Source organism: Loxodonta africana, chromosome 8 (assembly GCF_030014295.1).
Source record: "Loxodonta africana isolate mLoxAfr1 chromosome 8, mLoxAfr1.hap2, whole genome shotgun sequence".
NCBI lineage: Eukaryota > Metazoa > Chordata > Mammalia > Proboscidea > Elephantidae > Loxodonta > Loxodonta africana.
The window spans coordinates 131,382,674-131,519,579 of record NC_087349.1 but is presented as its reverse complement, the minus strand read 5'-3'; the positions used below and the strand labels follow the sequence as shown (position 1 = coordinate 131,519,579).

General features: G+C 40.1%; 1 protein-coding gene across 2 annotated transcripts; it reads right to left on the bottom strand.

Moving 5' to 3' along the window:
• Window positions 1-16,765: 16,765 nt before the first annotated feature.
• ZNF25 (zinc finger protein 25) lies at window positions 16,766-82,701 on the bottom strand. 2 transcript variants are annotated; one of them, XM_064290324.1, is made up of 6 exons: window positions 81,464-82,701; window positions 79,971-80,038; window positions 23,920-24,046; window positions 23,341-23,430; window positions 20,759-20,822; window positions 16,766-20,271 (listed from the first exon to the last, which is right to left on the bottom strand). In XM_064290324.1, exons 2-6 carry the CDS (start codon window positions 79,983-79,985, stop codon window positions 19,218-19,220), a joined length of 1,350 nt encoding a protein of 449 aa, XP_064146394.1. In that variant the 5' UTR covers window positions 79,986-80,038; window positions 81,464-82,701; the 3' UTR covers window positions 16,766-19,217. The 2 variants fall into 2 exon arrangements, with proteins under 2 accessions (XP_064146394.1, XP_010596585.2); XM_010598283.3 differs by having other exon boundaries at window positions 82,540-82,701.
• Between the last annotated feature and the right edge of the window lie 54,205 nt (window positions 82,702-136,906).

Below are 136,906 nucleotides of genomic sequence, written 5' to 3'. Positions count from 1 at the left end.
GGAAATTCCAATGTTAATGAAGCCACCTGGGGCAGGGAGGGGAGGGATCAGATAAGAGAGAGTAGCGCAAGGCAATATAGAGAAAGTTACTTATCTTGCTTGGTGATGACTGTTTTCTCTGAGATTCCAGAGGGGCACATAGCCTGTGTGCACTGGCTGGGTTGAGAGTGCCCCCCAGGGTCAGGCTTACATCCCGTGCTTGCACCCTCTCAGGAAGCCGTGAGCATCTCCTCCTCTCCTAGTCCAAAGCCCAGTGCCAAGGTTTTCTGGCTGGGATGTTGCACTCCAGGCTCCAAAAGCAGTTGCTGCTTCCCCGTGATTTCTCCTCACCTGAGCCACGTCTTTGTGCAGCCTGTGTCCGCTGGGTGTGCAGCCGAGGTTACTTCAGGGGGCTAGGGCTGCATTGCGTGTTTGCACCGTCTCGGGAAGCTGTGCCCAGCTCCTCTGTTCTTAGCCCAAAACCCGGCGCCAAGGTTTCCTGGTAGAACGCTGGCTCCAGGCTCCAAAAACAGTCACTGCTTCCCCATGGTTGCCTGTTCTCTTGTCAGCCGCATCAGTGTGCAGCCTGCTTGCGCTGGCTGAGTCTCTACCGAGGTTACTTCAGGGGGTTAGGGGTTAGGGCTGCATCCCATGCTTGTCCCGTCTTAGTAAGCCACAATCAGCCCCACCACTCTGGCACCAGGGAACTGCGAGGGCTCAAGGCTGTGGCGGGGCATGCCGGTTCCAGAAGCAGTCACTGCTCCAGGGTGCGACTTTTCGCTCCTGTCGCTCAGGCCAACTCCTCAGTTCTGTGTTTGATGGTCAGGGTTTGTAGATTGTCATGTATGTGATTGATTCACTTGTTTTTCCGAGTCTTTGTTGCAAGAGGGGTCTGCAGTAGCTTCTACCTAGTGAGCCATCTTGGCCCATGTAATTTTTTTAGTGGTGTCTTTACCTGGTTTTAGTATCAGGAATATGCTGGTTTCATACAATGAGTGTGGGAATTTTCTGTCCTTTTCTATGGTCTGAAATACCTTTAGTAGTAGTGGTGTTAACGCTTCTCTGAATGTTTGGTAGAACTCTGCATTGAAGCCATCCGGGGCAGAGCTGTTTTTTAGTTGGGAGTTTTTTGATTACCTTTTCAATCTCTTCTTTTGTTATGGATCTGTTTAGTTGTTCTACCTCTATTTGTGTTAGTTTAGGTAGGTAGTGTGTTTTTAGGAAATTATTAATTTCTTCCAGGTTTTCAAATTTGTTAGAGTACAATTTTTCTAGTAAGCTGATATGATTCTTTAAATTTCAGTTTGATCTGTTGTAATATCACCCATCTCATTTCTTATTTGAGTTATTCGCTTCCTGTCCTGTTTTTCTTTTGTCAGTTTGGCCAGTGGTTTATCAGTTTTGTTCATTTTTTCAAAGAACCAGCTTTTGGTCTTCTTAATTCTTTTGATTATTTTTCCGTTTTTTTATTTCACTTAATTCTGCTCTAATTTTTATTATTTGCTTTCTTCTGGTGCCTGAAAGTTTCTTTTGTTGCTTTCTTTCTATGTTCAAGTTTTAGGGATAATTCTTTGATTTTGGCCCTTTCTTGTTTTTGTATATGTACATTTATTGATATAAATTGACCTCCGAGCAGTGCTTTCTTTCGCTGCGTCCCAAAGGTTCTGATAGGAAGAGCTTTATTCTCATTGGATTCTCATTATTCCTTAATGTCTTCTATAATCCAATCTTTTCTGAACAGGGTATTTTTCAGCTTATAAGTGTTTGATTTCTTTTCCCTGCTTTTTCTGTTATTGATTTCTACTTTTATGGCCTTATGGTCAGAGAAGACGCCTTGTAATATTTCGATGTTTTGGATTCTGCTAAGGCTTGCTTTATGGCTTGATATGTTGTCTATTCTAAAGAATGTTCCATGTGCACTAGAAAAGAAAGTATACTTGGCTGCTGTTGGGTGGAGTGTTCAGTATATGTCTATAAGGTCAAGTTGGTTAATTGTGGCATTTAGATCTTCCGTATCTTTATTGTGCTTCTTTCTGGATGTCCTATCCTTCACCAAAAGTGGTGTGTTGAAGTCTCCTACTATTATTGTGGAGCTGTCTATCTCATTTTTCAATGCTGTTAGATTTTATGTATCCTGCAGTCCTGTCACTGGGTGCATAAATATTTAATATGGTTATATCCTCCTGGTATATTGTCCCTTCAATCATGTAGTGTCCTTCCTTATCCTTTGTGGTGGATTTAACTTTAGTCCTTTTTGTCAGAAATTAATATTGCCACTCCTGCTGTTTTTTGATTATTGTTTGCTTGATATATTTTTTCCATCCTTTGAGTTTTAGGTTTTTTTTGTCTCTGAAGTGTGTCTCTTGTAGGCAGCATATAGACAAATCATGTTTTTTTATCCATTCTGCCAGGTTCTGTCTCTTTATTGGTGCATTTAGTCCATTTAAATTCAGCGTAATTATGGACAGGTATGAGTTTAATGGTGTCATTTTGATGTCATTTTTTTGTGTGTTGTTGACAGTTTCTTTTTCCCACTTAATTTTCTGTGCTGAGTAGTTTTATCTTTATATATTGTCTTTTTGTCTTATTTGTTGTTGTTGATATTGTTTCAGCTGAGTCTCTATTTTTTTCACGTTTTATTTTGATAAGTAGGGTAGTTAGTCTCCTTTGTGGTTACCTTAATATTTACCCCTATTTTTCTAAGTTTAAACCTAACTTTTATTTCTTTATATCACCTTGTTTTCCTCTCCATTTGAAAGATCTATGAGTACACTTCTCAGTCCCTCTTTCTTGTTTTAATGGTGTCTTCTTTTACATAATAACATCGCTGTTTCCGTGTTTTGAGTGTTTTTTTTGTTGTTGTTGTGATTTATTTTTGTTATTTGCCTTTCTGGGTGAACTCTGATTGCTCTGTCCAGTGTTCTAGTCTTGGGTTGATATCTGATATTATTGATTTTTAAATGAAAGAACTTCCTTTTATATTTCTTGTAGTTTTGGTTTGGTTTTTACAAATCCCCTGAACTTCTGTTTATCTGGAAATGTCCTAATTTCACCTTCATATTTGAGAGACAGTTTTTCTGGATATATGATTCTTGGCTGGCTATTGTTTCCTTCAGTGTTTTATATAAGGTATACCATTGCCTTATTGCCTTCTTGGTTTCTGCTGAGTAGTCCAAGCTTATTATTGACTCTGCTTTGTAGGTGCCTTTTCACTTTTCCCTAGCTGCTCTTAAACTTCTTTCTTTATCTTTGGTTTTGGCAAGTTTGATTATAGTATGTCTTATTAACTTTCTTTTAAAATCTACCTTATACGAAGTTCGATGAGCATCTTGGATGGATATATTCTGATCTTTTCACAATATGAGGGAAGTTTTCTGCCAACAAATCTTCAACAATTCTCACTGTATTTTATGTTATCCCTCCCTGTTCTGGTACTCCAATTACTGGTAGGTTATTTCTTTTGATAGAATCCCACATGATTCTTAGGGTTTCTTCATTTTTTAAAATTCTTTTATCTGATTTTTCTTCAAATATATTGGTGCCAAGTGCTTTATCTTCAGTCTCACCAATTCTGCCTTCCACTTGCTCGATTCTGCTCCTCTGACTTTCTATTGTCTAATTCTGTAATTTTACTGTTAATCTTCTGAATTTCTGATTGCTGTCTCTCTATGGATTCTTGCAGCTTATTAAATTTTTCATTATATTCTTTAGTAATATTTTCAATTTCTTCAACTGCTTTATCTGTATGTTCTTTTGGTTGTTTTCCTTATTACCTGATCTCCTTCCTGTTGTCTTGAAGGGTTCTGTGTATTAATCTTTTGTATTCTGCATCTGGTAATTCCAGGAAGGCGCTTCATCTAGAAGATCCCATGATTCTTTGTTTTAATAGCTTGTTGAAACGATCATCATTTGTTTCTTTATGTGATTTGATATTGACTGTTGTCTCCAAGCCATCGGTAAGTTATTGTATTAGTTTACTTTATGTTTACTGTATCATAGCCTCTTGCTTTGTTTTGTTTTGATATGCCCAAATGGGTTGCTTGAGGGAGCTAGCTTGATTATTTTCACCTTTGAAACTCTGACTTCCTGTTAACAGATGGTTAGAGCTGTTATCAGGTATATCGGTCGAGAAGTCCATTCTGTTTTCTTGTATGGATTCAGCTGAGGTTTCCAGGTAGCTGGTTATCAAGTGTGTGGTACAGGCTCTGCCCTACAGTCTTAGAGGGGTAGGGATGATTTGTGTAGGTGCTGGTACCTGATTGCAAAGGGGGGGTCACACTCTGAACAAGGCAGAGGGCTGAGAATCATTCCCGAAGTGATTCAGAGGAAAGCACGTCCCTGTTCCTTAGAGTGTACAGGTGGGTGGCTTCTGCAGATGGACCATGGGCACCCAATGTTTTTGGTTGTCATTAATGGGAGGTACCAATTACCTTTGACTTCTGTTGCAGGTGGCTGTGTGACCTGAGTGGAACCATCAGTCCTTAGGCCCATGATGTGGGTAGGTGAGGACCCTGTTTAATGGGCAAGGTGATGTCAATTGTCAAACACCCACCTCTCCACCACACGGATGAAACAGTTGCAGTCTGACAACAAGGGCCTATTCATTCTCATGAAATAGGCCCACACAGGTCCACGCAGAGGGGAAGGTATTCAAAGTCCACGGACCTTTTATGCCTGGGGAGGAGAAGCTTCTGTCTGGAGCTCCCCAGGTTAGTGGAGTTGGCAAATTTTCTTTTCCCCCAGTTGTGAATTTATCTCTTCTCCAAGGCCAGGAGAATGGGTTCAGGCACTCAACAGGGCCGATCTCAGGCCCAGGGAAATCAACTACCTCTGAAGCCTGCTTGTGGGAAGAGGGCATGGTAAAATATATGCAAGTACTTTTTTTTTTTTTTTTTTTTGCTGAGAGTGCTGTTCTCTGGTTCTGGGGATGTGAGTACGTTGTGTGGCTGGCTGCTTTTCTGTGAGTAAACTGCTGCTGAATGCAACTTCCAGCCTGCTGCAGCCGCTCCCGGGTATGGTGCCTAAGGGATCCCGGCAATTCAGGTCCAGCAACTCCTCAGCTTCTGAACCATCTCTCCCTGCCCTGCCACTCAGTCTGTTTTCTAACTCTGCCTTTGATGTTCAGGGCTCCTAGCTTGTCATGAATATAATCATTTCACTTGTTTTTTCGGGTCTTTGTTTTAAGAAGGATCACTGGAAGCGTCTGGTTATTCCTCCATCTTGTCTCTGCTTCCACATTTATTTCCTTTGCTTTAGCTGCTTGATGTTCGTGAGCAAATTTCAAAGTCTCTTCTGACATACATCTTGGTCTTTTCTTTCTTTCCTGTCTTTTCAATGACCTCTTGCTTTCTTCATGTATGATGTTCTTGATGTCATTCCACAACTTGTCTGGTCTTTGGTCACTAGTGTTCAATGTGTCAAATCCATTCTTGAGATGGTCCCTAAATTCAGGTGGGTCATACTCAAGGTCATATTTTGGCTCTCGTGGACTTGTTCTGATTTTCTTCAGTTTCAGCTGGAACTTGCATATAAGCAATTGATGGTGTGTTCCACAGTCAGACCCTGGCCTTGTTTTGACTGATGATACTGAGCTTTTCCATTGTCTCTTTCTACAGATGTAGTCAATTTGATTCCTGTGTGTTCCATGCAGTGAGGTCTATGTGTACAGTCTCTGTTTATGTTGGTGAAAGAAGGTATTTGCAGTGAAGAAGTCCTTGGTCTTGCAAAATTCTATTATTCGATCTCCAGCATTGTTTCTACCACCAAGGCCATATATTCCAACTACCAATCCTTCTTGTTTCCAACTTTCACATTCCAATCACCAGTGATTATCAGTGCATCCTGATTGCATGTTCAGTCAATTTCAGACTGCAGCAGCTGATAAAAATCTTCTGTTTTTTCATCTTTGGCCTTAGTGGCTGGTGCATAAATTTAAATAATAGTTGTATTAACCAGTCTTCCTTGTAGGCATATGGATGTTATCCTATCACTGACAGTGTTGTACTTCAGTATAGATCTTGAAATGTTCTTTTTTGACAATGAATGGAACACCATTCCTTTGCAAGTTATCATTCCCAGCATAGCAGACTACATGATCATCTGATTCAAAATGGCCAATACCAGTCCATTTGAGCTCACCTATGCCTAGGATATCAATGTTTATGCATTCCATTTCATTTTTTATGATTTCCAATTTTCCTAGATTCATACTTTATACATTCTAGGTTCTGATTATTAATGGATGTTTGCAGTTGTTTCTTCTCATTTTGAGTCATTCCACATCAGCACATGAAGGTCTCAAAAGCTTTAATCCATCCACGTCATTAAGGTCGACTCTACTTTGAGGAGGCAGCTCTTCCCCAGTCATCTTTTGAGTGCCTTCCAACGTGGGGGGCTCATCTTCCAGCACTATATTAGACAATGTTTCGTTGCTATTCATAAGGTTTTCACTGGCTAATGCTTTTCAGATGTAGACTGCCGGGTTCTTCTTCCTAGCCTGTCTTAGTCTGGAAGCTCAGCTGAAACCTGTCCTCCATGGGTGACCCTGCTGGTATCTGAATACTGCTGGCATAGCTTCCAGCATCACAGCAATACGCAAGCCCCCACAGTACGACAAACTGACCATGTGGATGTTTTGGTTACTAGTTGAATTGAATATTCTTTCCCATCCTTTTCCTTTTAGTCCGTTTGTATCCTTTTGGTTAAGGTGTGTCTCTTGTTGGCAGCATAAGGATGAGTCATTTTTGTCTAACCATTCTGTCACTCTCTGCCTTTTGAATGGGGAATTTAGAACATTCATTTTTAAATAATTACTGAAAATGGAGTAACTACTTCATTCATTTTGCTGATTGTTTTATGTGTGTCTTATATCTTCTTTGTCCCGTTATTTTCGTATTTCTGTTATTTTTTATGTGTTTAGTTACTTTTTTGTGTTGAGCATTCCTGATTTATTCCTCTTCCCTTCTGTGTATTTTTTTCTACATGTCTTCTTAGTGGTTATCACCATATTATGCTGAACAACTTACAATTTGCAGGAACTTACTTCAGCTTGCTGCCAACATTTTACATAGAAACAAATAACTTACAACATTAACTTACTAAAGCTCTATTCCTGTTTTGGTTCTCCCTCGCCTCTTTCTGTGGTTGAGTCTCTAGTTACATCATTATACAGCCTATATTGGATAGGTTTGATTTGTACTTATTTCTTACACACTTGAGGTTTTATTGCTTTTGGAACATAACTGTGAAGTTTACCCCCTGAAAATACTCTGTACTTGATCCTTATATTTGCCCATGTCATTATCTTTATTGGAAATTTTTTTTCTTTGCCATATGCACATTTGAGTACTTACTGTTCTTCTCTTTCCCTCTGAAGAACTTCCTTAAGTAATACTTCCAGAGCAAGTTTGGTGATAACAAATTCCCAGAGCTTCTGTTTATTTGAGAATGTCTTGATTTCCCCCTCCTTTTTTAAAGACAACTTTGCCCGGTAAAGAATTCTTGGTTGTTTTCCTTCAATACTTTATATATGTTACTTCATTGTCTTCTGGACTGCATGGTTTCTGAGGAGAAATTCACACTAATTTTTATGAAGGACTCTTGGTACGATATATTGTGCTTTTCTCTTGCTGCTCTCAGAATTTTCTTGTCTTTGGTGGATTTGTCCACTGGCTGCAGATGGAAGAGGTAGGGCATGGCTTTCCCAAGGAGGGCAAGAGGGTTGTTGTTTGTGTTCTTTCTGCTTTGGCAATCCTGAGCAGCTCTTTCACAGTGCCTGGCTGTTAGATAAGAAGCCAGTTGGTTCCTGTTAGGTTGTCTGTTTGGTGGACTTTTCTTACCCAGGCAGATGGGTGAGTCCCACAGCTCTTCTGTGGTTCTGGACCCTAGTGGCCTCCTGCTTCTGGTCTCAGCAAGACTCAATAGCAACATTTCAGCTTCCCTGTGCCCCTTCTCATGTGCGTGCTCAGGCTTTTCTACTTCCTGCTCATGAATTCCCACAACCAATCTGTGCCACTTTAATTGGACTGCACTCTTCAGAGTCCTGGATTTCAAATCAACATGGTACCAATATGCCCCTCTCAGTTTTACCCCAGTTGAGAAGGTGCCCCACTATTTTTCTCCAACCTTTCCAAGGCTATTTACCTAGTATCCCTGAGCCATCCTAGGTTCTTTGTTCAGGGCTGTTGCCTGTCCACATCCCACAATGGCTGCACTGAGCTGACCCAGCAGGTAGGGTGCAGGCAGTCAGCAAATCTCAGCTCTTCCACCTTTTGATCTACCTCTCTGCTAATTAAGGTCTCACTCAGTTCTCCAACACTTCAGCTGCCATCTGGAGCTCCAAACATCTGTTTGTGCTGATTTCTGTTTGTTGTTCACTGGCTTAGTTGTAGGGCAACGTAAGGGAGCAACTTCTTACTCCACTGTCTTGCCCCTCCCTCCTCTGATTTTATAGATTTTAACACATATGTTTCAGTCCATTGCAGCTGCTCCTATTTTGCTCAAATATTTCATACTTTCATCAGTGGAAGGACATGACCACGGTAATTTTCATAGCTTCTTTGTTTTCTGATATTAGATGTTCCAGTCTGATATTGTACATTTCCTGCTCCAGACCTGGTGTCAGCCAATTCTCCCAGGAGGACTAGTTTCTTTTAGTGGGAAATAAGACTACAATGTGGGCTCTCGGGGGCTCAGTACTACTGGGATTGTCATTATTTCTGGAACTTTATAGTGCACAGAGCTAGGAAATGTACCACAATACATCCAGCCAGCTCTTAATTAACCAACATTTGAGTTGTTTCCAGTCTTTTGAAAATATAAACTGATGTAGCACTGTGCCTACATCTTTTTAATTTTAGCCAGTGTGTCCTTGCAGCAGATTCCCATAAGTGGGATTCCTGGGTCAAGTGTGAAATTCGTATGTACTTTAGCTAAATATTGCCATGTTTTATTTCATAACAGTTGATCATTTTGCATTCCCGCCACCAGTTTATGAGGATGCTTTCATGTTGCCTATCACAAAACAAACCAAGCATATATTTGTCATTCTTTTGGATATCTGCCGGTCTGAGAGGAGAGAAATGGTTCAGTGTAGTGTTTTTATTATTATGTCTGTTCTGGTGAAAACGTATACACTAAAACATTTGCCAACACAAGTTCCACATTTATAAGTCAATGACATTGATTGAATTTTTCACGCTGTGCCATCATTATCACTATCCTTTTCCAAAATATTCTACCACCATTAACATATACTAAATGCCCCTAAATGAAAACTTCCCCTTTCCCCTTCCCTTCCAACCCTAAAAAAGAACCCTGGTAAACAACAACAACAAAAAAAACCACTAATAATCTTTGGTTTCTATATATTTGCTATTTCATATAAGTGAGATCATACAGTATTTGTCCTCTTGTGACTGAGTTATTTCACTCAGCAAATGTTTTCAAGGCTCATCCATGTTATGGTATGCATCAGATCTTCATTTCTTTTTACAGATGCATAATTGTCCATTGTATGTGTATGCCACATTAGCATAGCTTTTATTTACATTTTTATATTAAAGGGTGTGATGGTTAAGGTTGTGTGTCAACTTGGCTAGGCCATGATTCTCAGAAGTTTGGCAGTATGTAATGATGTAGTTTGGCAGTTATGTAATGATGTAGTCATCCTCCATGATGTGATCTGATATGATCAGTCAATCAGTTGTAAAGGGAGTTTCTTCAGGTGTGTGGCCTGCATCCAATATATATGGATGTTCTGGCAAAGCTCTCTTGCTTGCTCTGGATCCTGCATCTGGCTCGTCATCATCTGACCTCTTGTTCTTGGGACTTGAGTCACCTGCCTGCTGTGTTGTCTGCTGATCTTGGGGTTCTTCAGCCTTCACAGCCAGTGAGCCAGCAGCCTGTTGTCTCACCTGCTGATCTTGGGTTTGTCAGCCCCTGTAGCTACGTGAGTCAGGAGAAGCCTCCAGCCTGATGCTTGATGAATGAACTTGGGACTTGCCAGCCTCTACAACTGTGTGAGCCACTTCCTTGAGATAAATCTCTCCTTTCAATATATATATGTATATATATATATGTGTGTGTGCGTGTGTATATATGCAGATATATACACACACATACATACATAACAAAAAATATACATATACAACTATATACACACATACATATATATACATATGAGTATGTATTTATATATAAGCACTTCACTGGTTTTGCTTCTCTAGAGAATTTAGCCTAAGACAAAGGGTGAAATTGCTTTTATAAGTGTCATTTGCTTCTCTTTCCCTGTGAATTATCTATTAATAATTCTTGCCTATATTTCTACAGGCTGTTGCTTTTTTTTTCCATTTATATTTTTAGAAATTTATTTACTAGGGATATTAACCCTTTGTCATGCAAGTTGCAAACAGTTTATCCTTTTTGTTTCATTATAGTTTTTATTACCATAGTTTTTTTTTTTTTTTTTTTTAACGTAAAGTTTTATTCTTTCTTAAGTAACAAGGCAATTCGTACATATTTTCTTCTAGAACTTGTACGGTCTCTTATTTACATTTAACACTCACTGATCTATTTTGAATTTTCCTGATGTTTTCTGATGGGAATAGATCCTGTTTTATCTTTTTTCCACCTGTCTATTCACTTGTCCTAACATCTCTTAATTAAGAATTCTTTTTCCCTACTTTGATACTGCTTTTTATCATTCACTACATTCCAGATGAATCTGAGCCCCTTTCTGGAATTTCCATTACTATACAACATTATTTTAATTATAGAACCATTTTAATATCTAGTAGGATTAGCCCTCCTTATTACTGTTTTTCAAATTTTTCTTCGGTTGTCTTGTTTATCCTCCCAGTTGTAATATACAATCAAGTTGTCTTGCTCCAGAATAAAAGCTTAACAGTATTTTTATTAAGATTGCATTAAATTGTTGGGATAACTTATTGTGAACTGACATCTTTTTGATGCTGAGTTTTCTTATCCAAGAGCACAGTCGAGCTCCTTAGTTTGTTCAAATATGATTTGTATTAGGGATTGACTTGATAGTTTTCTAGGTAGGTTTTGTTCATTTCTTCTTATAACTTCACACCAAAGTATTTTTACTTCAGCATTTTATTTTGCAGAGTTAAAAAGAATACAGGTAGGCATCAGTTAATGCCCATGGTACCTCCTGTGTAATAGGACATTATGTGACTTGGATGTTGTGCAGACATCATATTATATGCAGGAGAGAGGCACACAGGTCAGCCTGGGTTCCACGCCATCACAGCTGCACTGAAGGGCTGTGTGAAAACTTCAGCTCTGCTGCTGCTGGTTCTGTGTGGCCTCTGAGAGCAGCACCCAGCCCTGCCCACTGTAGCATGCATTCACCATCCAGCTGGCAGGCCAGCCTGCTGTATCATTGACTCCCTTTCCTTCCTTCCTCCTTGCCTGTCTTCTCTGTCCCCCACCAATGGGCTCTTCCAGCCCTGCCTCCTCTGCCTCCTCCACCACCTCAGCTTCCTTCCCTGGCCACCTTTCCTGCTCCTCCTCCCATCACCGCAGCCCAGTTAGTCAGCTGCCACTGCTAAAGAAGCCATGGCCTCAGGCCCAGGCATCACATGCAGAGTGCCCAGTTCAAGAGAGGCAGCGGCATTGGTGGGGTATCCCCCACAGTGCCTCCAGAGGCATCTGTATGGTCCCTGCCTGAGGTGAGTGCAGTGGAACAGGCAGCCACGGATGAGTGCTGGGACCCCCTCCCCTGGTTGCCCCAGGGCCAGGACAGATGTGGGACCCAGAGAGCTAGTAAGAAACAGATCATATATCGTACCTAGTAAAGTACATCAGGTACATCCCATTCTCCAATGAGGATTTCTGTATCCTTTTTTCACCATACTTATTCAATCTGTATGTTGAGCAAATAATCCAAGAAGCTAGACTATATGAAGAAGAATGGGGCACCAGAATTGGAAGAAGACTCATTAACAACCTGCATTATGCAGATAATACAGCCTTGCTTGCTGAAAGTGAAGAGGCCTTGAAGCACTTACTAATGAAGATCAAAGACCACAGCCTTCACTATGGATTACACCTCGACATAAAGAAAACAAAAATCTTCACAACAGGACCAATAAGCAACATCATGATAAATGGAGAAAATAGTTGTCAACGATTTCATTGTACTTGGATCCACAATCAACATCCATGGAAGCAGCAGTTAAGAAATCAAACAACGTATTGCATTGGGCAAATCTGCTGCAAAAGACCTCTTCAAAGTGTTAAAAAGCAAAGATGTCACTTTGAAGACTCTGACTTGCACCTGACCCAAGCCATGGTATTTTCAATCGCCTTTTTTTCATATGCATGCAAAAGTTGGATGATGAATAAGGAAGACCAAAGACAAATTGATGCATTTTAATTATGGCGTTGGTGAAGAATATGAAATATACCATGGACTGTCAGAAGAATGAACAAGTCTGTCTTAGTACAGCCAGAGTGCTCTTTAGAAGCGAGGGTGGCAAGACTTCGTCTCACATACTTTGGACATGTTATCAGGAGGGACCAGTCCCTGAAGGGCATCATGTTTGGTAAAGTAGGTCAGTGAAGAAGAGGAAGACCCTCAACAACATTGACTGACACAGTGGCTACAACAATGGGGTCAAACATAACAAGGATTGTGAGGATGGTGCAGGACTGGGCAGTGTTTTATTCTGTTGTACACAGAGCCACTGTGAATCGGAACCAACTAGATGACACCTAAAAACAACATTGGTTGTTTAGTAGTGCATTGTTTAATTTCCATATATTTGTATGTTTTTTAGTTTTCCTTCTGTTATTAATTTCTAATATTATTTGTGGTCGAAGAAGATATTTTTATAATTTCAATTTTTTTTAATACGTTGAGATTTATTTTGTGGCCTAGCTTATGATCAGTCCTGGAGAGTGACCCATGTGCACAGGAGAAAAAATGTGTATTGTTCTGATGATGGCTGTAGTGTTCTATATATGTCCATTTGGTCTAATTGGCTTATGGTATTGTATAAGTCCTCTATGTCCTTACTTACCTTCTTTTTGGATGTTTTGTTCAGTATTGAAAGTAACATATTGAAGTTTCCAACTATTATTGTAGAGTTGTCTATTACTCCTTCCAAACTTTTCAGTATTTGTTTTACATATTTTGAGGCTCTGATGTTAGGTTCATAAACGCTTATAGTTGTTGTATCTTCTTGATAGATTGATCCTTTTATTAGTATGCAATGTCTTCATCTGTTATAACAGATTTTTATTTAAAATCTATTTTGTCTGATACCAGTATGGCCACTCCTGCTTTCTTTTGGTTACTAGTTGCATGGGATATTCTTTTCTGTTCTTTTACTTTCAGTCTGTTTGTGTCTTCAGGCCTAAAATGTGTCTCTTGTAGACAGCATAAGGATGGATCTTTTCTTTTAAATCCCTTCTGCCACTCTCTGGGTTTGGAGAGTTTAAACCATTTACATTTAAGGTAATCTCAGAAGATGAAGAAACTGCTAATTGTTTTCTGTGTGTCTTGTATATTCTTTGTCCCATTATTTCCATACTTTTGTTATCTTTTTGTATATAGTTGTTTTTGTGTGTTGAGTCTCTTTGATTTCTTCCTTCTTCCTGTGCAGATTTTCTAAATATTTTCTTAGTGGTTACCACAATTATTTAACAACATACAATTGCACTCATTTATTTTAGCTTGATGCCAACACTTAACAAACAAGCAACATACAACATTAGCATAGCAAAACTCTATTTTTATTTTGCTCCACCCTCCCCCACTTCATCAATTATATCATTATACATCCTATGTCCATTAGTTTAAATTTGAACTTTATTCCTTAAACATTTGATGTTGTATTACTTGTGAAACCTAACTATTAATTTTATCATCACCACCACCCCCTCCCCCACAGAAATACCATACAACATTTACTGGAGTTTTATTTTTCCCCCATGTGCAGAATCGAGTATCTGTTTAGTGTTCTTTCCTTCCATCTGAAAAACTTTCTTAAGTAATTCTTGCATAGTAGGTCTGGTAGTTACAAATTTCCACTTTTGTTTATTTGGAAATATCTTGATTTCACTCTCATTTTTGAATGACAACTTTGCTGGGTAAAGAATTTTTGGTTGACAATTTTTTCTTCCGTACTTTATATATGTCACTCCATTTCCTCCTGGCTTCCAGAGTTTCTGAAGAGAAATCTGCACTAATTCTAATTTAGGACCCTTACACTCTGCTTTTCTCTTGCTGCTTTCAGAATTCTGTCCTTGGCTTTGGTGTTCAAGAATTTTATTAAAATGTGTCTTGATGAAGACTTCTTTTTTTTCCCTTCTGCTTGAAGCTCACCTAGCTTCCTGTATTTGACTTGACTTCCAGCCTTGACTCCTTATTCAGGTTTGGGAAATTCTCTGTCATTCTATCTTGGGAAATTCCCTGTCATTCTATCTTGGGAAATTCCTTCTGTTTACTTGTTTTGGAATTCTAAAAATCCTAGAGTTGGATTTCTTGAGTCCCACAATTCCATTTGGCTTTTTGTTCTTTTGTTTCTCTTGAGACTTGATAAGTTCAGTTACCCTGTCTTCTAGCTTGCTTATTATGTCTTCTATCTACTCAGGTCTACTGTTCAATTCTTACCTTGCATTTTCCAATTCACTTATTTCTCACTTCCAGTACTTCTCCATTTTGTTTTTTTAATGTTTTCTGTCTCATTATTTTGTATCCTGATTTTCATTATGTTCTTTTCTATGTGTTCTTTGAACATAATTAACATGTTATCTGGAGGTCCTGTATTTTTCCCATTAACCTGGTCCCCATTGACTAATTTCTCCTTCTTCATGTTTTTAACTGGGCCATTTTCTGTTGTATTTTGTATACTTTATAATTTTTCTTTGGACCTTAGGCATTTACATTTTATTGTGGTCTTTCTGGGACTCAGGATCTTCTCTCCCCTGGTCTTGTGATTACATTTTTCCTTTACCCTTATTTCCTCTCCCTTCCTCAAGAATTCACTACAGGGTGCTCTTGCTCTTAAGGTTTTAAGCATTAGCTCAGCAGTTCTGGGGATTTTTGGCCCCCTTCCCACTTCTGTGAGAAGTTCCTTGACACTTTCTTTGTATTTTGCAGGCTGTGCTTGCCTCTCCAACTTGGATGGGGGCAGGGCAGGAGTGAAAGCACTGGAAAGATTTTACTGCTTTGTAAGTTTGGTGGGCGCCATTTTCTCCCCGTAATTCCATTTTCCTGGCTGCCTCCAGAGATATTTGGTCTTTGAAATATTGGATTGTCATTTAAATTCAAGATCCTTCATGTTTTTCCTGTCTTTAAAGAGCCTGTCCCATTTGTGCTTCTCCAGGCAGCTCAGCTGCCTCCCACAGTGTTTGTGTTTACTGGCTTAGAGGGGGGAAGAGATAGGTGCTCCGTAAGTGTTGGAGAGATTTTTCTGCCTTGTAGGGTTGGGGGTGGTGGTGGTGGTATTTTCTCCCTGTTGATCTGTCTTCCTGGGTACCTCCAGAAGGATATTAACACTTTGAGGTCTCTGTCTATGAAATTTAAGTTCCCCTGTTGTGCTTTTCTAGCCCAAGGGAGCCAGCTCCCCACTGTGCTTCTCAGAGCAGCTTCTCAGGGCATCTCAGCCCATCACTGGCTGTGTCTGCAGCCCCAGGCTTAGGTGGAGGTGGGGCAGGGGGAATTCTCATAAGCTATGAAGACAAAGACTTTCCTACCTTACAATCTTGCTCCTCCTTCTGCCTTCATCCGTGTACCCTAATTATTGGAGTGGTCACTACAACCTCAGTTCTAATGGTTCCACCACACTGTGCTTTTCTGCCTCTCTTTTATTCTCAAATTTTCAAAGGAATGGAGACACTGGACTACTTATGTTACCATCTTGGGGGTTTATTTAATTTTTCAAACCTGAGGAAGCTAGGAAATGTCTTTCACAGCAAATTGAAATAAAGAACCACCCTAAAGGAATATCTATACATAGATGTTAACTCTTAAATCTCCTAGGAATATGGCATGCTCCTGTCAGAGCTGACAAATGAGATGTTGGTAACAATATTTTACCACAGATTATTCAGGAGTTATAGCATGTAACTATAAAGAGGTTATTCTTAAGATATGAGCCATCACTACATATCCTGTTAGGTGTTAATTGACAGCTCAATAGTTAAGTACTCAGCTGCTAACTGGAAGGGTGGTGGTTTGAACTCACTCAGCAGCTCTGTGGGAGAAGGACCTGGTGATCGGTTTCCATAAAGATTACACCCAAGAAAATCCTATGGGGCAGTTCTCCTGTGTCACGTGGGGTCATTATGAGTTGTAATCAACTCAACAGCACACATCAAGGTGTTAATCAGTGTTAAACATCAGACAAATTAGGCATGCTTAAGAGGTTGAACATCAAGAAAGTAATCTTTATCAGGAAGAGGAAGTAAGGTGGCAGAATTTAGATTGGAACAGCATTTGACAATTACATGAAGTGCAGGTAATAAAATAATTTTGTAAGTTATTAGTATATGTGGGTGGTACAGTTGGATATTGTGAGTTTTTTGTTACTGAGTTATGTTAGCTAAGTATCATAAAGATGACATTTTATCATGAGATAGTGAGAAAATTAAAATAATATAGGGAAAAGTGGCTGTTGATTTGGAAGAAAATAAATACTGTAGGGAGGAACAATTTTCAATCTAATTCAAACAATGTTTACTTAATACATTTACTGCTGCATTCCATCAGGAAATTTGTTTTGATATTATGAAAATTCAGCAAGTAAAAAACACGTTTCTTTGAACAAAATTTTTATTTCTAATACATAGGCTTTTAACATGTAAACATACTTCAGAGAAACTACTGACCCATAAGTTGCTGCATGCATCGTTTCTGAAACACATAACATTTATAAAAGTATACTTCTACATTAGTTGCAATGTTTTTCAGCTCTATGTAACAGAAAACTTTAGCCTAATTTGCTTTTAAAAATTTCAGAAAATTTATGATCTAACATCACAAAAATCCCCTAAATACTATATAGCTCAAGGGTTGGGAAATGCTACACTTCAGTGTCATCATCATTCATCTAAGTACTTAGCCCTTTTCTGTTCTTCTATCCACAGGGGTAATAAGATGCAAAGAGACACCATGTCCAGACATAGCAGTAACATACGTCTTCCCCAAAGTACTTCACAATATGTCTTAAATACTTTGTTGGCGAGATTCAGGTCATATGCCCACCATAAATGAATCACTGATAATAGGCTTCCCGTGATTAGCTTAGATAAGGGGTTGGCAAATTTATTTTGTAAAGGTAGATGGTAAATATCTTAGATTTGGTAGGCCATATGATGGTCTGTCACAATTGCTCAATTATGCCATTGTAGAGTGAAGGCAGCCCTAGACAATTCATAAATAAATGTTATTTTGTGTTATTGTTCTAATAAAACCTTATTTATGGACACTAAATTTCATATAATTTTCACATCACAAAATATTAGTATTTTCAATGTAAAACCATTCTTAGCTTGCAGACTACAAATACAGGCAATGAGCCACATTTGGCCCATGGCTGTAGTTTGCCAACCCCTGACTTTAATTAGGATTTGCTACCAAATCACTTATGGGAAAAACAGACAACCACATCAAATCAAGGCACTTCCGGCAATAAAGTGGGGTGTTACTCTGGGGGAAAAAAAGTGCAGTATAACACAAGAAAGAGGAACTATTATGGTAATATTTAACATATAGCTCTTCCTGTATCCCAGACACTATTCTAAGTGCTTTAACAATATTAACTCATTTAGGCCTCAAAACATCCTGAGATGTTATTACTATCATTACTCTTTTATAGAAAAGGAAACTGAGGCACAGAGAGGTTAAGTGCTATGCCCCCATTCAGGAATTTGAGTTTAGGCAGGAGTCTAAAGTCCACACTCTTACTCACTACGCCATGTTGCTTATACTAGTTAGAAAAAGGTAGCGAAGAACATTTAGAACTCTCATATACTAAATACAAAGGCAGACAGCTTTGCACCCTACTAAATCATCAGCATTACAATAATATTTCTTTATACAGCACTATTTAGTTTTATGCTGTACAGTGCAATAAATATTGCTGTTTTCAGCAGCATATAAACGTATCAACTCAGGTTTTTTCTATAAATAAATCAGCCCCTCATGCAAAATGTGGTTCATGATGAGGCAGTTGGAAATTTTATAAAAACGTTTGTATAGCTCCTTTTTGAAGGATTAATTCAGTAACAATGTCCAAATCCATTAATTTGCCAGGAAATAAGAGAAAAAGATGCATTATAATTTTAAAAGAATATTTCACTTAAAGTGCGTTTTTTATATTAACAACAGGAGTCACTGCTGAGATTTAATACGAAGCATCTTCATACACATAATAATAGTTATTGAACTAAGGTTACATATTTCCTATGCACAATCATGGACGAGTTCACATGCATAACAAACACACAACATAACACACTCACACACACACTAAAGGACTCTTCACCTGTGCTACATGCTGTTGCCTGATTATTCAATTTACTTGTGCTCTAAAAATGGGTCATATATCCAGACACTTGCAAGTTTCTTTGAAATAAACTTGGAATCAGATCTGCAACATAACTTCTAGTATAACTGTTTTACTCAGTACATTGTATCTCTGAGTTTTTGTTAAAAAGCTTTCAGATATTTAAAATACCTATAAAGGTTTCATCCCAGTATCAGTAATCTGACATTCAATGAAACATCACTTCTTGATAAAGGCTTCTATATTTGTCACAATCTCTGCATTCATCTCCCTTGAGTTCTCTAATATATGAATCTGCCTTGTGCATAAAGGTTTCTGAATACTTAGGATACTGATAGGAATGTCTCATCTATGTGAGTTCTCAGATGTTTAGTAACGGCTGACCTGACAGAAAACTTTATGACATTAATTTTATTAATAGGATTTCTCTCCTGTGTGGTATCTATGTTGTATAATAAGGCTTGACTTTTGAAAGAAGCCTTTTCCTCATGTTTAACATTGGTAGAGTTTCTGCCATCCATGTTTTTGGATATTTAGTAAATTCTTTTATAAATTCACAGAATTTTTCTCTGTGTTTGTTGAAAAATTGTGGCTGAAAATATTCCCACATTGATAATATTCATAAGGTTTATCTCTTGTGTGGAATTATCTGGTTATTCCAAAGAATGATTTCAGGCAGGATCAATTTCCTAATTCATACTATTTTTTTCCTGTGTGTGTCTTTTGATGTACTGTGAGTTCTGACCTCTGGATAAAGGTTTTCCCACACTCCTCACATTCATAGGGTTTCTCTCCTGTGTGCTTTCTCTGATGTACAATAAAATGTGACTTCTGAGAGAAGCATTTCCTACATTCCTTACATTCATAGGGTTTTTCTCCTGTGTGAGTCCTCTGATGTAATCTGAGGACTGAATTCACAGAGAAAGACTTACCACATTCATGACATTCATAAGGCTTCTCCCCTGTGTGTTTTCTCTGATGTTTAGTGAGGTCTGATTTATAATAGAAATTTTTTCCACATTTATTACATTCAAAGGGTCTCTCTCCTGTGTGAGTTCGCTGATGTACTGTGAGGGCTGACTTCTGGTAGAAGGATTTTTTACATTCACTACATTCATAGGGTTTCTCTCCTGTGTGAGTTCTCTGATGGGTTTTGAGGTGTGTATTCCTAGAGAAGGATTTCCCACATTCCTTACATTTATAGGGTTTCTCCCCTGTGTGTGTTCTCTGATGTACCGTGAGGTGTGACTTCTGGGAAAAGGCTTTCCTGCATTCCTTACATTCATAGGGTTTCTCCCCTGTGTGTGTTTTCTCGTGTACCATGAGGTATGCCTTCACATAGAAGAACTTCCCACATTCCTTACATTCAAAGGGTTTCTCCCCTGTGTGTGTTTTCTGATGTTCTGTGAGGTGTGGCTTCTGGTAGAAGGTTTTCCCACACTGATTACATTCATAGGGTTTCTCCCCTACATGAGTTCTCATATGCCTACTGAGAGATGACAGGTGATAGAAGGTTTTCTCACATTCTTTACATTCATAGGTTTTCTCTCTGGTGTGGGTCTTCTGAGGTACTGCGATGTCACCATTCCTAGAGAAAGATTTCCCATGTTCACCACGCTCATGTGGTTTGTCCTCTGAATGAGAACGCTGATGTAGGATGAGGGTAGATTTCTGGCAGGACTTTCCACATTCATTACAATCACAGGTTTTCTCTCTGGTATGAGTTTTCTGATGTTCTGTGAGTTCTCCATTCCTATAGAAAAATTTCCCAAGTTCATTATATTTATAAAGCTTTTTTTGGGTGCCTGTTGTGTGTATTCTCCAAATAACTCTAAGGGCCAATTTCTAGAGATTTTTCCCATATTCACTAGATTCGTAGGGTTTCCCCACTGCGTAAGCTCTCCAGCATACACTGTGGCTTGACGTTTGATAGAATGAACCCTAACTTGCATATTTTCACTGGTATCTCGACTACCCGAACGTTGCTTTGCCTACCAAAGTCTCCCTTGTTGCAGATTTCAGAAGAGTTGAAAGTTTGCTTCAAAGTTTGAATCTCCTAATCCTGAATAAGGTGTCTATTATGAAAAAGGGCTTTTCCACTTGGATTACATTCTTTGAGATTCACTCCAGTGTGAGTTTTCACACATTTATTATTAACTAGTGCTCTCCCAATATCAGTACCTTCATCAGGGCTCTTTCATGCAAAGCTTCTAATCATAAAAATTAATTCTTGAACTTGCCTTGAATTTTCATCTTGGCTTTCTTGGTACCTTGTTCCTAGGTCATCAGTATTCCATGGGCCTTCTATAAAGGAATCCAAAATTTAATATTGTATAAATCTTAACACATTCTTATGGTCTTAGGTTGATTCTTCGGCTTCAGACCACTTTCCCAAAATGAAGAAACTCTCAAGTGAAAATTTTCTCTATCCCACTGGTTTAGAAAAAGTCTAACAAACCATGTTGTAGCAGACAGAGAAAGGACCATTAGCCCAAGTATCTCTGAAACTTTACAAATATGACTTTCAAAACTTGGAGAAGAAAGTTATGACAAAAACAAGGAATGGGAGCAGAGAATAAAAGATATTCAAAGTGCTGCTGAACAAGAATGAGAGAATGCTGTGAGTTCATTAAGGACAATGAACTGCAAGTAGGGTGATAAGAAAAATTAGTAGACAAATGTGTTTAGGAGAAGTATCAAGGAAAATATTAAACTGGATAAAGAAGCTAAGGTATAGGTCCTTATCCCCGCAAACCTAGGTTTCTATGTTAGGATTTTTAATAATTAGCAGACCGTAAATTTCCACAACAATCTAGATGTCAGCACAAAGGTGACTTTTTCAGAATATTAATTTTCTTATGTTTAGAGAAGTTGTCCTATAGCTTAGGTTTTTACTCTCCATCTAGTTGGCTTAATTTTCACTGGGACAGGATGAACTAGGAACACATTTTTTTTTGTAAAAGCAGAGGACTGAATTCACGGTTGTACTAGCAGATATTTTCAATCATGAATTTATCCTGACCATTAAATACTGTATCTCTAAAGCATTGCTAACCCTAACTCAGCACCAGTTTCTAATTCTTCTTTCATATTTTGGCTCTCACATCTCTGCTTCCAAGTTACCATGTGATCTTTAAAGATCAGATTACTCAGCATAGTTCTAGAACCTTTACTGACCCTTATATTTATTCATTTTTAAGTGCTTGAAAGAAAGTGAAAGATTATGAGCAGAGGCCTGGGGTTAAAAGTTCAAGGCATCTGTGGGGAACACATTTAAAAAAGTTATTCAATAAGGACTTGTGCAAAGTTAACTTGATTACACACAAGATCCGAATCATGGAAGACATTTACGAGAGTAAACAAAATGGAGATTGGCATGTGTTTTGGGGCCACAAGGATAAATAAACTGCAGCAGACAAGAGAGGGCCAGACTGGTTCTTGACAGAAAATTGTTTTAAATTTATACTGAAATTTCTTACAATATAAGTTTACCATGACAGGTTAGTGGCAATATAAGTTTGCTCTAATGATGACCACTATGAGAATTTAAGAATTAGTGGGAATCAATGAAACTATCCTGTAAGATGGTAAAATATGAGACTGGACTACAAGCATGACAAAGACTCTGGAGATGTCAGTTTTAGGAGTTCTCAGCATAAAAACTAATGCTTTCAGTCATGAGAATGGGTGTGTTCTTGCAGGAGTTACTCTAAAGAGTATAGAGCAGAAACTAGAGTGTCTCTTGTGGATAAAAATATTCTTTTTTTTAATAGTCACTCAACAAGTTTTTACTATCATTTCATAGAAGAAAGATTTTTAATACAAAAATGTTATAAAATTCTCAAAATTTCTCAAAACTGAAATTTAAATTGCTCCCTGGGGATTCTGATTCCACAAGCCTGGGATGAGGCCAGGCTGGGGAACCATGGCTTATTCCACCCTCTCTCCAGAGCAAGAAGCTCTCCCCTAAACTCCAAGAGACAAGGGCACAGGCTCTGCTGGATGCCTGTCCCATCTGGGGCCATTCCTCCAAGAAAAAGGTTTGTAAAACTCTGTGTCTGCAAAAAGCTAGAGGTTGGGGGGAAATTACTCTTTCAACAAATATTTAGTAAGCAACTAATATGTACCAAGCATTGTTCCTGGTCCTGGAACACATCAGTGTACAAGTCTGAAAATATATGAAAATCATTTAAGGAAGCAGGCTGAGACTATCTTAGTGTTATAACACTCCAAATGTAGTGCAGCTTTTAGAAAGGGTAACCAGAACTTCATGTGAAGGCAAACATAATCTGAAAGGAAGTATCAACTCTGAAATAATGTAATTGATGAGAGGCATAATGACTTATAATCTCATTTCAGAATTTAAAGAGAAAACACAAAGTTAAAAATGGTGCTGAAAATAAGCCTGAGGAATTTCATTGTTAATGTAAGAGGGAAATGGTATTTGGGAAAAAAAAAAAATTTTAAGCCAGATTTATAATCACTTTAAGATTACTGCTGTATACTCCAATGGCAGGATGTGAGTAACTGGGAATTCTAAAGAAGAAGTTAAAATAAAAATCTAAGACAAGGTTAGGCAGGGATTGGATTTTGTATATAGGAAAGAGAAGTAAATATATTTTTAAAATGTCAAGTAAAGGAAGGAATTTAGGAAGAGAAAATGAAAATTGGAGACATGATTTAGGTTTCTTTAATATACAGATCAAGTGTCCTCAGTTATTTCCAGAAGCATAGGGCATTTTAAAAGAGACCCCTGAAAAAAATTTTCAAAAGGCCCCAACCACCTCACTGATAACATGGAATACAATTTCTTCTAACTCACCAGGGTAGCCTTGACGTGGAAATTCTAATATCCATGGCTCTTTTCCTTGCTTCAACTTCAAGACCTTATTTAGCTTATTCACATGATAACCTATTAATAGAAAAGATAAAATGGTACAAATTGCTTGGAATTTAGAGACTCTGAAGGATAAGTAACGGCAGCTTCAGAGGCAAAACAATGAAGGTCCCACATAAATCCACTGCCATCAAGTCGATTCTGACTCATAGCAACCCTATAGGACAGAGTAGAACTGCCCTATAGAGTTTCCAAAGAGCGCCTGGTGGATTCAAACTGCCAGCCTTTTGGTTAGCAGCCATAGCACTTAGCCACTACGCCACCAAGCCCACATAGGCTTGGCAAATTTAGATTCTTTCAATGGGGTGGCAGGGACACAAGTATTTTTTTCTGAGTAAGAATTCATAATCTTCTTTCTGAATATGAATCCAGAATGGATTCATCAACTTTGACCCATGAAATAAAAGCTACTATTATTCAATCCTATCAGGGCCTCACATGTTCCAGCAACTGGGAAAGAAAATATAAATTACTGGGAGTTACATACAGGGAAGTTTTTCTCACCCACTGAGACTAGGTGACTATAGTTTTCCAGCATCACATCCCTGTACAGGGTCTTCTGAGCAGGATTCAGTAATCGCCACTCTTCTCGGGTGAATTCCACAAGAACATCCCTTAATGTCACTGGTCCCTGTAACAGCACATTTCAATTCAATCAGAAGTGATAAGAATAACTAACTCACAAAAAAAGTCAGACTTACTGGCCTGACAGAGACTGAAGAAACCCCTAGAGTATGGCCCCTGGACACCTTTTTAGCTCAGTAATGAAGTCACTCCACAGGTTCACCCTTCATCCAAACATTAGACAGGCCAATAAAACAAAACGAGACACAAGGGGCACACCAGCCGGAGGCAAGAACTAGAAGGCCGGAGGGTACAGGAAAGGTGGTAATGGGGGACCCAAGGTCGAGAAGGGAGAGTGTTGACATGTCATGGGGGTGTTAACCAATGTCATGAAACAATACGTGTACTGTTTAATGAGAAAATTGTTTGTTTTGTAAACCTTCACTTAAAGTACAATAGTAAAATAAATAAATAAAAAGTAGTGATCAGTATAGAATGCCACTGAAAAGACACATGTGAACTAGTTCTTAATATAGCAATTGTAGAATTTACTCTGAGAAGTTAAGACAGGATGCTATTCTGTAGCCTGCTTTATAGATGGAAAAAATAATATTTGTCCAATATTTATTATTGAGCTCCAACTCTATGCCTAGAACTGTGCTGGAGATACAAACATGAATAAATGCAAATATCCCTGTTATCAAGGAGCTTCCATTCTGATAGGGAGGCAAATATATAAATGTTTAAATGCAATCTGGCATAGCAGATGCTATGACAGAAATACATATGAGGTGTACCATGGTCACAAATGGGAATAAGTTATTTGCATTTTATATTATTATCCAGGTAGATTTTATTAGGTGGTCAATCTGACTAACGTAAACTTTGGGAATAAAGGAAAACAGAATTGCCAAAGGCATGGATGCATGCAAAATGGCAAGTTTAGGAAACTGTAAATAACACAGTATGATATGAGACTAGGATGTAAGACTTATATTAGTTAGAAGCTTCTAGAGTCAAGTTAGGTGAAAGAACAGGCAGAAATTCTGAATCAGACTTTTGGTCCAGCAAAATATATTTTGCATACACACCTAATTGTTGTTATTATTGTTACTGCCATCGAGTCAGCTCCAACTCATAATGACCATATATGTATAATAGAAAAAAATATTGCATGGTCCTGCACCATCTTCATCATTGTTGATATGTTTGAGTACATTGTTGTGCTATTGTGCCCCTTCCAAAATAGAGGGATCACCTTCTAACACTGTATCAGACGATGTTCTGCTGTAATCTGTAGGATTTTCATTGACTAATTTGCAGAAGTATATTGCCAGGACTTTCTTCCTAGTCTGTCCGGAAGCTCCACTGAAACCTGTCCACCCTGAGTGACCTTACTGGTATTAGAAATACCAGTGGCATAGCTTCTAGCATCATAGCAACATGCAAGTCACCACAATATGATGAACTTTCAGATGAGTGGTATACACAATAGATCTCTGCTTATTAATGTATTATATACATTTACTTATATGAATCAGTTTATTAAGCATTAACAAGGCTTTCTCTTTGATGTTTATATAAAATACAAATATAAATAGGTATTCTGCTATTTCCTTTCATACCATGTGGACTACCATATACATCTTTATATGCTCACTCCTTCACTTTGTAGAAGCAACTACAGATAGTAGGGAGCCAAAGTAGAGACAGATATAAGCAGTGTAGTTCTTAGTTAAAAATTCTCTCTTGTTTTGGCATACTAAGTTATACTTTCTTGAAGAAGTAGCACCATTTGGGGTGTGTCTTTAAAACTTGTGATACTGTATTATTTTTGTAGGATAACTTATTTCAGTTGCTTTCATTCTTTTTTAAGCTATTTTTAAAACAAATGCCATCTCAATAATTTCTACATTCACAATTCACAGACATTGATTACAGTCTTCAAGTTGTAATCAACCATTCTCACTATTCTTTTCCAAATCATTCCATGATTATTAATATAAACTCATGGCCTCCTAAGCAAATCTTCCCTTACCCTCTTTCCCGCTCCTGGTAACCACTAATAATCTTTGATTTCTATATATGTTTGCTTATTTCAGCTGCTTGTTTTCTTATTTGCCTTCACTACCAAGCATGCGAAGAATTCCTTCCTTCCTCTAATGTGGTGCCTGCTCAAAGCTGCCACTTCTGTTCCTGTATGTATTACAAATCCTTTTCTTTCTATTCCCAGTACCAGTCCTTGAACCCCACAGGTCTCAGACCTCTTCTTTCCCCAAGCAGGGTGAGACCTTACATTTCTGGCAGTATACCTACTTGATCTGATGTTGCTTTATGGCTATAACACCACCATCTCTTCTCTTTCATGCAATTCCCTCCTGGCTTCCTGTTCTAGAGCGAGTTCTGAGCTACCTTTTGAGCTTTGAGAATTGATTTTCCAACTGACATGTAAGTTTTCTGTCTTCCAGTTATACATTGGAAGCAGGTTATGGTATGGAGACATTTAAATTTTACCAACTAACATTCTATGGCAACCAGGAACTATTTTTGATAATTCATAAATGAAAATGGGAAAATAATGAAAAAGATCAATTGGGCAGAAGGAAGCAAGGAGTTGAATTTTGTTCAGGCTGTCCTTGAGGTGACTGTGCAACGTATAGTTGGGACTGTCCACTTTGGCAGATACACATATAAATAAATTTCCACAAATAAAATTTTTATATATATATGAAAAAGAGTTCTAGAAGAGCCCAGGAAAATAATCTGTGGGAGCAGCAACATTTGAGATGCTAGCACGAGAAAAGGCCCACGCCACGGAGCCTGAGAGCACTTCTCTAAATGTAAGCGTAATACAGGAGGGGAGGTTTAGGAACAATTCACTAAGAGGGAACATCTCTAGTTCAGAACTCAAATGCCAAAAAGTTGTAGAGTAACTCCGTAACAGCAAAAGAGTAAAAACTATAATCAATACACAAGAAACTTCAAGAAAATTTTAAAAGCTCTAGAATTCAGAAAATTGGATAAGAGAAACCAGCTTTTGGACATATATCCTAACAGAGATCCCAGGAAGATGTATATGCTGAGAGTCGAAGGGCTGGGATTTGACAAGGGCAGTAGGTGACTGATTATCAGGAAAATTAATCAAAGGTCTGTCAGTAAAAAAAGAGCTTATATATTACTCTCCACTTTCTTAGAGCATCCAGCAGAAAGCAAAGTTTATGAGAAGAGCTCACCACGTAAAGAAGAGGAAGTGACTCAGGGGCTGTGAATAAGGGCACAATGCAGCCACACACACACACAATGCCAAGACATGTTTTATTTTATTTTTGTAATATCTATGGATTTTTTTTTTAAAGCAACACTTTTGTGAAATAAATACAAGTACTATTTCTATAGGGCACAACAATCCCACTTCAGCAATCAAGAAATTACCTAAAAGAATAAGAATAAAGCTGGCATACAACTTTTCACATACAGAAACATATGCTAAAAGACAAAGAAAGAATGCCCACAAAGCTCTAATGGAAAAAGGTTTTGAACCTAGAATTCCTTGCCCTACCAAATTCTCATTCAAGGATGAGAAAAAATAGAGATGTTTTCATATACATACAGATTTTAAAAGCATATACACTATGCACCTACTCTGCAAATCACTCTAGAATATACGTCATCAAAACGAAGGGACAAAAATATATCGCAAACCAGAAATAATTGCTAATAGACATATGACATCAATAGCAACTTGTTCTGAGACAGCCATTATAGGAAACTGTGGGAGTTAAAATGGGCAGCTTATAGTGGCTGTGAGAAAGAAAGGGCTGTTTTGCATACCAAACCATCATTATTGTCCTTCCAAGATACTTATAAATATGTTTAAAAAGGTGCTCACTTCTTTTCTTGGAATAGTCACCAAGAGACCATTCTCTGGGCTATAAAACAAATTTTAAATTTAAAAGAATTAAAATCATACAAAATATATTTTCTGACCATAGCTGATTCAAACAAAAAACCAGTAACAGAAAGGTATCTGGAAAATCACCAGACATGAGCACTTTGTTTAGTGTTACTGGCAAACAATAACACTAAAACCTGGTTCTCTGAAAAGATAAATAAAATTGATAAAGCTTTAACTGAAATGGCCAAGAAAAAAAGGAAATCAAAAATAAAAAGAGGGCTAATCACTACAGACCTTACAAACATTGAAACGACAATAATGGGATACTACAATTTTATGCCCATAAATTAAAAAACTTATAATCAAATGGACCAATTCCTTGAAAGAAACAAACTAACCAAACTCATTCAGAAAGAAATTCCTAACCTAAATACTCCTATAGGTATTAAATAACTTGAATTCATGGCAAAAACAACTGATACTGTCACAAAAAATACCGAAGCAATGATAAAGCTGCCAAACTAACAGAATCAGAAATTTTCAGAATTCTGGCATCTAATCAACCTACAGAAAACAGGGGAGTACTTACTGAAGAAAGAAGCTTCTAAAGTTTGGAACGAAAGCACAGCTCACGGCAACTCCAGGGAAAGTCCAGCATTGCTGGTGTGGCCTCCTAGTGCCAGAAGGGGCAATATGAACCTTGTTATAAAAAAAATGTGTCTGGCATGTCAGTAAGGAACCAGCACAGAGCTTGCCTTTGTTTCACCCCACTTGAACTGAAGTAACTCCACAGGGCAGTAATGGTTCAAAGTATGTGTTGTTGTTGTGTGCCATCAAGTCAATTCTGACCCATAGTGACCCCACGTGACAGAGAAGAACTGCCTCTTAGAGAAGCAGATCACCAGGTCCTTCTCTTGTGGAGCCGCTGGGTAGGTTCGAAGCACCAACCTTTGGGTTAGTAGCTGTGCATTTAACCATTAGGCCACCAGGGCTCCTTAAGGATATATAATACCTGTAGCCACCTGGGGCAAGGGACAGCAAATGGGGCAAGCGCAGACACACCCAAAAACCTAGGAAGGAGGATGCTGAGGAGGATCATTATTGGGCGAAAAAGGGCTCTGAAGGACTACTGCATACACTGAGGAGACCAAAGTGCAGCACACATACCCAGGCCAGCCACATGCTCAGAGAAGACCTGAGAGGACCCTAAGCTTATACCTCTGGCTGATCTTTGGGCTCTGCTGAGGCAGAACTGTAGGTGGCCTGGCTATGTTTTACAGGTATGTCTATGCTCGAGGCCAACCTTGCAAAGACTGGGAGAGTTTTCTTTTTTTTTTTTTGGCTCCAGGCATTAAAGGAAATCTGTCATATCACTGACCGACCACTGAAATAACAGAACAGACTCTTCAGTGACCACATGACAGGGAATATAGTCTGTCTTAGTTATCTACTGCTGCTGTAACAGAAATGCCACAAGTGATGGCTTTAATAAACAAATTTATTTTCTCACAATTTTGGAGGCTAGAAGTCTGAATTCAGGGCACCAGCTTTAGAGGAAGGCTCCCTCTCTGTCTGCTCTGGAGTAAGATCCTTGTCTCTTTTCAGCTTCTGTTCCTTGGCCTCTTGGTGATCTCCATGTGGCATGGCATCTATCTTTGCCCATCTCTCCTTGCTTCTTTCATTGCTTGCTCATTCTGCTCTTTTTATATCTCAAAAGAGATTAACTTAAGACACACAATACACTAATACTGACTCATTAACAAAACAAAGAAAACCCATTCGCAAATGGGATTATAACCACAGGGATGGGGTTAGAATTTACAATACACACTTTGGGGGACACAAGTCAATCCATAATACCAAAACCAAACCAAACCCAGTGCTGTTGAGTGATTCCAACTCATAGCGAGCATAATACAGTCTTTACAAAAATAATTTAGAAAAGTCACTTAAAAAAAGGGCAACTGCAGTCCTTTTCAAGCGACAATAGCAAACCTTGGGGAAGGTGGAGAATCTGACTTCCAGAGTTAACATGTTTTAATAGCCAAAATATCCAGTTTCCAACAAAAAAATATAAGGCATATAAAGAAACAAGAAAGTATGGACCATTCACAGAAAAAAAAAAAAAAGAAAAACCTGAGATAGCTCAGACATTAGACTTACTAGACAAAGACTTTAAATCAATATCTTAAGTATGTTCAAAGAGTTAAAGGAAAACATGGAAAAATAACTAAAGGAAATCAGGAGAACAATGCAGTATAAAAGAATATCAATAAAGAAATAGAAATTATAAAAAGGAAACAAATAGAAATTTTGGAGCAAAAAAGTATAATACCTAAAATTTAAAATCCACTAGAGGGATTCTACAGTATATTTAAATAGGCAGAAGAAAGAACCAGTGGACATGAAAGTAGGACTATTGAAATTATCTAGTCTGAGGAGCAGAAAAAAAAAAAAAAAAGAATAAAGATGGACAGAGCCTAAGGTACCAAAAATCATGGAGGCCAGGGGCAGTGGGATGACATAATTTAAAGTGCTAGAAGAAAATAAAATGTCAACAAGGAATTCTATATCTGGTAAAGCTAGCCCTCAAAAATGAAGAAGAAATTAAGCCATTTCCAGAGAGACAAAAGCAGGAGGAGTTTGTTGCTAGCTTTCCTATAAGAAATAATAAAAGGAGTCTTTCAGCTTAAAATGAAAAGACACTAGACAATAACTTGAAACCATACAAAGGAATAATGAATACTAATAAAGGTAACTACATAGGTAAATACAAAATACAGTATTAGTGCCATTTTTAGTTTATAACTTTTTGTTTCCCATAGGATTTAAAAGCCAAGTTCATAGAACAATAATTATAAATCTATGTTAATGAGCACACAACATATAAAGATATAATATTAATGATAATAACAACATTAATGGAGGGAGAAATGAGCTTATAGGAGCAGAGCTTTATATGCTATTGATGCTAAGTTGGTATAATTTAAACTAAGTTCTTAAAAATTTGGGATGTTAATCATAATCGCCAGGTTAATCACTAACAAAATAACTAAGAATTATACAGAAAGAAAATGAGATAGGAAATTAAATGGTACACTAAAAAAAAATCAAACAAAAGCAAGGCAGTATTGGAGGAAATGAGAAACTAAAAATATATAAGATATAGAAAACAAATGCCAAATTGCAGAAGTAAATGTTTCCTTATCAGTAATTATTTTAAATGTAAATGGATTAAACCTGCCAATTAAAAGGCAGAGATCCCTAGAATGAATTAAAAAAAAAAATCAAACATATGCTGTCTACAACTCACTTAAGATCCAAAAACACAAACTGGTTGAATGTGAAACATGTGGAAAAGATAGTCCTTGCAAATGGTGACCGAAAGAGATTGTGATACCTAGGCTAATACCAAACAAAAGAGGTTTTAAAAAAACTGTTACAAGAGAAAAAGAATAACAGTATACATTTTTTTAATTAACTTTTATTGAGCTACAAGTGAACATTTACAAATCAAGTCAGAGTGTCACATATAAGTTTATATACACCTTACTCCATACGCCCACTTCCTCTCCCCCTAATGAGTTAGCCCTTCCAGTCTCTCCTTTCGTGACAATTTTGCCAGCTTCCAACTCTCTCTATCCTCCCATCCCCCCTCCAGACAGGAGATGTCAACACAGTCTCAAGTGTCCACCTGATACAAGTAGCTCTTCATCAGCATCTCTCTCCTACCCACTGTCCAGTCCCTTTCATGTGTGATGAGTTGTCTTCGGGAATGGTTCCTGTCCTGGGCCAACAGAAGGTTTGGGGACCATGACCACGGGATTGCTGTAGTCTCAGTCAGACCATTAAGTATGGTCTTTTTGTGAGAATTTGGGGTCTGCATCCCACTGATCTCCTGCTCCCTCAGGGGTTCTCTGTTGTGCTCCCTGTCAGGGCAGTCATCGGTTGTGGCCGGGCACCAACTAGTTCTTCTGGTCTCAGGATGATGTAGGTCTCTGGTTCACGTGGCCCTTTCTGTCTCTTGGGCTCTTAGTTATCATGTGACCTTGGTGTTCTTCATTCTCCTTTCATCCAGGTGGGTTGAGACCAATTGATGCATCTTAGACGGCCGCTTGTTAGCATTTAAGATCCCAGACGCCACATTTCAAAGTGGGATGCAGAATGTTTTCATAATAGAATTATTTTGCCAATTGACTTAGAAGTCCCCTTAAACCATGGTCCCCAAACCCCTGCACTTGCTCCACTGACCTTTGAAGCATTTTTATCCTGAGAACTTCTTTGCTTTTGGTCCAGCCCAGTTAAGCTGACCTTCCATGTATTGAGTATTGTCCTTCCCTTCACCTAAAGCAGTTCTTATCTACTAATTCATCGGTAAAAAACCCTCTCCCACCCTCCCTTCCTCCCACCCTCGTAACCACAAAAGTATGTGTTCTTCTCAGTTTATACTATTTCTCAAGATCTTATAATAGTGGTCTTATACAATACTTGTACTTTTGCCTCTGACTAATTTCGCTCAGCATAATGCCTTCCAGGTTCCTCCATGTTATGAAATGTTTCACAGATTCGTCACTGTTCTTTATCGATGCGTAGTATTCCATTGTGTGAATATACCACAATTTATTTATCCATTCATCTGTTGATGGACACCTTGGTTGCTTCCAGCTTTTTGCTATTGTAAACAGAGCTGCAATAAACATGGGTGTGCATGTATCTGTTCGTGTGAAGGCTCTTATTTCTCTAGGGTATATTCTGAGGAGTGGGATTTCTGGGTTGTATGGTAGTTCTATTTCTAACTGTTTAAGATAACGCCAGATAGATTTCCAAAGTCGTTGTACGATTTTACGTTCCCACCAGCAGTGTATAAGAGTTCCAATCTCTCCGCAGCCTCTCCAACATTTATTATTTTGTGTTTTTTGGATTAATGCCAGCCTTGTTGGAGTGAGATGGAATCTCATCGTAGTTTTAATCTGCATTTCTCTAATGGCTACTGATCGAGAGCATTTTCTCATGTATCTGTTAGCTGCCTGAATATCTTCTTTAGTGAAGTGTGTGTTCATATCCTTTGCCCACTTCTTGATTGGGTTGTTTGTCTTTTTGTGATTGAGTTTGGACAGAATCATATAGATTTTAGAGATCAGGCACTAGTTGGCGATGTCATAGCTGAAAATTCTTTCCCAGTCTGTAGGTGGTCTTTTTACTCTTTTGGTGAAGTCTTTAGATGAGCATAGGTGTTTGATTTTTAGGAGCTCCCAGTTATCTGGTTTCTCTTCATCATTTTTGGTAATGTTTTGTATTCTGTTTATGCCTTGTATTAGGGCTCCTAATGTTGTCCCTATTTTTTCTTCCATGATCTTTATCGTTTTAGTCTTTATGTTTAGGTCTTTGATCCACTTGCAGTTAGTTTCTGTGCATGGTGTGAGGTATGGGTCCTGTTTCATTTTTTTGCAGATGGATATCCAGTTATGCCAGCACCATTTGTTAAAAAGACTATCTTTTCCCCAATTAACTGACGCTGGGTCTTTCTCAAATATCAGCTGCTCATATGTGGATGGATTTATACCTGGGTTCTCAATTCTGTTCCATTGGTCTATGTGTCTGTTGTTGTACCACTACCAGGCTGTTTTGACTACTGTGGCTGTATAATAGCTTCTGAAATCAGGTAGAGTGAGGCCTCCCACTTTCTTCTTCTTTTTCAGTAATGCTTTGCTTAACCGAGACTTCTTTCCCTTCCATATGAAGTTGGTGATTTGTTTCTCTATCACGTTAAAAAATGACATTGGAATTTGGATCGGAAGTGCATTGTATGTATAGGTGGCTTTTGGTAGAATAGACATTTTTACTAAGTTAAGTCTTCCTATCCATGAGCAAGGTATGTTTTTCCACTTAAGTAGGTCCTTTTTAATTTCTTGTAGTAGTGCTTTGTAGTTTTCTTTGTATAGGTCTTTTACATCTTTGGTAAGATTTATTCCTAAGTATTTTATCTTCTTGGGGGCTACTGTGAATGGTATTGATTTGGTTATTTCCTCTTCGGTGTTCTTTTTGTTGATGTAGAGGAATCCAAGTGATTTTTGTATGTTTATCTTATAACCTGAGACTCTGCCGAACTCTTCTATTAGTTTCAGTAGTTTTCTGGAGGATTCCTTAGGGTTTTCTGTGTATAAGATCATGTCATCTGCAAATAGAGATAATTTTACTTCCTCCTTGCCAATCTGGATGCCCTTTATTTCTTTGTCTAGCCTAATTGCTCTGGCTAGGACTTCTAGCACAATGTTGAATAAGAGTGGTGATAAAGGGCATCCTTGTCTGGTTCCCGTTCTCAAGGGAAATGCTTTCAAGCTCTCTCCATTTAGAGTGATGTTGGCTGTTGGCTTTGTATAGATGCCCTTTATTATGTTGAGGAATTTTCCTTCAATTCCTATTTTGGTGAGAGTTTTTATTATAAATGGGTGTTGGACTTTGTCAAATGCCTTTTCTGCATCAATTGATAAGATCATGTGGTTTTTGTCTTTTGTTTTATTTATATGGTGGATTACCTTAATCGTTTTTCTAATATTAAACCAGACTTGCATACCTGGTATAAATCCCACTTGGTCGTGGTGAATTATTTTTTTGATATGCTGCTGAATTCTATTGGCTAGAATTTTGTTGAGGATTTCTGGATCTATATTTTTTTTATTCATGAGGGATATAGGTCTGTAATTTTCTTTTTTGTGTGATGTCTTTACCTGGTTTTGGTATCAGGGAGATGGTGGCTTCATAGAATGAGTTGGGTAGTATTCCGTCATTTTCTATGCTTTGAAACACCTTTAGTAGTAGTGGTGTTAACTCTTCTCTGAAAGTTTGGTAGAACTCTGCAGTAAAGCCATCCGGGCCAGGGCTTTTTTTTTGTTGGGAGTTTTTTGATTACCGTTTCAATCTCTTTTTTTGTTATGGGTCTATTTAGTTGTTCTACTTCTGATTGTGTTAGTTTAGGTAGGTAGTGTTTTTCCAGGAATTCATCCATTTCTTCTAGGTTTGTAAATTTGTTAGAGTACAATTTTTCGTAATAATCTGATATGATTCTTTTAATTTCAGTTGGGTCTGTTGTGATGTGGCCCTTCTCGTTTCTTATTTGGGTTATTTGTTTCCTTTCCTGTATTTCTTTAGTCAGTCTGGCCAATGGTTTATCAATTTTGTTAATTTTTTCAAAGAACCAGCTTTTGGCTTTGTTAACTCTTTCAATTGTTTTTCTGTTCTCTAATTCACTGAGTTCAGCTCTAATTTTTATTATTTGTTTTGTTCTCGTGCCTGATATATTCTTTTGTTGCTCACTTTCTATTTCTTCAAGTTGTAGGGACAGTTCTCCGCTTTTGGCTCTTTCTTCTTTTTGTATGTGTGCATTTATCGATATAAATTGGCCTCTGAGCACTGCTTTTGCTGTGTCCCAGAGGTTTTGGTAGGAAGTATTTTCATTCTCGTTGCATTGTATGAATTTCCTTATTCCCTCCTTAATGTCTTCTATAACCCAGTCTTTTTTAAGGAGGGTATTGTTCAGTTGCCAAGTATTTGATTTCTTTTCCCTAATTTTTCTGTTATTGATTTCCACTTTTATGGCCTTGTGGTCTGAGAAGATGCTTTGTAATATTTCGATGTTTTGGATTCTGCAAAGGTTTGTTTTATGACCTAATATGTGGTCATTCTATAGAATGTTCCATGTGAGCTAGAAAAAAAAGTATACTTTGCAGCGTTGGATGGAGAGTTCTGTATAAATCAATGAGGTCAAGTTGGCTGATTGTAGTAATTAGGTCTTCCGTGTCTCTATTGAGCTTCTTACTGGATGTCCTGTCCTTCTCTGAAAGTGGTGTGTTGAAGTCTCCTACTATAATTGTGGAGGTGTCTATCTCACTTTTCAGTTGTTAAAATTTGATTTATGTATCTTGCAGCCCTGTCATTGGGTGCATAAATATTTAATATGGTTATATCTTCCTGGTCAACTGTCCCTTTTATCATTATGTAGTGTCCTTCTTTATCCTTTGTGGTGGATTTAACTTTAAAGTCTATTTTGTCAGAAATTAATATTGCTACTCCTCTTTTTTACTTATTGTTTGCTTGATATATTTTTTTCCATCCTTTGAGTTTTATTTTGTGTCTCTAAGTCTAAGGTGTGTCTCTTGTAGGCAGCATATAGACGGATCGTGTTTCTTTATCCAGTCTGAGACTCTCTGTCTCTTTATTGGTGCATTTAGTCCATTTACATTCAGTGTAATTATAGATAAGTATTTAGTGTTGTCATTTTGATGCCTTTTTATGTGTGTTGTTGACAATTTCATTTTTCCACTTACTTTTTTGTGCTGAGACGTTTTTCTTTGTAAATTGTGTGATCCTCATTTTCATACTGTTTGACTTTATGTTTGCTGAGTCGTTATGTTTTTCTTGGTTTTTATTTTGAGTTATGGAGTTGTTATACCTCTTTGTGGTTACCTTAATATTTACCCCTATTTTTCTAAGTAAAAACCTAACTTGTATTGTCCTATATCACCTTGTATCCCTCTCCATATGGCAGTTGTATGCCACCTGTATTTAGTCCCCCTTTTTGATTATTGTGATCTTTTACACAGTGACTTCAATGATTCCCTGTTTTGAGCATTTTTTTTTAATTAATCTTAATTTGTTTTTGTGATTTTCCTATTTGAGTTGGTATCAGGATGTTCTGTTTTGTGACCTCGTGTTGTGCTGGTATGTGATATTATTGGTTTTCTGACCAAACAATTTCCTTTAGTATTTCTTGTAGCTTTGGTTTGGTTTTTGCAAATTCTCTAAGCTTGTGTTTATCTATAAATGTCTTAATTTCGCCTTTATATTTCAGAGAGAGTTTTGCTGGATATATGATCCTTGGCTGGCAGTTTTTCTCCTTCAGTGCTCTGTATATGTCATCCCACTGCCTTCTTGCCTGCATGTTTTCTGCTGTGTAGTCTGAACTTATTCTTATTGATCCTCCCTTGTAGGAGACCTTTCTTTTATCCCTGGCTGCTTTTAAAATTTTCTCTTTATCTTTGGTTTTGGCAAGTTTGATGATAATATGTCTTGGTGATTTTCTTTTTGGATCAGTCTTAAATGGGGTTCGATGAGCATCTTGGATAGATATCCTTTCGTCTTTCATGATGTCAGGGAAGTTTTCTGTCAGCAGATCTTCAACTATTCTGTCTATGTTTTCTGTCCTCCCTCCCTGTTCTGGGACTCCAATCACACGCAAGTTATCCTTCTTCATAGAGTCCCACATGATTCTTAGGGTTTCTTCATTTTTTGAATTCTTTTATCTGATTTTTTTCAGCTATGTTGGTGTTAAATCCCTGGTCCTCCAGATTTCCCACTCTGCATTCTAATTACTCAAGTCTGCTCCTCTGACTTCCTATTGTGTTGTCTAATTCTGTAATTTTATTGTTAATCTTTTGGATTTCTACATGCTGTCTCTCTATGGATTCTTGCAACTTATTAATTTTTCCACTATGTTCTTGAATAATCTTTTTGAGTTCTTCAACTGTTTTATCAGTGTGTTCCTTGGCTTTTTCTGCAGTTTGCCTTATTTCATTTCTGAGGTCATCCCTGATGTCTTGAAGCATTCTGTAAATTAGTTTTTTATATTCTGTATCTGATAATTCCAGGATTGTATCTTCATTTGGGAAAGATTTTGATTCTTTTGTTTGGGGGTTGTAGAAGCAGTCATGGTCTGCTTCTTTATGTGGTTTGATATCGACTGGTGTCTCCGAGCCATCACTAAGATATTGTAGTGATTTATTCTGTATTTGCTCACTGAGTCTTATCTTGTTTTGTTTTCTTTCAATATATGTGGATGGGCTACTAGATTGTGCTGTCTTGATTGTTGTAGCCCTTGACTTACTTATGACCTATTACCAGCTGGTTTGGGCTGTTGCCAGATATATATGCCTGAGTCTATTCACTATTCTTGAGTAGAATCTGATTTTGGGTCATCAAGTGTGTGCTGCACCCTAACACCTATCCACCTTGAGAAGTAGTGGTGATAGTTGTGTGCACCAGATTCTAGTAGCAGCTGGGGTTCTCACTCCAGGGGGGGTAGGATGCTGACAGGCTTCCCCCAAGTGTCAGTGAGGTAGGTGTGTCTCTATTCCTAAAGCACCTTGGTGGGAGGGCTCTGCAGCTGTACCTTAGGCCCCCAATGCAAGTACCTCAACAGATTGGTAGGTGTCACCCTCCTTAGACCCCTAAGGCAGGAGGCTAGGTGGTCTGGGGGGAGCTTCAGCCCTCAGTTCCCTGTTGTGGGTTAGTTAGGGCTCCGTTGAATACGCAGAGATATCAGACCTGGGAAACTTGTTTTTCCAGTAAATCCGCTAAAAAAAAAAAATGCAGTCAGATCCCTATCAGAAATGCCTTTGCATTATAATAGCCACCTTCTTCCCTGTAGGGATGAAAGCCCGAGATATGGATCGCACATACTTGGCTGGAGCTGGTTCTGTGTTTTTAGTCCAATTAGGGAAGGATTTTTGGTCCCTGGGTTTTTTGTGGTTGCTTCTCTCAGGCCAGAAGAATGGGTTAGGAAAAGACCAAAAAAAAGAAAGCCACGGAGCCATTCTCCCTCTGGCTCAGGAAATTCCAATGTTAATGAAGCTGCCTGGGAAGGGGAGGGGAGGGTTCAGAAAAACAGGAGAGTAGCACCCCGCAATATAGACAAAGTTGCTTATCTTGCTTGGGATGACTATTTTATCTGAGATTCCCAAGGGGCGCATCGCCTACGTGTGCTGGCTGGGTAGAGATTGCCCCCGAGGGTCTGGCCCACAGTCAGTTCCTCCGCTGCCAGTCCAAAGCCCAGTGTCAAAGTTCCCCGACTGGGATGCTGCACGCCTGGCTCCAATACCAGTCGCTGCCTCCCGGGGACTTCTCCTCCCGCCAGCCGCGTTGCCGCGCCACCTGCGCGGACTGGCTGGGCTCCCTCCCGGGGTCAGTTCAGGGGGGTAGGGCTGCGCCCCATGTTTGTACTTTCACAGGATGTCCTGCTCAGCTCCCCTGCGCCCAGTCCAAAGCCCCGCACCAAGGTTTCCCGGCTGGGATGCTGCACTCCCGGCTCCAAAAACCGTCGCTGCCTCCTGGGGACTTCTCCTCCTGCCAGCCGCGTCGCTGCGCCACCTGCGCTGACCAGCTGGGTCCCCTCCCGAGGTCAGTTCAGGGGGGTAGGGCTGCGCCCCGTGTTTGCGCCGTCACAGGATGTCCTGCTCAGCTCCCCTGCGCCCAGTCCAAAGCCCCGTGCCAAGGGTCCCCGGCTGGGACGCTGCACTCCCGGCTCCAAAACCAGTCGCTGCCTCTCAGCGACTTCTCCTCCCGCCAGCTGTGTTGCCACGCCGCCCGTGCTGACCGGCTGGGCCCCCTCCCAAGGTCAGTTCAGGGGGGTAGGGCTGCGCCCCGTGTTTGCGCCGTCACAGGATGTTGTGTTCAGCTCCCCTGCGCCCAGTCCTAAGCCCGGCGCCAAGGTTACCTGACTGGGATGCTGGCTCCAGGCTCCGAAAACAGTCACTGCTTCCCCGTAGTTGTTCGTTCTCCATCTCTGTCTCTCAGGTCAACTCTTTAAATCTGCGTTTGTTGTTCAGGATTTGTAGATTGTCATGTATGTGATCAATTCACTTGTTTTTCTGAGTCTTTGTTGCAAGAGGGATCCGAGGTAGCGTCTACCTAGTCAGCCATCTTGGCCCCCCGCCAACAGTATACATTTTTAAAAGGGTCATTCCACCAAGATGATAATTAAAAACCTATATGTACCAAAAAAACAGAACCCCAAAATGTATGAAGCAAACACTGACAGAAGTGAGGCAGAAATAGACAAATTCTACAATATAGTTGGAGATGTCAATGCCTCACCTTTAATAGTGGATAGAACATCCAGAGAGAAGATCAATAATGATATAGCAGATTTGAACAGCATTATAAACCAACTAGACCTAGCAGACAATGCAGAGCACTCCACTCAACAACAGCAGAATACATATTCATGCCAAGTGCACATGGAATGTTTTCCAAGATAGAGCAGGTCAGAAAACAAGTCTTAATAAATTTAAAAAGTTTGGAATCATATAAAGTATCTTTTGACTAAGATAAAAGAGAGAAGATGCAAATTAACTACAATGAAAAATGAAATGAAATTGAGGACATTACCACTGAGCTTTCAGTTAAATAAAAAGGATTTAAGAGAATACTATGAATAATTGCATGCCAACAAATTAGATAATCTAGATGAAATGGACAAATTTCTGGAAACACACATATTATCTAAATTGACTCCAGAAGAAGTAGAAAATTTAAGATATTGAATCAGTAATCAAAAACCTCCCAACAAATAAAAGACCAGTCCTAGGTGGTCTCACTGATGATTTCCACCAAACATTTGAAGAAGAATCAACATCAATCTTTTTCAAACTCCTCCAAAATAGTATGCAGGAAGAATTCCCAACTCATTTTGTAAGGCCAGCATTACCATGATAACAAAGACAAATGAAGACAAAAACAAAAAGGACTTCAGAGCAATATCTTTGGTGAATAAAAAAAAAAATTTTTTTCAGGTGCAAAAATCCTCAACAAAATAATAGGAAACTGAATCCAGCAGCATATTAAAAGGAAGGATTACATACCATGACTAAAACCCCAAAAAGCCAGACCCATTGCCATTGAGTGGAATTCCGACTCATGGTAACCATATAGGACAGAGTAGAACTACATCATAGGATTTCCAAGGAGCAGCTGGTGGATTTGAACTGCTGACTTTTTGGTTAGCAGCTCAGCTCTTAACCACTGCACTACTAGGGTTCTGCAAGTGTGGTTCAATGTACAAAAATCCATGTAATACATCCCATTGTTAGAACAAAGGAAACAAGTACATGATTATCTCAAATGACACAGGAAATGCATATGACAATATTCAACAACTTTCATGATGAAAACACTCACCAAATTAGGAATAACAGGAAATTTCCTCAACACTATAAAGGGCACTTAAGAAGACCCACAGCTAATCTCACATTTCCCCACCCAATGGTGAAAAACTGAAAACTTCCCCCTCTGATCAGGAAGATAAGATACTCACTTTCACCATTGCTATTTTTGTTTTTTTTATTCAACAATGAAGGAGTCCCCAGGTAGCGCAAATGATTAAGCACTCAAATACTAGTCGAAAGGTTGGCAGTTTGAACCCACCAACAGGCGCCTTGAAAGTCAGACCTGGCGATCTGATTCCGAAAGGTCACAGCCTTGAAAACCCTATGAGGAAGTTCTACTCTGCACACGTGGAGTCACCATGAGTCAGAACTGACTCAACAGCAACTAATAGTAACTACAATATTCAACACTGTACTAGGAGTTCTAGCCAGAGCAATGAGGCTAGAGAAATAAGTAAAAGGCATCCAAGTAGGAAAGGAAGAAGTAAAATCACTATTTGTTGATACGTTCCTATATATAGAAAATACCAAGGAATCCACAAAAATCTATTAGGGCTAATGGGAAATGAGAGTGATCATTTAATTACTATGGGGTTTTCTCTTGGGGAGCTGAATATGTTTTCATCTAGATAGAGGTGATGGTTCTACAATATTGTGAATGTACTAAATGCCACTGAATTGTACACTTTAAAATGGTTAATATTATGTAGATTTTACTTCAACAAAAAAATTGAAAAAAATAAAACCTTCTAGCAAAGAAAACTTCAAGCCCAGGTGGCTTCACTGATTAATTCTACCAAACATTTAAGGGAGAAACAATACCAATAATATGCAATATCTGCCATAAAAGAAAGAGGAGGGAACCATGCTCAACTCATTTTATGAGGCCAGCAATACCCTGATAATCTAAACCTGACAAAAACATTACCAAAAAAGAAAACTACAGCATTGTGCTGGTACCAGTTCATACCAGCTTGGAGTACTGTGTTAAACCTTTAGGAACTGGTAGCCAGTGACATCATGTTGTGGCTTAAAATTGTCCATAGTGGGAGTATTTACACCACAGAAATCAGCAAACATTACAAATGAGTTTTCTCTCCCAACTCCCAAAATCTGGTCATTAAATATTTACTAACATACTGACTGTCCCTGGGTGGTGCAAACAGTTAATGCCCTTGGCTGCTACCAAAGAACTTAGATTTGGGTCCACCCAGAGATGCTTCAGAAGAAAGGCCTTGGTGATCTACTTTTGAAAAATCAGCCACTGAAAACCCATGGGGCATCGTTCTACTCTGGCACACATGGAGTCACTTTGAGTCAGAGTTGCCTCAACAGCAACTGGTAAACTAGTTAACATACTGACTACAGACTAATTTCCCTCATGAAGACAGGTGCAAAAATCCTCAAAGAAATATTAGTAAATACAATTGAGCAATATATAAAAAGGATAATATAAAGAATTGAGGTTTATCCTGGCATGCAAAAATCACAATTATTCACTAAGTTAACAGACTAAAAACATTATCTCAAAAGATGCATAAAAAGTATTTGAAAAAATTCAATATCTATTTATGACAGAAACTCTGAATACTTACTTAACTTGAACTTCTTTAACCTGATAAAGGCATTTATAAAAAAATCTATAGCTAACATGCTGAATTTTCTCAACATTCTTGCAATCCTCAGGAAGGTAGGAAAAAAAGCAAAGATAGCCTCCTATTCAACATCATACTAGAAATACTAGCCAGTGTAACAAAGGGGAGGAGGGAAAAAAGCATACAAATTGGAAAGGAAAAAATAAAACTGACTATATTTGCAGAATATTATTTTTACGTGAACAATTCTGAACAGTCTTCAAAACAACTCTTAGAACTAATAAGTGAGCTGACTAAGGTCTCAAGATACATGGTTGTGAGGTGCAGGAAACAATTTGGCCTATCGTTCTATGTTCCTGAGAGCCCTGAGGAGAGAGGCTCACATGAGGGCCCGTTATTGACTAAGCCTCAGGAAGCATGATACAATTTATCACCGCCATCTGGTGAGGCCAATGAAGGCTGTGGAAGATGGGGGTTCAGAGAGGTTCTGGATTAGAGAGAGTAAACAGCTGCATGGGAGGGTAGCAGCACATCCTCTTTGGGACATGGCAGCTCTGAGCTGTGATCCATCCCAGACCTCACCCTCTGCATCTCTTCACTTGTATTCTTTTTGGGTATATTAAAGCTGTTATCACAAGTATGATATCTCTCATGAGCTCTGTGAGCTGTTCCAGCAAAATTATTGGACTGAAAGGAGTACAAGGTGCCTCGTGGTCTGAAGTGGAAGTAGCCATGTGGATTTCCTGGCTTGCAACTGGTACCCTGAGGGGCTAGGGGAAAACCCCAGGTCTGGGCCAGCTGGTCTGAAGTAAAGGAGTCATGTGGACTCATGAGCTTGCAGCCAATACTCAGTGCCCTAGCCCTGTGTGGTAGAGAATGAGAGAGGAAAGGGCTGCATGGAGCAGCTGTGGTCTAAACTGAACAGGGAAGGGAAGCTGAGATTTCCAAACTACACAGCTGGCATATGGAATAGGATTTGTTATCCATCACACAATTTGGCATCAGAAGTGGGTGATCTCAGTTTCCCTGGTTTGGTTATACACAATTGGCACTGTGAGCAAGATTCAACAGTTCAACGATTCAATTGACTGTTCAACGGTCAATTAAAAGAACAAAATTTAAAAAATTTAAAGAGCTACCATTGAAAATAGCAACTAAACACTGAAATACCTAAGTATTAACCTAACCAAATACATGCATGGTCTGTATGTAGAATACTATAACAAGGAAAAAATTAAGAACTTCAATAAATGGAGAGACATACTTTGCCCATGGTTCAAGGGACTATGAACCAGGTCGCTTCTTAAGTTGATCCATATATTCAATGCAATTCCAATCAAAAGCCCAGGAGGCTTTTTTTTTTTTTTTTTTTGTAGATGCCAATAACTTTCTGAAATTTATATGGATAGCTATGGCATTTCCGATCAGCGCCTGATCTCTAAAATCTATGTGATACTGCAAAAACTCAACTACGAAAAGACAAATAACCCAATTAAAAAATGTGCAAAAGATATGAACAGACAATTCACTAAGAAGACATTCAGGTAGCTAACAGATACATGAGGAAATGCTCACAATTATTAGCCATTAGAGAAATGCAAATCAAAACTAAAATGAGATTCCATCTCACTCCAATAAGGCTGGCATTAATCCAAAAAACACAAAATAATAAATGTTGGAGAGGTTGTGAAGAGACTGGAACACTTATACACTGCTGGTGGGAATGTAAAATGGTACAACCACTTTGGAAGTCGATTTGGCCCTTCCTTAAGAAGCTAGAAATAGAACTACCATATGATCCAGCAATCCCACTCCTTGGAATATATCCTAGAGAAATAAGAGCCTTTACGCGAACAGATATATGCACACCCATGTTCACTGCAGCACTGTTTACAATAGCAAAAAGATGGAAGCAACCAAGGTGCCCATCAATGGATAATGGATAAAATAAATTACGGTATATTCATACAATGGAATACTATGCATAGGTAAAGAACAGTGATGAATCTGTGAAACACTTCATAACATGGAGGAACCTGGAAGGCATTATGCTGAGTGAAATTAGTTGCAAAAGGAAAAATTGTATAAGACCACTATTATAAGAACTCGAGATCTACTTTAAACAGAGAAGAAAATATTCTTTAATGGTTATGAGAGGGGGGAGGGAGGTAGGGTGGGAAATTGGTATTCACTAATCAGATAGTAGATAAGAACTACTTTAGGTGAAGGGAAAGACAAAACACAATACAGGTGAGGTCAGCACAACTGGACTAAACCAAAAGCAAGGAAGTTTCCTGAATAAACTGAATGCTTCGAAGGTCAGTGTAGCAGGGGCAGGCGTCTGGGGACCATGGTTTCAGGGGACATCTAAGTCAATTGGCATAATAAAATCTATTAAGAAAACATTCTGCATCCCACTTTGAAGAGTGGTGTCTGCGGTCTTAAATGCTAGTAAGTGGCCATCTAAGATGCATCCATTGTTCTGAACTCACCTGGACCAAAGCAGAATGAAGAACACCAAGGACACAAGGTAATTACAAGACCAAGGGACAGAAAGGGCCATATAAACCAGGGAGTACATCAGCCTGAGACCAGAAGAACTAGATAGTGCCTGGCTACAATCAATGACTGCCCTGACAGGGAACAGAGAGAATCCCTGAGGGAGCAGGAGAGCAGTGGGATGCAGACCCCAAGTTCTCATAAAAAGACCAGGCTTAACGGTCTGACTGAGACTAGAAGGACTCCGATGGTCACGGCCCCCAGACCTTCTGTTGGCCCAGGACAGGAACCATTCCCAAAGCCAACTCTTCAGACAGGGATTGGACTGGACAATGGGATGGAGAGGGATACTGGTGAGGAGTGAGCATCTTGGATCAGGTGGACACTTGAGACTATGTTGGCATCTCCTGTGTGGAGGGGAGATGAAAGGGTAGAGGGGGTTAGAAGCTGTCAGAATGGACACGAAAAGAGAGTGGAGGAAGGGAGCGGGCTGTCTCATTAGGGGGAGAGCAATTGGGAGTATGTACCAAGATGTATGTAAGTTTTTATGTGAGAGACTGACTTTATTTGTAAACTTTCACTTAAAGTACAATAAAAATTAAAAAAAAACACCAATTACCATGGGGTTAAAATCCAAAAAAAAAAAAGCTTATATGGAAAGGCAAAGAACTAAAATGGACAAAACAATTTTGAAAAAGAAGAAAGTGAGGAGTATTCACACTACTTGCTTTCAATATTACTATAAAATGACGGTAAACATTTCCTTTAACGTCTTTTTTTTTTTTTAATTCCATGATCAAATCCAAGTCATACTCTGTGTGATCATTACGGCTGTGTGTCAACTTGGCTGTGCCATGATTCCCAGTAGTTTGGCGGTTACGATATAGTTTGGCAGTTGTATGATAACGTGATCACTTCCATGATGAGATTTGATATAATGTGATCACCTCCATGATGGGATCTGCTGAGTAGTTGAAAGGGAGTTTCCTTGGGAGTGTGGGACTTCCTGGCAAGGCTCATGGCCTTTTGCTCACTCTGGATCCTGTAGCTGGCTTCTGTTCATCTTAACTCTGGTTCCTGGGACTTGAGCTAGCAGCTTACCTTCTGTCTGTGTGCTGATCTTGAGATTTGCCACCCTCCGCCGTCTGGATCTTGCCATGCAGCTATGTGAGTCAGGAGAAGCTTCCTGACTGACCCAAGGATTTAGGACTTCCTAACCTCTACAACTGAGGGAAACATTTCCTTGATATAAATCTCAATTTATCTCTCTCTCTTTACATATAAATTTATATATATGTAGAGACAGAGACTCTTTACTAGTTTTGCTTCTCTTGAGAACCCAGCCTAAGACATTTGGTACCAAGAATGGTTCAGAGAAACAAAATTATAAAGATGATTTTCTAAATTGGTTCTCAAGTCTGGTTAGTCTTAAAGATGTCGATGACTCTGCTTCCAGTAGTAAACAGTTAATCCATGGCTTGACATGGTAACAGAATCAAAACAAAAACCTATTGCCGTGGCTTGATGCTAATCCATGACTTGACATGGTAACAGAACCAAAACAAAAACCTATTGCCATCGAGTGCCAACTCATAGTGACCCTATAGGACAGAGTAGAACTGCCCCATAGTTTCCAAGGAGCACCTGGGTGGATTTGAACTGCCAACCTTCTGGTTAGCAGCCATAGCACTTAACCACTATGCCACCAGCAAATATGCTGAGTTACAATGCCAACTGAATTCTCAACTTACAGTGGTGTCTGAAGTTAAAGTGAGGGCATTGATTAGGAAGAAATGGAATCCTGAAACTTGGGATGGGGACATGTTGTGTTGTTGTTAGGTGCCATCAAGTTGATTCTGACTCATAGTGACTCCACGTACAACAGAATGAAACACTGCCCAATCCTGCACCAACCTCATAATCATTGTTATGCTTGTGCCCATGTGATGAGATTAGCCCAGGTGTGTCTGAAGAGCATCTGTCTGAGTCATTGCCTTGGGCACTGCCTAAGGCAGATGCCTTACAAGACATGGCTGAATGCTCTAAAACACATCTCCATCACCCATATGGCATCCAGACCTATAACTAGGCTTAAGTCCCAACGAGCCCCAAAAGTGAAGTACAAAGTGTGACCCAGGAGTAGGTACACTCCACTCCAAAAGAACTGGTTGACCTTTCTAATAAGTACAAAAAAAAATCTGGAGAATATGTGTGGGAATGGCTAATCAGGGTGTGGGATAATGGTGCAAGGAACATAAAGATGGATCAGCCTGAGTTTATTGATAAGTACAAGGTCTAAGTTTATTAATATGGGCCACTAAGCACAGGTTCTTCATTCAATGTTTCAGCTCAAGAGGTAAGGAAAGTATCAAATGGTTTATTTAGTTGGGTCACGTAAGCATGGATGGCCTACGCTAAATCAGGTTGAAGTATCAGACCTGACTGTATACTATAGAAAGAAGTATCCAAAGGCTTAGGGAAATTGGCATGCTAGAGTGTGCATTTATCAGGTTAGACCCATACATGGGGTGCCCAGAGGACATAACTTACAGCAGAAAGGTGAGGAACAAATCTGTGAAGGGAGCCCCAGCATCCTTGAAGACTGCTGTGATTGTTATTTTATGTAAGTAAGATTTGTCAGTGGGAATTGCCCTAACTGAAGTAAGACACTGCCATGGATTGAACTGTGTCTGTGCAAAATATCTGTCAACTTGGCTAGGTCATGATTCACATTATTGTGAGACTGCCCACCATTTTGTTATCTGATGTGATTTCCTTGTTGTAAGTGCTATCTACGTGATGTTAATGAGATGGGATTAGCAACAGTTATGTAGACTCGATCCAGGAAATTAATCTATAACTTAAGCCAATCTCTTTTGAGACATAAAACAGGGAAGTGAGCAGAGAGACAGCGGGACCTCATAGCACCAAAAAAGCAGCGCTGGGAGCAGAACGCATCCTTTGGAACCAGGGCCTCTGCACCGAGAAGTTCCTCCACTAGAGAGGATTGATGACAAGGACTTTCCTCCAGAGCTGAGAGAAAGAGAAAGCCTTGCCCTGAATTTGGACTTCTAGCCTATTAGACTGTGAGAGAATAAACTTCTGTTTGTTGAATCCACTTGTATTTCTGTTATAGCAGCACTAGATAACAAAGACAGAATTTGGTACCGAGAGTGGAATGCTGCTCTAACAGATACCTAAAATGTGGAAGAGGTTTTGAAATTGTGAATGGATAAAGGCTAGAAAAGTTTTAAAGTGCCTTATATTAAAAGCCTAGATTGCCTTGAAGAGACTGTTGGTGGAATTATAGATGTCAGACAATTCTGGTGAGGACTCAGAACGAAGTGAGGAGAAAATGGCAGTAGCAGCCCCAGGAGATCACTGTGAAACAGCGCTGTAGCCGACAAGAGGTGAGAGCTGAGTGCCTTTGTGCAGGAGTCTTACTGAAAGAGTGGGATGCTTCCGGACACTTATCGTTGGAGCTAGGCTTGCTGACTCACGGAGCAAGAGAGCTAAGTGCCTTCTGGCCAAAGTTTATTAGCAGAGCAGGGTGCCTCCAGACACTTATTGGTGGAGCTGAAGAGTTTTCGAGCACTTGCCGAGTGGGGTGATGAGGCCCGAAGAATGAGGGGGCAAGGAACCAGGAAGCAGAAGCTGAAGAGACAATGAACACAGGAAGCTAAGCTGCGTCCATCTCAAAGGGTATGGCCACAACCTCTCCGGTCTCAAAGGGCAGAGCCATGGTCTCTGGAGTTTCTACTCAGATGGACTAGGAGAATGGCGCCTAAAGCTGAGGGAGCAGAGCTGCAATTCAGTGGGCCTGGAAGGTGGAGCTGAAGATGAGGGCCAAGGGACCTCCACTCAGAATCCAGACAGTGTGGCCAATACCTACAGTCTGGAGGGCAGGGCCATTGTGTAAATGGTCTCAGAGAACAGAGGACTCTTTTCAAGCCTTGAGGGCTAATGTAATGTGTTCTGCTGACTTGCTTGGTGCCTGTTATCCCCTCTTTCCCTCCAATTTCTCCCATTTGTAATGGAAACCTCTAGCTTGTGCCTGTTCTACTATTGTACTTTGCAAGCAGATAACTTGTATTCTAGATTTCACAGATGAGGAAGAACTGTTTGGATTTTGGACTGGGAGTTGACTTAAGAATTTTGCGATGATATGATGGGGTGAATGTGTTTTACATGTGGCAAGGACATGAATTTTGGGGTGCCATAGGGCAGAATGTCATGGATTGAATTGTGTCCCCCCAAAATATCTGTCAACTTGGCCGGGTCATGATTCCCAGTATCATGTGACTGTCCATCATTTTGTTATCTGATGTGATTTTCTTGCATCGTAAATCTTACCTCTATGATGTTAATGAGATGGGATTAGCAGCAGTTATGCAGAGTCAATCTACAAGATTAATCTACAATTTAAGCCAATCTCTTTTGAGATATAAAACGGAGAAATGAGCAGAGAGACAGGAGACCTCATACCACCAAGAAAGCAGTGCCAGGAGCAGAGCACATCATTTGGAGCCAGGGCCCCTGCGCTAAGAAGCTCCTTGACTAGAGAAGACTGATGACAAGGACCTTCTAGAGCCAACAGAGAGAGAAAGGCTTCCCCTGGAGCTGAGGCCCTGAATTTAGACTTCTGGCCTACTAGACTGAGATAATAAACTTCCGTTTGTTGAAGCCATCCACTTGTGGTATTTCTGTTATAGCAGCACTAGATAACTAAGACACCTAACTACAACGGGGCTGACTGGACCCAGGGGTGGTAGGGGCCAAGTGGCAGTACTCAATCAACAAAGGTGGGTCAGCAGAGTCAAAGCAGTAATCAGAATAGTCTGACTCATATGGACTTGTGTGGCTACTTAGTCATGGTGCCCCTGGGAGTGAAAGAGATAGCAAATCTACTAAATATTTACTTAATCTGCACCAGTGGAAGAATTCCAGGTCGAGTGGATTCTAACTCAAATTACCCGAATAGAGAGTCACAGCCCCTCAACGAATGAATAAAGGGGAGGCTGGGTCCCCGTGAGGAAGGGCCCCGCTACTCTGCCAAAAATTTATACTGTTAATCTTTCTCCCAGCCTTCCCCAAAGGGATCTATAGCTTTTCATGAGAGTGACTGTTCACTGGGGAAACGGAAATGATCAGACCTTTCAGGGATTAGTGGATACTGGCTCTGAACTAATTACCAAAAACAAGCCAAACTCGTTGCCATCATGTTGATTCTGACTCAGCGACCCTATAAAACAGCAAAGCTTCCCCATAAGGTCTCTGAGCAGTGGCTGGGGGATTCACACTGCTGGTCTTTTGGTTAGCACACGTAGCTCTTAACCACTGTGCACCAGGGCTGGACAAACAAAATGTCACTGTGGCCCACCAGTCAGAGTAGGGGTATATGACGGTCAGGTTATTAATGGAGTCTTAGCTCATGTCCATCTTACAGTAGGTCCAGTGGGTCCCGAACCCATCCTGTGGTGATATACCCAGTTCCAGAATATATAATTGGATTAGATATACTTAGCAACTCGCAGAACCCCCACACTGGATCCATGACAAGTGGATTAACAGTTATCATGATAGGAAAAGCCAAGTGAAAGCCTCTACCTAGGAAAAAGGTAAACCAAAAGCAATACTGCATTCCTGGAGAGATTGCAGAGATTACTGCCACCATCAATGACTTGAAGGATGCAGGGGTGGAGATTTCCACCACATCCCCATTAAACTTGCCTACTTGGCCTGTACAAAAAAAAGACAGATTTTGGAGAATGGCAGTGGACTACTGAAAACTTAACCAGGTGGTGACTCCAATTGCAGATGCTGTTCCAGGTCTAGTTTCAATTGCTTGAACAAATTAATATATCTCCTGGTACCTGGTATGCAGCTATTTGATCTGACTAATGCCTTTTTCTCCATACCTGTCTTGAAGGCCAACGGAAGCAGTTTGCCTTCAGCTGGCAAGGCCAGCAATACACTTTCAGTGTTCTACCTCAGAGCTACGTTATTGCTCCAGCCCTACATCATTATTTAGTCTGCAAGAACCTTAATTGCTTTTTTCTTCTGCAAGATGTCACACTGGTCCATTAAATTGATGACATTATGCTGATTGGACCTAGTAAGGAAGAAGTGTCAATGGCTCTGGACTTATTGGTAAAACATTTATGTACTAGAGGGTGGGAAATTAATGCAATGAAAATTCAGATACCTTCTACCTCAGTGAAATTTTTAGGCATCCAGTGGTGTGGGGCATGTCAAGATATTCCTTCTAAAGTAAGAGATAAGTTATTGCATCCGGCCCCTCCCACAACTAAAAAAGGAGGCACAAGGCCTAGTGGGCTTCTTTGGATTTTGGAGGCAACATATCCCTCATTTGGGTGTGCTACTCCAGCCTATTTATTAAGTGACTCAAAAACCTGCTAGTCTTGAGTGGGCCTCAGATCAAGAGAAGGCACTATAACAGGTTCAGGCTGCCATGCAAACCACTCTGCCGCTTGGGCCATATGATCCAGGTTATCCATGGTGCTCGAAATGTCAGTGGCAGACAGAGATGCTGCCTGAAGTCTCTGGCAGGCCACTATTTGCGAATAACAGCGCAATCCCTTAGAATTTTGGAGCAAAGCCCTGCCATCTTCTGAAAACAAGTACTCTTTTTTGTTTTTTAATTTTTTATTGTACTTTAAGTGAAAGTTTACAAATCAAGTCAGTCTGTCACATATAAGCTTATAACTCCCATTTACTCTCCCGCTAATGAGTCAGCCCGCTCCCTCCTTCCAGTCTCTCCTTTCGTGACGGTTTTGCCAGTTTCTAACCCTCTCTACCCTCCTATCTCCCCTCCAGGCAGGAGATGCCAACACAGTCTCAAGTGTCCACCTGATACAATTAGCTCACTCTTCATCAGCATCTCTCTCCAACCCATTGTCCAGTCCATTCCACGTCTGATGAGTTTTCTTCGGGAATGGTTCCTGTCCTGGGCCAACAGGTTTGGAGACCATGACCGCCAGGATTCTTCTAGTCTCAGTCAGACCATTAAGTCTGGTCTTTTTAATAAGAGTTTGGGGTCTGCATCCCACTGTTCTGCTCCCTCAGGGGTTCTCTGTTGTGCTCCCTGTCAGGGCAGTCATTGGTTGTGGCCGGGCACCATCTAGTTCTTCTGGTCTCAGAACCATGTAAGTCTCTGGTTCATATGGCCCCTTCTGTCTCTTGGGCTCATAGTTACCCTGTCACCTTGGTGTTCTTCATTCTCCTTTCATCCAGGTGGGTTGAGACCAATTGATGCATCTTAGATGGCCGCTTGTTAGCATTTAAGACCCCAGATGCCACACTTCAAAGTGGGATGCAGAATGTTTTCATAATACAATTTATTTTGCCAATTGACTTAGAAGTCCCCTTAAGCCATAGTCCCCAAACCCCCGCCCTTGCTTCGCTGACCTTTGAAACATTCAGTTTATCCCGGAAACTTCTTTGCTTTTGGTCCAGTCCAGTTGAGCTGACCTTCCCTGTATTCAGTATTGTTCTCCCCTTCACCTAAAATAGTTCTTATCTACTATCCAATCAGTAAATAACTCTCTCGAACCCTCTCGTAAAGACAAGAATGTGTTCTTCTCAGTTTATACTATTTCTCAAGATCTTATACTAGTGGTCTTATACAATATTTGTCCTTTTGCATCTGACTAATTTCACTCAGCATAATGTCTTCCAGGTTCCTCCATGTTATGAAATGCTTCACAGATTCGTCACTGTTCTTTATTGATGCGTAGTATTCCATTGTGTGACTATACCATAATTTATTTAACCATTCATCCGTTGATGGACACCTTGGCTGTTTCCAGCTTTTTGCTATTGTAAACAGTGCTGCAATAAACACGGGTGTGTATATATCTGTTCGTGTGAAGGCTCTATAATCCAAGGAGTGGGACTTCTGGGTTGTATGCTAGTTCTATTTCTACCTTTTTAAGAACATGCCAGATAGATTTCCAAAGTGGTTGTACGATTTTACATTCCCACCAGCAATGTATAAGAGTTCCAATCTCTCCACAGCCTCTCCAACATTTATTATTTTGTGTTTTTTGGATTAATGCCAGCCTTGTTGGAGTGAGATGGAATCTCATCGTAGTTTTAATTTGCATTTCTCTAATGGCTAATGATTGAGAACATTTTCTCATGTGTCTGTTAGCTGCCTGAATATCTTCTTTAGCGAGGTGGGTGTTCATATCCTTTGCCCACTTTTTGATTGCCTGGTTTGTCTTTTTGTGGTTGAGTTTTAACAGAATCATACAGATTTTAGAGATCAGGTGCTGGTCGGAGATGTCATAGCTGAAAAATTTTTCCCAATCTGTAGGTGGTCTTTTTACTCTTTTGGTGAAGTCTTTAGATGAGCATAGGTGTTGGATTTTTAGGCGCTCCCAGTTATCTGGTTTCTCTTCATCATTTTTGGTAATGTTTTGTATTTTGTTTATGCTTTGTATTAAGGCTCCTAACGTTGTCCCTATTTTTTCTTCCATGATCTTTACCGTTTTAGTCTTTATGTTTAGGTCTTTGATCCACTTGCAGTTAGTTTTTGTGCATGCTGTGAGGTATGGGTCCTGTTTCATTTTTTTGCAAATGGATATCCAGTTATGCCAGCACCATTTGTTAAAAAGACTATCTTTTCCCCAATTAACTGACGCTGGGCCTTTGTCAAATATCAGCTGCTTATATGTGGATGGATTTATATCTGGGTTCTCAATTCTGTTCCATTGGTCTATGTGCCTGTTGTTGTACCAGTACCAGGCTGTTTTGACTACTGTGGCTGTATAATACGTTCTAAAATGAGGTAGAGTGAGGCCTCCCACTTTCTTCTTTTTCAGTAATGCTTTACTTATTTGGGACTTCTTTCCCTTCCATATGAAGTTGGTGATTTGTTTCTCCATCACATTAAAAAATGTCACTGGAATTTGGATCGGAAGTGCATTGTATGTATAGATGGTTTTTGGTAGAACAGACATTTTTATTATGTTAAGTGTTCCTACCCATGAGCAAGGTATGTTTTCCCACTTATGTAGGTCCGTTTTAGCTTCTTGTACTAGTACTTTGTAGTTTTCTTTGTACAGGTCTTCTACATCTTTGGTAAGATTTATTCCTAAGTATTTTATCTTCTTGGGGGCTATTGTGAATGGTATTGATTTGGTGATTTCCTCTTCGATGTTCTTTTTGTTGATGTAGAGGAATCCAAGTGATTTTTGTATGTTTATCTCATAACCTGAGACTCTGCCGAACATTTCTATTAGTTTCAGCAGTTTTCTGGAGGATTTCTTAGGGTTTTCTGTGCATAAGATCATGTCATCTGCAAATAGAGATAATTTTACTTTTTCTTTGCCAATCCGAATGCGCTGTATTTCTTTGTCTAGCCTAATTGCTCTGGCTTGGACCTCCAGCACAATGTTGAATAAGAGTGGTGATAAAGGGCATCCTTGTCTGGTTCCTGTTCTCAAGGGAAATGCTTTCAGGCTCTCTCCATTTAGAATGATGTTGGCTGTTGGCTTTGTATACTTGCCCTTTATTATGTTGAGGAATTTTCCTTCAACTCCTATTTTGCTGAGAGTTGTTATCATGAATGGGTGTTGGACTTTGTCAAATGCCTTTTCTGCATCAATTGATAAGATCGTGTGGTTTTTGTCTTTTGTTTTATTTATATGGTGGATTACATTAATGGTTTTTCTAATATTAAACCAACCTTGCATACCTGGTATAAATCCCATTTGGTCATGGTGGATTATTTTTTTGATATATTGTTGGATTCTATTGGCTAGAATTTTGTTGGGGATTTTTGCATCTATGTTCATGAGGGATATAGGTCTGTAATTTTCTTTTTCTGTGGCGTCTTTACCTGGTTTTGGTATCAGGGATATGTTGGCTTCATAGAATGAGTTAGGTAGTAGTCCATCATTTTCTATGCTTTGAAATACCTTTAGTAGTAGTGGTGTTAACTCTTCTCTGAAACTTTGGTGGAACTCTGCAGTGAAGCCTTCCGGGCCAGGGCTTTTTTTTGTTGGGAGTTTTTTGATTACCGTTTCAATCTCTTTTTTTGTTATGGGTCTATTTGGTTCTTCTACTTCTGATTGTGTTAGTTTAGATAGGTGGTGTATTTCTAGGAATTCATCCATTTCTTCTAGGTTTGCAAATTTGTTAGTGTACAATTTTTCATAATAATCTGATAGGATTCTTTAATTTCAGTTGGGCCTGCTGTGATATGGCCCATCTCATTTTTTATTTGGGTTATTTGTTTCCTTTGCTGTATTTCTTTAGTCAGTATGGCCAATGGTTTATCAATTTTTTAGTTTTTTCAGAGAACAAGCTTTTCCTTTGTTAATTCTTTCAATTGTTTTTCTGTTCTTTAATTCATTGAGTTCAGCTCTAATTTTTATTATTTGTTTTCTTCTGGTGCCTGATGGATTCTTTTGTTGCTCGCTTTCTATTTGTTCATGTTGTAGGGACAGTTCTCTGATTTTGGCTTTTTCTTCTTTATGTATGTGTGCATTTATCGATATAAATTGACCTCTGAGTACTGCTTTTGCTGTGTCTCAGAGGTTTTGATAGGAAGTGTTTTCCTTCTTGTTACATGCTATGAATTTCTTTATTCCCTCCTTAATGTCTTCTATAACCCAGTCTTTTTTCAGCAGGGTATTGTTCAGTTTCCAATTATTTGATTTCTTTTCCCTGATTTTTCTGTTATTGATTTCTAGTTTTATTGCCTTGTGGTCTGAGAAGATGCTTTGTAATATTTCGATGTTTTGGATTCTGCAAAGGTTTTATTTCCTAATATGTCATGTATTCTGGAGAATGTTCCATGTGCACTAGGAAAAAAAGTATACTTTGCAGCTGTTGGGTGGAGTGTTCTGTATAAGTTTATGAGGTCAAGTTGGTTGACTGTAGAAATTCGATCTTCCATGTCTCTACGGAGCTTCTTACTGGAAATCCTATCCTTCTCTGAAAGTGGTGTGTTGGTCTACAACTATAATTGTGGAGGTGTCAATCTCACTTTTCAGTTGTGTTAAAGTTTGTTTTATGTATCTTGCAGCCCTGTCATTTGGTGCATAAATATTTAATATGGTTATATCTTCCTGGTCAATTGTCCCTTTAATCATTATGTAGTGTCCTTCTTTATCCTTTGTGGTGGATTTAACTTCAAAGACTATTTTGTCAGAAATTAATATTGCTACTCCTGATCTTTTTTGATTGTTAGTTTGCTTGATATATTTTTTTCTATCCTGTGAGTTTTAGTTTGTTTGTGTCTCTAAGTCTAAGGTGTGTCTCTTGTAGGCAGCATATAGACGGATCGTGTTTCTTTATCCAGTCTGAGACTCTCTGTCTCTTTATTGGTACATTTAGTCCATTTACATTCAGCATAATTATAGATAAGTATGTGTTTAGTGCTGTCATTTTGATGCCCTTATGTGTGTGTTGTTGACAATTTCATTTTTCCACTTACTTTTTTGTGCTGAGACGTTTTTCTTTGTAAATTGTGTGTTCCTCATTTTCATAGTAGTTGAACTTATGTTTGTTGAGTTGTTATGTTTTTCTTGGTTTTTATTTTGAGTTATGGAATTGTTAGACCTCTTTGTGGTTACCTTAACATTTACCCCTATTTTTCTAAGTAAAAACCTAACTTGTATCGTCCTATATCGCCTTATTTTCCTCTCCATATGGCAGTTCTATGCCTCCTGTATTCAGTCCCTCTTTTTGATTATTGTGATCTTTTTCATAAAGACTTCAACGATTCCCTGTTTTGAGCATTTTTTCTTTTTAAAATTAATCTTAATTTTTTTTGTGTGATTTCCCTGTTTGAGTTGATATCAGGATGTTCTGTTCTGGGACATTGTGTTGTGCCGGTATCTGATATTATTTATTTTCTGACCAAAGAATTTCCTTTAGTAATTCTTGTAGCTTTGGTTTGATTTTCGCAAATTCTCTAATCTTGTGTTTATCTGTAAATGTTTTAATTTCACCTTCATATTTGAGAGAGAGTTTTGCTGGATATATGATCCTTGGCTGGCAGTTTTCCTCCTTCAGTGCTCTAAGTCATCCCATTGCGTTCTTGACTGCATGGTTTCTGCTGAGTAGTCTGAACTTATTCTTATTGATTCTCCTTTGTAGGAGACCTTTCTTTTATCCCCGGCTGCTTTTAAAATTTTATCTTTATCTTTGGTTTTGGCAAGTTTGATGATAACATGTCTTGGTGATTTTCTTTTTGGATCAATCTTATATGAGGTTCGATGAGCATCTTAGATAGATACCGTTTCGTCTTTCATGATGTCAGGGAAGTTTTCTGCGAACAGATCTTAAACAATTGTCTCTGTATTTTCTGTTGTCCCTCCCTGTTCTGGAACTCCAATCACACGCAAGTTATTCTTTTTGATAGAGTCCCACATGATTCTTAGGGTTTCTTCATTTTTTTAAATTCTTTTATCGGATTTTTCTTCAACTATATTGGTGTCAATTGCCTTATCCTCCAACTCCCCCACTCTGCATTCCAATTGCTCGATTCTGCTCCTCTATTACTTCCTATTGAGTTGTTTAATTGTGTAATTTTAATGTTAATCGTTTGGATTTCTGAATGCTGTCTCTATGGATTCTTGCAACTTATTAATTTTTCCACTATGTTCTTGAATAATCTTTTTGATTTCTTCAACTGCTTTATCAGTGTGTTCCTTGCCTTTTTCTATAGGTTGCCTTATTTCATTTCTGAGGTCATCCCTGATGTCTTGAAGCATTCTGTAAGTTAGTTTTTTATATTCTGCATCTGGCAATTCCAGGATTGTATCTTCATTTGGGAAAGATTTTGACTCTTTAATTTGGGGAGTTGTAGAAGCAATCATAGTCTGCTGCTGTATGTGTTTTGATATCGACTGCTGTCTCTGAGCCATCTATAAGATATTGTAATGATTTATTTTATATTTGCTGAGTCTTATCCTGTTTTGTTTTCTTTCAATATACGCAGATGGGCTACTAGATTGCGCTGTCTTGACTGTTGTAGCCTTTGAATCACTTATGTCCTATTACCATGTGGTTTGGGCTGTTACCAGATATATAAGCCTAAGAGTCCATTCACTATTTTTGAGTAGAATCTGATTTTGGGTTACCAAGTGTGTGGTGCAGAGTGTTACCTATTCACTTAGAGGAGTAGTGGTGACAGTTGTGTGCACCAGATTCTAGTAGCAATATGCGGTCACACTCCAGGGGGAGCAGGATGGTGACAGGCTTCCCCCAAGTGCCAGTGAGATAGGTGTGTCTCTATTCCTAAAGCACTTTGGTGGGTGGTCTCTGCAGCTGTACCTTAGGCACCCAATGCATGTACCTCTACAGATTGGTAGGTGTCACTATCCTCAGACCCCTATGGCAGGAGGCTAAGTGGTTTGGGTCGAGTTTCAGCCCTCAGTTCCCCGTTGTGGGTCAGTGAGTGCTCTTTTTAATAGGTAGAGATATCAGACCTGGGAAACTTGTCTTTCCAGTAATCCAGTAAAACAATTACAGTCAGATCACTATCAGAATTGCCTCTGCATTATAATAGCCACCTTGTTCCCTGTAGGAATGAAAGTCCTAGACCGTGGATCTCATATGCTTGGCTGGAGCTGGTTCTGTATATTTAGTCCAATTTCAGGAAGTCAGGGAAGGATTTTTGGTCCCTGGGTTTTTTGTAGCTGCTTCTCTGAGGCCAGGAGAATGGGTTAGGAAAAGACAAAAACAAAACAAAACAAAACAAAAAAAACACAGAGCACTTCACTCTCTAGCCCAGGAAATTCCAATTTTAATGAAGCTGCCCAGGAAAGGGAGGGGAGGAATCAGATAGGAGAGAGTAGCACCCAGAAATATAGACAAAGTTACTTATCTCTCTTGGTTATGACTGTTTCATCTGAGATTCCCAAGGGGTGTGTAGCACGTGTGCATTGGCTGGCTGGGTCGAGATTGTCCCCGAGGGTGAGGCCCGCGTCCTGTGCTTGTGCTGTCTCAGAAGCTATGGTCAGTTCCTCCGCTCCCAGTCCAAAGCCCAGCACCAAGGTTCCCTGGCTGGAACGCCGCACTCCAGGCTCCAAAGCCAGTCGCTGCCTTCCGGTGACTTCTCTTCCTGTCAGCCGCGTCACTGCGCTGCTTGTGTGCACTGGCTGGGCTTCCCCCTAGGTCACTTCTGGGGGCTAGGGCTGCATCCTCTGTTTGCGCCGTCTCAGGATGCCGTCCTCAGCTGCCCTGCGCCCAGTCCAAAGCCTGGGACACTGGCTCCAGGCTCTGAAAACAGTTGCTGCTTCCCCGTGGTTGCTCGTTCTCGTTAGCAGCTTCAGTGTGCAGCCTGCTTGCACTGGCTGAGTCTCTATCACTCAGGTCAACTCTTTAGATCTGTGTTTGATAGTCAGGGTTCGTAGATTGTCATGTATGTGATCGATTCACTTGTTTTTCCGAGTCTTTGTTGCAAGAGGGATCCGAGGTAGCTTCTACCTAGTCAGCCATCTTGGGCCCGCCTCTTCACTACTCTCCTTTTGAGGAATAGCTTTTGGCTTGTTACTGGGCCTCAGTAGATACTGAACACTTAGCCGTGGACCACCCAAGTCACCATGCAGCCTGAGCTGCCCATCATGAACTGGGCGTTGTTTGACCCACAGAATCATAAAGTTGGACATGCCCAGCAGCACTCCCTCATTAAATGGAAGTGGTATATATGAGATTGGGCTCGAGCAGAACCTGAAGGCACAAGTTACATGAAGAAGTGGCCCAAATGCCGAAGGTCTCTACTCCTGTCACATTACCTTCCATCTCCTGGTCTGCACCTATGGCCTCATAGGAGTTCCTTATGATCAGTTGACTGAGGAAAAGAAAACTCATGCCTTGTTTACAGATGATTCTGTGCGATACACAGGCACCACCTGAACGTGGACACTGGAAGCACTACAGCCCCTTGCTGGGAACTCCCTGAAGGTCAGTGCTGAAGGGAGATCTTCCCAAGGGGTAGAACTTCAAGCAGCGCACCTGGTTGTTCGCTTTGCTTGGAAGGAGAAATGGCCAGATGTGCTATGTATACTTATTCATAGGTTGCAGCCAACGGCTTGGCTGGATGGTCAAGGACTTGGAAGGAACATGATCGGAAAATTAGAGACAAGGAGATATGGGGAAAAGGTGTGTGGATAGACTTTCTCTGAATGGGCTAAAGAAGTATAGATATTTGTGTCACGTGAAGTCTCACAAGAGTGACTTCAGTAGAGGAGGATGTAAGTAATCAAGTGGATAAGATGATGCATTCTGTGGAAACGAGTCATCTTCTTTCCCCAGTCACTCCCATCATTGCCCAATGGGCTCATGAAAAAAGTGGCCATGGTGGTAGGGATGGAAGTTATGTGTGGGCTCAGCAACATGGCCTTCTACTCACTAAGGCTGACTTGGGTACAGCCACTGCTGAGTGCCCAATCTGCGAGCAGTAGACACCAACACTGAATCCTTGAGATGACACTGTTCCTTGAGGTGATCAACCAGCAACCTGGTGGCTGGTTGATTACATTGGCTCGCTTCCATCATGGAAAGAGTGACGTTTTGTTCTTCCTGGAATAGACACTCTGGTACAGATTTGCCTTCCCTGCATGCAATGCTTCTGCCAAAACCACCAGGGACTTACAGCATGCCTCATCCGCCGTCACGGTATTCCACACAGCATTGCCTCAGATTAAGGGACTCACTTTACGGCAAATGAAGTGTGACAACCGGCCCCTGCTCATGGAATTCACTGGTCTTACTATTTTCCCCATCATACTGAAGCAGCTGGCTCAACAGAACGATGGGATGGACTTCTAAAGACATATTTACTACACTAGGTAGGTGGCAATACCTTGCAGGGTTGGGGCTTCCCATGTTCTCCAGGAGGCTGTAAATGCTCTAAACCAGCGTTCAATATATGGTGCTGTTTCTCCCATAGTCAGGATTCATAGTCAGGAATCAAGGGGCGGAAATGGGAGTTGCACCACTCACTACTACCCCAGTGACCCACATGCAAAATGTTTGCTTCCTGTCCCTGCCACCCCATGCTCTGTGGGTCTAGAGGTCTTAGTTCCAAAGGAAAGAATGCTCCCACCTGAAGACACATCACTGATTACATTCTTAACTGGAAGTTAAGAATGCCATCTGACCACTCTGGGCTCCTTATGCCTCTGCATCAACAGGCAAAGAAGGGAGTTACCATATTGGCTGGTGTGACCGATTCAGATTACTATGAGGAAATCAGATTGATATTACATAGTGGTAAAGAAGAGTATGTCTGCAATGCAGAATATCCCTTAGGGCATGTCTCTTAGTACCACCATGCCCTGTGATTAAAGTCAATGGAAAACTACAGCAACCCAATTTTGACATGACTACTAATGGCCTAGACCCTGCAGGCATGCAAGTTTGGGTCACTCCACCAGGCAAAGAACCACAACCACGTGAGGTGCTTGCTGAGGGCAACAGGAATACAGAATTGGTGGTAGACGAAGGCAGTTCTAAATACCAGTTACAACCATGTGACCAGTTGTAGAAACGAGGGAGGACTGTAATTGTTATCTGTATTTCTTCCTTGTATGTGTGCATCAAACATTTTTGTTTTTTGCACTTATAAAATATAAGATGTAAACAGGACTCGTGCATTTTCAATTGTACGCGTGTTTGTTATATCTTGTTAAGCACAAGTATGACTTTATAATTCAGAGATTAAGTATAGTTAAAGGGGATGTGTACAGGTGGAAGTTGACAAGAGGTAGACTGTGATCATCAAGGTTACGTGTCAGGTTGACTGGGCCATGATTCTCAGTTGTTTGGCAGTTATGGTGCAGTTTGGTAGTTGTATAATGATGTAATCACTTCCATGATGAGATCTAATGTAATGTAATTATCTCCATGATGGGATCTAATGTGAGTAGCCAATCAGTTAAGAGGGAGTTTTCTTGGGGGGTGTGGCCTCCAGCCAATATAGTTGAACTTTATGGCAAGGCTTGTGAGGTTTTGCTTGCTCTGGATCCTGTAGCTGGCTCCTGTTTGTCTGACCTGCAGTTCTTGGGACTTGAGCTGGCAGCTTGCCTGTCTATCTTGGGATTCGTCAGCCTCCGAAGTCTGGATCTTGGGTTCATCAGCCCTGCAGCTATGTGAGTTGGGAGAAGCCTCTAGACTGATCCACAGCCTTGGGACTTTCCAGCCTCTACAACCACATGAGCCATTTCTTTGATATAAACCCATCCATCTATCCAACCATCCATCTGTCCATCTAGACGCTTCACTGGTTTTGCTTCTGTAGAGAGCCCAGCCTAAGACACATTGTATTTAGTTGTCACTTCACGTTAGTCCCTCCTGGTCTGTAACAGTTTCTTAGTCTTTCCTTGTTTTCATGATCTTGACAGTTTTGAGGAGTACTGGCCAGGTATTTTGTAGAATGTCTTTAAAGTTGGGCTTGACTAATGCTTTTCTCATAATTAAACTGAGATTATGGATTTTGGGGACGAATACCAAAGAGACCTTTTCATCACAACACATCAAGGAGCACATGATATCCACATATCATCACTGGTGATGTTAATGTGGGTCATATGGTTAAAGTATTGTTTTACAGGTTTCTCCAGTGTAAAATTACTATTTTTTTTTCATACTCTCTTATTTGGAAGCAAATCACTAAGTTTAGCCCATATTTAAGGAGAGAGTGAACAAGCTCCATCTCTAAGGGGGCCGTATTTACATATATTATTTAGAGTGCTTCATAAGGAAGTGTTACCTCTTCTCCCTGTTTAACCATTTATTGATATCAATAGGACCTCATGTATTGATTTCATACATTGGGTTAGAATCTAATACTATGTTATTTATTTTGTTGTTCAAAGTGTTCCAGCTTTGGCCATCAGGACCTCTTTCAGATTGGCTCCTGTGTCCCTTTGAATTATTCCCATCCTTTAGTTTTTGGGCACTTCGTTACTTTCTGATACTAAAAGATGCTCCAGGCTTATTTTATATTTTCCCCATCCCAACCAAGATCCTGAAGCTGGGTGTGCTCATTGCTACCGGGGTGTCACTGCTTCTAGGCTCTCTCAGTGGACAGAGTTAGGAAATACGTGGTATGTCTTCTAATCCATGTATACATACATATCTATAATTATTTCTGTATCTACACACGTGTATGTATGCTAAAATTTTATGTAATGCATATATTTGTCTTCCAATAAATGTTATTGAAACAAATGGGCATCCACACGGCAAAAAATAAACCTCAACCCATACCTCATACTTTATACAGAAATCAACTCGAAATGGATCATAGGCAAAATATGAAATGTAAAACTTTAAAATTTTTAGAAGATATGAAAAAGTCTTTGAAACCTTTGGGTTAGGCAAAGAATTTTTAGACATGACCCCAAAAGCATAATCCAAAAAAGAAAAAAAAAAATGGAGTTCATCAAAATTAAGAACTTTCACTCTGTGAAAGATACTGTTAAAGTAAGTGAAAAGGAAAACTACAGAGAGAAGAAAATATTTGCAAATCACAAATCTGACTAAGCCCTTATATCCAGAACATAGAACAAACTCTCAAAACTCAATAATAGGAAAGCAAGCCTATTTCAAAAAATTAAGAAAAGATTTGAGCATACACTTCACAAAAGAGGATATATTGACAGCATTAAACACATCAAAAGATGTTCAATATCATTAGTCATTAAGGAAATGAAAATTAAAACCACAATGAGATACCACTGCACACCTATCAGCATGACTAAAAAATGAACAAACTCTGATAATACCAAGTACTGACAAATAGGCAACACAAATGGGTCTCTAGTACACTGTAGTCAAAACAGGATACAGTACAGGTATTCACCACTACCCCTCTGTCAGTTTATCATACTGTGTTGGCTTGTGTGTTGCTATGCCACTGGTATTTCAAATACCCGGGTGTGCTGAAATGAGTTCCTTTGTGTGGCCTTTTGCCTTAGTTCTTTGGAAAACTAGCTTGAGAGATTTTTTCCTAAGCCCTGAAGAGTCACCCTTACCCTAGTTTTCTACCACAGAGGGTTTGTTACTTTTGTCCAGGTTAGTTGACATTTACTGCGTAAGCTATAAATAATTTGTGGTTTGATACATTTTGTCTGGTGCTGGGCTACAGCCTCCTCTGGACTAGTATGTGCTGTGCAGAGATTGGTCAACAGGCTTTGCAAATGAGGTGACTATATCCTACTATGTAAATGAAGTATCTGTGGCCTACCGAGAGGGAATTGGTCCATTTGCGGCCCCTCCCTACTGGGGCCATGACTTGAAATTGTTGACGAGTTTGTGGATATATACAGCCAACCCCACGGGGTTTTTCAAGACAGAAAGAAGTGAGAAGCAGAAGGCAGAAAGAAGAAAAATGCAGCAGAGAGAGAGTAGGCAAGGAACCTCCTAAAAGAGCTGTACCATGGGACAAAGGGCTGTAACACTGAAGACAGCAAGGGGCCCAATGACAGAGCCAGCAGCGACAAGCCTGGTGGGGCCCACTGGCAGAGTCAGTGGTGACAGACAGCAGGGCCAAGATGAGCTTGTCCCGAGGGGGGCCAAGAAGAGGCCTGCATGACCAAGAGGAGCTGAGAGCCTATCTTGCACTGAAGAAGGGAGACTTTCCCTACATGCTTCTTGATCCTGATCCTGAGTTGCAGCCTGTTGATCCTGATCCCAAGTTGTACCATTACTTCCTTAATAAACCACTTAACTGTAAGTATGGCCTGAGAGCTCTGAGTGGCCAGAGCAATGGATTATCACACCCAGAAGAAAAGGAGAGTGCCGTAGGAGGGATGGCTGGTGTCAGAATTGGTCAAAAGGTTGAAGGGTAGAGGTACGTCCAGCCTGAATGGGAATCAGCTTTGGGCTGATCCTGGTCATTATCCTCCCTGAAGTTAGACAGGTTTTGATGCTACTACTACTACCCCCATCTCACACAGGGTCACCCATGGTGACTGGGTTTCAGTGGAGCTTCCAAAGTAAGACAAGCTAGGAACAAAGGCCTGGCAATCTACTTCTGAAAATCAGCTGTTGAAAAAAACTTGTGATTATCGACAGAATACTGTCCAATATTGTGCTGGAGGATGAGCCCCTAGGTTGGAAGACACTCTACAGCTACAACAATGGACTCAAACATACCAACAATTATGGCACGAGACCAGGCAGTGTTTCACTCTGTTATATACAAGGTCCCAATGAGTTGGAGCCAATTCAAGAGCAATTAATAACAACAGCTATTCCTGAAAGCAGTTTGGCAGTTTCCTATAAAGTTAAACATAATAATTACTGTATGATCCAGAAAGCCACTCCTAGGTATTTACCCAAAAGAAATGAAAATCTAGGTTGGAAAAAAACCTGGATGCAAAGGTTCACAGCAGCTCTGCTCATAATCACCAAAAAACTGGGAACAACCCAAATGTCTTTTAACTAGTAAATGAATAAGTACATGGAGTATATCCATGCAACTGAATATGATTGAGCAATAAAAAAAGAACTACTGATACATGCAATAATATGAATGAATCTCAAATACATTATGCTAAATCAAAGAAGGCAGTCGCAAATAACTACATAGTATGTGGTTCACTGTACATGACATTCCGGAAACTGAATAGAGTTGAAGAATGATTGCCAGAGATTAGTGGTAGGGTTTACTACAAAGGGAGACACAAGGGAATTTTTTTTTTAATAATTTTTATTGAGCTTTAAGTGAACGTTTACAAATCAAGTCAGTCTGTCACATATAAGCTTATATACACCTTACTCCATACTCCCACTTACTCTCCCCCTAATGAGTCAGCCCGCTCACTCCTTCCAGTCTCTCCTTTCCTGACGGTTTTGCCAGTTTCTAACCCTCTCTACCCTCCTATCTCCCCTCCAGACGAGAGATGCCAACACAGTCTCAAGTGTCCACCTGATACAAGTAGCTCACTCTTCATCAGCATCTCTCTCCAACCCATTGTCCAGTCCCTTCCACATCTGATGAGTTGTCTTCGGGAATGGTTCCTGTCCTGGGCCAACAGAAGGTTTGGGGACCATGACCACTAGGATTCCTCTAGTCTCAGTCAGACCATTAAGTCTGGTCTTTTTATGAGAACTTGGGGTCTGCGTCCCACTATTTTCCTGCTCCCTCAGGGGTTCTCTGTTGTGCTCCCTGCACAAGGGAATTTTGAGGTGATAGAATTGTTCTGTATCTTGACTATGGTGATGCCTTTATGCATTTATCAAAAGTCATAGAAATGTACACCCAATAAATTTTTCTGTGTATAAGTTAAAAAATAAAAAAAATATACAGAATAAAGCCAACGAAAACACACATTTAAAAATACCTAAACAAAAGCACCAAAGTACAACATAGGCAGCAAGATGTGAAGGATCAAGGCTCTGGAAAAAAAAAGGAAATTCACTGGAATGAATCCTACACCACTGCTTGGAACTGTCAGGGCATTTGCAAATCTCGCAGCCAGGGCAAAGAGGCGGAGCAGGAAGATGCTCAGAGCTAGATGCTATAGAGCAGGGATAAAAAACTAGTTCTAAGTAGAATGTAGAGAATCACAGAAGAAGGTGATATTACCCTCTACCCTAACAATGAGAACAGGTCTCTAAGCTGGAAAATCATAGGTTTTCTGACATCCATCAGCGAATCCAAGCATAAGCAAAGGAACAAAATTCAGAAGGGATGAACAGTTCAGAGGTGGGGGGGAAAAAGAAAACACGACTACTTTCTTTCCCGGGGGCAAGATGCCAAAAAACCAACCCGTTGCCATTGAGCTGATTCCAATTCAAGAAAACCAGCCTTAAACAAGGAAAAACAGGAATCAGCTCAACTTTTAACAACAACAAAAAAATTCACCTAATCAACTGTATTTCTATATATTATCAACAAATAATTAGAAAATAAAAAATCAATGGCAAAATACCTATTTAAAGTACAAAAAAGACTAATTTCAATGTAAAAGAAACACCAATGGATTTCAATGTAACAATGATTCACCGTTATGGTTTCTGTTTCCATATTCTTTTCCCATATTCCAACAGTTAAAAAAACTACTGCTTGTCAAGTTTTGCTGTAGGGTCAAAGAATATCCACTCAAATCTTTAAAAGGCTATTAAATTCCCTCCCTTTAAAAAAACGTGTGAAGAGTAAGAAAGAGGCATCTTTTACATTTTTGCAAATCTTAATGCCTAGCTTGATTAAAAACAAAAAAACCCCGTTGCCGACGACTCGATTCCAACTCATAGAGACCCCGTAGGGCAGAGAAGAGCTGCCCCATAGGGTTTTCTTTTTTTTTTTTCTATTGTAATTTTTATTGTGCTTTAAGTGAAAGTTTACAAATCAAGTCAGTCTCTCACACAAAAACCCATATACACCTTGCTACACACTCCCAATTACTCTCCCGCTAATGAGACAGCCCGCTCTCTCCCTCCACTCTCTCTTTTCGTGTCCATTGCCCCATAGGGTTTTCGTGGAGCGCCTGGTGGATTTGAACTTCCAACCTTTTGGTTAGCAGCCAAATTCTTGACCACTACGTCACCAGGGCTTGAAAATAGCTGAATTCTTATATCTGCTTCTGTAATAAATCTGTTGCAAACTATTATGGTTGAAATATATAAATAGAATCTTTAACAAGCTCTTAATATTTGCTTGTGTAATAAGAATCTGTCATGGATTAAATTGTGCCCCTGAGAAATATCTGTCAACCTGGCTAGGCTATGAGTCCCAATATTGTGTGGTTGTCCACCATTTTGTCATGTGATGTGATTTTTCTATGTGTTGTATATCCCATCACTATGATATTGACAAGATGGGATTAGCAGCAGTTATGTTGATGAGATAGGGCTCAATCTACAAGGTTGTGAGCCAATCTCTTTTGAGATACAAAGAGGGAAGTTAGCAGAGACAGGGGGACCTCATACCACCAAAAAATAAGAGCCAGAAGAACAGCGTGACCTTTGGACCTAGGGTCCCTGCACTGAGAAACTCCTCGACCAGGGAAGATTGGTAACAAGGACCTTCCCACAGAGCAGTCAGAGAGAAAGCCTCCCGCTGGAGCTGATGCCTTGAATTTGAACTTCCAGCCTACTAGAATATGAGAGAATAAACATCTGTTTGTTGAAGCAATCCACTTGTGGTATTTCTGTTATAGTAGCACTAAATAACTAAGACAGAATCCCTAAGAGCCCCAATCACAAAGCAAGTCAACACTGACCTGTCTTTTGGTATCACCTGGTGACTCAGTGGGGGTTTTATAGCCTAGGGGTTCCCAAACAGAAGCCTAGCATCTACAGGACAGTCCCCCACCCTCCATCAAATGTCTCAAAGTGGTCAGTTTTTTCTAAGTTGGGAAGCAGTATCTGGAACCAAATAGGAAGCCCCATAACACCATAAAAGAATTGGATGTGCTGGAATACAAACCACCATGCTTTTTTCTCACAGGACCTTTACTGAGTATGTGGTGACAACCCTCTGAAGGCTGGGAGCAGAGCACCAGAGTAGGAAAAGATGTATCAAGGTGTGGAAAGCTCTACAGAGCAAGAACTTCCCAGCTACCCAAAAGAAAGCTAACAGCTAGGCTACAAAGTAGATCGATTGAGTCTTGCTGGTGCTCAGATCCCAAGCCCTGCTGAATGGATAGCCCTAACCTTGCCTTCAAATCACTTGAAGCCAATGGTAAACTAAATCTAATTAAATCCCAGGGCCAACCCAACTACATATTAGACTGACTCAGTACTCTGCTCTAGTGAACACACAAAGAAAGGGATGTGTCCTTCTTCTGGAGGTTTTCTTTTCTTCAATCTCTACTGTTCTTTTACACACAATATGCAGCACATAATAAAAAAAAATCATGAGGAATGCAAAGAATAAAAAACTTTAATTCATACTAAAGAGAGAAGCCTACTGAAGTAGACCCATGGACAACCTACATGTTGGAATTAGCAAACAAGGACTTTAAAAGTAGCTATGATAAAAATGTTAAATGATCTAGTGAAAAAAAAAAAGGCAATATGGATGAACAGATGGGAAATCTTACAGAGAAATAAATTTTTAAAAAGAAGCAGCAGGAAAACTTTTATAATTGAAAGATACAATTATCATTACCAGAAATGGATTTTATGGACAGAGAAGAGAGTCACGAACTTGAAAAGTACAATGGAAATTGTCCAAAGTAAAGGACAAAAAATGTACTAAATATTCTGACACACTTGGGGCAATTATCTATGCAGTCTAACATACATACAATTGGAATCTTATAAAGAAAAAAAGAAAGAATAGGGCAAAAGAAATATTTGAAAAGAGAGTACCCAAGAATTTTCCAAAATGATAAAAGGCAGTAACCCACAGATTTATCATCCCCTTCATGAGGTATAAACACAAAATAAACCATACCTGCACACACCATTGTCCAACTGTTGAAAGCTAAAGAGAAAGTGAAAACTTCAGGCATAACCAGAGGAAAAAGACACATTATGTTCAGGCAAATAACAATAAGATGAACAATGGATTCTCATCAGAAGCAACAGAAGTCAGAAGACAAAGACATCCTAAAAATGGAGAAACAAAGAAAACTCCTGACCTAGAATATCCAGCACAAATAGCCTTCAAAAATCAAGGGGAAATAAAGAGATTTTCAAAAAGACAAACCTGAGTAATCTGTCACCATCAGTCTGAACTACATGATACTATAAAATAAACTTTTTAGGCTAAAGGGAAAAGATATCAGATAATCCAGACCTGCTGGAAGGAATAAAAAGTACCCAAAGGACATATATGTACATAAGCATAAAAGATTTTTTTATTTACATACATACAAATACACATAAATTTCTATAAAAGATTAATAATTGGTTAAAGCAAAAATAATAAGTATTTAAATTTATATGAAGTGAGACATAAGACAAAAAGACCAAAAAAGCTGGGAAGGGTATAAATGGAATTATATTATTAAAAGTTTATTACCATTGCTTATGAATAAGTATATTATTAAGACTGACTGTGATAAATTAATGACGCATATTATAGTCTTCAGAGTAAACAAGCAAAATTACACACAAAAAAATGGAGCTTAAAATTCAATAAAGGACATGAAATGCAATACTCAAAACACTCAAATCCTCAATTACCCCAGAAGAAGTAAAATGAGTCTCATTAGGATGAAGAGAAATCCACACATAAACACACTGGAGTAAAGGACATCTTAAAAGCAGCAAGCCAGGAGGCGGAGTCAACACGGCACTACAGACAGAAGCAGCATGCTGTCCCTCTACAGCAAAGACCCAAAAAACAAAGTAAAACAGATACAATCATCAATCCTGGAACTCTAACCATCAAATGAATGGATGAAAAACTCATCCAAGCACCAAATGGAATAAGAAACTGATAGAGAACAGAGAATGAGGAGAGTTACGGAGTGGAGATCCTTACCAGCAAACGCAGTACACCATCTTAGACCCCCCAGCCACCAAGAACTGCAGACAGAAGTACAGGAAGGCAACTTCACGGAGCTCCCAGCAGGAGACAAAGCACCTGGTAACCTGGGATACACACTTTCCCACCCCCACCCTTCTTCCTTCTGCACGGCCTCCGCCGCTTTCTGGTGGACCATGGTCACTCAGCTGGAGAGACGCCAGCTCCTTGCCACTTGGATTCACCCTGCCCCCACTGGCTGGTTCCTTCAGCGCCTTTTTTTTTTTTTTTTTGCTGTTATTGTTTTTTGGCTTCTTTTTGTTTCTTCTCTCTCTAACCTTCTTCCTTTCCTTTCTTCCACCTAGGTGGTGCTGTGTGCCACCTCTGCTCCTTGATGGGCTGTACTATGCCACTTGGCTGGAGAGCTCCTTCTCCAGTCTTTGCCACCATGCTGGTGGGCTCCCTGAGGGCATTTTTTTCTGTTTCTTAACTTTCTCTACTCTCCTTCCTTTCCTTTCTCCAGATGCCACCTCTGCCACTTTCTGACCAGCTGTGCCACACCACTTGGCTAGGGAGCCACAGGCACACATCTTCATCAGTCTGTGCCACCATGCTGGTGGGCTCCACTGGGACTTTTTTTTTCTTTCTCAGTTTCTTGTGTCTCTCTACCTTCCTTCCTTTCCTTTGTCCTAACCACCTGGATGCATGTGCTATCCTTGCTGATTTTTGATAGGCTGTGTCACACCATTCAGCTGTGGAGCAGCTGGCACACAGCTTTCCCAGTCCACACTGTAACATCAGTGGGCTCCCTCAGGGCATTTTTCTTTTCTTTTTCTCTTCTCTTTTTTTTGTGTACCATCCTTCCTTTCCTTACTCCCAACTACCAGGCTGCATGTGCTGTCTACACTGCTTTTTGACAAGCTGTGACACACCACTCGGCTGGGGAGCCGCTGACACACATCTTCCTTAGTCCACAATGCCACTCTGGTGGGCTCCCTGAGGAGTTTCTTGTCTCTCTCTACCTTCCTTCCTTCCTTTCCTTTCTCTTAACCACCTGGCTGTGTGTGCCATCTCGGCTGCTTTTTGACCAGCTGTGACACGTTCCTCAGCTGGGAAGCTGCAGCCACACGGCTTTGCCAGTCCGTGCTGACACGCCAGTGGGCTCCCTTGGGGAATTTTTTATTTTTTTCTTTCAGTTTCTTGTCTCTCTCTACATTTCTTCCTTCCCTTTCTCTCGACCACCTGGCCGTGTGTACCTTCTTTCTTTCTTTTGGTTTCTTCTCTCTCTCTCCCATCCTTCCTTTCCTTTATCCCGCTCACCTAGCTGAGTGTTCTGTCTCTGCCTGTGCTTGACAGGCTGTGCAACAGTGCTCAGCTAGAAAGCCACCAGCACACAGCTTCCCTGGGTCCATGCCACTTCACCAGTGGGCTCCCTCAGCACCATTTTTTGTTTGTTTCCTTTTCTTTTGGGCTGCTGTTTCTCTCTATTCTTTCCCACAACCACTTAGCTCCACATTATCATATCTTCCCCATCCCTCCTGCATAACTGCACCAAGTGCTGAGTGTCCCACCCCTGAGTGGCACAGGCATGGACCACCGGATTCCGCCCTACACTGTCCCTCAGCCCCACCCTGTTGGCACCGTTACATGCCACAAAAGACCCATCCCTGACCCTTCACCTCCACTGGACCTTCCCTGCTGCACCAAAGCTGAGTGACCAGCCTGCCCGCCTGGAAAAGGTGGTGAGAAGTACCGTGCCCACAGATGAGCAAACAACAAAGAACACCCTGCCTGCCTTCCCAGAAATAACCAAACAAAACAAAAAAGCTGGACAAAACAAGTAAATCTACAATCCGTAAACAAAGAAAGTAATTCCTGAATATCCCAAAGACAGCAGACAATATCAAAATATAAAAAAAAACAAAACAGGACAGGATGGCTCTGGAAAGCATTCAAAATAAAACAACAGATGATCTTCCAATAGAAGAAAAGGCACTGGAACTACCAGATAGGGAATTCAAAACTCTAATATTCAGGGCTCTCCAAGAGATGAAGGGAAATGCAAACAAAATAATGAACTAGAACCATGGAAATACAGACAAAATCATGAAAAAGACAGATAAAACAATGGATGAATTCAAGAAAAAATGTCAAAATAAACAACGAAATCATACAAAAACAGCAATTCGAAATCCAAAAGATGAACAACAAGACTTCAAAAATAGACAGTGCCATAGAAGGTTTTAGGAGCAAATTAGAAACAATGGAAGACAGTATCAGCAAAACTGAAGACAAATCATTGGAGACCACTTTGTTTGAGGAAAAATCAGAGAAAAGAGCAAAGAAAAATGAAGATACCCTAAGAATGATGTGGGATACAATCAGAAGGAAAAATTTGCATGTGATCAGAGTTCCAGAATGGGGGGAGAAAATGGAAAACACAGAGAGGATCACTGAACATTTGCTGACAGAAAACTTCCCTATATCATGTAAGATGAGAAGCTAACCATCCAAGAAGCTCAACGAACCCTGTGTGGGATAGACCCTGAAAGAAAATTACCAAGGCACATCATAATCACACTCCCTAAAACCTAAGACAAAGAAAGAATCCTGAGAGCAGCTCAAAAAAACCCAAAAAGTCACATACTACATACTGGGCAGAAACCATGCAGGCAAGAAGGCAATGGGATGACATATATAAAACCTTGAAAGAAAAAAACTGCCAACCAAGAATAGTTTACCCTGCAAAACTCTCATTCAAATATGATGGCGAAATCAGGACATTTCCAAATAAACAGAAATTATGGAAATATGTAGAAACTAAACCAAACTTGCAAGAATTATTAAAGGGAGCCATTCAGTTAGAGAACCAACAACATCAGACAACAGTCTGAATCTAAGATGCAAGACTGCATTAGCCAGATACAAACCTAGGTAAAGAACTCTCAAGTATAAAACAAAACTAAAAAAATTTACAATAGAGAACCAGAGAGGTCAATCTGTAAATGACAACATTAGAACAATAAAAGAGGGAATAAACAGTTTAGTTACAGAACTCTCAAATGAAGAGGAAGTCAAGGCGATATCAAATAATAAAAGACTGGTTCAAACTTAGGAAGATTGGGGTAAACATCAAGGTAACCACAAAGAAAGTTAACAAAACTACTGATCAAAACATAGAAAAAAAAAAACATAAAGCCTCGGTAAACAAAAAATCTACAAAAATGAGAGAAACAAACAACAAAAAAATTCCACAAATGAAAGGTATTCAGCGCAGGAGAGTAAGAGGAACAAGGACAACATCAGTACCACAAAAAAATCACTACAAAAGGACAGCAATAAACTCACACCTATCAATAATCACACTGGATGTAAATGACTTAAATGCACCTATAAGGAGACAGAAAGTGACAGAATGGATTAAAAAAACAGCCCACCAATATGCTGTCTACAACAGACACACCTTAGAAACAAAGACATAAATATATTAAAAATCAAAGGATGGAAAAAAATATATTAAACAGCAACCAAAAAAGAGCAAGAGTGGCAATACTAATTTCAGATAAAGTAGGCTTTAAAACAAAATCCACCATAAAAGACAAAGAAGGACATTATATAATGATTAAAGGGACAAACCACCATGAAGACATAACCCTAATAAATATTTACACACCAAATGACAGGGTTTCAAAATACATAAAACAAACTCTAACAGCACTGAAAAGAGAAATTGACAGTTCCGTAATACTAGCAGGAGTCTTCGACACACCACTCTCAGTAAAGAACAGAATCTCTAGAAAGAAACTCAACAAAGATACAGAAGATCTAAAGGCAGTAATCAACCAACTTGACCTCATAGACATATCAAGAACACTCCACCCAACAGCAGGAAAGTACACATTCTTTTCCAATGCACATGGAACATTTTCCAGACTAGATCACATCTTAGACCATAAAACAACCCTCAACAAAATCCAAAATACTAAGCTAATGCAAAGTATCTTCTCTGATCTCAACGTCATAAAAGTAGAAACTAACAAGAGCAACGGAAAGAAACCAGATACATGGAAAATTAATAACACCCTGCTTAATTAAAAACCATTGGGTAACAGAAGAAACCAAAGATGGAATAAAGAAATTCCTAGCATCAAACAAGAAAGAAAACACGTCATACCAAAACCTTTGGGTCGCAGCAAAGGCAGTGTTCAGAGGTCAATTTATAGCAAGAGATGCACGCATCAAAAAAGGAACAAAATGAAAACGTTAGCTACACAACTCAAACAAATAGAAAGACAACAGCAAAAGAAACCCAGAGCCACGAGAAGAAAGGAAATAACAAAGATCAGAGCAGAAATAAATGAAATACAGAATAGAAAAACAATAGAAAGAATCTACAAAACCAGAAGTTGGTTCTTTGAAAGGATCAACAAAATCAACAAGCCACTGGCCAAACAGACAAAAACAGGAGAGGACGTAAACAATCCAAATAAGAAATAAAATGGGGGACACTACAACAGACGCAACTGCAATAATCGAGTACTATGAAAAGCTATACTCCAACAAAATTTAAAACCTAGAGTAAATAGGCAATTTTCTAGAAACACACTACCTACCCAAGTTAACACAAACTGAAGTTGAAAATTTGAACAGGCACATAACAAAAGAAAAGACTGCAGAGATAACAACAACAAAAAAAGTCCTGGCCCAGATGGCTTCACTGGAGAATTCTACCAAACATTCAGGGAAGAGCTTACACCAGTACTACTCAAACTATTTCAGAACACAGGAAAGGAAAGGATACTTCAAAATTCATTCTATGAAGCCAGCATAACCCTAAGACCCAAACCAAGCAATGACACCATAAAAAAGAAAATTACAGCATCTCTCATGACTATAGATGCAAAAATTCAGCATCATATCAAAAAAATAATACACAACTAAGTGGGATTCATACCAGGTATGCAAGGATGGTTTCAACATTAGAAAATCAACGTAATGCACCCCATAAATAAAAAAATCACATGATCATTTCATTTGATGCAGAAAAGGCATTCAATAAAGTCTAACACCCATTCCTGATAAAAAACTCTCAATAAAATAGGTATATAAGGGAAATTCCTCAACATAATAAAGAGCTTCCATAGAAAACCAACAGCCAACATCATTCTTAATGGAGACAGGCTGAAAACATTCCCCTTGAGAACAGGAACAAGACAAGGTTGCCCTTTATCATCACTCCTATTAAACATTGTGCTGTCAGTCCTAGCGAGAGCAATAAGGCAAGAAAAAGAAACAAAGGGTATCCAAATTGGTAAGGAAGAAATAAAACTGTCCCTATTTGCAGGTCATATGATACTATATACAGAAAATCCAAAAGACTCCACGAGAAAACTACCGCAACTAATAGAAAGATTCAATAGAGTATCAGTTTACAAGATAAACATACAAAAGCAGTTGGATTCCTATACACCTATTTACCAGTAAAGAAAACTATGTAAATGAAATCAGGGTAACACTGCCATTTATTATAAAACTTAAAAAAATAAAATACTTAGGAATAAATCTAACCTTAACATAAAAAAGTGCATCTATACAAAACCAACAGCTAACATCATTCTTAAACTATGGTACATACACACAATGGAACACACTACGCAATGAGATAAAGAACAAGGATGAATTTTCAAAACACCTCACAACATGGATTAATCTGGAGGGCACTATACTGCATGAAATAAGTCAATCACAAAAGCACAAATATTGTATGAGACCAATATTATAAAAATTCATGAAAAGGTTTACACACAAAAGGAAACAATCTTTGATAGTTAAGAGGGAGGGGAGGGAAAGCATAGGGAGGAAAAAACACTACATAGACAGTAGACAAGTGGTAACTTTGGTGAAGGGTTAGACAGTACACAATACTGGGAAGTCAGCACAACTTGACCAAGGCAAGGTCATGGAAGCTCCATAGACACACCCAAAATCCCTGAGGGACTGAATTACTGGGCTAAGGGCTGGGGATCACGGTCTCAGGGAATACCTAGCTCAAATGGCATAACATAGTATATAAAGGAAATGTTTTACATCCTACTTTGGTGAGTAGCATCTGGGGTCTTAAAGGCTTTTGAGCAGCCATTTAAGATACTCCAATGGTCTCACCCTGTCTGAAGCAAGAGAAAATGAAGAAAACCAAAGACACAAGGGAAAGATTAGTCCAAAGGACTATGGACCAAAAGTACCACAGCCTTCACCAGACTGAGTCCAGGACAACTTAGATGGTCCCCTGCTACCACCACTGTCTACTCTGATAGAGGCCACAATAGAGGGTCCCTGACAGAGCTGGAGAAAAATGCAGAAGAAAATTCTAACTCATACACACAAGAAAGATGGGACTTACTGGTCTGACAGAGACTGGAGAAACTCCAAGAGTATGGCACCCAGAGTCCCTTTTTACACTACTGAAGTCACTCCTGAGGCTCTCCCTTCAGCCAAAGATTAGTCAGACCCATTAAAACAAAAGGAGGCTTAATGGGCACATCAGCCCAGGGACAAGGACGAAAAGGTAGGAGGGGACAGAAAAGCTGGTAATGGGGAACCCAAGGTCAAGAAGGGGAGAGTGTTGACATGTCATGGGGTTGGCAACCAATGTCACAGAACGATTTGTGTATTGTTTCATGAGAAACTAATTTGCTCTGTAAACCTTCATCTAAAATACAATGAAAAAAAGCATCTAGTCAAAAAAAGAAAAATTCAGATGAATTTTCAACAGCATCAGTAGTACAGGACAGTAAAATTCATTTTGGTGTTTTAAAAGTACTGCCAACCAAGAATTCTATGTAGGGAAAAACTTCTTCGTGAACATGTCAGATAAACAAAACTGACAGTCTGCCACCAGCAAAGCCTCACTAACACAAAAAAGTAAGCAAAAAGAACCTATAGAGGATGTTCTCAAAGAAAGAAATGTTTGCCAAGAGAAGTTGTGATATGCAGGAAGGAATAAAAATACAAACAAAGAAATCTTCTTAATTTGGCCGAAATGGCTATGAACAAACAAAAACATTCAGTATCTCCATAAAGTAAACTTTTCCAGGAGTTAATAGTGACAACTGGCTTCAAAATTATCTCAAAAAACAAAAAGACTCACCTCACTAGTTGTTTCTGGTGTCCCAAACTGATGAGTCACCAATTACTCAAAGAGCAAAAGGTAAGAAAAACATGTGCCATCTCCAGAATGAATTTTCAGTTAGAAGAATTTCACATACAAGCTATAAATATATTCAAAATTAAAGCAGAACTATAAAACAGCTTAACTTTTTTGAGCTCCCTCCTAATTTCTTCCTTCTTCCAGAGTGTTTTTCTGTCAACCAAATGCCCAAAGGCTGTGATTTTGAATAACAGATGATGTCCACTATGCTATGGTAATACTAATGTTTCAGAAGGTGATTGTAAAGATTATGTGAGACAGACTACATTAAGTGATTACCAGAGGGCTGGTCATTTAATTAGTGGCCAAATATGTTGTTTTGTTTAAAAAAATTAAAATTAAAAAAGCAAGGAAATGGTTACTATGAAATTCAGGACTCGCTGTCTCTGGGTAAAGGTGGAGATGTCATTAAGGAAAGGCATGAATAGGCTCCAAAAGCACTAGTAATTTTCACAGATGGGGATACACTTGTGTTTACTTAGTCAATATTCCCTAAATTCTAATACATATTACATATATATATTCCTTTGATTATATGAAGTATGATTTTTAAATAAACAATTACATTAAATCAAAATTCAAAGTTTTTCTACAGCCTACAAAAAAAAAAAACAAAAACATATTCTAGCTCCTTTACTTCTTTAGGGTCGCTATGAGTCGGAATCAACTTGACAGCAACTTTTTTTTTCCACCTCTTTAATTTTAGCTCTTACCATTCTCCCCCTATGTCACACCTCTCTAACTTCAGTGTCCTGAGTACTATTTCTGGAGCATGCCTCAGGATGTTTATATGTGCTGTTCCAGCTGGCTAGAATGCTCCTCCCCCAGATTTCCACTTGGCCCTTTCACTTAATTCAGGTCTTCCCGCAAATACAGGTAGTCCTTGACTTACAACAGGTTCCGTTCCAGTGTTCCAATGACTCCGTAGTAAGTCAGTTCCGACATAAGTTGAATACGTCTTCTTTTGTTGTTAGTTTTCATTATTTCGTTAGCTTTTATTATCAGTATCTTTATAAACCCTATCCTTATTTGTCTTTGGGACTGGAAACATTACATATAAACTTACAGATATGATGACATCAGCAAATTATAGTACACAGTACATATTACTAACAGTAAGAGGGACAGTTGCCTTAACTTGTCGTAAGTCAGGGACTACCTGTATTATGTTGCAGGGTTACATTCCATGACCAACTTATTCCCTGTTCCCTACTATTCTGAGTCACTCTGTCCTCGTAAACTACTTGAGTTTGCCTCTGAGCATATAAAAAAATATAACACAAATGCTGACACACTTTACTATATAATAAAAAATAATTAGCTAATACTATCGCTAATCTCAGCAGAAAAGTCTCTAACTATTAGGAAATTGTCAAATTCACAATGGAGTATTCAAGATTTCTAAAACTCTAATATTCATTTGAGAGCTCAGATTTTTAACACTGGCAACAAATACTGACAGTTGTTTTCACTCAAGTGACGGATCACTTCATTTCTGAGAAAACGTTGGAAACCCGATGGGGCAGTTCTACTCTGTCCTATAGGGTCATTATGAGCCAGGATCAACTGGACAGCAGTGGGTTTGGTTTTTTTGTTTAAATAGCCATAGTTTGTTTGCCAGTTATTCTTTCACATACAAATGGGATCCATGAAAAAATGGCGAGGTCAGCTCACAAATCAATCGCACAAGTGCTTTTCCTCAAGACAACCATCAACACACTTGAGAATATAGAAGAAGTGCTTTAAGTGAACTTCTCATTTCATCACCCTGAATATTAAAAAGACATGTAATAAAAGAAAATTTAATAAAATTAGTAATTTTACTGCTTCATTAGACATCCTTAAGTGAAAACTGACAATTCTTTTCACGTGAATACACTGTGGAAGAATACAATAGGTACAGGTTAGTGTTACTATCCTGATTCAGCCAAACAGGCAGCAATCTATTCACCATTGCTTTTGTACCATCAGTGCAAATGTTAACAGTGTAAAAGGCAACTGCCATCTTGCTGTTGCTGTACGCTATGGAGTCGGTTTCGACTCATAGCCATCCCATGTGAGAGAACAGAACTGCCTCATAGGGCTTTCTCGGTTGACATCTTTACAGGAGCATACTGCCAGGTCTCTCTCCCACGAAGCTGCTGGTTGGGTCTGAACCACCATTCTTTCAGTTAGCAGCTGAGCGTTTAACCGTTGTGTTTGTGCCACAAGGGCAACAGTTAGTATTACAAAAATCATTTTGATCTTACAGGCCTTGAAAGGGCTTCAGGACCCAAGGATCTGCAGACCATACTGTGAGAACTACTTTGTTATTCTTGCAATGTCTTCCCTGACAGTGATTTTTAACTATTTCCACTTTTCTAGCTTAATATGTAGACTCTCTTTCATAAAACTCATTAAACACACAAACATACAATGAAACAAAATATAAGTTAAATAAATGACTCACCTGAAATTTGTTCATTTTTCTGCTGCTCTTGGAAAAGGCTAGAAACTACGAAGACAGAGCAGGGGAAGCTGGAAGAAAGAAATCATAAAAGATCTTATCTTGTACCTCCAGGAGTCACCTGTGAGAAATTTCCATACATTTCAGTAAAAGATTTCCTCTGCGAAAATGTCCCTTTGACCCACCAAAAGGAACAAGAAGGGCCATGATGGAGTACCCACTTGTCCACTGGTGACTCTGATATAATCTTAATGAACCTAGGACATTTTTATTGAATGACAAAACCTTTCTTTCCTACTGGTTGTTTTGAAAATTATGTGTCCATTTACTGAGTAACACACAAAAAACTGAGAACTTAAACATTCAATAATAACAGATTAGTTAAGCAAGGTGTTTAATATATTCAAAGGATGGAATCCTATGCTGGCATTACAAACGATGTTGAAGAGAATATTTATTGATATCGAAAGGTGTTTAAGTTATACCCTAACAATTTTTTCTATTAATATTATAAACCCCACAAGGTTACAAAGTCCTTTGGAAGCTCTCAAAATCACTTCAAAGAACACTGTTTTGACTTAAATATGATACAGTGGACCTGAAGACTTCAGCTCTACCCTGGGCTCTACTACTAATAAACCTAGTTACTGTCTTAGCTTCTATTTTATTATCTTTAAAACAAGGCAGAAGTAGATAATCTTGAACAACCCTTCATGTACCATTTTGATTCTATAATAATCCACCTAGAGCCACAGATCCAAGGCAGTACCCCTGGAACTCACTGTTCTCTTGAATCTTGAGATAGGCTTAATGTAAAATTTAGTTAGGCCTTAATGAACTCTGACATGACCATTTAGTCTGCTGACATTGGTGCAAGCCTAATTTTTACTAAAATGACAACTGGGCACCATAATCCCAAATCAGACACTTCGAATATGTATCAAAGTCAACTAGATGCCATAATCCTGAGGTTCTTTTCGTATGCAGCAGAAACCACTTCTAGCTGGCCTAGCACTTATCCAATGCCTAGTGAATAAAGCCCAGATATCACCAGCCAGAGGCATTATATCACTTTCATAATATGAAGCATTAGATGAACTGCAGTTTTTAAATTTTAAAAGTGTGTTCCATATCCCCTCTCTTATCTCCGGCCTGGATAGGATTCCCAGTTTCTCCAGTAAAATTTAAAATTGAGGCCTCAACTTTAGGTTTCAATGTACCTGTTCTCTTTAAGAGTCCTCTGAGAAAAGAGACATGCTGGAGGATGAGAGCATACTTAACCTTTTGACCCCAGGATTCTGAGGATTCTCCAAGAGTATCTGGAAACAGAATGGCTACATGGTAGGATTAGGTCCACTACATTTTTTACTCCTCAGTTATGTTCTAGTGGTGTTCAGGGACAATTACAGTGCTAAATACAACCTAAGGCTGTCGATTTTGTGTGGATAAGAGCATGAACTATAAACTAATGAGAATTTAAAACCCAGCTCATTTACCTACTCCACCGTTGCTGTCATCGTTGTTGTGCGCCCTCAAGTCAATTCAGACTCAGTGATACTATGCCGCAAGTAGTGCTGCCCCATAGTGTTTCCTAGGCTGTAATCTTTATGGAAGCAGATGTCTGGGTCTTTCTCCACCCACCCCACCCCCCAGGAGCTGATGGGTTCAAGCAGCCAACCTGTCAGTTTGCAGCCTAGCCCTTGAGCACTTAAGCATTGCGCCAGGGCTCCTACCAAGTAGAACACTGGGTAAGTCAATTTTATTTTTCTCTGAACCTTTAGTTCTCTTATTTATTAAAATGAACATGGTAATAGCGAGAAGGGTGGTTTTATGATTAAATGATTCAAAAATGAAAACAGCATGCCTCGTAATAATAAAAGCTCGCCTTTATTCAGTCCTTGTGCTTTATAAACTATCCTACTTAACACAGAAAACGACGTTAGAAGTTATACTATATAACGACAGTGGCTGGAAAGATGGGCTCAAAACACAGCAACGACTGTGAGGGCGGCGCAGAACCCGGCAGTGCTTCCTTCTGCTGTACACAGGGCCGCTGTCAGTCGGAAGCGACCCCACGGCACCTAACAACAGGTTAATAACAGCCTCACTTCACAGACGCGTATCTGAGTCGCCTCGAGATTATCCTGCCCAGTGCCTGGCAGACGCTGGATATAAGCCCAGGTCTCTCGGGTTTTAAAAAGCCCCATCTCAACCAGCCAGCACTGCAGACCCCTGCCTTACGTGGCGGATCGCGGATTCGCGTCACAGAGGTCGTTTTCCTTAGCTGCTCCGTGCCCGCTTTTCTCCCCGTGGCCTCTGGCCTCCCTCGGGCCGCCTCTCACGCTAGCGGCAAAACACCGCTGCTCGAAAGGCTCGGGAACGCAGATAGGCGGCCTCCTCGCCCCGACCCGCCTTGGCCCCGAACCCCCAGCCTACCGGTCTCCAGCTCCCCTCTACCCCGAAGAACGTCAGGGAGCCCAGGAGGAGGCGGGGATTCCAGGGTCTCTGACTCCGCCCAGTTGCGAAGGCCCGTCTCCCCTATCCCCAGACCTCAGCACAACCTTTGACACACCTGCAGGGCCTGGCCACACCTGCTGGGGCCCGGCCTAGGGCTCCGCCTCGGCTCCCAGCCCGCGCAGAGTCCCGGCCCCGCCCTCTGCCACACCGCGGAAAACAGGAGCTTCCAGCGTCCTACCCCCTGGGGCGAGAGACAAGAAATGGCGACTACTTAAAGGAGGTGGGACCGCACATGCGCAGAATGCTCCACCGCCCACTGCGGAAAAACGTTTTCCACAAGGCTCGGCCGTGACTCCAAATTGGATGGCGTCATGGAGTTCAGGGGCGCGAGGGGAGGTTGGGCTCCTCTAGGTGTTTAAGCGATTGCTGCTGGGGTTTCCTGGGAGCCTGGTCGTTTCTTTACCTACAGTGATATTTGAATAGAACCGGCGCTGCCCACAACCCAGGGCCTTGAAGACAGCCATCATGAGCTGGTGAGATGAATAATAAAAAAAAAAAGTGATGGAAAATTTAACTAATATATTTGGAACGAAGTCCAGTAGTGCACTCAAAAGAATAATACCCTTGTAACAGCTCACTTCATCTTAGGAATGCTAGCTTTCAGAATTGTGTAAATGATACACGAAACATAGTAAAATGGAAAATACGTATAAGTTGAAACAAGAAGATGAGTGCCGAACACTTCTCAAAAAAAAAAAAAAAACAATGCTTGATGTTGGATGTACACTTTGAAATTTTTACACACATTTTATGGTATAAAATGTGACTCTCATTTCACAAAGGAATATATACTGATTCTCTTTCCTGGTTAGTAATTTTATGACATCGATTGACTGATCTCACCAGTACAAATGAGTTTCTATTCAAAATAGTTACAAAACTTTTTCATAATCAAATCAAATTTTAAATCTAAAGAATCCATATAGAGAATATATATATGTTGTACTTTGGTATATACATGCACCAGATTATTTCTGGATGGGAAGAGTTAGGGAAATAATTAAAAATTCTCTTGCCAAACTGGAAAACCCTCTCCAGAAATATAGAAAAGGATGAAACAGTTTTATAATCCAAGAACCATTACATCAGAGTGTGATGCACAATCACAGGAATCACAGGAAATCCATTAAGGAGTTTGCAAAGACAGAAATAGCCCCTTTTATATAACCAGGTGGGCAGTTGGAATCCACCAGCTGCTCCTTGGAAACCCCATGGGGCAGTTCTACTGTGTCCTATAGGATGGCTGTGAGTTGAAATAGACTCCACGGCAACAGGTTGGGTTTGTTTTTAGATATAGCCAGTTAGCTAGGATCCATCACAAACATGGTCTCAAGATAAAAGATAACTCCTTCTCAAGAAGACTAAACAGCACTATTTGCTACATATCTAACCCCATTGTCATCAAGTTGATTCTGACTCATCGCAATCCTACATAGTTCATCCTAAATTCCCTTGGTAATTAGGGTGGCCACCTGTGTTAGAAATTGCCTTTAACCAAATGAAAAAGTTTGTCGTACTTTGGTGGCTTGCATGTCCCTGTGATGCTGGAAACTAGGCCACTGGTATTTCAAACACCAGCAGGGTCACCCATGGTGGACAGGTTTCAGTGGAGCTTCCAGACTGAGAGAGACTAGGAGGAAGGTCCTGGTGGTCTACTTCGGAAAAAATTGGCCAGTGAAAACCTTATGAATAGCAGCAGAACATTATCTGATATCGTGCCAGTAGATGAGCCCCTCAGGTTAGAACTCACTCAAAATATGACTGGGGAAGAGCTGCATCCTCAAAGTAGAGTTGATCTTAAGGACATGGATGGAGCCAAGCTTTTGGCACCTTCATTTGCTGATGTGTCATGACTGATAATGTGAAGAAGCAGCTGCAAACATCCATTAATAACCAGAACGTAGAATACATGAAGTATGAATCTAGGAAAATTGGAAGTCGTCAAAAATGAAATGGAGCAAATAAAGATTGATATCCTAGGAATCAGTGAGCTAAAATGGGCTGGTATTAGCCATTTTGAATCAGACAATCGTATGGTTTACTATGCTGGGAATGACAAATTGAAGAGGAGTGGCATCACATTCATTATCAAAAAGAACATTTCAAGATCTGTAAGTACAATGCTGTCAGGGATAGGATATTAGCCATATGCCTACAAGGAAGACCAGTTAATACAACTATTATCAAATTTACACACCAGCCACTAAGGCCAAAGATGAGGAAATTGAAGATTTTTACCAACTTCTGCAGTCTGAAATTAATCAAACATCCAATCAGGATGCACTGATAATTAATGGTGACTGGAATTTGAAAGTTGGAAACAAAGGATCAGTAGTTGGAAAATATGGCCTTGGTGATACTTGACTCTGAAAATCCCATGATAGCATATTGCAAGACCGACGACTTCCTCACTGCAAATACCTCTTTGCAACAAATGGCAACCAACAACTACATCTGTGGAAAGAGACAATGGAAGACATTCTCATCACCCCAAAAAGAAACCTCTTGCCATTAGCAGTCACTCCCTAGCCCATCTCCTCACCTTTTCCTCCTCTGTAGCCCTAATCTAATAATTTACTTTATGTATTTGCCTACTCTGGACATTTCATATATAAATGGGATCGTACACTATGTGGTCTTTTGTGACTGGCTTCTTTCACTTAGTATAATGTTTCTGAGGTTCATCCACATTGTAGCATGTATCACTACTTCATTCCCTTTTACTGCCAAATATTATTCCATTGTATGTGTCTTGCGATTACACTGCAAAGGACAGGAAGAACCCTTCCAACCTAAAATTTGGTTCAGATATCAAGACACACCAAGAACATATAAAATGATTTATTACATCATGAGACTTTCTGGGCAGAGCAAGGCAGAATCCAATCTAAATCAAAAATGGCTTGAGCGAGTGGAAAGACAGACAGAAGATACAGTGTTTGTTTTTATTGTGGTTATGGGGTGAGACCTGGGAAGAGTTCATGCACAAGCAGATGGTCCTGGAGTGATCTGAACTTCCCAAGGCTTATCAGCTCACTCAGGTGTGGGAACTATGGGGAAGATAGGGTTAGAAAGTTATCGGCATTCCAACATCAAAACTGGAGCCAAATTCTTTATTTTGAACCTGTGTAAGGTATTATCAAATTCTGTGAGGCCCACAGCCTGAAGCTGGTAAGGGAGATGTAAGTTCTTTTGAATGCCTTCTTTAAGAGCTTAGCATTGCATCAATCCTCAACTTTATATGGAATGGCAAGAGGCCAGAATAGCTAGGGCAAGGTTGAAAGATAAGAACAAAGTAGGCTCACACTTTCTGATTTTAAAACATTGTACAGCTACAGTAATCAAAACAACCCATTACTGGTATAACAATAGAAACATAGATCAGTGAAATAGAATTGACAGTCCAGATACAAACCCACACATATCTATGATAAACTGATTTTTGACAAGGGTGCTAAGTCCATTTGATGAGGAAAGAAGAGTTCAATAAATGGTGCTAGAAAAATGGATTTCCACATGCAGAAAAAATGAAACAGTATCCATGCCTCAATCCATACACAAAAACAAATTCAAAATGAAGACCTAAATGTGAAAACTAAAACCATAAAATTCTTAGAAGCAATGCAGGGACAATGCTGTGGGGCCTAGCTTTTAACAACAGATTATCTAATGTAATAACAAAAGCACAAATTACAAAAGATAAAATAAATAAATGGGACCTTATAAAAGTTAAAAACATTTGTTCATTACAAGACTACCAAAAAGGTGAAAAGACAAACTACCTACTGGGAGAACACCTTTGGAAACCATATATCCAATAAAAATCTAATATTCAAAATATTTATAAAACTTTGACAACTTAACAACAAAAAGACAAATAATCCAATCATGAAATTGGCAAAGGACTTGAATAGACATTTCACCAAAGAGGACATTCAAGTGACCACCAAACACATGAGAAGATGCTCAATGTCATTAGCCATCAGAGAGATGCAAATAAAAACCACAACGGGATACCATTTAATTTTTTTTTTTTAGAATGGCTAAGATTAAAAAAAATAATAACAAATGTTGGCAAGGATGTGGGAAATTGGAACCCTTAGGGTTGCTATGAGTCAGAATCACCTCAGAGGCAATGAGTTATTCATTGCTGGTGGGAACACAAAATGGCATAGCCACTGTGGGAAACAGCGCGGTGGTTCCTCAAAAAACTAAAAATAGAACTACCATATGACCCAGCAATTTCACTGCTAGGTATATACCCAAAAGACTTGAAAGCAGAGACTCAAAAAGAGACTTGTACACCAATGTTCATTTTAGCAGTATGCACAATAGTCAAAAGGTGGAAATAACCTAAATGCCTATCGATGGATGAATGGATAAACAAAATGTGGTATATACATACGATGGCAGAGAAATGAAGTCTTGATACATGTGTCTTAGTCATCTAGTACTGCTATAACAGAAATACCACAAGTGGATGACTCTAACAAAGAGAAATTTATTTTCTCACAGTCTAGTAGGTTAGAAGTCCAAATTCAGGGTGTCAGCTCCAGAGAAAGGCTTTCTCTCTGTCAGCTCTGGAGGAAGGTCCTTCTAATCAATCTTCCCCTGAACTAGGAGCTTCTCTGCACAGGAACTCTGGGTCCAAAGGATACGCTCTGCTTCTTTCTTGGTGGTATGAGGTCCCCAACTCTCTGCTTGCTTCCCTTTTATCTCTTGTAAGATAAAAGGTGATAAAGGCCATACACCAGGGAAACTCCCTTTACATTGGATCAGGAATGTGACCTGAGTAAAGGTGTTACATACCACCCTAATCCTCTTTAGGCAGAGATTATGGTTTACAACACATATGAAAGTCACAAAATGAAGGAAAACCACACAATACTGGGAATCATAGCCTAACTAAATGGACACATATTTTGGGGGGACACAATTCAATCCATGACAACATGCTACAATATGGATGGAGCTTCAAGACATTATACTGAGTGAAAAGTCAACCACAGAAGTACAAATATTGTATGACCTCCCTTATATAAAAAGACAAGAACAGGCAGGTGTATAGAGCCCAAAGTTTATTCTTGGTTACTGGGTTGTTGGGGGAGGCAAGAGGGAATTATTACTTACGGAGTACCGAATTTCGGTTTACAGTGATGGAAAACTGCATCAATTAAGGGTAGGTTTGCACAGCTGATTAATATAATTGCTCTCAGTAGTTGTACATGTGTAAAAAGTTGAACCAGCACGCAGTATGATATATTTACAACAACGACCAAAAAAAAAGAGTAGCTGCTGAGGCTGTTTATGTATAACCAAACACTTTATGGGATCTAGTCCCTTGGTTCTGATGTTTAGGGTCTTGGTTTCATGGGGCATCCCAGTTAATTGGCCTAATATCGTGCCTAGTGCTTCTGCTCTATCTCCTAGTTTGTTGCACAGTGCTTGAGGTCTTAAAAGCTTGCAAGCAGCCATCCAAAATACAACAATTGGTCTCTATTTGCCTGGAGCAACAGAGGAAAAAAGGAGAGTCAGGAATAGGAGGAGGAAATGGAATGTGTGGCTAATTGCCTCCACAAAAAACCTCCCCCTTTGCCATAAGACCAGAAGAACTGGATGTTGCCCCACTACCACTACTGAAAATTTTGGTCAAAGATTCTGTGAAGAACTCTGATCAAAAGCGGGGAGAGAAAGCAGAACAGAATTCAAATTCTCATGAAATCCAGCATTTCTGGAGCCATGGAGGGTGGAAGAATCCCTGAAACTATTGCCCTGAGATAATCTTTACACCTTAAACCAAAAATATCCCCTGAAGTCTTCTTTAAACCAAACATTAGTTTAGCTTGACTAGTAAAGAATTGCCTTGAGCATTGTGCTCTTTTAAGATCTATCTATTTGGGATCAAATGGACAATAGCTACTTGAAAGATTAGATAGGAACCTCAGGGGGCAATGAGTTTATCTTGATGGGGGGGGCAACTCGAAAAGAAGGATAAGAATGGTCGCACAACTTGAATAATAAAATCAATGTCACTGAATTGTATGTGTGGAAATTGTTGAATTGGTGTATGTTCTCCTGTGTATATTCTCAACAACAAAAAATATAAATTATTTTAAAAATAAAATGAGTGCTTTGGTCACTATCAATAATGTCTGGGACTCTAAAGGGGATAGAATGCCTTGGTCAGGCCTTATAATGTGGCTTTAGTATGTGCAGAGACATGTGTGACCTTGACTTATGTTTTGGGAATTTGTGAGGCAAGAGATTCCAGAGTTATTTACCCCAAAGGTGGCAACCTTGGATAAGGAGTTGTTATTGCTGCCATTGGCCAGACCAATCAGCCAGATAATTGGCAATGGCCCAAGAGTTTGTAAAACTGTGTAGACCGGGCAAATTTTTGGGTGAGGCATCCAGTGATAAGATGACTGCTTGAAATTACAATAACTTGAAGCCAACTACAAGGTTTGAGAGCACAGTCTCCAGACAGAACCTCCCTCACCTTTGACACAAACTACAAGTTCCAGGAATGCCCAAAACCGAACATCATGTTTGATAATTCACTAGAAACAGTCACAGAACTCACTGAAAGCTGTCATACTCATATTTATCATTTACTACAAAGAAAGGGTACAGACTGAGAACAGCCAAAGGGACAGCCACATAGGGCAGAGTCCAGGAGGGTTGCAAACAATAACTTTTCTTGTCCTTTCCCTAGTTAGGATGCATTATTTTCCCAGTATTGATGTGTGACAGTACACATGGAGTATTGCCAACCAAGAAGGTTCAACTGAGCCTCAATATTTAGAATTTTATTGGGGCTCCATCATGTAGGCATGCTTGATCGATCAACCATCGAATGAGTGGTTTAACTCATCAGTCTCCAGCTCAGCTGATACTGTGTTAACCAAAGCACCCCCTAAGTCACATTATTGGTTTTTCTGGCATGGCTAACCCCCACCCTAAAATTATGCAGGTGGCCAGCCCTGTCTCTAAATCCCACTGTTAAAACTATCCTATATGATCAAGGCAACAAAGACACTCCTATCAGGCGTAACATTCCAGGTATCCAGAAATTTTCTCTTAGAGGTCCAGGACAAAGGTCAGATCTTCTCTTTAAACAAGAACAAATTCTATACTACACAGAAATTCAGTCAATTGTGCTGACTCTTGGATCCCATCTTTGATGAGGGACGTCCTGGATAAGTGATGAAAAACAGCAGCTCTCCAACAGCTCCATCATGTCTTATGGTGGTGCTCCTATCCAGAAAATATACAAATTCCCATTTCTGTTCACTATGTTGATCCCTAGAAACTCTCCAGGTAGCCAGGGGGTCTATAGAGAGGTGACCTTCTCCACCACTATGACATCTGACGAGGAACAAGAATGGGGGAGGGCATCCCTTCTGTAAGATTTTGCCTGTACAGTTTGTGTGTGATGGCAGGGCTGATAAGGTACAGCATGGGTAGCCAGATAAAAATATATTGCACCCCATCAAAGGTAAAGGCAAATTGTGGCTGAGAGGCTGTTAAAATAGTCACTAAACAGAATATATTGACCAAATCTATGACTGCAAAGTATTTATTTTATTGTGCTTTAAGTGAAAGTTTACAGTTGTTAGATTCTCATACAAAAATTTATACACACAATGTTATGTGACCCTAGTTGCTCTCCCTATAATATGACAGCACACTACTCCTTTTCTGCTTTGTACATGACTTTTTGTTTATCCCCAGCCACTCTTAAAATTCTCTCTTTATCTTTGGTTTTGGCAAGCTTGTTTATATCTTTGTGACCTTCTTTTGGGATCTAGCTTATGTGGGGTTCGATAAGCATCTTGCATAGATATCTTCTCATCTTTCACGATATTAGGGAAGTTTTCTGCCAACAAATCTTCAACAATTCTCTCTATATTTTCTGTTATCCTCCCCTCCCCACCCCATTCTGGTACTCTAATCACTAGTAGGTGACTCTTCTTGGCAGAGTCCCAAATAATTCTTAGGATTTCTTTTTTTTTTTTTTTTTTTTAATTCTTTTATCTGGGTTTTCCTCAAATAAGCTAGTGTCAAGTCCTTTATCTTCAATCTCACTAATTTTGACTTCCATCACCTCAATTCTGCTCCTATAACTTTCTATTGAGTTACCTAATTCTGAAATTTCATTGTTAATCTTCTGGATTTCTGTTTGCTGTCTCTCTATGGATTCCTGCAGCCTGTTAAATTTGTCATTGTGCTCTTCTCTAATCTTCTTAAGTTCCTCTATTGCTTTGTCTGTGTGTTCCTTGGTTTGTTCTGCATTTTGCCTGATCTCCTTCCTGATCTGAAGAGTTCTGTATATTAATCCTTTGTATTCTACCTCTGGTAATTCCAGGAAATTCTCTTCCTTTGGAAGATTTCTTGATTCCTTGTTTGGGGAGCTTGCTGAAGCCATCATGCTCTGCCTCCTTATGTGATTTGATATTGACTGCTGTCTCCAAGCCATCTATAAGTTGTTACATTTATTTATTTTATGTTAGTTTACTGTGTCCTAGCTTCTTGTTTTTTTTGATATGCTCAAATAGGCTGTTCATGTGAGCTAGTTTGATTATTGGTGCCCTTGAAGCTCTCACATCCTGTCACCAGGTGGTTAGATCTGTTACTAGGTATGTGAGCCCAGGAGTCTGTTTACTTTTCTTGTATGGATTCAGCTCAGGTGTCCAGGTAGTCAGTTACCAAGTATGTGGTGTGCAGGCTCTCAACTACAGTCCTAGGCATGCAGGGGTGATTGGTGTAGGCACAGGTATCTGGCTGCAGTAGGGGATCACATGCTGAGCAAGGCAGGGGTCTGACAGCTGGCCCTGAGTGTCTGCGAGGAGAGCATGTCCCTGTTCCCTAGAGCATGTAGGTGGGTGGGTTTTGCAGGTGGACTATGGGCATTCAGTGCTCTTGGCTGTAAGGACTGGGAGGCACTACTTATTCTTGGACCCCTGTCATGGGTGGCTAGGTGGCATAGGTGCAGCCATAAGTCCTCAGGCCCCTGATGTAGTTGCTGAGGACCATGTTTAAAAGGCAGAGTGGTGTCAAATGTCACAAACCTATCACTCCACCATATAGCTGATACAGTTGAAATTAGGCTTCAGGTATATACCCTGTTGCATTGAGCTAATGAGGACGTATGCTGTTGAAATGGGCCCGCACAGGTCTATGTAGGGTTGAAAGGCATTCAAATTCCATGGACCTCTTATGCCTGTGCCTTGGCAAAGGAGCTGTGCCTTCCCTGAGTTCCTGGCTTAGGGAAGCTGGCAGATTATTTTTTCCTGTTTGTTAATTTGTTCCCTCTCCAAGGCCAAGAGAATGACTCAGGTCTCTTAACGGGTCCTACTTCCAGCCCAGGGGATGTGGCATTCTCTGAAGCCTGCCTGGGACCTGGTGCAGAACAGGGAGAGGGCAGGTAAATGGGAGAGAGGTTTTTCCTAAAGGGGTGTTTTTTGATCTGTGTGGTAGGTTAGACACATGTACTTATCTTTTGCCGACTGAGTGCAACTTTTCTGGTTCCAGAGGCTTGAGTAGACTCTCCACTGCTTGGTCTCTCCCAATGTGGAAAATGCATCCCGAGTGCCACTGTTTGCCTCACCACTCATGCCAGCCGATCTGGCCAGCAGGGTGCTGGTTCCTGCCAGGTCAGGTCTGGCAACTCCTCGCTGCTTCTGAACCATCTTTCCCTCTCTCTGCTGCACTGTTCAATTCTTCAACTTTGCCTTTGATGTTCAGAGCTCCTAGATTGCCATATATAATCAATTCACTTGGGTTTTTTTGTCTTTGTTGTAAGAGAGACCACAGGAAGTGTCTGACTACTCCACCATGTTGGCCCTGTCCTCCCATTTTATTTTTTTAAATATTTTATTGTATTTTTGGTGAAGTTTACACATGAAATTAACTTCTCATTTAACAATTTCTATACATATTGTTCTATGACACTGGTCACATTCCTTAGAATATATCAGCATTCTCATTATTTCCATTTTGGTTGTTCTGTTTCCATTAATCTAGTTTCCCTGTCCCCCCAGCCTTCTCATCTTTGGTCTAGGGCAAATGTTAACCAACTGGTTTCATATAGAGGATTATTTCGAAGAACATAGTAGTCATGGGGGAACCCTGATGGCACAGTGTTTAAGAGCTCGGCTGCTAACCAAAAGGTCGGCAGTTTGAATCCACCAGTTGCTTCCTGGAAACCCTATAGGGCAGTTCTACTCTGTCCTATAGGGTAGCTATGAGTTGGGATTGACTCTATGGCAACAGGCTTGTTTTTTTTATTTGGTTTTCATACTCATGAGTGATATTTATTTTATGGGCCAATCTGTCATTTGGTTGAAAGGCGACCTCTGGGAGTAGCTTGAGTTTCAAGTTTAAAGAGTATCTCAGGGTGACAAGTTTAAAGAGTATCTTGGGGTTCATCTAGTCTCTACCAGTCCAGTAAGTCTGGCCTCTTTTTTTAGGAATTTGAGTTTTTTTTCTACATTTTTCTCCCATTCTATCTGGGACCATCTATTTGTTCCCTGGCCAGAATGTTTGGTAGTGGTAGCTGGGCAATATCCAAATTTCTTGGCATAGATGAGTAAGCACCTCCTGTGTCTGTTGAAACATCTCAGTTGGTATTCCGTCAGTTCCTGGAGCCTTCTTTTTCACCAATGCCTTCAGTGCAGCTTGGACTTCTTCCTTCAGTACCATTTGTCCTTGATCATATGCTACCTCCTGAAATGGCTGAATTCTGACCAATTCTGTAAGTTCTCTTTTTATTCTTTTGATAATGTCTTTTGATGAGCAGAAGTTTATAATTTTTATGAGCCCATTTATCTATTTTGTCTTCTGCTATTCATGCATTCATTGTAATGCCTGCTATCTTATTTTTACAGAAGATTAGGTCCCTTCGTTTTCTCCCAGGAATTTTTTGATTGTATGCTTGACGTTTAGATGTTTGATCAATTTTGAATTAGTTTTTGTGTTTGGTGTGAGGTATGGATCCTGTTTTAATTTTCTGTAGGTATATATCCAGTTTTGCTAGCACCATTCGGGGTTTCTTTCTTTTCCGAATGAAGTTGGTCATTAGTTTTTCCATTTCAGTAAAGAATGTTGTTGGGATTTGTATTGGGATTGTATTGAATCTATAGATCGCTTTAGGTATATCGACATTTTCATTATATTAGGCCTTCCTATAAAAGAATTTATTTATTTATTTATTTTATCCATGAGCATGGATGCCCTGGTGGCATAGTGGTTAAGTGCTATGGCTGCTAACCAAAAGGTCGAATCCACCAGGTGCTCCTTGGAAACTCTATGGGGCAGTTCTACTCTGTCCTATAGGGTCGCTACGAGTCCATTTGACAGCAACTGGGTTTTTTTTTTTTTTTTTTGGTTTATCCACGAGCATGGGATGTTTTTCCATTTTTGTAGGTCTCTGATAGCAGTGTTTTATAATTCTCATTGTATAAGTATTTTACGTTTCTGGTTAGGTTAATCCCTCAGTATTTTATTGATTTCGGGGCTATTATAAATGGTATTGTTTTCTTGATTTCTTTTTCAGAGTAGTCTTTGTTAGCATAAAGGAACCCAACTCAGTTTCGTGTGTCGATCTTGTATCTTACAACGTTGCTAAAGTCTTCTATTAGTCCCATTGGTGTTTGTGTGTAATCTTTAGGGTCTTCTATATGTAAGATCATGTTATCTGCAAATAGTGATAAGTTCACTTCTTTTCCCAATTGGGCATTTTTTATTTCCCTTTTTTGTCTATTGATCCAGCTGGGACTTCCATGCAACGTTGAGTAAGAGTGGTGGTAATAGACATCCTTGTCTTGTTCCCATTTTCAGAGGGAAGGTTCTCAACCTTTCTGTGTTGAGTATGATACTGGCTGTTAGTTTTTCATATATGCCATTAATTATGTTGAGGAATTTCCCTTTTTACTCCTATTTTGCTAAGAGTTTTTATCAAGAATGAGTGTTGAGTTTTATTGAATGCCTTTTCTGCATTGGTTGACATGATCACGTGGTTCTACATTGATTTTCTGATGTTGGACCACCCTTGTAGTCATGATATGAATCCCACTTGATCATGGTGTATGATTTTTTTGATATGTTGCTGAAGTCTGTTGGCTATAATTTTGTTGAAAATTTTTATATATATGTTCATAAGGGATATTGGTCTGTACTTATCTTTTTTCGTGATGTCTTTGCCTGATTTCAATATCACGGTTATGCTGGCTTCAAAGAAGGGGTTCACTAGTGTTCTGTTCTCTTCTCTGTTTTTGAAGAGATTAAGTAGGATTGTTGTCAACACTTTTCTGAATGTTTCGCTCCATTCTTTAGCGTAACAATTTGGTCCTGGGTTTTCTCTGTTTGTTTGCAGGTAGGTTTTTTTTCTTTTTTAAATGGCATCTTCAGTCTCTTCCTTTGTGATAGGTCTGTTGAAATTTTCTACCCCCGTTTATACTAATTTAAATAGGTAGTGTGTTTCTAGGAATTCATCCATTTCCTTTATGTTTTCAAATTTATTGGAGTATAATTTTTCATATTAATCAGTTACGATGTTTATCTGATGGATTGGTTCTAATGTCACCAATTTCATTTCTTAATTTGGTTATTTGCCTCTACTGGATTTTTTCTAGTCAGTCTAGCCAGTGGTTTGTCACTTTCTCAACCCTTTCAAAGAACCAACTTCTGGTTTTGTTAATTCTTTCTATTTTCTAGTTCACTTATTTCTGCATTTTTTTTTTTAATTTCTTTTTTCTGGTTGATTTTGTCTTCTTTTGCTTTTCCTTTTCTATTTGTTAAAGTTGTTGGTTTACATTAGTGCTTTTGGATCTTTCTTTATTTTTAATAATTTTTATTGTGCTTTAAGTGAAAGTTTACAAATCAAGTCAGTCTCTCACATATATCGCTTGCTACACACTCCCAATTATTCTCCCCCTAATGAGACAGCCCGCTCTCTCCCTCCATTCTCTTTTCGTGTCCATTTCGCCAGCTTCTAACACCCTCCACCCTCTCATCTCCCCTCCAGGCAGGAGATGCCAACATAGTCTCAAGTGTCCACCTGATCCAAGAAGCTCACTCCTCACCAGCATCCCTCTCCAACCCATTGTCCAGTCTAATCCATGTCTGAAGAGTTGGCTTCGGGAATGGTTCCTGTCCTGGGGTAACAAGGTCTGGGGGCCATGACCACTGGGGTCCTTCCAGTCTCAGTCAGACCATAAAGTCTGGTCTTATGAGAATTTGGGGTCTGCATCACACTGCTCTCCTGCTCCCTCAGGGGTTCTTTGTTGTGTTCCCTGTCAGGGCAGTCATCGGTTGTGGCGAGGCACCATCTAGTTCTGGTCTCAGGATGATGTAGTCTCTGGTTCATGTGCCCTTTCTGTCTCTTGGCCTCGTAATCGCCCTGTGTCCTTGGTGTTCTTCATTCTCCTTTGATTCAGGTGGGTTGAGACCAACTGCTGCATCTTAGATGGCTGCTTGCTAGTGTTTAAGACCCCAGTTGCCACTCTTTAAAGTGGGATGCAGAATGTTTCCTTAATAGATTTTATTATGCCAATTGACTTAGATGTCCCCCGAAACCATGGTCCCCAGACCCCTGCCCCTGGTACACTGACCTCCGAAGCATTCAGTTTATTCAGGAAACTTCTTTGCTTTTGGTTTACTCCAATTGTGCTGACCTCCCCTGTATTGTGTGCTGTCTTTAAAAAAAAAAAAAAAAAAAAAAACTTTACCTTCACCTAAAGTAGTTCTTACATACTATCTAATTAGTGACTTCCCCCTCCCACCCCACACCCACAAAAGAATGTTTTCTTCTCAGTTTAAACTATTTCTCAAGTTCTTATAATAGTGGTCTTATACAATATTTGTCCTTTTCAAACTGACTAATTTCACTCAACACAATGCCTTCCAGATTCCTCCATGTTATGAAATGTTTCACAGATTCCTCACTGTTCTTTATCAATGCATAGTATTCCATGGTGTGAATATACCATAATTTATTTATCCATTCATCCATTGATGGGCACCTTGGTTGCTTCCATCTTTTTGCTATTGTAAACGGTGCTGCAATAAACATGGGAGTGCATATATCTCTTCATGTAAAGGCTCTTATTTCTCTAGGATATATTCCAAGGAGTGGGATTGCTGGATCGCATGGTAGTTCTATTTCTAGCTTTTTAAGGAAGCACCAAATCGATTTCCAAAGTGGTTGTACCATTTGACGTTCCCACCAGTAGTGTATAAGTGTTCCAATCTCTCCACAGCCTCTCCAACATTTATTCCTTTGTGTTTTTTTGGATTAATGTGAGCCTTGTTGGAGTGAGATGGAATCTCACTGTAGTTTTGATCTGCATTTCTCTAATGGCTAATGATTGTGAACATTTCCTCATATATCTGTTAGCTACCTGAATGTCTTTTTTAGTGAAGTGTCTATTCATATCTTTTGCCCATTTTTCAATTGGGTTATTTTTCTTTTTGCAGTTGAGTTTTTGCAGTATCATGTCAATTTTAGAGATCAGGTGTTGATCAGAAATGTCATAGCTAAAAACTTTTTCTCACTCTTTTGGTGAAGTCTTTCGATGAGCATAGGTGTTTGACTTTTAGGAGCTCCCAGTTCTCTAGTTTCTCTTCTACATTATAATGTTTTGTATACTGTTTATGCCATGTATTAGGACTCCTAACGTTATCCCTATTTTTTCTTCCATGACCTTTATCGTTTCAGATTTCATATTTAGGTTTTTGATCCATTTTTTGAGTTAGTTTTTTTGCATGGAGTGAGGTATGGGTCTTGTTTCATTTTTTTTTTTTTTTTTTTTGCAGCTGGATATCCAGTTATGCCATCACCATTTGTTAAAAAGACTGTCTTTTCTCCATTTAACTCTTTTGGGGCCTTTGTCAAATATCAGCTGCTCATACGTGGATGGATATATGGCTGGATTCTCAATTCTGTTCCATTGGTCCAAGTATCTGTTGTTGTACCCATACCAGGCTGTTTTGACTACTGTGGCAGTATAATAGATTCTAAAATTAGGTAAAGTAAGGCCTCCCACTTTGTTCTCCTTTTTCAGTAATGTCTTATTTATCCGGGGCCTCTTTCCCTTCCATATGTAGTTGGTGATTTGTTTCTCCATCTCATTAAAGAATGTCGTTGGGATTTGGATCGGAATTGCATTAAATGTATAGATCGCTTTTGGTAGAATAGACATTTTCACAATGTTAAGTCTCACTGTCCACGAGCAAGGTATGTTCTTCCACGTATGTAAGTCTCTTTTGGTTTCTTGCAGAAGTGTACTGTAGTTTTCTTTGTATAAGTCTTTTACATCTCTGGTAATACTTATTCCTAAGTATTTTATCTTCTTGGGGGCTACTGTAAATGGCATTGATTTGCTGATTTCCTCTTTGATGTTCTCTTTGTTGGTGCAGAGGAATCCAACTGAGCTTTGTATGTTTATCTTGTATCCCGCTACTCTGCTGAACTCTTCTATTAGTTTCAGTAGTTTTCTGGAGGATTCCTTAGGGTTTTCTGTGTATAAGATCATGTCATCTGCAAATAGAGATACCTTTACTTCTTCCTTGCCAATCTGGATGCCCTTTATTTCTTTATCTAGCCTAATTGCTCTGGCTAGGACTTCCAGCACAATGTTGAGTAAGAGTGGTGATAAAGGGCATCCTTGTCTGGTTCCTGATCTCAGTGGGAATGCTTTCAGGCTCTCTCCATTTAGGGTGATGTTGGCTGTTGGCTTTGTATAAATGCCCTTTAGGATGTTGAGGAATTTTCCTTCTATTCCTATTTTGCTGAGAGTTTTTATCATGAATGGGTGCTGAACTTTGTCAAATGCCTTTTCTGCATCAATTGAAAAAATCATGTGATTCTTGTTTTGTTTTATTTATGTGGTGGATTACATTGTTTTTCTAATGTTGAACCATCCCTGCATACCTGGTATGAATCTCACTTAGTCGTGGTGAATTATTTTTTTGATATGTTCTTGAATTCTATTGGCTAGAATTTTGTTGAGGGTTTTTGCATCTACATTCATGAGGCATATAGGTCTGTAATTTTCTTGTGGTGTCTTTACCTGGTTTTGGTATCAGGGATATGATGGCTTCATGGAATGAGTTTGGTAGTATTCCGTCCTTTTGTATGCTCTGAAATATCTTTAGTAGTAGCAGTGTTAACTCTTCTCTGAAAGTTTGGTGGATCTTTCTTTTTCAATGTAGACATTTATTGCTATAAATTTGCCTATGAGTACTGCTTTTACTGTTTCCCAAAGGTTTTGATATGTTGTGTTTTCATTTTTATTTGATTCTAGGAATTTTTTTAATTTCATTTTTGATTTCTTATATGACCCAATAATTTTTTAGTAGTGTATTATTTAGTTTCCATGTAATTATTTTCCCCCTTATTTATTCTGTTGTTGATTTCTAGTTTCATACTGTTATGGTCTGAGATGATACTTTGTATGATTTCAATCTTTTAAAATTTGTTGAGACTTATTTTGTGTGCTAGCATATAGTCTGTTCTCGAAGATAATCCTTGTGTGCTGGAGAAGAATGTGTATTGTTCAGATGTCGGGTGGAGTGCTCTATATATGTCCATTAGGTCCAACTGGCTTATGTTTTTATTTAAGTTCTCAGTGTTTTTAGTGATTTTCTTTGTAGATGTTCTAACTATAATTGAAAGTAGTGTGTTGCAATTCCCTACTATTATTGTGGAGTTGTCTATCCTTCCATATTAGTGAGAGAATTTGTTTCATGTGTTTTGGCGCATTGCTGTTAGGTGCATATATAATTGTTATGTCTTCTTGTTGAATTCACCCTTTTATTATGTTATGTATCATTATGTCCTTCTTTATCTCTTGTAAGAGATTTTGATTTAAAGTCTATTTTATCTGATATCAGTATGGCCAACCCTGTTTTTTTTGTTTACTGGGTGATGGAATATTTTTCTCTATCATTTTATCTTCACCTTGTCTCTAAGCTGGGTTTCTTGTAGACACAAAAAGGATGGATCATTTTTTTTTTAAATTCATTCTGCCACTCTCTGCCTTTTGCATGGGGTGTTTAGATCATTTATATGTGTTATTACTGAAAATGAATGACCTACCTCACTCATTTCATTATTTGTTCTTTGAGTGTTTTGTATCTTGTTTGTTCATTATACTGATTTTTCTATTTTTGTTTGTATTTGGGTGCTTTCTTGTGATGTGCCTTTTTAACTTTTCTTCTGAGTGTTTCTTCTTAGTGATTTCTTAGTGGTTAACACATATGTTACATTACATGATTTTCAATTACTACAGTGTCTAGCATAAGAGTAATTGCTAACATACAACCTTAACATAATACATTTATTCCTGACATGTTACTCCATCCTCCACTTCTGTTGGTGTGTTTCCATCAATGTACAACATATATTTGATCGGTTTGGTTTGTACTTATTTCTTTAATGTTGTCTTTCCATTTGGAGTACTACCTTGAGTAATACTTGCAAAGCTGGCCTGGTAGTGGCAAATTCCCAGAACTTCTGTTTGTTTCAGAATGTCTTGATTACCCTCTCATATTTGATTGACAACTTTGCTGGGTAAAGCATTCTTGGGTGGCAGTTGTTTTTCCTCAATATGTCACTCCATTGTCTTGCTGGCCTCTAGAGTTTCTGGGGAGAAATCCACATTAATTTTTATGAAAGACCCTTGGTATGTTAAATTGTGTTTTTGTCTTGCTGCTTTCTTTAGTTTTCAGGAATTTTGTTAGGATATGTCTCGGACTTGATCTTTTTGTGTCTCTTCTGATTGGTGTTTGTGTAGCTTCCTGTACTTTCCCTGGCACACCCACTTCCCATGGTGTCCTGCTAGGGCTCCCTCCCACTTGACTGTCAATCTGGACTGTTCCCCTGTCCCTGTTGCTCTTGTAGCTCCTGCAGGTCCTAATGCCTGTTAATTTTGGACCTCAGCAAGGTGTAATGGTACTCTTACACAGTGTTAAGGTCTTCCTTCACCCCCTCGCACTTGTGTGGCCCAAGAATTCCCAAGGCCAAGTTTTGCTGCCTTAAAAAAATCTGGCTGGAGCTTCCTCAGATAAGTTCCCTTTCCGTGTTCCCTGCTTGGGTTGTTACCCAGTACTGTCCCAAAGTGGCTGCGATGAGCTCACACTCACACCGTTTAGGGAGTAGATCTCTCAGTTTCTGTGCTGACCCCATTCCTACTCACTTCCACTTCTGGACTCACCTTGATTCTTCAATTCCTCAGCTGCTATCTGGAGTTCTGAGATCTCAGTCTGTGCTTGTTTTTATTAGTTGTTCAGTATGTTAGTTGCTGGGGGAGTAGACTCACTTCGCAATCTTGCTCCACCTCCCTTAATCCATTTTAAATTGATTTTTGTGTATGGTATGAGACATGGATCCTGATTCATTCTTTTGCATATGGAAATCTAATTTCTGCCTCCATCTTTTATTGAAGAGGCTCAACCTTCTTCACTGAATGGATTTAGCACCCTTATTGAAAATCAGTTGACCACAGATGTATGCGTTTATTTCAGGACTCTGAATTATTCCATTAGTCTATGTGTTTTTATACCAGTATCAGATTGTGTTCATTACTTTGGCTTTATACTATGTTTTGAAGTGAGGAATTGTGAGTCCTCCTGCTTTATTCTTCTTCCAGATTGGTTTAGCTATTCAGGGTCCCTTGCCTTTCCATATAAACTTAAGAACTGACTTTTCTATTTCTGTAGAGAAGGCTGTTGGAATTTTGATGGGGATTGCATTGAATTTCCCCCACGTATCTGTCAATTTGTCGTACTGTGGGAGCTTATGTGTTGTTGTGATGTGGAAGCTATGTCACTGGTATTCAGATACCAGCACGGTCACCCATAGAGGATAGGTTTCAGCTGAGCTTCCAGACTAAGATAGACCAGGAAGAAGAACCTGGCAGTCTACTTCTGAAAAGAATTAGCCAGTTAAAACCTTGTGAATAGCAGCAGAACATTGTCTGATATAGTGCCTGAAGGTCAGGCCCCGAGGTTGGAAGGGACTCAAAAGATGACTGGGGAGGAGATGCCTCCTCAAAGTACAGTCGACCTTAATGACGTGGATGGAGTAAAGCTTTCAGGACCTTCTTTTGCTGATGTGGCACGACTCAAAATGAGAAGAAACAGCTGCAAACATCCATTAATAACCAGAACCAGAAATGTACGAAGTATGTATCTAGGAAAATTGGAACACATAAACATCAATATCCTAGGAATTAGTAAGCTGAAATGGACTGGTATTGGCCATTTTGAATTGGACAATCATATAGTCTACTACGCTGGGAATGACAACTTGAAGAGGAATGGTGTTACATTCATTGCTAAAAAGAACATTTCAAAATCAATCCTGAAGTATAATGATGTCAGTGGTACGACAATATACATATGCCTACTACAAAGACAAAGACAAAGACCAGTTAATAAGACTATTATTCAAATTTACACACAAACCACTAAGAACAAAGATGAAGAAATTGAAGATTTTTATCAGCTTCTACAGTTTGAAATTGATCGAACATACAATCAGGATGCATTGATAATTACTGGTGATTGGAATGTGAAAGTTGGAAACAAAGAAGGAGGATGAGTAGTTGGAAAATATGGTCTTGGTGATAGAAACAATGCCAGAGATTGAATGATAGAGTTTTGCAAGACCAACGACTTCTTCATTGCAAATACATTTTTCACCAACATAAATGGCGACTATACACTTGGACCTTGCCAGATGAAACACACAGGAATCAAATTGACTACATCTGTGGAGAGAGAGGATGGAAAAGCTCAGTATCATCAGTCGGAAGAAGGCCAGGGGCTGACTGTGGAACAGACCATCGATTGCTTACATGCAAGTTCCAGCTGAAATGGAAGAAAATCAGAACAAGTCCACGAGAGCCCAAATATGACCTTGAGTTTGACCCACCTGAATTTAGGCACCATCTCAAGAATGGATTTGATGCATTGAACACTAGCGACCGGAGATCAGATGAGTTGTGGAATGACATCAAGGACATAATACTTGAAGAAAGCAAGAAGTCACTGAAAAGACAGGAAAGAAAAGACCAAGGTGGATGTTAGAGGAGACTCTGAAATTTGCTCTCGAATGTCAAGCAGCTAAAGCAAAAGGAAGAAATGATGAATTAAAAGAACTGCACAGAAGATTTCAAAGGGCAGCTCAAGAAGACAAAGTAAAGTATTATAATGACATGTGCAAAGAGCTGGAGGTATAAAACCAAAAGGGAAGAACATGCTCGGTGTTTCTCAAGCTGAAAGAAATGAAGAAAAAATTCAAGCCTCGAGTTGCAATAGTGAAGGATTCTATGAGGAGAATATTAAATGACACAGGAGGCATCAAAAGAAGATGGAAGGAATACACAGAGTCATTATACCAAAAAGAATTAGTCGATGTTCAACCATTTCAAGAGGTAGCATATGATCAGGAACCAATGGTACTGAAGGAAGAAGTCCAAGGTGCACTGAAGGCATTGGCGAAAAACAAGGCTCCAAGAATTGACGGAATATCAATTGAAATGTTTCAACAAATGGATGCAGTCCTGGAAGAGCTCACTTGTCTATGCCAAGAAATATGGAAGACAGCTACCTGGCCAACTGACTGGAAGAGATCCATATTTATGCCTATTCCCAAGACATGTGATCCAACCTAATGTGGAAATTATAGAACAATGTCATTAATATCACACACAAGCAAAATTTTGCTGAAGATCATTCAAAAGTGGCTGCAGCACTATATCAACAGGGACCTGCCAGACATTCAGGTCGGGTTCAGAAGAGGATGTGGAACCAGGGATATCATTGCTGATGTCAGATGGATCCTGGCTGAAAGCAGAGAATACCAGAAGGATGTTTACCTATGTTTTATTGACTATGCAAAGGCATTCGACTGTGTGGATCATAACAAATTATGGATAACATTGCAAAGAACGGGAATTCCAGAACACTTAATTGTGCTCATGAAGAACCTGTACATTGTTCGGGCAGAACAAGGGGATGGAGTGGTTTAAAGTCACGAAAGGTGTGTGTCAGGGTTATAGCCTTTCACCATACCTATTCAATTTGCATGCTGAGCAAATAATCCAGAGGTTGGACTATATGAAGAAGATCGGGGCATCAGGATTGCATGAAGACTCATTAACAGCCTGCATTATGGAGATGACACAACCTTGCTTGCTGAAAGTGAAGAGAACTCCAAGCACTAACTGATGAAGATCAAAGACCACAGCCTTCAATATGGATTACACCTCAACATAAAGAAAACAAAAATCCTCACAACTGCACCAATAAGCAACATCATGATAAATGGAGAAAAAAATGAAGTTGTCAAGGATTTCATTTTACTTGGATCCACAATCAACAGCCATGGAAGCAGCAGTCAAGAAATCAAAGGACGCATTGCATTGGGTAAATCTGCTGCAAAGGACCTCTTTAAAGTGTTGAAAAGCAAAGATATCACTTTGAAGACTAAGGTGCGCCTGACCCAAGGCATGGTATTTTCAATCGCATCATATGCATGTGAAAGCTGGACAATGAATAAGGAAGACCAAAGAAGAATTGACGCCTTTGAATTGCGGTGTTAGCGAAAAATATTGAATATACCTTGGACTGCGAAAAGAATGAACAAATGTCTTGGAAGAAGTATAACCAGAATGTTCCTTAAAATCAAGAATGTCAAGGCTGCATCTTACATACTTTGGACATGTTGTCAGGAGGGATCAATCCCTGGAGAAGGACATCATGGTTGGTAAAGTACAGGGTCAGAGGAAAAGAGGAAGACCCTCAATCAGGTGGACTGACACAATGGCTGCAACAATGGGCTTAAGCATAAAAACCATTGCTTGATGGTACAGGACTAGGCAGTGTTTCATTCTTTTGTGCATAGGGTCGCTGAGTCAGAACTGACTCGATGGCACTGAACAACAACAATAGCATTCAATTTAAGGTGGCCTGGTGGCGCAGTAGTAAAGAGTTCCGCTGCTAATCAAAAGGTCGGCAGTTGGAATCCACGAACCACTCCCTAGAAACCCTATGGGAACAGTTCTTCTCTGTTCTGTAGAGTCATTAGGAGTTAGAATCGACTCAATGGCAACAGGTTTTTACTGTAAATGAATTTCCTTAGTTATCTAGGGCTGCTATAACAGATATACTACAAGCGGGTTGTTTTAATTAACAGAAATTTATTTTCTCAGTTTAGGAGGCTAGAAGCCTGAATTCAGGTTGCTAGCTATAAGGGAAGGCTCTCTGTCTCTCTGCTCTGGGGGGAAGGTCTTTGTTTCTTTTCAGTTTCTATTTCTAGGTTCCTCGGTAATCATGGGGTATGTATCTTACCCATTGTTTGTGCTTGCTTGCTTAATCTGCTCTTTTATATCTCAAAAGAGATTGACTTAAAAAACTCCCTACACTAATACTTCTTCATTAACATAACAAAGAAAACTCAGTCCCAAATGGGATTATAGCCAAAGGTATGGGGATAGGATTTACAACACATATTTTATAATATTCCACAATGTGGCCCCTAAAATTCATGCCCTTCCCACATGCAAAACACATTCACACCATCACATCATCCCAGAAGTCTTAAATCAATTTCAAGTCCAAAATTTCATCTTCTGCATCATCAAAATCAGGTATGGGTGAGTCTTTAGTCCTATTCCATCCTGGGGCAAAATTCCTCTTCATCTGTGAACTATGAAATCTAGAATACAGGTTATCTGTTTCTGAAGTACAATGGTGAAAGATTCCCAAGGTAGACATTTCTATTACGAACAGGAGAATTTGGAGGGAAATTAGGGATAACAGTCACCAAGCAAGTCCAAAACCCAGCAGAACAAACTATATTAGCTTTCAAGGCTTGGAAGTAATCCTCCGTTCTTCAGGACCATCTGGGTAAGGGCCCCATCCTCCAAACTCTAGGTGTTGGCCATGCTTTCTGTATTCTGGGTGGAGATCCCTTGGCCTTGGGCTTCAGCCCCACCGTCCAGGCCCAGTGGGACAATAACTCTGCTCCTTCAGCTTTGGACAGCCCCATTCTCCTAGGCTGGGTAGTGGCCCTCACCCTCCAGCAGGCTTCATTCTCTTGTCACTTGGGCAGGGCAGCCTCACCTCCTCAGCTTTCAGCAGTGGCCCCATCCTCTTGGACAACCTAAACAGCAGCTCCACACTCTGGAACTGAGTTGGAGGTCTGATTTTTTTTGAAACCTTAGAGTCTGTGGCTCCACCCTTTGAAACCTGGAAGGCTATGCTCTACCCTTTGAAACCAAGGCAGCCCTCCTTCCTGTGCTCCTTCCAATGGTTCTGACGATCTCTGAACTGCTGCAGGGATGGTCCTTTTCTTTTCTTGAAGGTCAACAAATCTTTGGAATCAGGTCTCTCCAATGGCCTGTTTCCTGCCTGTGGAATTCCAGGGGGCAGGCAGCTTTCTTTCATTTTGTACTATCTCTTTCCCATTGAGTTTAAGCTGATGGGATTTTTGCTCTCATGGTTGAATGGATCCATCAGCCCCAGGCTTAATCCCTTTAACAGGAGATTAAGTCACCAAGTCCTTGGTGAGAGTTTTAGGCAATGTGTCCCTGGTTTGTATAACAGAATTTTCCAAATCTTTTAGTTCTGCTTTCACTTCACACAGTTCATTTTTAAGTCCATCTCTTTCTCTGTAATTTTACCACACGCAGCAAGAAGTAGCCATGCAGTCCCTTTAAGATCTTGCTTAAAAATCTCCTCAGCCAAGAGAGCCTGAAAGCATTCCCATTGAGATCGGGAACCAGATAAGGATGCCCTTTATCACCACTCTTATTCAACATTGTGCTAGAAGTCCTAGCCAGAGCAATTAGGCTAGATAAAGAAATAAAGGGCATCCAGATTGGCAAGGAAGAAGTAAAAGTGTCTCTATTTGCAGATGACATGATCTTATACACAGAAAACCCTAAGGAATCCTCCAGAAAACTACTGAAACTAATAGAAGAGTTCAGCAGAGTAGTGGGATACAAGATAAACATACAAACTCAGTTGGATTCCTCTGCACCAAAAAGGAGAACATCGAAGAGGAAATCAGCAAATCAATGCCATTTACAGTAGCCCCCAAGAAGATAAAATACTTAGGAATAAATATTACCAGAGATGTAAAAGAATTATAGAAAGAAAACTACAGTACACTTCTGCAAGAAACCAAAAGAGACTCACACAAGTGGAAGAACATACCTTGCTCGTGGACAGTAAGACTTAACATTGTGAAAATGTCTATTCTACCAAAAGTGACCCATACATTTAATGCAATTCCTATCCAAACCCTAACGACATTCTTTAATGAGATGGAGAAAAAAATCACCAACTTCACATGGAAGGGAAAGAGGCCCCGGATAAATAAGACATTACTGAAAAAGAATAAAGTGGAAGGCCTTACTTTACCTGATTTTAGAACCTATTATACCGCTATAGTAGTCAAAACAGCCTGGTACTGGTACACAACAGATACATGGACCAATGGAACAGAACTGAGAATCCAGACATAAATCCATTCACATATGACCAGTTGATATTTGACAAAGGCCCCAAAACAGTTAAGTGGTGAAAAGACTGTCTTTTTAACAAATGGTGCTGGCATAACTGGATATGCATCTCCAAAAAAATGAAACAAGACCCCGTACCTCACTCCACGCACAAAAATGAGCTCAAAATGGATCAAAGACCTAAATATAAAATCTGAAATGATAAAGATCATGGAAGAAAAAATAGGAACAACATTAGGTGCCCTAATACTTGGCACAAACAGTATACAAAACATTATAAAGAATGTAGAAGAAAAACTGGATAACTGGGAGCTCCTAAAAATCAAACACCTATGCTCATCCAAAGACTTCACCAAAAGAGTAAAAAGACTACCTACAGACCAGGAAAAAGTTTTTAGCTATGACATTTCTGATGAACACCTGATCTCTAAAATCTACATGACACTGCAAAAACTGAACTGCAAATACACAAATAATCCAATTAAAAAATGGGCAAAGTATATGAACAGGTATTTCACTAAAGTAGATGTTCAGGTTGCTAACATATACATGAGTAAATGCTCGTGATCCTTAGTCATTAGAGAAATGCAAATTAAAACTACAATGAGATTCTATCTCACGCCAACAAGGCTGGCATTAATCCAAAAAACACAAAGTAATAAATGTTGGAGAGGTTGTAGACTTACACACTGCTGGTGGGAATATAAAATGGTACAACCACTTTGGAAATTGATTTGGTGCTTCCTTAAAAAGCTAGAAATAGAACTACCATAGGATCTAGCAATCTCACTCCCTGGAATATATCCTAGAGAAACAAGGGCCTTTACAGGAACAGATACATGCACATCCATGTTTATTGCAGCCCTGTTTACAATAGCAAAAAGATGGAAGCAACCAAGGTGTCCATCAAGAGATGAATGGATAAATTATGATATATTCACACAATGGAATACTACGCATTGATAAAGAACAGTGACGAATCTATGAAACATTTCATAACATGGAGGAACCTGGAATGCATTACACTGAGTGAAATTAAAAAAAATTAGTCAGGTCCAAGAGGACAAATATTGTATAAGACCACTAATATAAGAACTTGAGAAATAGTTTAAATTGAGAAGAAAACATTCTTTCGTGGTTACGAGGTGGGGGGAGGGAGGGTGGGAAAGGGGCATCCACCAATTAGATAGTAGGTAAGAACTACTTTAGGTGACAGGAAAGACAGCACACAATACAGGGGAGGTCAGCACGATTGGAGTAAACCAAAAGCAAAGAAGTTTCCTGAATAAACTGAATGCTTCGAAGGTCAGTGTACCAGGGGCAGGGGTCTGGGGACCATGGTTTCAGGGGACATCTAAGTCAATTGGCATAATAAAATCTATTAAGAAAACATTCTGCATCCCACTTTGAAGAGTTGCATCTGGGGTCTTAAACAATAGCAAGCAGTTATCTAAGATGCAGCAATTGGTCTCAACCCACCTGGATCAAAGGAGAATGAAGAACACCAAGGACACAAGGCAATTATGAGCCCGAGAGACAGAAAGTGCCACATGAACCAGAGACTACTTCATCCTGAGACCAGAAGAACTAGATGGTGCCCGGCTACAACCAATGACTGCCCTGACAGGGAACACAATAAAGAACCCCTGAGGGAGCAGGAGAGCAGTGTGATGCAGACCCCAAATTCTCATAAGACCAGACTTAATGGTCTGACTGAGACTGGAAGGACCCCAGTGGTCATGGCCCCCAGACCTTCTGTTACCCCAAGACAGGAACCATTCCCAAAGCCAACTCTTCAGACATGGATTGGACTGGACAATGGGTTGGAGAGGGATGCTGGTGAGGAGTGAGCTTCTTGGATCAGGTGGACACTTGAGACTATGTTGGCATCTCCTGTCTGGAGGGGAGATGAGAGGGTGGAGGGTGTTAGAAGCTGGCGAAATGGACACAAAAAGAGAGAGTGGAGGGAGAGAGCAGGCTGTCTTATTAGTGGGAGAGTAATTGGGAGTGTGTAGCAAGGTGTATATGGGTTTTTTTGTGAGAGACTGACTTGATTTGTAAACTTTCACTTAAAGCACAATAAAAAGTATCAAAAAAAAAAAATCTCAGCCAAATAACCAGGTTCATCAATAATTCAGACAAGTTTTTGCCACTGCATAAAAAGCATTGCCCTTCTCCATTGTCCAATGACATGTTGATCATCTCCTTTCAAAGCCTTACCAGAAGCACATTTAACATCCATACGTCTAGCAACATTGTGTTGATGGGGTCAAAGGTATTCTCTAAGATGATATAGACTTTCTCTATAGCCCTCACTTCCTTCTGAGTCCTCACCAGGATTGCCTTTGATGTCCATAATTCTACCAACAGTTTCTTCAAGAGAATCTAGGTTTTTACTACTAAACCAAATAAACCAAACCCGTTGCCGTCGAGTCGATTCTGACTCATAGCAACCCTATATGACAGAGTAGAACTGCCCCATAGAGTTTCCAAGGACCGCCTAGTGGCTTTGAACTGCTGACCTTTTTGATTAGCAGCCTAGGTTCCATAAAATTATTCCTTCCTCTACCCATTACCCTATTCCAAAAATACTTCTACATTTTCGATATTTTTTTAGAGTAGCACCCCACAATCTGGTGCTGAATTTTATGTACTGCTGCTATAAACCCTCGTGGCATAGTGGTTAAGAGGTACGGCTGCTAACCTAAGGGTCGGCAGTTCGAATTCCCCAGGTGCTCCTTGGAAACTCTATGGGGCAGTTATACTCTATTTTATAGGGTCGCTATGATGGCATTGGGTTTGGTTTTGGTTTTGGTACTGCTGCTATAACAGAAATACCACAAGTTGGTGGCTTTAACAAAAGTTTATTTTATCATAGTTTAGGTTAGAAGTCCGAATTCACAGCACCATCTTTAGGGGAAGGCTCTCTCTCTCTATGCCTCTCCAGGGGAAGGTTCTTGTTTATTTTCAGCTTCTCTTCCTAGGTATCTTGGTGATCATGTGGTATGTATCTTACCCTCAGTTTGTGCTTGCATAATTTGCTCTTTTATATCTGAAAAGGGATTAATAAACATCTTACACTACTACTGCCTCATTAACGTAAGAAAGAATACCCATTCCCAAATGGGATTATATCCATAGGTATACAGGTCGGATTTACAGCACATATTTTGGGGGGATGAACTTCAATCCATAACAGTAATGTTTCCTTAATTTCCTTTTCGGCTTGCTCATTGCTGCTATATAGACACCTGACTGATTTTTGTGTACGTGTGATTGATCTTGTACCTTGCCATAGTGCTGAATTCATTTATTTCTGATAGGTTACTTGTGGATTCTTTGGTGGGGGGGGGGTTTCCTATGTGTAGGATGATGACATCATTAAAAGGGATAGTATTACTTCCTCTTTACCAATTTGGATATCTGTTTTTCTTTTTCTGGCATAAGTACTCTGGCTAGGACTTGCAGAAAATGTTGAATAGCAGTGGTGGAAGTGGGCATCTCTGTCTTGTCGCTGATATTAATGGGAAAGGCTTTCAGTCCATTGTGTATGGGTTTCTCATAAATTCCTTTTAGTACATTGAGGAATTTCTCCCCTTTATTATATTGTTGTTATTATTTTAAATTATTGAAGGGTGTAGTTTTCTGCTTCCACTCCAGACCCCCATCTAGGTGCACATGCTGTTGTCTCTTCCCTAAAGGCTTCCCTGCCCAGGGGCACCACTCATCATTCTTTCACCTCTAGGTTTCCAGAGTGGAGATGGTGGCCACGTGACTTCAGCACAAAACTCCATGACTTGTAGCACTTGGTGTGGTCACCTCTCCACCAGATAATGCATACAGGGTACACCTACTGTTTTACTCTGGCACCAGACTCCACCTTCAGAGATGCCAGCCATGCCCCTTCAGCATCTGTCCCTCCCTCCGTTTGGAATTACTGGCTTTCTCTGATTCCTCACCACAAACCTTCCCCCCCAGAAGCATCAGCTGTGCTAAAACCAGCCTCAGGTCCCACCCTGGAAGTGGTAATTGTTGCTGGTTCACCATGTGTCCTCACTCTTCATGAACTCCAATCTGTGCTGTAATCACCTTGTTGCTTCTTCCTGGGACTCATGGGAACTCCTGTTTGCAGTATGCTTGCTGAGCCACTCTGTCCCAGGTCTGTCAGACCAGGTGTTTCAGCTCACAATGCACCCCCCCCCCATATGCTAGGGCCCAACTGCTCATCCACATCGACCTGCATTGCGCCCACCAACTCGCTTTTTCCCAGGACTCACAGGAATTCCCACCTGGGTTGTGCTCATCTAGCTACTCTGTCCCAAGTTTGAGCATTCAAATGTCTCAAAGCTCTCTATGTCTACCACATCTTCCTGTCCCAGGCCCAACCGCCCATGTTGTGCCCACTACATTGTTCTTTCCTGGGACTCGAGGGAACTCCAACCTGCGTTATGTTCACCAGGCCTCTCTTCTCCAGGCCACCTGCTCAGGTGTCTTGGCCCATGCTGCACCTTCTTCACCTGTCTCCCAGGCCTGCTTATTTCAGTGCTATGGCCTACACCATGCCTGTCACATTGTTCTCTCTCAGGGCTCATGGGAACTCTCACCTGTGTTGTGATCACTGAGCCACTCTGTCCTGGGTGTGACACACTTTGAGCCCTCCAGATGCTCCAGTCCTGGTCTAGCAGCTTACCTGTCAATCATGGAATTCATCAGCCTTTGCAGTCTGTGAGCCAGTGGCCTGTCAGCTTACCTGATGATCTTGGGATTCTTGGCCTCTGTAGCCCGTGAGCCAGAGGCCTGTTGTTTGACCTGCCAATCTTGGTTCACCAGCCCCTGCTACAGGATCCAGGAGAAGCCTGTAGCCTGACCCACGGACTTGGGACTTTCCAGCCTCTACAACCATGTGAACAATTTCCTTGATATAAATCTTTCCATATATTTGTAACATCTATATCTATACCTACCTACCTACCTATCTATCTAGGTGCTTCACTGGTTTTGCTTCTTTAGAGAACCCAGCCTAAGACAGTTATGAACAAGAAAAATAAAATATTTTACATTCATTTTATCTTCTCTTGTGCTGTTCCTTTTTAAATGTAGAATCAAGTATCTAATCTATATCATTTTCTTTCTCTCTGAAGAACTTATTTTAACATTCCTTGGAAGGCAGGTCTACTGGCAACAAATTAGCTCAGTTTTGGTTTGTCTGAAAAAGTCTTTAGTTCTACTTCATTTTTTTTTTTTTTCTGGACCCTTTTTAACTCTATTATTTTTCTCTTTTTATTGTGTTTAGGTGAAAGTTTGCAGCTCAAGCTAATTTCTCATTCAAAAATTTATACACATATTGTTTTGTGACATTAGTTGCAATCTCCACAATGTGAATGCACACTCCCCCTTTCCACCCAAGGTTCCCTGTGTCCATTTGACCAGTTTCTGTCCCTTCCTGCCTTCTCATCCTGCTTTTGGACAGGAGTCACCCATTAGGTCTCGTATATCTGATTGAACTAAAAAGGACATTCCTCGTGTATTATTTTTTGTTTTATGTTGTTGATAGGTAATGTTGAGTCGGTTCTGACTCATAGCGACCCTATATACAATAGAACAAAGCACTGCCCAGTCCTGTGCCATGCTCACAATCATTGTTATGCTTCAGCCACTGTGTCAATCCATCTCGTTGAGGGTCTTCCTCTTTTTCGCTGACCCTCTACTTTACCAAGCATGACGCCCTTTTGCAGACACTGAACCCTCCTGATTACATGTCCAAAGTATGTGAGATGTAGTCTCACCATCTTTGCTTCCAAGGAGCATTCTGGTTGTACTTCTTCCAAGACAGATTTGTTTGTTCTTTTGACAGTCCATGGTATAGTCAATATTCTTCGCCAATACCACAATTCAAAGGCATCAATTCTTCGGTCTTCCTTACTCTCATCCAGCTTTTGCGTGCTTGTGAGGTGACTGAAAACACCATGGCTTGAGGCACGTGCACCTAAGTCTTCAAGGTGACATCTTTGATTCTTAAAACATTAACAAGGTCTTTTGCAGCAGATCTGCCCATTAGAATACATCATTTGATTTCCTGATTGCTGCTTCCATGGGTGTTGATTGTAGATCTAAGGAAAATGAAATCCTTGACAACTTCAATCTTTTCTGTTTATCATGATGTCGTCCACTCCTGAGGATTTTTGTTTTATGTTGAGGTATAATCCATACTGAAGGCTGTGCTCTTTGATTTTCATCAGTAATTGCTTAATCTTTACTTTCACCAAGAAAGGTTGTGCCATCTGCATAACACAGGTTGTTAGTCTTCCTCCAATCCTAATGCTCTGTTCTTCATATAATCCAGCTTCTAAAATTATTTGCTCAGCATACAGATTGAATAGGTATGGTGGAAGGACACAAACCTGTCACACACCTTTCCTGACTTCATGCAGTACCCCTTTATTCTGTTTGAACGACTGCCTCTTGATCTATGTACAGGCTCCTCACAAGCACAATTAATTGCTCTGGAATTCCCATTCTTTGCAATGTCATCCATAATTTGTTATGATCCACACAGCCAAATGCCTTTGCATAGTCAATAAAACACAGGTAAACATCTTTATGGTATTCTCTACTTTCAGCCGGGATCCATCTGACATCAGCAATGATATCCTTCCTTCCACATCCTCTTCTGAATCCAGCTTGAATTTCTGGCAGTTCCCTGTCAATATGCTCCTGCAGCCACTTTTGAAATATCTTAAGCAAAATTTTGCTTCTGTGTGAAATTAATGATATTGTTCCATAATTGCCGCATTCAGTTGGGTCACCTTTCTTGGGAATAGGCATAAATATGGATCTGTTCCTGTCAGTTGGCGAGGTAGCTGTCTTCCAAATATCTTGGCAAAGACGAGTGAGTACTTCCAGCACTGCATCTGTTTGTTGAAACATCTCAATCGGTATTCCATCAATTCCTGGAACATTGTTTTTCGCCACTTCCTTCAGTGCAGTTTGGACTTCTTCCTTTAGTACCATTGCTACCTCCTGAAATGGCTGAACATTGATCAGTTCTTTTTGGTATAGTGACTCTATGTATTACTTCCATCTTCTTTTGATGCTTCCTGCATCGTTTAATATTTTCCCTATAAAATCCTATAACATTGCAACTCAAGGTCTAAATATTTTCTTCAGTTCTTTCAGCTTGAGAAATGCCGGGCATGTTCTTTCCTTTTCATTTTCTATCTCCAGCTGTTTTCATTATAATACTTTGTATTCGCAAGCTGCCCTTTGAAATCTGTTCAGCTTTTTTACTTCCGCATTTCTTCCATTTGCTTTAGCTACTGTATGTTCAAGAGCAAGCTTCAGAGTCTCTTCTGACATCCATTGTGGTCTTCTCTTTCTTCCTGTCTTTCTAATGACCTTTTCCTTTCTTCATGTATGATGTACTTGATGTCATTCCACAAACTGTCTGGTCTTAGGTCATTACTGTTAAATATGTCAAATCTATTTTTTCTATTAACGTTTATTGAGCTTCAAGTGAATGTTTACAAATCAAGTCAGTCTGTCACATATAAGTTTATATACACCTTACTCCGTACTCCCACTTGCTCTCCCCCTAATGAGTCAGCCCTTCCAGTCTCTCCTTTTGTAACAATTTTGCCAGCTTCCAACTCTCTCTATCCTCCCATCCCCCCTCCAGACAGGAGATGCCAACACAGTCTCAAGTGTACACCTGATATTATTAGCTCACTCTTCTTCAGCATCTCTCTCCTACCCACTGTCCAGTCCCTTTCATGTCTGATGAGTTGTCTTTGGGAATGGTTCCTGTCCTGTGCCAACAGAAGGTTTGGGGACCGTGCCCGCTGGGATTCCTCTAGTCACAGTCAGACCATTAAATATGGTATTTTTTATGAGAATTTGGGGTCTGCATCCCACTGATCTCCTGTTCCCTCAGGGGCTCTCTATGGTGCTCCCTGTCAGGGCAGTCATCGATTGTGGCCGGGCACCAACTAGTTCTTCTGGTCTCAGGATAATGTAGGTCTCTGGTTCATGTGGCCCTTTCTGTCTCTTGGGCTCTTAGTTGTCGTGTGACCTTGGTGTTCTTCATTCTCCTTTGCTCCAGGTGGGTTGAGACCAACTGATGCATCTTAGATGGCCGCTTGTTAGCATTTAAGACCCCAGACGACACATTTCAAAGTGAGATGCAGAATGTTTTCATAACAGAATTATTTTGCCAATTGACATAGAAGTCCCCTTAGAGCATGGTTCCCAAACCCCCACCCTTGCTCCGCTGACCTTTGAAGCATTCATTTTATCCCGGAAACTTCCTTGCTTTTGGTCCAGTCGAATTGGGCTGACCTTCCATGTATTGCGTGTTGTCCTTCCCTTCACCTAAAGCAGTTCTTATCTACTAATTAATCAGTAAAAAACCCTCTCCCTCCCTCCACCCTCGTAACTACAAAAGTATGTGTTCTTCTCAGTTTATACTATTTCTCAAGATCTTATAATAGTGGTCTTATACAATATTTGTCCTTTTGCATCTGACTAATTTCACTCAGCATAATGCCTTCCAGGTTCCTCCATGTTATGAAATGTTTCACAGTTCCGTCACTGTTCTTTATCGATGCGTAGTATTCCATTGTGTGAATATACCACAGTTTATTTACCCATTCATCCGTTGATGGACACCTTGGTTGCTTCCAGCTTTTTGCTATTGTGAACAGTGCTGCAATAAACATGGGTGTGCATATATCTGTTTGTGTGAAGGCTCTTGTTTCTCTAGGGTATAGTCCAAGGAGTGGGATTTCTGGGTTGTATGGTTGTTCTATTTCTAACTGTTTAAGATAACGCCAGATAGATTTCCAAAGTGGTTGTACCATTTTACATTCCCACCAGCAGTGTATAAGAGTTCCATTCTCTCCGCAGCCTCTCCAACATTTATTATTTTGTGTTTTTTGGATTAATGCCAGCCTTGTTGGAGTGAGATGGAATCTCATCGTAGTTTTAATTTGCATTTCTCTAATGGCTAATGATTGAGAACATTTTCTCATGTGTCTGTTAGCTGCCTGAATATCTTCTTTAGTGAAGTGTGTGTTCATTTTCTTCGCCCACTTCTTGAATGGGTTGTTTGTCTTCTTGTGGTTGAGTTTTGACAGAATCATGTAGATTTTAGAGATTAGGCACTGGTCGGAGATGTCATAGCTGAAAATTCTTTCCCAGTCTGTAGGTGGTCTCTTTACTCTTTTGGTGAAGTCTTTAGATGAGCATAGGTGTTGGATTTTTAGGAGCTCCCAGTTATCGGGTTTCTCTTCATCATTTTTGGTAATGTTTTGTATTCTGTTTATGCCTTGTATTAGGGCTCCTAGGGTTGTCCCTACTATTCTTCCATGATCTTTATTGTTTTAGTCTTTATGTTTAGGTCTTTGATCCACTTGGAGTTAGGTTTTGTGCATGGTGTGAGGTATGGGTCCTGTTCCATTTTTTTGCAAAAGGATATCCAATTATGCCAGCACCATTTGTTAAAAAGACTATCTTTTCCCCAATTAACTGACACTGGAGATTTGTCAAATATCAGCTGCTCATATGTGGTTGGATTTATATCTGGGTTCTCAATTCTGTTCCACTGGTCTATGTGCCTGTTGTTGTACCAATACCAGGCTGTTTTGACTATTGTGGCTGTATAATAGGTTCTGAAATCAGGTAGAGTGAGGCCTCTCACTTTCTTCTTCTTTTTCAGTAATGCTTTGCTTATCCGAGGCTTCTTTCCCTTCCATATGAAGTTGGTGATTTCTCTATCACCTTAAAAAATGACACTGGAATTTGGATCGGAAGTGCATTGTATGTATAGATGGCTTTTGGTAGAACAGACATGTTTACTATGTTAAGTCTTCCTATCGAAGAGCAAGGTATGTTTTTCCACTTAAGTAGCTCCTTTTTAATTTCTTGTAGTAGAGCTTTGTAGTTTTCTTTGTATAGGTCTTTTACATCCTTGGTAAGATTTATTCCTAAGTATTTTATCTTCTTGGGGGCTACTGTGAATGGTATTGATTTGGTTATTTCCTCTTCGATGTTCTTTTTGTTGATGTAGAGGAATCCAAGTGATTTTTGTATGTTTATCTTATAACCTGAGACTCTGCCAAACTCTTCTATTAGTTTCAGTAGTTTTCTGGAGGATTCCTTAGGGTTTTCTGTGTATAAGATCATGTCATCTGCAAATAGAGATAATTTTACTTCCTCCTTGCCAATCTGGATGCCCTTTATTTCTTTGTCTAGCCTAATTGCCCTGGCTAAGACCTCTAGCACAATGTTGAATAAGAGTGGTGATAAAGGGCATCCTTGTCTGGTTCCTGTTCTCAAGGGAAATGCTTTCAGGTTCTCTCCATTTAGAATGATGTTGGCTGTTGGCTTTGCATTAAAAAAATTTTTTTTTTTTTTGCATAGATGCCCTTTATTATGTTGAGGAATTTTCCTTTAATTCCTACTTTGGTGAGAGTTTTTATCATAAATGGGTGCTGGACTTTGTCAAATGCCTTTTCTGCGTCAATTGATAAGATCATGTGGTTTTTGTCTTCTGTTTTATTTATGTGGTGGATTACATTAATGGTTTTTCTGATATTAAACCAACCTTGCATACCTGGTATAAATCCCACTTGATCGTGGTGAATTATTTTTTTGATGTGTTGTTGAATTCTATTGGCTAGAATTTTGTTGAGGATTTTTGCATCTATGTTCATGAGGGATATAGGTCTGTAATTTTCTTTTTTTGTAATGTCTTTACCTGGTTTGGGTATCAGGGAGATGGTGGCTTCATAGAATGAGTTGGGTAGTATTCCCTCATTTTCTATGCTTTGAAATACCTTTAGTAGTAGTGGGGTTAACTCTTCTCTGAAACTTTGGTAGAACTCTGCAGTGAAGCCGTCTGGGCCAGGGCTTTTTTTTGGGGGGGAGTTTTTTGATTACTGTTTCAATCTCTTTTTTTGTTGTGGGTCTATTTAGTTGTTCTACTTCTGAATGTGTTAGTTTAGGTAGGTAGTGTTTTTCCAGGAATTCATCCATTTCTTCCAGGTTTGCAAATTTGTTAGAGTACAATTTTTCGTAATAATCTGATAGGATTCTTTTAATTTCAGTTGGGTCTGTTGTGATGTGGCCCTTCTTGTTTCTTATTCGGGTTATTTGTTTCCTTTCCTGTATTTCTTTAGTCAGTCTAGCCAATGGTTTATCAATTTTGTTAATTTTTTCAAAGAACCAGCTTTTGGCTTTGTTACTTCTTTCAATTGTTTTTCTGTTCTCTAATTCATTGAGTTCAGCTCTAATTTTTATTATTTGTTTTCTTCTGGTGCCTGATGGGTTCTTTTGTTGCTCACTTTCTATTTGTTCAAGTTGTCGGGACAGTTCTCTGATTTTGGCTCTTTCTTCTTTTTGTATGTGTGCATTTATCGATATAAATTGGCCTCTGAGCACTGCTTTTGCTGTGTCCCAGAGGTTTTGATAGGAAGTATTTTCATTCTCGTTGCATTGTATGAATTTCCTTATTCCCTCCTTGATGTCTTCTATAACCCAGTCTTTTTTCAGGAGGGTATTGTTCAGTTTCCAAGTATTTTATTTCTTTTCCCTAGTTTTTCTGTTATTGATTTCTACTTTTATTGCCTTGTGGTCTGAGAAGATGCTTTGTAATATTTTGATGTTTTGGATTCTGGAAAGGTTTGTTTTATGACCTAATATGTGGTCTATTCTAGAGAATGTGCCATGTGCGCTAGAAAAAAAAGTATACTTTGCAGCAGTTGGGTGGAGAGTTCTGTAGAAGTCAATGAGGTCAAGTTGGTTGATTGTTGTAAGTAGGTCTTCCGTGTCTCTATTGAGCTTCTTACTGGATGTCCTGTCCTTCTCTGAAAGTGGTGTGTTGAAGTCTCCTACTATAATTGTGGAGGTGTCTATCTCACTTTTCAGCTCTGTTAAAATTTGATTTATGTATCTTGCAGCCCTGTCATTGGGTGCATAAATATTTAATATGGTTATGTCTTCCTGATCCATTGTCCCTTTTATCATTATGTAGTGTCCTTCTTTATCCTTTGTGGTGGATTGAAGTCTAAAGTCTATTTTGTCAGAAATTAATATTGCTACTCCTCTTCTTTTTTGCTTGTTGTTTGCTTGATGTATTTTTTTCCATCCTTTGAGTTTTAGTTTGTGTCTCTAAGTCTAAGGTGTGTCTCTTGTAGGCAGCATATAGATGGATCGTGTTTCTTTATCCAGTCCGAGACTGTCTCTTTATTGGTGCATTTAGTCCATTTACATTCAGCATAATTATAGATAAATAAGTGTTTAGTGTTGTCATTTTGATGCCTTTTTATGTGTGTTGTTGACAATTTCATTTTTCCACATACTTTTTTGTGCTGAGACTTTTTTCTTAGTAAATTGTGAGATCCTCATTTTCGTAGTGTTTGACTTTATGTTTGTTGAGTTGTTAGTTTTTCTTGGCTTTTATCTTGAGTTATGGAGTTGTTATAACTCTTTGTGGTTACCTTAATATTTACCCCTATTTTTCTAAGTAAAAACCTAACTTGTAATGTTCTATATCTCCTTGTATCACTCTCCATATGGCAGTTCTATGCCATCTGTATTTAGTCCCTCTTTTTGATTATTGTGATCTTTTACATTTTGACTTCAGTGATTCCTTGTTATGAGCATCTTTTTTAATTAATCTTAATTTGTTTTTGTGATTTCCCTATTTGAGTTGATATCAGGATGTTCTGTTTTGTGACCTCGTGTTGTGCTTGTATCTGATATTATTGGTTTTCTGACCAAACAATGTCCTTTAGTATTTCTTGTAGCTTTGGTTTGGTTTTTGCAAATTCTCTAAACTTGTGTTTATCTGCAAATATCTTAATTTCGCCTTCATATTTCAGAGAGAGTTTTGCTGGATATATGATCCTTGGTTGGCAGTTTTTCTCCTTCAGTGCTCTGTATATGTCGTCCTATTCCCTTCTTGCTTGCATGGTTTCTGCTGAATAGTCTGAACTTATTCTTATTGATTCTCCCTTGAAGGTGACCTTTCTTTTCTCCCTGGCTGCTTTTAAAATTTTCTCTTTATCTTTGGTTTTGGCAAGTTTGATGATAATATGTCTTGGTGTTTTTCTTTTTGGATCAATCTTAAATGGTGTTCGATGGGCATCTTGGATAGATATCCTTTCGTCTTTCATGATGTCAGGGAAGTTTTCTGTCAGGAGTTCTTCAACTATTTTCTCTGTGTTTTCTGTCCTCCCTCCCTGTTCTGGGACTCCAGTCACTCGCAAGTTATCCTTCTTGATAGAGTCCCACATGATTCTTAGGGTTTCTTCATTTTTTTTTAATTCTTTTATCTGTTTTTTTTTCAGCTATGTTGGTGTTAATTCCCTTGTCCTCCAGATTTCCCAGTCTGCATTCTAATTGCTCGAGTCTGCTCCTCTGACTTCCTATTGCGTTGTCTAATTCTGTAATTTTATTGTTAATCTTTTGGATTTCTACATGCTGTCTCTCTATGGATTCTTGCAACTTACTAATTTTTCCACTATGTTCTTGAATAATCTTTTTGAGTTCTTCAACTGTTTTATCAGTGTGTTCCTTGGCTTTTTCTGCAGTTTGCCTTATTTTGTTTCTGATGTCTTGAAGCATTCTGTATATTAGTTTTTTATATTCTGTATCTGATAATTCCAGGATTGTATCTTCATTTGGGAAAGATTTTGATTCTTTTGTTTGTGGGGTTGTAGAAGCTGTCATGGTCTGTTTCTTTATGTGGTTTGATATCGACTGCTGTCTCTGAGCCATCACTGGGAAACTTGTTTTTCCAGAAATTCCACTAAAAAAAAATGCAGTCAGATCCCTATCAGAACTGCCTTTGGATTATAACCGCCACCTTGTTCCCTGTAAAGATGGAAGTCCGAGATTTGGGTCATATATGCTTGGCTGTAGCTGGTTCTGTGCTTTTAGTCTAATTAGGCATGGATTTTTGTCCCTGGGTTTTTTGTGGTTTCTTCTCTCAGGCCGGAAGAGTGGGTTAGGAAAAGACCAAAAGAAAAAAACAAGGGGGAAAGCAAAGCCGCCGCAGAGCCGGAGCTATTCTCCCTCTGGCTCAGGAAATTCCAATGTTAATGAAGCCGACTGGGGAGGGTGGGGGAAGGATCAGAGAGATAGGAGAGTAGCACCTCGGAATATAGCCAGAGTTGCTTGTCTTGCTTGGAATGACTATTATATCTGAGATTCCCGAGGGGCGTGTCGCCTATGTGTGTTGGCTGTGGGGAGATTGCCCCCAGGGGTCTGGCCCGCTGAAGCCACGGTCAGATCCTACACTGCCAGTCCAAATCCCAGCGTCAAGTTTCCCCTGCTGGGACGCTGTTCTCCTGGCTCCAAAATCAGTCACTGCCTCCTGGGGATTTCTCATCCCGCCAGTCGCGTCGCCGCGCCGCCTCCGCGTACCAGCTGGGCCCCCTCCTGGGGTTAGTTCAGGGGAGTAGGGGTGCGCCCCGTGCTTGCGCTGTGACAGCGCCCAGTCAAATACCCGGCGCCAGGTTTCCCCAGCTGGGACGCAGCACTCCCGGCTCCAAAACTAGTCACTGCCTCCCAGGGAGTTCTCCCACCAGCCGCGTCGCCACGCTGCCCGCGCGGACTGGCTGGGCCCCCTCCTGGGTTCAGTTCAGGGGGGTAGGGCTGCACCCCTTGTTTGCACCGTCACAAGATTTATGAGTTCAGCTCCCCTGGACCCAGATGCCTGGCGCCAAGGTTACCTGACTTGGACGCTGGCTCCAGGCTTTGAAAACAGTCGCTGCCTCCCTGTATTTGTTCGTTTTCCGTCTCTAAATCTGTGTTTGTTGTTCAGGGTTCGTAGATATTGTTATGTATGTGATCGATTCACTTGTTTTTCCGAGTCTTTGTTGCAAGAGGGATCCAGGGTAGCGTCTACCTAGTCCGCCATCTTGGCCCCGCCAACTATTTTTTCTATTCTTGAGGTGGTCTCTAAATTCAGGTGGGATATACTCAAAGTCTTACTTTGGCTCTTTTTGACTGGTTCTAATTTTCTTGTTTCAACTTGAACTTGCATATGAGCAATTGATAGTCTGTTCTGCAGTCAGTCCCTGGCCTTGTTCTGACTGTTGACATTGAGCTTTTCCATTACTTCTTTCCACAGATGTAGTCGATTTGATTCCTGTTTATTCCATCTGGTAAGATCCACGTGTATAATTGCTGTTTATGTTGTTTAAAAATGTATTTGCAATGAAGTCATTGGTCTTGCAAAATTCTATCATGTGATCTCTAGCATCGTTTCTATCACCAAGTCCATATTGTCCAAGACTGATCCTTCCTCTTTGTTTCCAACTTCTGCATTCCAATCACCAATAATTATCAGTGGATCTGATTGCATATTTGATCAATTTCAGACTGCAGAAGTTGGTAAAAATCTTCAATTTCTTCATCTTTGGCCTTGGTGGTTGGTGCATATATTTGAATAATAGGAGTGTTAACTTGTCTTCCTTGTAAGGGTATGGATATTATCCTATCACTGACAGTGTTGTACTTCAGGATAGATCTTGAAGGGTTCTTTTGACAATAAATGAAACACCATTCCTCTTCGTTTTTATTCCCAGCATAGCAGACCATATGATTATCTGATTCAAAATGGCCGATACCAGTTCATTTCAGCTCACAAATGCCTAGAATATCGATGTTTATGCATTCCATTTCATTTTTGATTTCCATTTTTCCTAGATTCATACTTCATACATTCCACATTTCCATTACTAATGGATATTTGCATCTGTTTCTTCTCATTTTGAGTCATGCCACATCAGCAAATGAAGGTCCTAAAAGCTTGACTCCAATCCCATCACTAAGGTCAGCTCTATTTTGAGGAGGCATCTCTATCCCAGTCATATTTTGACTGCCTTCCAACCTGAGGGGTTCATCTTCTGGCACTGTATCAGCCAATGTTCTGCTGCTACTCATAAGGTTTTATAGTCCTGTCTAATCTTTATCGCAAGAGTGGGCTTCAGGAATGGTTTCAGTTCCAGGTTAACCGTGCATCTGGTGGCCATGGTTTTGAGGGTTCCTTCAGTCTTTGTCAGACCATTAAGTCTGATCTTTTTACATAAACTTGAGTTCTGTTTTACATTTTTCTGCTGCTCTGTCTGGAACTCTCTGTTGTGTCCCTGTCAGGGTGGTCATTTGTGGTAGCCAGGCACCATCTAGTTCTTCTGGTCTCAGCCTAGTGGAGTCTCTGGTTCATTTGGTCCTTTAGTCCTTTGGGCTAGTATTTTCCTTGTATCTTTGGTTTTCTTCATTTTCCTCTCCTCTTAGTAAGATGGGACCAATTGATGTATCTTAGATGGCTGCTTGCAGGCTTTAAAGACCCCAGACACCACTCGCCAAAGTGGGATGTAGAACATTTCCTTAAACTATGTTATGCCAACTTACATAGATGTCCCCTGAAACCATGGTCCCCAGGCCCCAGCACCAGCTAGTCTGTCCCTCAAAGTGTTTGGATGTGTCCAGGAAACTGCTTTGCTTTTGCTTTGGTCGAGCTGTGCTGACTTCCTCTGTATTGTGTGTTGTCCTTCCCTTCACTGAAGTTGATCCTTGCCTACTATCTAGTTATTGATTTTCCCTCCCCCTCCCTCCCCACCCTCATGACCATCAAAGAATACTTTTTTCTGTGATTAAACCTTTTCTTGAGTTCTTATAATAGTGGTCTCATCCAATATTTGTGACTTATTTCACTCAGCATAATGCCCTTCAGATTCATCCATGTTGTGAGATATTTCATGGATTCATCATTGTTCTTTACCATTGCTTAGTATTCCATTGCACGTATGTACCATAATTTGTTTATCCATTTGTCTGTTGATGGGCACTTAGGTTGTTTCCACCTTTTTGCTATGGTAAATAGTGCTGCAATGAGCACGGGTGTGCATATGTCTATTCATGTGACAGCTCTTATTTCTCTCAAATATATTCCTAGCAGTGGGATTGCTGGATTGTATGGTATTTCTATTTCCAGCCTTTTAAGGAAGCGCCATATCATTTTTCAAAGTGGTTGTACCATTCTACATTCCCACCAGCAGTGCGTTAGAGTTCCAATCTCTCCACAACCACTGCAACATTTGTTATTGTGTGATTTTTGGATTAGTGTAAGCCTTGTTGGGGTGACATGGTATCTCATTGTAGTTTTGATTTACATTTCTCTAATAGCTAATGATTTTGTGCATTTCCTCATGTATCTGTTAGTCGTATGAATGTCATCTTTGGTGAAGTATCTGTTCATATCCTTTGCCCATTTTTTTAATTGGATGATTTGTCTTTTTGTTGTTAGGGTGTGGCAGTATCTTACAGATTCTAGAGATTAGACCCTTATCAGATATGTCATAGCCCAATTTTTTTTGTAGTCTCTGTGTTCTGTTTTTACTCTTTTGGTGAAGTCTTTTGATAAGCATAAGTGTTTGATTTTTAGGAGCTCCCAGTTATCTAGTGTCTCTTCCACAGTTTGTGCCATTTTAGTCATGGTTTGTATTCTACTTATGCCATGTATTTGGGCCCCTAGCATTTTCTCTATTTTTTCTTCCATAATCTCTATCGTTTTTGATTTTATATTTAGGTCTTCAATCCATTTTCAATTAGTTTTTGTGTCTGGTGTGAGGTATGGGTCCTGTTTCATTTTTTTTTACAAATGGATATCCAGCTATTCCAGCGCTATTGTTAAAGAGACTGTCTTTTCCCCATTTAATGGACTTTGGTCCTTTGTCAAATATCAGCTGCTCATAACTGGGTGCATTTATGTCTGCATTCTCAATTGTGTTCCATTGGTCCACGTGTCCATTGTTGTACTAATACCAGGCTGTTTTGACTACCGTGATAGTATAATAGGTTCTAAAATCAGGTAGTGTGAGGCCTCCCACTTTGTTCTTCCTCTTCAGTAATGCTTTATTTACCTGGGGCGTCTTCCCTTTCCACATGAAGTTGGTGATTTGTTTCTCCATCTCATTAAAAAGTGCCGTTGGAATTTGGATCGTGATTGCATTGTATCTATAGATTGCTTTGGGTAGAACAGGTTTTCACAATGTTGAGTCTTCCTATCCAGGAATGTTTTTCCACTTACGTAGGTATCATGGATTGAATTATGTCCCCCTAAAATGTGTGTATCAACTTGGTTAGGCCATGATTCCCAGTATTGTGTGATTGTCCTCTATTTTGTGATTATAATTTTATGTTAAGAGGATTGGGGTGGGATTGTAACACCACCCTTACTCAGGTCACCTCCCTTATCCAAGGTAAAGGGAGTTTCTCTGGGGTGTTACAATCTCTCAAAAGATAAAAGGAAAGGAAAGCAAGCAGAGACTTGGGGACCTCATGCCACCAAGAAAGCAGCACCAACAGCAGAGCGTGTCCTTTCAACCTGGGGTCCCTGCTCCTGAGAAGCTCCTTGAGCATAGAAAGATTAAGGACAAGGACCTTCCTTCAGAGCCGACATAGAGAGAAAATAAACTTTCTAAATAAACTAAATCCACTTGTGCTATTTCTGTCATGGCAGCACTAGACACCAAAGACAGTAGGTATCTTTTGGTTTCTTGCAGTAATGTCTTGTAGTTTTCCTTGTACAAGTCTTTTATGTCTCTGGTTAGATTTATTCCTTAGTATTTTATCTTCTTGGGGGTATTGTAAATAGTATTGATTTAGTGATTTCGTCTTCGAAGTTCTCTTTGTTGGTGTAGAGGAACCCAACTGATTTTTGTATGTTTATCTTGTATTCTGATACTTTGCTGAAATTTTCTATTAGTTCCAGTAGTTTTCTTGTGGATTCTTTAGTTTTCTGTGTATAAGATCATATCATGTGCAAACAGAGATAGTTTACTTCTTCCTTACCAATCTGGATGCCCTTTATTTCTTCTTCTTGCCTTATTGCTCTGGCTAGGGCTTCCAGCACAATGTTGAACAAGTGCGGTGATAAAGGTCATCCTTGTCTGGTTCCCGTTCTCAAGGGGAATGCTTTCAGTCTCTATCCATTTAGAATGATGTTGGCTGTTGGCGCTGTATACATGCCCTTTACTATGTGGATAATTTCCCCTCTATTCCTATTTTGCTGAGAGTTTTTATCATGAATGGGTGTTGGACTTTGTCAAATGCCTTTTCTGCATCAATTGATAAGATCATGTGGTTCTTATCATTTTTTTTTATTTATGTGATGAATTACATTGATTTTCTAATGTTTGAACCATCCCTGCATACCAGGTATGAATCCCACTCACTTATGATGAATTATTATTATTATTTATTTTGGTGTTTTTTCTTTTTTCTACTGTACTTTAGATGAAGATTTGCAGAACTAGCTTCTCATTAAACAGTTAGTACACATATTGTTTTATGACATTGCTTAACAACCTCACAACATGTCAACACTCTGCCTTCTCAACCTTGGGTTTCCTGTTACCAGCTTTCCTGTCCCCTCCTGCCTTCTAGTCCTTGCCCGTGGGGTGGTTTGCCCTTTTAGTCTTGTTTTGTTTTATGGGCCTGTTTAATCTTTGGATGGTGAACCACAGGAGTGACTTCATTACTGAGTTAAAGGGTGTCTGGTGGCCATTCTCTCAGCGTTTCTCCAGTCTCTGTCAGGCCAGTTAAGTCTGGTCTTTTTTGTGAGTTAGAATTTTTTTCTACATTTTTCTCCTGCTCTGTCCAGAACCCTCTTTTGTGATTTTTTTTTTTATTAGAGCAGTCAGTGGTAGTAGCCAGGCACCATTTAGTTGTACTGGACTCAGTCTGCTGGAGGCTGTGGTAGTTGTGGCCCATTAGTCCTTGGGACTAATCTTTACCTTGTGTCTTTAGTTTTCTTCATTCTCCCCTGCTCCCGAAGGAGTGACAGTCATTCACAGGCTTTTAAGACCCCTTTTTAAAACCCCTTTTCTCTGAATGTTTGGTAGAATTGTACAGTGAAGCCGTTTGGGCCAGGGCTTTTTTTCTTGGGAAGCTTTTTTTATTACCTCGTCAATCTCTTCTTTTGTTATGGGTTTATTTAATTTTTATGCCTCAGTTTGTGTTAGTTTAGGTAGGTATACGTTTCTAGAAATTTGTCCATTTCCTCTAGATTTTCAAATTTGTTGGAGTATTTTTCATAGTATTCTGTTGTGATCCTTTTTATTTCAGTTGGGTTTGTTGTGATATCACTCATCTTGTTTCTTATTCATGATTTTCCTTCCTCTCCTGGTTTTCTGTTGTCAGTTTGGCCAATGGTTTCTCGATTTTGTTGATCTTTTCAACGAACCAGCTTTTCGTCTTGTTGAATCTTTCAATTATCTTTCTATTCTCTATTTCCTATATTTCTACTCTACTTTTTACTATTTCCTTTCTTCTGGGGCCTGAGGGCTTCTTTTGCTTCTCTCTATCTGTTCGAGTTGTAGGGTTAATGTTTTGATTTTGGCCCTTTCTTCTTTTTGGACGTGTGCATTTATTGCTATAAATTGACCTCTGAGCACTGTTTTTGCTGTGTCCCAAAGGTTCTGGTAGGATGTGTTTTCATTCTCATTTAATTCTATGAATTTCTTCATTCTGTCCTTGATTTCTTCTATAACCCAGTAGCTTTTAAGCAGGATGTTATTCAGTTTCCATGTATTTTATTTTTTTCCTTGCTTTTTCTGTTATTGATTTCTACTTTTATGGCTTTATGGTGAGAAAAGTTGCTTTGTAATATTTCAGTGTTTTGGATTCTGTTAAGCCTTGCTTTATGGCCTAATATGTGTTCTATTCTGGAGAATGTTCCACGTACATTGGAAAAGAAAGTATGCTTGGCTGCTGCTGTTGGGTGGTGTGTTCTGTACACGCCTATGAGATCAAATTGGTTGTGGCATTTAGATCTTGCATGTCTTTATTGAGCTTCTTTCTATATTTTCTGTCCTTCACTGAAAGTGGTGTGTTGAAGTTTCCTACTACTATTGTGGAGCTGTCTAGTTTTTCTTTTCGATGCTGTTAAGAGTTTATGTATTCTGGAGCCCTATCGTTGGGTGCATATTTATTATGGTTATGTCCTCCTGACCCTCTAATCATTATATAGTGTCCTTCCTTATGCTTTGTTGTGGATTTTGCTTTAAAGTCTATTTTGTCAGAGATTAGTATTGTCACTCATGCTCTTTTTTAATTGGTATTTGCTTGATATATATTTTTTCCATCCTTTGAATTTCAGTTTGTATCTTTGAGTCTAAGGTGTGTCTCTTGTACACAGCATTTAGATGGATTTCTTTTTAGTCCATTCTGCTACTCTCTGTCTCTTTATTGGTGCATTCAGTCTATTTACATTCAGTGTAATTATTGATAGGTATGAGTTTAGTGCTGTTATTTTTATCTTTTTTTGTGGTGTTGAGTTTCTTTGTTCCACTTAATTTGCTGTGCTGAGTTGTTTTTCTTTATGTCTTGTCTTTTCATCTTTTTCATTGTTGTTGCTTTTGTATTTGCTGAGTCTTTATGTTTTTCTTCTTTTTTATTTTGATGTGCCAGTTTGTTAGCTTCCTTTGTGGTTATCTTAAAATTTACCTCTATTTTTCTAAGCTTAAACCAATCTTCTATTTCTTGATATTGCCTTAACTTCCTCTCCATGTGCAAGTTCTATGACTACACTATTTAGTCCCTCTTTTTTTTAAATATTTTCATCTTTTACATATTGACATCTCTGTTTCCCTATTTTCAGCATTTTAGCTTTCACTTATTTTTGTGACTTCCCTACCTGGATTGGTATCTGGTTGTTCTGTTCTGTGTTCTAGTTTTTGAGTGTTATCTGATATTATTGATTCTTTAGCTGAAGGACTTCCTTTAGTATTTCCTGTAATTTTGGCTTGGTTTTTACAAATTCCCTAAGCTTCTGTTTATCTCAAAATGCCCTAATTTTACCTTTATATCTGAGAGACAGTTTTGTAGGATATGTAATTCTTGGCTGGCAATTTTTTTTCCTTTAAGCCTTCATATATGTCATCCCATTGCCTTCTCTCCTGCATGGTCTCTGCTGAGAATTCAGAGGTTAGTTTTACTGACTCTCCTTTGTAGGTGACCTTTCAATTATCCCTAGCCGCTTTTAAAATTCTCTGTCTTTGGTTTTTACAAGTTTGACTATAATATGTCTTGGTGTCTTTCTTTTGGGATCTACCTTGTGTTGGGTTCAATCAGCTTCTTGGATAGATATCTTCTTGTCTTTCACGATATCAGGGACATTTTCTTCCAACAAATCTTCAACGATTCTCTCTGTATTTTCTGTTATTCCTCCCTGCTCTGGTACTCTAATCAGTTGTAGGTTATTCCTCTTGATAGAGTCCCACATAATTCTTAGGGTTTCTTCATTCTTTTGTTCTTTTATCTGATTTTTTCTCAAATAAATTGGTGTCAAGTGCTTTATCTTCAATCTCACTAATTCTGACTTCCATTGCCTGAATTATGCTCCTATGGTTTTCTATTGAGTTGTCCAGGTCTGATATTTTAATCTTTTGGAATTCTCTCTGTGGATTCTAGCAGCCTGTTAAATTTGCTCTTGTACAGCTCTCCTAAATTCCTCTATTGCTTTGTCTGTGTTCCCCTTGGCTTGGTCTGAGTTTCACAAGATCTACTAAAGAGCTCTGAATATTAACCGTTTGAATTCTACTTCCAGTAATTCCAAGATCTTCTCTTCCTCCAGGAGATTTCCTGGCTGTTTTGGTTGCTTGCTGGAGCCATCATGGTCTGCCTCTTTATGTGATTTGATATTGACTGTTGTCTCTGAGCCATCAATAAGTTATTATGTTTATTTATTTGTATGTTTGTTTACTGTGTCCTAGCTTCTTGTTTTGTTCTGTTTTACTATGCCCAAATAGGCTGGGCGTGTGAACTACTTTGATTTTGCACATCTTTAAAGCTCTCACATCCTGTCACCAGGTGGTTAGAGCTAGTACTAGGTGTGTGAGCCCAGCAGTTTCTTTTTCTTGTGTGGATTTAGCTCAGGTGTCCAAGTTGTCAGTCACTGAGTTTGTGGTTCAGCCTAACACGTACAATCCCAGATGGGCAGGGCTACCCAGGTATCTGGCTGCAGTAGGGGCTCATGTGTTGAGCAAGGTAGGGGCTGACAGGTGCCTGAGTGCCTAGATAGAAGGCATGTCACTGTCCCCTAGAGCACGTAGGTTGGCGGGTTTTGCAGGCAGATTTTGAACACCCAGTGCTGTTGGCTTTAAGTCCTGGGAGGCACCACTTGTTCTTGGACCCCTGTCATGGGTGGCTAGGTGGAGTGGGTGGAGCCACCAAACCTCAGGCCCCTGATGTGGGTAGTTGAGGACCCTGCTTAATGGGCAGGGCGGTGTCAAATGTCATGGATCTAACACTCCCCCTTAGCTGTTGTAGTTGAAAATAGGCTTCAGGTATATATCCTGTTGCACTATGCTACAGAGGAACTATGCTGCTGAATGGACCCACTCAGGTCTAGGCAGGGGTGAAAAGCATTTGAAGTCCATGGACCCCCTATGCCTGCGCCTGGGCAAAGGGGCAGTTCCTGCCCAAATTCCTGGCTTAGGGGAGCTGGCAGTTTCTTTTTTTCCCATTTGTTTGTTTGTTTTCTCCCCAAAGCCAGGAGACTGGCTCAGGCACCTGATGGTTTCCACTTCTGGCCAAGGGGGCATGGGAACTGTTCAGCACTGCTGGACTGGGACCAGAGAGAGCAGGGAGGGGGTGCGGGAGGGGAACAGAGGCACTTCCCAGAGGGGGGAGTGTTAGTTTGATCCCATGCATAGGTTAGACACTTGTACTTAACTTTTGCAGATCTAGCACTGCTTCCCCCTAGCTCTAGAGGCTTGTGCAGACTCTCCTCCACTTGGTTTCTCCCGACGTGGAAAACACATCCCAATTGCTACTAATTGCCTCAGCCCATGTGCACCAAATGATCCAGCCTGCAGGGTGCTGGCCAGGGGGCTTCTGGCACTTCCTTGCTGCTTCTGAGCTGTCTCCCCCCTCCCCCAGCTGCTCAGTCTGACTCCTGAACTTTGTCTTTGATATTCAGGGCTCCTAGATTTTCATATAATATTGATTCACTTGTTTTTTGGGAGGTCTTTGTTGTAAGAGAGACCACAGGAAGTGTGACTATTCCACCATCTTGGCCCTGCCTCTCCTGTTTTATTTTGATATGCCCAAGTAGGCCGGACATGTAAGCTACTTTGGTTGTTGGTGTCTTTGAAGCTATTATGTCCTGGCTCCAGGTGATCAGAGCAGCTATTAGGTGTGTGAGCCCAGAAGTCTGTTCACATTTTTGTGAGCACATGGCACAGGTGTCCAGGTTGTCGGTCACCTAGTGTGTGGTGCAGACACTCACCTACAGTCCTAGTTGGGCAGGGCTGTGTAGGGATGTTCAGAACAGGCGCAGGTATCTGGCTGCAGTAGGGGGCTATGTGTGGAGCAAGGCAGGGGGCTGATGGCTGCCTTTGGGTGTCTGGTGGAGGGCATGTCCCTGTACCCTAGAGCAAAGAGAGGGTATTGCAGCCAGTCCTTGGGTACCTGGTGTTGTTGGCTGGAGGGACTGGGAGGCACCACTTATTCTTAAACCCCTGTAATGGGTGGCTAGATGGCGTGGATGGTACCGCCAGTCCTCAGGCCCCCAGTGTGGGTGGATGAGGCCCCACCTTAGGGGGCAGGGCAGTGTCAAATGTCACAAATCTGCAGCTCCCCCTTCCTTGGCTGCTGCAGTTGAAAATGGGCTTCAGATATATGCCCTGCTGTTTTATGCTAACGAGAGCATGCAGTTTTGAATCGGCCTACACAGTTTTGGGCAGGGATAAAGGGCTCTCTAAGTCTGTGGACCCCTTATGCCAGTAGCTGGGCAAAGGGGCAGGTCCTCCCAACCAGGCCTGAGTTTCCAGCTTAGGGGAAATGGCATTTTTTTAAGGCACAGGACTGGTGTGGGTGCAGAGAGCCCTGAGTTCCTGACTTAGGGAGCATGGCAGTTGCTGCATACTGCTGGATTGGTGTTGGAGTGGGGGGCAGTGACGGGTGGGTGAGGAGAAAGGAGCACTTCTCTGCTGTGAAATCCTGGGAGACGGAGCGGTTACTTTGCTCTCACACGCAGTAAAGTAGAAGCTTGCACTTAATATTCTCAGATCTGATATCGCTCCTACTTGGTTCTGGAGGTGTGCGCAGATTTGCTGCCAATCAGCTACACCGTCTTTGGATTTGGCTGATTGCCTCAGCCCATGTGTGCTGTACACACTCAGCCAGCAGGGTGCTGGTGATCTCACGATTGCTACTTCTCTGCTGCTTTTGAATTGCCTCTCTTTCACCTGCTGCTCAGATTCTTCAGCTTTTGATGATTAGGATTCCTCGATTGTCAAATATATTTGAGTCACTTCTTTTTGAATAGAATCAGCTTAGGTGTTCTGATTTTGGGCCACTAAGTGTGTGGTGTACACTGTCACCTATTAACTTAGAGGAGTAGTGGTGATAGTTGTGTGCACCAGATTCTAGTAGCAGCAGGGGGTCACACTCTGGGGGGGAAGGATGCTGACAGCCTTCCCCCAAGTGCCATTGAGGTAGGTGTGTCTCTGTTCCTAAAGCACTTTGGTGGGTGGGCTCTGCACGTGTACCTTAGGCACCCAATGCATGTACCTCTAAAGATTGGTAGGCATCAGTATCCTCAGACCCCTTTGGCAGGTGGCTAGGTGGTTTGGGTGGAGCTTCAGCCCTCAGTTTCCCATTGTGGACCAGTGAGGGCTCTGTTTAATAGGTAGAGATATCAGACTTGGAAAACTTGTCTTTCCAGTGATCCCCTAAAACAATTACAGTCAGATCTCTATCAGAATTGCCTTGGCATTATAATAGCCACCTTGTTACCCGTAGGGATGAAAGCCAAAGACTGTGGATCTCATATGCTTGGCTGGAGCTGGTTCTGTATTTTTATTCCAATTTAGGGAAGTTAGGGAAGGATTTTTCCTCCGTGGGTTTTTAGTAACTGCTTCTCTCAGGCCAGGAGAATGGGTTAGGAAAAAAAAAAAACCCATAGAGCACTTCATTCCCTGGCCCAGGAAATTCCAATGTTAATGAAGCCTCCTGGGGCAGGGAGGGGAGGGATCAGATAGATAGGAGAGAGTAGCACCCAGCAATACAGACAGTTACTTATCTTGCTTGGTGATGACTGTTTTATCTGAGATTTCCGAGGGGCATGTAGCCTGTGTGCTGGGTCGAGACTGACCCCGAGGGTCAGGCCTGGGTCCCTTGCTTGTGTTGTCTCATGAGCTCCTCTGCTCCTAGTCCAAACTCCAGCGCCAAGGTTCCCCGGCTGGGACGCCGCACTCCAGGCTCCAAAACAAGTCGCTGCCTCCCGGTGACTTCTCCTCCTGTCAGCCGCATCATTGCGCTGCCTGCATGCACTGGTTGGGCTTCTCCTGAGGTCACTTCAGGGGGCTAGGGCTGCGCCCCATGTTTGCACTGACTCAGAAAGCTGTGCTCAGCTCACCTGTGCCCAGTCCAAAGCCCGGTGCCAATGTTTTCTGACTGGGATGCTGGCTCCAGGCACCGAAAACAGTCACTCCTTCCCCGTGGTTGCTCATTCTCTCGTCAGCCACGTCAGTGTACAGCCTTTTTGTGCTGGCCAAGTCTCTACTGAGGTCACTCCAGGGGGCTAGGGGTTAGGGCTGTGTCCCGTGCCTGCCTCGCCTCAGCAAGCCGCAATCACCTCCGCCACTCGGCACCCGGCAACCACAAGGGCTCAAGGCTATGGAGCGGGATGCCGGTTCCAGATGTTGTCACTGCTTCAGGGTGCAGCTTCTCGCTCCCCTGTCACCCAGATCAAATCTTTAGATCTGTGTTTGATGGTCAGGGTTTGTAGATTGTCATGTATGTGATCGATTCACTTGTTTTTCTGCGTCTTTGTTGCAAGAGTGATCCGAGGTAGCTTGTACCTAGTCAGCCATCTTGGCCCTGCCTCCTGTCTCAGTCTTTTTTAATTTTTATCGTACTTTAGATGAAGGTTTACAGAACAAACTATTTTCTCATTAAACAGTACACACATTGTTTTATGACACTGGTTAACAACCCCCCAACATGTCAAAACTCTCTGTTCTCAACCTTGGATTTCCTGTTACCAGCTTTCCTGTCCCTTCCTGCGTTCCAATCCTTGCCCCAGGGCTGGTGTGCCCCTTTAGTCTTGTTTTGATTTATGGGCCTGTCTAATCTTTGGATGAAGGGTGAACCTTAGGAGTGACATGGGGGTCTGGGCCACCAGTTTGTGTAACTTGTATCCTCTGAATCTTTTCAGTCTTGATCTTGAATGTACCATTCCCATTGATAGGTTGCTGCATACCTGCTCAACCTTGTGACTTGGGAGTATCTGATGATAGCATATGTCACTTGATGCGCTCCACCTGTTTTACAATGCAAGGAGCTTCCTTCAAATGGTGAATAGCTCACTAGACTTGTCCCAGAACCCCAGCGGTTGGCAATGGATCACTCATATTTGGGTTTGCCTGAGAATCCACACATTACCCTTATCCACATATATGCCTCTGACACCATGGGATATGTAGGGTTGTATGGCCTAAGCAACAGAGACACTTATCCTGAAGGCTGAACCTTATGAAGAACTCTTTCTTTCTCACTCAAAACTGGCAGCCTTCCAAGTCACCTAGTATGAATCAGAGCAATACTCCCAAAAAAGTATGTGCTGTGTCTAAAATCCAGTAAGGTCTCCAAGCGCTGGGTTGAATTCTTAGTAGTAGGATGTGCAGTAACTTGTTCATTATAATTTAAGGGGTATTTGGGCATTCCCCAGATCATTGGATTCCTAAAAAAGTTTACTAAGTTATCTCCCAGCCTTTGACCAGATGTATTATCAAGTATATTAGTTTCCTAGAGCTGGCATAACAATGAGGGTTTGAAAATCCAGAAATTTATTCTCTTATAGTTCTAGAGGTCATAAATCCAAAATCAAGGTGTCGGCAGGGCCATGCTCCCTCTCAAGACTCTAGAGAAGAATCTTTTCTTGCCTCTTCTAGTTTCTGGTGGTTGCTTGCAATCCTTTGTGTTCCTTGCTTACAGATGTGTCACTCCAGTCGTTACCTCTGCTCTTCTTGTAAGGAAATACCAGTCATATTGGATTTAGGGCCTATTTTTTTCAATCCAGTATGACCTCACCTTAACTAATTACAGTGCAAAAACCTATTCCCAAGTAAGGTCACATTCTAAGGCTCTGGGTAGATATGAATTTGGGGTGGGGGAGGGAGAACGACACTATTCTACCCAGTACACCAGGGCATCTATGCAACTTGCCAATACATGATGTTCTGTGGGATGTTAAGATTATCACGTCCCTTTGGACTATTATTATGACAGAGCAGGAGAAGCAAAAATAATAAAAAACCTCAGTGTAAGAGTAAAACCATGGATGTGTACTGCTGCCTATTCCAAATTAACTAGGAATGTTGCTGGTTATCCTTCGTGATAGAGACCTAAAGAATACATTTGCCAGAGTCCCCAAGTGCCTGAGGCTGTGGCAATCTGCTCTAGTAAAGATACCACATCTAGCAGAGCAGCTACAAGTGGGGTTCCCACTCATTTTAGCTTATAGGGTTCCACCATCATCTGATAGCATTCATCTGGTTTTTGCAAGTCCCAAGCTGTTTAATTGAATGGGAATGTGATGGATACTATCACTGCAGAATCCTTACATCTTTGAGAGTGGTACTACTCTCTATCATCCCACCCAGGATATGTCATTACTTCTGATTTTGTGTTTTTGGCTGAGGGGAGGATTTCTGAGGTTTCCATTCAGCCTTTTCTACCAATGACTCTTCCTCCACAGTCAAGAAACCAATGTGGAGGTAAATCTTGTTGCCAAGCACATCTATCTACAAAATAACCACAGGTTCTTGGGGAGATGAATTTAGGCCAACACTTCATTTGTCACCTCGTCTCCACAATCCCCTCTCTAACATGGAGTCATGATGTAGCCCTGCTAACAGTGTCAGCTGTACAAATAGGTCTTATCTCATGCAGTAGGACAGCAAGAAAGGCTGAAGATCAAGCTCAGCATTTGATGGAGTGACTGAACTTCATAGATGGTTGACTGAATCTAAGTTTGTTGTGCCAAAGCCAGGGCTGAATTGGTACTATGGATTCAATTATGCCCTCCTCCCCCCAAAATATGATGTCTTAACCTCTTGTACCTATGAACATGACTTTGTTTAGAAATACGGTCTCTGAAGATGTTATCAGTTAACACGAGATCATACCAGAGTAGGGTGGGTCCTAATCCAGTTATAGTGATGTCCTTGTAAATAAAAAGGGGGAGAGACAGAAAAAGGGAAAAAAGCCATGTGATGACGGAGGCAGAAACTGGAATATGGCTACAGATTCAAGCCAAGGAATACCTGGAGCTACCAGGAGCTGGGAAAGATGAGAAACAGATCTTCCCTTATAGTCTTCAGAGAGAACCTGGCCATGCCAAAAACCTGAATTTGGGCTACTAGCCCCCATGTGTCTGTCAATTTGTCGTATTGTGAGGGCTTGCATGTAGCTGTGATGCCGGAAGCTATGCCACTGGTATTCAAATACCAGCAGGGTAACCCAAGGCAAACAGGTTTCAGCTAAGCTTCCAAACTAAGACAGACTAATTCTTCTGAAAAGAATTAGCCAGTGAAAACCTTCTGAATAGCCACAGAACACTGTCTGATATACCGCTGGAAGATGAGCCCCTCAGGATGGAAGGCCCTGAAAATACCACTTGGGAAGAGCTGTTTCCTCAAAGTAGAGTCGACCTTAATGATGTGGATAGAGTAAAGCTTTCAGGACCTTCATTTGGTGATATGGCACGACTAAATGAGAAGAAACAGCTGCAAACATCCATTAATAGCCGGAATGCAGGATGTACAAAGTATGAATCTAGGAAAACTGGAAATCATCAAAAATGAGATG

Excerpts from the sequence above, each read along its gene's own strand:
- ZNF25 (XM_064290324.1), bottom strand. Across the intron at positions 20,823-23,340 it reads TCCACGTCAAGGCTACCCTG|AAGGCCCATGGAATACTGAT; the intron begins GTGAGTTAGAAG and ends ATTCCTTTATAG. Across the intron at positions 20,272-20,758 it reads AGCCAAGATGAAAATTCAAG|GAATGGAGAACTCACAGAAC; the intron begins GCAAGTTCAAGA and ends ATTTTTCTATAG.